The sequence below is a fragment of the Anser brachyrhynchus genome (assembly GCF_964034855.1).
Source record: "Anser brachyrhynchus genome assembly, contig: SCAFFOLD_194, whole genome shotgun sequence".
NCBI classification, from domain to species: Eukaryota; Metazoa; Chordata; class Aves; order Anseriformes; family Anatidae; genus Anser; species Anser brachyrhynchus.
Genome location: NW_027663980.1, coordinates 11,350 through 155,528, shown reverse-complemented (window position 1 = coordinate 155,528; position 144,179 = coordinate 11,350). Strand labels below are relative to the sequence as shown.

At 47.4% G+C, this 144,179-nt stretch overlaps 2 protein-coding genes across 2 annotated transcripts; both read left to right on the top strand.

Moving 5' to 3' along the window:
* Positions 1-49,470: 49,470 nt before the first annotated feature.
* On the top strand, positions 49,471-55,399 carry LOC308186548 (uncharacterized protein; the record flags this gene model as incomplete). Its single annotated transcript, XM_080608682.1, has 3 exons — positions 49,471-49,570; positions 49,649-50,159; positions 55,384-55,399. Exons 1-3 carry the CDS (start codon positions 49,537-49,539, stop codon positions 55,397-55,399), a joined length of 561 nt encoding a protein of 186 aa, XP_080464808.1. The 5' UTR covers positions 49,471-49,536.
* A 44-nt stretch (positions 55,400-55,443) lies between these two features.
* LOC308186550 (uncharacterized protein) lies at positions 55,444-127,094 on the top strand (the record flags this gene model as incomplete). The annotated part of the gene is made up of 3 exons (XM_080608684.1): positions 55,444-55,543; positions 55,622-55,988; positions 127,076-127,094. The coding sequence occupies exons 1-3, from the start codon at positions 55,510-55,512 to the stop codon at positions 127,092-127,094; spliced, it is 420 nt and encodes a 139-aa protein (XP_080464810.1). The 5' UTR covers positions 55,444-55,509.
* Between the last annotated feature and the right edge of the window lie 17,085 nt (positions 127,095-144,179).

Sequence of the window (144,179 nt, the reverse complement as noted above, 5' to 3'; positions counted from 1 at the left end):
AGCCTGTCCCTGTTCCTGTTCTTCATGTCCCTGTTTGTTTTCTTCTCGTCCCTGTTTGATTTCTTCATGTCCGTGTTTGGGCGCGATTTGTGGTGTAAAGACCGCACGGACACCGGGGTTCTTTCAGGATCTGTAACTGCTACCTCTTTATTGATGACATAACTTCAACTCTCTCTTACTGAGGGCATAACTTCATCTCTCAGAGTGAGGGCACAACTTCATTCGATCCCTTATTCAGGACAAGCTCCCTTCCTATAACTTCCGCCTCACAGCAGTACCTTTCCACTAACTAGTCATTGGTCAACAACTTTGCCCGGCAACAGCAAACACCCAGCAACTTCCATGCTTTAATGGCTGGAGAACTAGCCAACCCAGACAAGAAGGTGTCACCTGAATCACCCTTCTTTGTTCCCTCTCAACTCTTTAAATTCCTGATGGTCTCATCCTTAAGAGTCCGATGTTATCACCAACCATGGGGCTTATCGACCCCCATGGCCAAACTCCCACATCTTCCCCTTCTTTATTAACAGAAGAAAGCGCGATTAACACATATTAAGAAGTCGGGATCAACACAAACTAAAACACAGAGAAAAACTGCCAGGCATGCTAAGTCTATCTTTAACAATCTTTGTAAAACCATCTATGGGAGAGGCAGGCACTGAGTGCTGCCCAACCGGGGGGCTCTGGCTGCCCCTCCAACTCCTGGAGTCCTTGTTTGTGGGTCCTGCTTATGCCAGCGAGACCCTCCCATACGCTGTTTTTTGTTTGTCCCTGTTCTGATACTCTGTCCCTATTCATTCCTTTTTTGTTTTTGTCCCTGTGCTGTTAGCCTGTCCCTGTTCCTGTTCTTCATGTCCCTGTTTGTTTTCTTCTTGTCCCTGTTCGTTTTCATGTCCCTGTTGGGGGGCGATTTGTGGCGTAAAGACCGCACGGACAACGGGGTTCTTTCAGGATCTGTAACTGCTACCTCTTTATTGATGACATAACTTGAACTCTCTCTTACTGAAGGCATAACTTCATCTCTCAGAGTGAGGGCACAACTTCATTCTATCCCTTATTCAGGAAAGGCTCCCTTCCTATAACTTCCGCCTCACAGCAGTACCTTTCCACTAACTAGTCATTGGTCAACAACTTTGCCCGGCAACAGCAAACACCCAGCAACTTCCATGCTTTAATGGCTGGAGAACAAGCCACCCCAGACAAGAAGGTGTCACCTGAATCACCCTTCTTTGTTCCCTCTCAACTCTTTACTTTCCTGATGGCCTCATCTTTAAGAGTCGGATGTTATCACCAACCATGGGACTTGTCGACCCCCATGGCCATGCTCCCACATCTCCCCCTTATTTATTAACATAGAAGAGCTCGATTAACACAAATTAAGAAAGCAGGTTTAACACAAATTAAGAAGGCATGATTAACAGAAAATAAGAAAGGAAAAGTAACACAAATTAAGAAAGAACTATTAACACAAACTAAAATACAGAGAAAAACTGCCAGGCATACTAATTCCATCTTTAACAAACTTTGTAACCCCATCCCTGGGAGAGGCAGGCACTGAGTGCTGCCCAGCCGGGGGGCTCTGGCTGCCCCTCCAACTCCTGGAGTCCTTGTTTGTGGGTCCAGCATATGCCAGCGAGACCCTCCCATACGCTGTTTTTTGTTTGTCCCTGTTCTGATAGCCTGTCCCTATTCATTCCTTTTTTTGTTTTCGTCCCTGTTCTGTTAGACTATCCCTGTTCCTGTTCTTCATGTCCCTGTTTAAGGTGTCTCCTGAATCACCCTTCTTTGTTCCCTCTCAACTCTTTACTTTCCTGATGGCCTCATCTTTAAGATTTGGATGTTATCACCAACCATGGGACTTGTCGACCCCCATGGCCACGCTCCCACATCTCCCCCTTCTTTATTAACATAAAAGAGCTCGATTAACACAAATTAAGAAAGCAGGTTTAACACAAATTAAGAAGGCGCGATTAACAGAAATTAAGAAAGCAAGAGAAACACAAATTAAGAAACCACTATTAACACAAATTAAAACACAGAGAAAAACTGCCAGGCATACTAATTCCATCTTTAACAAACTTTGTAACCCCATCCCTGGGAGAGGCAGGCACTGAGTGCTGCCCAGCCGGGGGGCTCTGGCTGCCCCTCCAACTCCTGGAGTCCTTGTTTGTGGGTCCAGCATATGCCAGTGGGACCCTCCCATATGCTGTTTTTTGTTTCCTCCTGCTCTGTTAGCCTGCCCCTGTTCCTGTTCTTCATGTCCCTGCTTAAGGTGTCTCCTGAATCACCCTTCTTTGTTCCCTCTCAACTCTTTACTTTCCTGATGGCCTCATCTTTAAGAGTCGGATGTTACCACCAACCATGGGGCTTGTCGACCCCCATGGCCACACTCCCACATCTTCCCCTTCTTTATTAACATAAGAAAGCGCGATTAACACAAATTAAGAAGGCAGGATCAACACAAACTAAAACACAGAGAAAAACTGCCAGGCATACTAAGTCTATCTTTAACAATCTTTGTAAAACCATCCCTGGGAGAGGCAGGCACTGAGTGCTGCCAAGCCGGGGGGCTCTGGCTGACCCTCCAACTCCTGGAGTCCTTGTTTGTGGGTCCTGCCTATGCCAGCGAGACCCTCCCATATTCTGTTTTTTGTTTGTCCCTGTTCCGTTTTCCTGTCCCTATTCATTCCTTTTTTGTTTTCGTCCCTGTTCTGTTAGACTATCCCTGTTCCTGTTCTTCATGTCCCTGTTTAAGGTGTCTCCTGAATCACCCTTCTTTGTTCCCTCTCAACTCTTTACTTTCCTGATGGCCTCATCTTTAAGAGTCGCATGTTATCACCAACCATGGGACTTGTCGACCCCCATGGCCATGCTCCCACATCTCCCCCTTCTTTATTAACATAAAAGAGCTCGATTAACATAAATTAAGAAAGCAGATTTAACACAAATTATGAAGGCGCGATTAACAGAAATTAAGAAAGCAAGAGTAACACAATTTAAGAAAGCACTATTAACACAAACTAAAACACAGAGAAAAACTGCCAGGCATACTAATTCCATCTTTAACAAACTTTGTAAAACCAACCCTGGGAGAGGCAGGCACTGAGTGCTGCCCAGCCGGGGGGCTCTGGCTGCCCCTCCAACTCCTGGAGTCCTTGTTTGGGGGTCCTGCGTAAGCCAGCGTGACCCTCCCATACGCTCTTTTTGTTCGTCCCTGTTCTGTTAGCCTGTACCTATTCATTCCTTTTCTGTTTTTGTCCCTGTTCCGTTTGCCTGTCCCTATTCATTCCTTTTTTGTTTTTGTCCCTGTTCTGTTAGCCTGTCCCTGTTCCTCTTCTTCATGTCCCTGTTCGTTTTCATGTCCCTGTTGGGGGGCGATTTGTGGCGTAAAGACCGCACGGACAACGGGGTTCTTTCAGGATCTGTAACTGCTACCTCTTTATTGACAACATAACTTGAACTCTCTCTTACTGAGGGCATAACTTCATCTCTCAGAGTGAGGGCACAACTTCATTCTATCCCTTATTCAGGAAAGGCTCCCTTCCTATAATTTCCGCCTCACAGCAGTACCTTTCCACTAACTAGTCATTGGTCAACAACTTTGCCCGGCAACAGCAAACACCCAGCAACTTCCATGCTTTAATGGCTGGAGAACAAGCCACCCCAGACAACAAGGTGTCACCTGAATCACCCTTCTTTGTTCCTTCTCAACTCTTTAAATTCCTGATGGTCTCATCCTTAAGAGTCGGATGTTATTACCAACCATGGGGCTTGTCGACCCCCATGGCCACACTCCCACATCTTCCCCTTCTTTATTAACATAAGAAAGCGCGTTTAACACAAATTAAGAAGGCAGGATCAGCACAAACTAAAACACAGAGAAAAACTGCCAGGCATACTAAGTCTATCTTTAACAATCTTTGTAAAACCGTCCCTGGGAGAGGCAGGCACTGAGTGCTGCCCAGCCGGGGGGCTCTGGCTGCCCCTCCAACTCCTGGAGTCCTTGTTTGTGGGTCCGGCCTATGCCAGCGAGACCCTCCCATACGCTGTTTTTTGTTTGTCCCTGTTCTGATAGCCTGTCCCTATTCATTCGCTTTTTGTTTTTGTCCCTGTTCTGTTAGACTATCCCTGTTCCTGTTCCTCATGTCCCTGCTTAAGGTGTCTCCTGAATCACCCTTCTTTGTTCCCTCTCAAGGCTTTACATTCCTGATGGCCTCTACTTTAATAGTCGGATGTGATCACCAACCATGGGGCTTGTCGACCCCCATGGCCACACTCCCACATCTTCCCCTTCTTTATTAACATAAGAAAGCGCGATTAACACAAATTAAGAAGGCAGGATAAACACAAACTAAAACACAGAGAAAAACTGCCAGGCATACAAAGGCTATCTAACAAACTTTGCAACCCCATCCCTGGGAGAGGCAGGCACTGAGTGCTGCCCAGCTGGGGGGCTCTGGCTGCCCCTCCAACTCCTGGAGTCCTTGTTTGTGGGTCCAGCATATGCCAGTGGGACCCTCCCATATGCTGTTTTTTGTTTCCTCCTGCTCTGTTAGCCTGCCCCTGTTCCTGTTCTTCATGTCCCTGTTTAAGGTGTCTCCTGAATCACCCTTCTTTGTTCCCTCTCAAGGCTTTACTTTCCTGATGGTCTCATCATTAAGAGTCTGATGTTATCACCAACCATGGGGCTTGTCGACCCCCATGGCCACAGTCCCACATCTCCCCCTTCTTTATTAACTTAAGAAAGCGCGATTAACACAAATTAAGAAAGCAGGTTTAACACAAATTAAGAAGGCGCGATTAACAGACATTAAGAAAGCAAGAGTAACACAAATTAAGAAAGAACTATTAACACAAACTAAAATACAGAGAAAAACTGCCAGGCATACTAATTCCATCTTTAACAAACTTTGTAACGCCATCCCTGGGAGAGGCAGGCACTGAGTACTGCCTAGCCGGTGGGCTCTGGCTGCCCCTCCAACTCCTGGAGTCCTTGTTTGGGGGTCCTGCCTATGCCAGCGAGACCCTCCCATACGCTGTTTTTTGTTTGTCGCTGTTCTGATAGCCTGTCCCTATTCATTCCTTTTTTGTTTTTGTCCATGTTCTGTTAGACTATCCCTGTTCCTGTTCTTCATGTCCCTGCTTAAGGTGTCTCCTGAATCACCCTTCTTTGTTCCCTCTCAAGGCTTTACTTTCCTGATGGTCTCTACTTTAGTATTCGGATGTTATCACCAACCATGGGGCTTGTAGACCCCCATAGCCACACTCCCACATCTTCCCCTTCTTTATTAACATAAGAAAACGCGATTAACACAAATTAAGAAGGCAGGATCAACACAAACTAAAACACAGAGAAAAACTGCCAGGCATACTAAGTCTATCTTTAACAATCTTTGTAAAACCATCCCTGGGAGAGGCAGGCACTGAGTGCTGCCCAGCAGGGGGGCTCTGGCTGCCACTCCAACTCCTGGAGTCCTTGTTTGTGGGTCCAGCGTATGCCAGTGGGACCCTCCCATATGCTGTTTTTTGTTTCTCCCTTCTCTGTTAGCCTGTCCCTTTTCATTCCTTTTTTGTTTTCCTCCCTGTTCTGTTAGACTATCCCTGTTCCTGTTCTTCATGTCCCTGTTTAAGGTGTCTCCTGAATCACCCTTCTTTGTTCCCTCTCAACTCTTTACTTTCCTGATGGCCTCATCTTTAAGAGTTGGATGTTATCACCAACTCTGGGACTTGTCGACCCCCGTGGCCATGCTCCCACATCTCCCCCTTCTTTATTAACATAAAAGAGCTTGATTAGCACAAATTAAGAAAGCAGGTTTAACACAAATTATGAAGGCGCGATTAACAGAAAATAAGAAAGGAAAAGTAACACAAATTAAGAAAGAACTATTAACACAAACTAAAATACAGAGAAAAACTGCCAGGCATACTAATTCCATCTTTAACAAACTTTGTAACGCCATCCCTGTGAGAGGCAGGCACTGAGTACTGCCTAGCCGGGGGGCTCTGGCTGCCCCTCCAACTCCTGGAGTCCTTGTTTGGGGGTCCTGCCTATGCCAGCGAGACCCTCCCATACGCTGTTTTTTGTTTGTCGCTGTTCTGATAGCCTGTCCCTATTCATTCCTTTTTTGCTTTTGTCCCTGTTCTGTTAGACTATCCCTGTTCCTGTTCTTCATGTCCCTGCTTAAGGTGTCTCCTGAAGCACCCTTCTTTGTTCCCTCTCAAGGCTTTACTTTCCTGATGGTCTCTACTTTAGTATTCGGATGTTATCACCAACCATGGGGCTTGTGGACCCCCATAGCCACACTCCCACATCTTCCCCTTCTTTATTAAAATAAGAAAGCGCAATTAACACAAATTAAGAAGGCAGGATCAACACAAACTAAAACACAGAGAAAAACTGCCAGGCATACTAAGTCTATCTTTAACAAACTTTGCAACCCCATCCCTGGGAGAGGCAGGCACTGAGTACTGCCCAGCCGGGGGGCTCTGGCTGCCCCTCCAACTCCTGGAGTCCTTGTTTGTGGGTCCTGCGTAAGCCAGCGTGACCCTTCCATAAGCTCTTTTTGTTCGTCCCTGTTCTGTTAACCTGTACCTGATCATTCCTTTTCTGTTTTTGTCCCTGTTCCGTTTGCCTGTCCCTATTCATTCCTTTTTTGCTTTTGTCCCTGTGCTGTTAGCCTGTCCCTGTTCCTATTCTTCATGTCCCTGTTTGTTTTCTTCTCGTCCCTGTTCGTTTTCATGTCCCTGTTGGGGGGCGATTTGTGGCGTAAAGACCGCACGGACAACGGGGTTCTTTCAGGATCTGTAACTGCTACCTCTTTATTGATGACATAACTTGAACTCTCTCTTACTGAGGGCATAACTTCATCTCTCAGAGTGAGGGCACAACTTAATTCTATCCCTTATTCAGGAAAGGCTCCCTTCCTATAATTTCCGCCTCACAGCAGTACCTTTCCACTAACTAGTCATTGGTTAAACAACTTTGCCCGGCAACACCAAACACCCAGCCACTTCCATGCATTAATGGCTGGAGAACTAGCCACCCCAGACAAGAAGGTGTCACCTGAATCACCCTTCTTTGTTCCCTCTCAACTCTTTACTTTCCTGATGGTCTCATCCTTAAGAGTCCGATGTTATCACCAACCATGGGGCCTGTCGACCCCCATGGACACACTCCCACATCTCCCCCTTCTTTATTAACTTAAGAAAGCGCGATTAACACAAATTAAGAAGGCAGGATCAACACAAACTAAAACACAGAGAAAAACTGCCAGGCATACTAAGTCTATCTTTAACAACCTTTGTAAAACCATCCCTGGGAGAGGCAGGCACTGAGTGCTGCCCAGCCGGGGGGCTCTGGCTGCCCCTCCAACTCCTGAAGTCCTTGTTTGTGGGTCCAGCATACGCCAGTGGGACCCTCCCATATGCTGTTTTTTGTTTCTCCCTGCTCTGTTAGCCTGTCCCTGTTCCTGTTCTTCATGTCCCTGTTTAAGGTGTCTCCTGAATCACCCTTCTTTGTTCCCTCTCAAGGCTTTACTTTCCTGATGGCCTCATCTTTAAGAGTTGGATGTTATCACCAACCATGGGACTTGTGGACCCCCATGGCCATGCTCCCACATCTCCCCCTTCTTTATTAACATAAAAGAGCTCGAATAACACAAATTAAGAAAGCAGGTGTAACACAAATTATGAAGGCGCGATTAACAGAAATTAAGAAAGCAAGAGTAACACAAATTAAGAAAGCACTATTAACACAAACTAAAATACAGAGAAAAACTGCCAGGCATACTAATTCCATCTTTAACAAACTTTGTAACCCCATCCCTGGGAGAGGCAGGCACTGAGTGCTGCCCAGCTGGGGGGCTCTGGCTGCCCCTCCAACTCCTGGAGTCCTTGTTTGGGGGTCCTGCCTATGCCAGCGAGACCCTCCCATACGCTGTTTTTTGTTTGTCCCTGTTCTGATAGCCTGTCCCTATTCATTCCTTTTTTGTTTTCGTCCCTGTTCTGTTAGCCTGTCCCTGTTCCTGTTCTTCATGTCCCTTTTTAAGGTGTCTCCTGAATCACCCTTCTTTGTTCTCTCTCAACTCTTTACTTTCCTGATGGTCTCATCATTAAGAGTCTGATGTTACCACCAACCATGGGGCTTGTCGACCCCCATGGCCACACTCCCACATCTTCCCCTTCTTTATTAACATAAGAAAGCGCGATTAACACAAATTAAGAAGGCAGGATCAACACAAACTAAAACACAGAGAAAAACTGCCAGGCATACTAATTCCATCTTTAACAATCTTTGTAACCCCGTCCCTGGGAGAGGCAGGCACTGAGTGCTGCCCAGCTGGGGGGCTCTGGCTGCCCCTCCAACTCCTGGAGTCCTTGTTTGGGGGTCCTGCCTATGCCAGCAAGACCCTCCCATACGCTGTTTTTTGTTTGTCCCTGTTCTGATAGCCTGTCCCTATTCATTCCTTTTTTGTTTTCCTCCCTGTTCTGTTAGACTATCCCTGTTCCTGTTCTTCATGTCCCTGTTTAAGGTGTCTCCTGAATCACCCTTCTTTGTTCCCTCTCAACTCTTTACTTTCCTGATGGCCTCATCTTTAAGAGTTGGATGTTATCACCAACTCTGGGACTTGTGGACCCCCGTGGCCATGCTCCCACATCTCCCCCTTCTTTATTAACATAAAAGAGCTTGATTAACACAAATTAAGAAGGCAGGACCAACACAAACTAAAACACAGAGAAAAACTGCCAGGCATACTAAGTCTATCTTTAACAATCTTTGTAAAACCGTCCCTGGGAGAGGCAGGCACTGAGTGCTGCCCAGCCGGGGGGCTCTGGCTGCCCCTCCAACTCCTGGAGTCCTTCTTTGTGGGTCCAGCATATGCCAGTGGGACCCTCCCATATGCTGTTTTTTGTTTCTCCCTGCTCTGTTAGCCTGTCCCTGTTCCTGTTCTTCATGTCCCTGTTTAAGGTGTCTCCTGAATCACCCTTCTTTGTTCCCTCTCAACTCTTTACTTTCCTGATGGCCTCATCTTTAAGAGTCGGATGTTATCACCAACCATGGGACTTGTCGACCCCCATGGCCATGCTCCCACAACTCCCCCTTCTTTATTAACATAAAAGAGCTCGATTAACACAAATTAAGAAAGCAGGTTTAACACAAATTATGAAGGCGCGATTAACAGAAATTAAGAAAGCAAGAGTAACACAAATTAAGAAAGCACTATTAACACAAAATAAAATACAGAGAAAAACTGCCAGGCATACTAATTCCATCTTTAACAAACTTTGTAACCCCATCCCTGGGAGAGGCAGGCACTGAGTCCTTCCCAGCTGGGGGGCTCTGGCTGCCCCTCCAACTCCTGGAGTCCTTGTTTGTGGGTCCTGCCTATGCCAGCGAGACCCTCCCATACGCTGTTCTTTGTTTGCCCCTGTTCTGATAGCATGTCCCTATTCATTCCTTTTTTGTTTTGTCCCTGTTCTGTTAGCCTGTCCCTGTTCCTGTTCTTCAGGTCCCTGCTTAAGGTGTCTCCTGAATCACCCTTCTTTGTTCCCTCTCAAAGCTTTACTTTCCTGGTGGTCTCTACTTTAAGAGTCCGATGTTATCACAAACCAAGGGGCTTGTCGACCCCCATGGCCACACTCCCACATCTTACCCTTCTTTATTAACATATGAAAGCGCAATTAACACAAATTAAGAAGGCAGGATCAACACAAACTAAAACACAGAGAAAAACTGCCAGGCATACTAAGTCTATCTTTAACAATCTTTGTAAAACCAGCCGTGGGAGAGGCAGGCACTGAGTGCTGCCCAGCAGGGGGGCTCTGGCTGCCCCTCCAACTCCTGGAGTCCTTGTTTGTGGGTCCTGCCTATGCCAGCGAGACCCTCCCATACACTGTTTTTTGTTTGTCCCTGTTCTGATAGCCTGTCCCTATTCATTCCTTTTTTGTTTTTGTCCCTGTTCTGTTAGACTATCCCTGTTCCTGTTCTTCATGTCCCTGCTTAAGGTGTCTCCTGAATCACCCTTCTTTGTTCCCTCTCAAGGCTTTCCTTTCCTGATGGTCTCATCCTTAAGAGTCCGATGTTATCACCAACCATGGGGCTTGTCGACCCCCATGGCCACACTCCCACATCTTCCCCTTCTTTATTAACATAAGAAAGCACAATTAACACAAATTTAGAAGGCAGGATCAACACAAACTAAAACACAGAGAAAAACTGCCAGGCATACTAAGTCTATCTTTAACAACCTTTGTAAAACCATCCCTGGGAGAGGCAGGCACTGAGTACTGCCCAGCCGGGGGGCTCTGGCTGCCCCTCCAACTCCTGGAGTCCTTGTTTGTGGATCCAGCATATGCCAGTGGGACCCTCCCATATGCTGTTTTTTGTTTCTCCCTGCTCTGTTAGCCTGTCCCTGTTCCTGTTCTTCATGTCCCTGTTTAAGGTGTCTCCTGAATCACCCTTCTTTGTTCCCTCTCAATGCTTAACTTTCCTGATGGCCTCATCTTTAAGAGTTGGATGTTATCACCAACCATGGGACTTGTCGACCCCCATGGCCACGCTCCCACATCTTCCCCTTCTTTATTAACATAAAAGAGCTCGATTAACACAAATTAAGAAGGCAGGATCAACACAAACTAAAACACAGAGTAAAGCTGCCAGGCATACTAAGACTATCTTTAACAAACTTTGCAACCCCATCCCTGGGAGAGGCAGGCACTGAGTGCTGCCCAGCCGGGGGGCTCTGGCTGCCCCTCCACCTCCTGGAGTCCTTGTTTGTGGGTCCTGCGTAAGCCAGCGTGACCCTCCCATAAGCTCTTTTTGTTCGTCCCTGTTCTGTTAGCCTGTACCTATTCATTCCTTTTTTTTTTTTTTTCCTGTTCCGTTTGCCTGTCCCTATTCATTCCTTTTTTGTTTTTGTCCCTGTTCTGTTTGCCTGTCCCTGTTCCTGTTCTTCATGTCCCTGTTTGTTTTCTTCTCGTCCCTGTTCGTTTTCTTGTCCCTGTTGGGGGGCGATTTGTGGCGTAAAGACCGCACGGACAACGGGGTTCTTTCAGGATCTGTAACTGCTACCTCTTTATTGATGACATAACTTGAACTCTCTCTTACTGAGGGCATAACTTCATCTCTCAGAGTGAGGGCACAACTTCATTCTATCCCTTATTCAGGAAAGGCTCCCTTCCTATAATTTCCGCCTCACAGCAGTACCTTTCCACTAACTAGTCATTGGTCAACAACTTTGCCCGGCAACAGCAAACACCCAGCCACTTCCATGCATTAATGGCTGGAGAACTAGCCACCCCAGACAAGAAGGTGTCACCTGAATCACCCTTCTTTGTTCCCTCTCAGCTCTTTAAATTCCTGATGGTCTCATCCTTAAGAGTCGGATGTTATCACCAACCATGGGGCTTGCCGACCCCCATGGCCACACTCCCACATCTTCCCCTTCTTCATTAACTTAAGAAAGCGCGATTAACACAAATTAAGAAGGCAGGATCAACACAAACTAAAACACAGAGAAAAACTGCCAGGCATACTAAGTCTATCTTTAACAATCTTTGTAGAACCGTCCCTGGGAGAGGCAGGCACTGAGTGCTGCCCAGCCGGGGGGCTCTGGCTGCCCCTCCAACTCCTGGAGTCCTTCTTTGTGGGTCCAGCATATGCCAGTGGGACCCTCCCATATGCTGTTTTTTGTTTCTCCCTGCTCTGTTAGCCTGTCCCTGTTCCTGTTCTTCATGTCCCTGTTTAAGGTGTCTCCTGAATCACCCTTCTTTGTTCCCTCTCAAGGCTTTACTTTCCTGATGGCCTCATCTTTAAGAGTCGGATGTTATCACCAACCATGGGACTTGTCGACCCCCATGGCCACACTCCTACAACTCCCCCTTCTTTATTAACATAAAAGAGCTCGATTAACACAAATTAAGAAAGCAGGTTTAACACAAATTATGAAGGCGCGATTAACAGAAATTAAGAAAGCAAGAGTAACACAAATTAAGAAAGCACTATTAACACAAACTAAAACGCAGAGAAAAACTGCCAGGCATACTAATTCCATCTTTAACAAACTTTGTAACGCCATCCCTGGGAGAGGCAGGCACTGAGTACTGCCTAGCCGGTGGGCTCTGGCTGCCCCTCCAACTCCTGGAGTCCTTGTTTGTGGGTCCTGCCTATGCCAGCGAGACCCTCCCATACGCTGTTTTTTGTTTGTCCCTGTTCTGATAGCCTGTCCCTATTCATTCCTTTTTTGTTTTTGTCCCTGTTCTGTTAGACTATCCCTGTTCCTGTTCTTCATGTCCCTGTTTATGGTGTCTCCTGAATCACCCTTCTTTGTTCCCTCTCAACTCTTTACTTTCCTGATGGTCTCATCATTAAGAGTCTGATGTTATCACCAACCCTGGGGCTTGTCGACCCCCATGGCCACACTCCCACATCTTCCCCTTCTTCATTAACTTAAGAAAGCGCGATTAACACGTATTAAGAAGGCAGGATCAACACAAACTAAAACACAGAGAAAAACTGCCAGGCATACTAAGTCTATCTTTAACAATCTTTGTAAAACCGTCCCTGGGAGAGGCAGGCACTGAGTGCTGCCCAGCCGGGGGGCTCTGGCTGCCCCTCCAACTCCTGGAGTCCTTCTTTGTGGGTCCAGCATATGCCAGTGGGACCCTCCCATATGCTCTTTTTTGTTTCTCCCTGCTCTGTTAGCCTGTCCCTGTTCCTGTTCTTCATGTCCCTGTTTAAGGTGTCTCCTGAATCACCCTTCTTTGTTCCCTCTCAAGGCTTTACTTTCCTCATGGCCTCATCTTTAAGAGTTGGATGTTATCACCAACCATGGGACTTGTCGACCCCCATGGCCACGCTCCCACATCTCCCCCTTCTTTATTAACATAAAAGAGCTCGATTAACACAAATTAAGAAGGCAGGATCAACACAAACTAAAACACAGAGTAAAGCTGCCAGGCATACTAAGACTATCTTTAACAAACTTTGCAACCCCATCCCTGGGAGAGGCAGGCACTGAGTGCTGCCCAGCCGGGGGGCTCTGGCTGCCCCTCCAACTCCTGGAGTCCTTGTTTGTGGGTCCTGCGTAAGCCAGCGTGACCCTCCCATAAGCTCTTTTTGTTCGTCCCTGTTCTGTTAGCCTGTACCTATTCATTCCTTTTTTTTTTTTTTTTCCTGTTCCGTTTGCCTGTCCCTATTCATTCCTTTTTTGTTTTTGTCCCTGTTCTGTTAGCCTGTCCCTGTTCCTGTTCTTCATGTCCCTGTTTGTTTTCTTCTTGTCCCTGTTCGTTTTCTTGTCCCTGTTGGGGGGCGATTTGTGGCGTAAAGACTGCACGGACAACGGGGTTCTTTCAGGATCTGTAACTGCTACCTCTTTATTGATGACATAACTTGAACTCTCTCTTACTGAGGGCATAACTTCATCTCTCAGAGTGAGGGCACAACTTCATTCTATCCCTTATTCAGGAAAGGCTCCCTTCCTATAATTTCCGCCTCACAGCAGTACCTTTCCACTAACTAGTCATTGGTCAACAACTTTGCCCGGCAACACCAAACACCCAGCCACTTCCATGCATTAATGGCTGGAGAACTAGCCACCCCAGACAAGAAGGTGTCACCTGAATCACCCTTCTTTGTTCCCTCTCAAATCTTTAAGTTCCTGATGGTCTCATCCTTAAGAGTCGGAAGTTATCACCAACCATGGGGCTTGCCGACCCCCATGGCCACACTCCCACATCTTCCCCTTCTTCATTAACTTAAGAAAGCGCGATTAACACAAATTAAGAAGGCATGATCAACACAAACTAAAACACAGAGAAAAACTGCCAGGCATACTAATTCCATCTTTTACAAACTTTGTAACCCCATCCCTGGGAGAGGCAGGCACTGAGTGCTGCCCAGCAGGGGGGCTCTGGCTGCCCCTCCAACTCCTGGAGTCCTTCTTTGTGGGTCCTGCCTATGCCAGCGAGACCCTCCCATAGGCTGTTTTTTGTTTGTCCCTGTTCTGATAGCCTTTCCCTATTCATTCCTTTTTTGTTTTTGTCCCTGTTCTGTTAGACTATCCCTGTTCCTGTTCTTCATGTCCCTGGTTAAGGTGTCTTTTGAATAACCCTTCTTTGTTCCCTCTCGAGGGTTTACTTTCCTGATGGTCTCATCATTAAGAGTCTGATGTTATCACCAACCATGGGGCTTGTCGACCCCCATGGCCACACTCCCACATCTTCCCCTTCTTCATTAACTTAAGAAAGCGCGATTAACACGTATTAAGAAGGCAGGATCAACGCAAACTAAAACACAGAGAAAAACTGCCAGGCATACTAAGTCTATCTTTAACAATCTTTGTAAAACCGTCCCTGGGAGAGGCAGGCACTGAGTGCAGCCCAGCCGGGGGGCTCTAGCTGCCCCTCCAACTCCTGGAGTCCTTCTTTGTGGGTCCAGCATATGCCAGTGGGACCCTCCCATATGCTCTTTTTTGTTTCTCCCTGCTCTGTTAGCCTGTCCCTGTTCCTGTTCTTCATGTCCCTGTTTAAGGTGTCTCCTGAATCACCCTTCTTTGTTCCCTCTCAACTCTTTACTTTCCTGATGGCCTCATCTTTAAGAGACAGATGTTATCACCAACCATGGGGCTTGCCGACCCCCATGGCCACACTCCCACAACTCCCCCTTCTTTATTAACATAAAAGAGCTCGATTAACACAAATTAAGAAAGCAGGTTTAACACAAATTATGAAGGCGCGATTAACAGAAATTAAGAAAGCAAGAGTAACACAAATTAAGAAAGCACTATTAACACAAACTAAAACACAGAGAAAAACTGCCAGGCATACTAATTCCATCTTTAACAAACTTTGTAACCCCATCCCTGGGAGAGGCAGGCACTGAGTGCTGCCCAGCCGGGGGGCTCTGGCTGCCCCTCCAACTCCTGGAGTCCTTCTTTGTGGGTCCTGCCTATGCCAGCGAGACCCTCCCATACGCTGTTTTTTGTTTGTCCCTGTTCTGATAGCCTTTCCCTATTCATTCCTTTATTGTTTTTGTCCCTGTTCTGTTAGACTATCCCTGTTCCTGTTCTTCATGTCCCTGGTTAAGGTGTCTTTTGAATAACCCTTCTTTGTTCCCTCTCAAGGGTTTACTTTCCTGATGGTCTCTACTTTAATAGTCGGATGTTATCACCAACCATGGGGCTTGTCGACCCCCATGGCCACACTCCCACATCTTACCCTTCTTCATTAACTTAAGAAAGCGCGATTAACACAAATTAAGAAGGCAGGATCAACACAAACTAAAACACAGAGAAAAACTGCCAGGCATACTAGGTCTATCTTTAACAATCTTTGTAAAACCGTCCCTGGGAGAGGCAGGCACTGAGTGCTGCCCAGCCGGGGGGCTCTGGCTGCCCCTCCAACTCCTGGAGTCCTTCTTTGTGGGTCCAGCATATGCCAGTGGGACCCTCCCATATGCTGTTTTTTGTTTCTCCCTGCTCTGTTAGCCTGTCCCTGTTCCTGTTCTTCATGTCCCTGTTTAAGGTGTCTCCTGAATCACCCTTCTTTGTTCCCTCTCAAGGCTTTACTTTCCTCATGGCCTCATCTTTAAGAGTTGGATGTTATCACCAACCATGGGACTTGTCGACCCCCATGGCCATGCTCCCACAACTCCCCCTTCTTTATTAACATAAAAGAGCTCGATTAACACAAATTAAGAAAGCAGGTTTAACACAAATTATGAAGGCGCGATTAACAGAAATTAAGAAAGCAAGAGTAACACAAATTAAGAAAGCACTATTAACACAAAATAAAATACAGAGAAAAACTGCCAGGCATACTAATTCCATCTTTAACAAGCTTTGTAACCCCATCCCTGGGAGAGGCAGGCACTGAGTCCTTCCCAGCTGGGGGGCTCTGGCTGCCCCTCCAACTCCTGGAGTCCTTGTTTGTGGGTCCTGCCTATGCCAGCGAGACCCTCCCATACGCTGTTCTTTGTTTGCCCCTGTTCTGATAGCATGTCCCTATTCATTCCTTTTTTGTTTTGTCCCTGTTCTGTTAGCCTGTCCCTGTTCCTGTTCTTCAGGTCCCTGCTTAAGGTGTCTCCTGAATCACCCTTCTTTGTTCCCTCTCAAGGCTTTACTTTCCTGGTGGTCTCTACTTTAAGAGTCCGATGTTATCACAAACCAAGGGGCTTGTCGACCCCCATGGCCACACTCCCACATCTTACCCTTCTTTATTAACATATGAAAGCGCAATTAACACAAATTAAGAAGGCAGGATCAACACAAACTAAAACACAGAGAAAAACTGCCAGGCATACTAAGTCTATCTTTAACAATCTTTGTAAAACCAGCCGTGGGAGAGGCAGGCACTGAGTGCTGCCCAGCCGGGGTGCTCTGGCTGCCCCTCCAACTCCTGGAGTCCTTGTTTGTGGGTCCTGCCTATGCCAGCGAGACCCTCCCATACGCTGTTTTTTGTTTGTCCCTGTTCTGATAGCCTGTCCCTATTCATTCCTTTTTTGTTTTTGTCCCTGTTCTGTTAGACTATCCCTGTTCCTGTTCTTCATGTCCCTGCTTAAGGTGTCTCCTGAATCACCCTTCTTTGTTCCCTCTCAAGGCTTTCCTTTCCTGATGGTCTCATCCTTAAAGGTCCGATGTTATCACCAACCATGGGGCTTGTCGACCCCCATGGCCACACTCCCACATCTTCCCCTTCTTTATTAACATAAGAAAGCACAATTAACACAAATTTAGAAGGCAGGATCAACACAAACTAAAACACAGAGAAAAACTGCCAGGCATACTAAGTCTATCTTTAACAACCTTTGTAAAACCATCCCTGGGAGAGGCAGGCACTGAGTCCTGCCCAGCCGGGGGGCTCTGGCTGCCCCTCCAACTCCTGGAGTCCTTGTTTGTGGATCCAGCATATGCCAGTGGGACCCTCCCATATGCTCTTTTTTGTTTCTCCCTGCTCTGTTAGCCTGTCCCTGTTCCTGTTCTTCATGTCCCTGTTTAAGGTGTCTCCTGAATCACCCTTCTTTGTTCCCTCTCAAGGCTTTACTTTCCTCATGGCCTCATCTTTAAGAGTTGGATGTTATCACCAACCATGGGACTTGTCGACCCCCATGGCCACGCTCCCACATCTCCCCCTTCTTTATTAACATAAAAGAGCTCGATTAACACAAATTAAGAAGGCAGGATCAACACAAACTAAAACACAGAGTAATGCTGCCAGGCATACTAAGACTATCTTTAACAAACTTTGCAACCCCATCCCTGGGAGAGGCAGGCACTGAGTGCTGCCCAGCCGGGGGGCTCTGGCTGCCCCTCCAACTCCTGGAGTCCTTGTTTGTGGGTCCTGCGTAAGCCAGCGTGACCCTCCCATAAGCTCTTTTTGTTCGTCCCTGTTCTGTTAGCCTGTACCTATTCATTCCTTTTTTTTTTTTTTCCTGTTCCGTTTGCCTGTCCCTATTCATTCCTTTTTTGTTTTTGTCCCTGTTCTGTTAGCCTGTCCCTGTTCCTGTTCTTCATGTCCCTGTTTGTTTTCTTCTTGTCCCTGTTCGTTTTCTTGTCCCTGTTGGGGGGCGATTTGTGGCGTAAAGACCGCACGGACAATGGGGTTCTTTCAGGATCTGTAACTGCTACCTCTTTATTGATGACATAACTTGAACTCTCTCTTACTGAGGGCATAACTTCATCTCTCAGAGTGAGGGCACAACTTCATTCTATCCCTTATTCAGGAAAGGCTCCCTTCCTATAATTTCCGCCTCACAGCAGTACCTTTCCACTAACTAGTCATTGGTCAACAACTTTGCCCGGCAACAGCAAACACCCAGCCACTTCCATGCATTAATGGCTGGAGAACTAGCCACCCCAGACAAGAAGGTGTCACCTGAATCACCCTTCTTTGTTCCCTCTCAAATCTTTAAGTTCCTGATGGTCTCATCCTTAAGAGTCGGATGTTATCACCAACCATGGGGCTTGCCGACCCCCATGGCCACACTCCCACATCTTCCCCTTCTTCATTAACTTAAGAAAGCGCGATTAACACAAATTAAGAAGGCATGATCAACACAAACTAAAACACAGAGAAAAACTGCCAGGCATACTAATTCCATCTTTTACAAACTTTGTAACCCCATCCCTGGGAGAGGCAGGCACTGAGTGCTGCCCAGCAGGGGGGCTCTGGCTGCCCCTCCAACTCCTGGAGTCCTTCTTTGTGGGTCCTGCCTATGCCAGCGAGACCCTCCCATATGCTGTTTTTTGTTTGTCCCTGTTCTGATAGCCTTTCCCTATTCATTCCTTTTTTGTTTTTGTCCCTGTTCTGTTAGACTATCCCTGTTCCTGTTCTTCATGTCCCTGGTTAAGGTGTCTTTTGAATAACCCTTCTTTGTTCCCTCTCAAGGGTTTACTTTCCTGATGGTCTCTACTTTAATAGTCGGATGTTATCACCAACCATGGGGCTTGTCGACCCCCATGGCCACACTCCCACATCTTCCCCTTCTTCATTAACTTAAGAAAGCGCGATTAACACAAATTAAGAAGGCAGGATCAACACAAACTAAAACACAGAGAAAAACTGCCAGGCATACTAAGTCTATCTTTAACAATCTTTGTAAAACCATCCCTGGGAGAGGCAGGCACTGAGTGCTGCCCAGCCGGGGGGCTCTGGCTGACCCTCCAACTCCTGGAGTCCTTCTTTGTGGGTCCAGCATATGCCAGTGGGACCCTCCCATATGCTGTTTTTTGTTTCTCCCTGCTCTGTTAGCCTGTCCCTGTTCCTGTTCTTCATGTCCCTGTTTAAGGTGTCTCCTGAATCACCCTTCTTTGTTCCCTCTCAAGGCTTTACTTTCCTGATGGCCTCATCTTTAAGAGTCGGATGTTATCACCAACCATGGGACTTGTCGACCCCCATGGCCACACTCCTACAACTCCCCCTTCTTTATTAACATAAAAGAGCTCGATTAACACAAATTAAGAAAGCAGGTTTAACACAAATTATGAAGGCGCGATTAACAGAAATTAAGAAAGCAAGAGTAACACAAATTAAGAAAGCACTATTAACACAAAATAAAATACAGAGAAAAACTGCCAGGCATACTAATTCCATCTTTAACAAACTTTGTAACCCCATCCCTGGGACAGGCAGGCACTGAGTCCTTCCCAGCTGGGGGGCTCTGGCTGCCCCTCCAACTCCTGGAGTCCTAGTTTGTGGGTCCTGCCTATGCCAGCGAGACCCTCCCATACGCTGTTCTTTGTTTGCCCCTGTTCTGATAGCCTTTCCCTATTCATTCCTTTTTTGTTTTGTCCCTGTTCTGTTAGCCTGTCCCTGTTCCTGTTCTTCAGGTCCCTGCTTAAGGTGTCTCCTGAATCACCCTTCTTTGTTCCCTCTCAAGGCTTTACTTTCCTGGTGGTCTCTACTTTAAGAGTCCGATTGTATCACAAACCAAGGGGCTTGTCGACCCCCATGGCCACACTCCCACATCTTACCCTTCTTTATTAACATATGAAAGCGCAATTAACACAAATTAAGAAGGCAGGATCAACACAAACTAAAACACAGAGAAAAACTGCCAGGCATACTAAGTCTATCTTTAACAATCTTTGTAAAACCAGCCGTGGGAGAGGCAGGCACTGAGTGCTGCCCAGCCGGGGTGCTCTGGCTGCCCCTCCAACTCCTGGAGTCCTTGTTTGGGGGTCCTGCCTATGCCAGCGAGACCCTCCCATACGCTGTTTTTTGTTTGTCCCTGTTCTGATAGCCTGTCCCTATTCATTCCTTTTTTGTTTTTGTCCCTGTTCTGTTAGACTATCCCTGTTCCTGTTCTTCATGTCCCTGTTTAAGGTGTCTCCTGAATCACCCTTCTTTGTTCCCTCTCAAGGCTTTCCTTTCCTGATGGTCTCATCCTTAAAGGTCCGATGTTATCACCAACCATGGGGCTTGTCGACCCCCATGGCCACACTCCCACATCTTCCCCTTCTTTATTAACATAAGAAAGCACAATTAACACAAATTTAGAAGGCAGGATCAACACAAACTAAAACACAGAGAAAAACTGCCAGGCATACTAAGTCTATCTTTAACAACCTTTGTAAAACCATCCCTGGGAGAGGCAGGCACTGAGTACTGCCCAGCCGGGGGGCTCTGGCTGCCCCTCCAAATCCTGGAGTCCTTGTTTGTGGATCCAGCATATGCCAGTGGGACCCTCCCATTTGCTGTTTTTTGTTTGTCCCTGTTCTGATAGCCTGTCCCTGTTCCTGTTCTTCATGTCCCTGTTTAAGGTGTCTCCTGAATCACCCTTCTTTGTTCCCTCTCAAGGCTTTACTTTCCTCATGGCCTCATCTTTAAGAGTTGGATGTTATCACCAACCATGGGACTTGTCGACCCCCATGGCCACGCTCCCACATCTCCCCCTTCTTTATTAACATAAAAGAGCTCGATTAACACAAATTAAGAAGGCAGGATCAACACAAACTAAAACACAGAGTAAAGCTGCCAGGCATACTAAGACTATCTTTAACAAACTTTGCAACCCCATCCCTGGGAGAGGCAGGCACTGAGTGCTGCCCAGCCGGGGGGCTCTGGCTGCCCCTCCAACTCCTGGAGTCCTTGTTTGTGGGTCCTGCGTAAGCCAGCGTGACCCTCCCATAAGCTCTTTTTGTTCGTCCCTGTTCTGTTAGCCTGTACCTATTCATTCCTTTTTTTTTTTTTCCTGTTCCGTTTGCCTGTCCCTATTCATTCCTTTTTTGTTTTTGTCCCTGTTCTGTTAGCCTGTCCCTGTTCCTGTTCTTCATGTCCCTGTTTGTTTTCTTCTTGTCCCTGTTCGTTTTCCTGTCCCTGTTGGGGGGCGATTTGTGGCGTAAAGACCGCACGGACAACGGGGTTCTTTCAGGATCTGTAACTGCTACCTCTTTATTGATGACATAACTTGAACTCTCTCTTACTGAGGGCATAACTTCATCTCTCAGAGTGAGGGCACAACTTCATTCTATCCCTTATTCAGGAAAGGCTCCCTTCCTATAATTTCCGCCTCACAGCAGTACCTTTCCACTAACTAGTCATTGGTCAACAACTTTGCCCGGCAACAGCAAACACCCAGCCACTTCCATGCATTAATGGCTGGAGAACTAGCCACCCCAGACAACAAGTTGTCACCTGAATCACCCTTCTTTGTTCCCTCTCAGCTCTTTAAGTTCCTGATGGTCTCATCCTTAAGAGTCGGATGTTATCACCAACCATGGGGCTTGTGGACTCCCATGGCCACACTCCCACATCTTCCCCTTCTTCATTAACTTAAGAAAGCGCGATTAACACAAATTAAGAAGGCAGGATCAACACAAACTAAAACACAGAGAAAAACTGCCAGGCATACTAATTCCATCTTTTACAAACTTTGTAACCCCATCCCTGGGAGAGGCAGGCACTGAGTGCTGCCCAGCAGGGGGGCTCTGGCTGCCCCTCCAACTCCTGGAGTCCTTGTTTGTGGGTCCTGCCTATGCCAGCGAGACCCTCCCATACGCTGTTTTTTGTTTGTCCCTGTTCTGATAGCCTTTCCCTATTCATTCCTTTTTTGTTTTTGTACCTGTTCTGTTAGACTATCCCTGTTCCTGTTCTTCATGTCCCTGGTTAAGGTGTCTTTTGAATAACCCTTCTTTGTTCCCTCTCAAGGGTTTACTTTCCTGATGGTCTCTACTTTAATAGTCGGATGTTATCACCAACCATGGGGCTTCTCGACCCCCATGGCCACACTCCCACATCTTCCCCTTCTTCATTAACTTAAGAAAGCGCGATTAACACAAATTAAGAAGGCAGGATCAACACAAACTAAAACACAGAGAAAAACTGCCAGGCATACTAAGTCTATCTTTAACAATCTTTGTAAAACCGTCCCTGGGAGAGGCAGGCACTGAGTGCTGCCCAGCCGGGGGGCTCTGGCTGCCCCTCCAACTCCTGGAGTCCTTCTTTGTGGGTCCAGCATATGCCAGTGGGACCCTCCCATATGCTGTTTTTTGTTTCTCCCTGCTCTGTTAGCCTGTCCCTGTTCCTGTTCTTCATGTCCCTGTTTAAGGTGTCTCCTGAATCACCCTTCTTTGTTCCCTCTCAAGGCTTTACTTTCCTGATGGCCTCATCTTTAAGAGTCGGATGTTATCACCAACCATGGGACTTGTCGACCCCCATGGCCACACTCCTACAACTCCCCCTTCTTTATTAACATAAAAGAGCTCGATTAACACAAATTAAGAAAGCAGGTTTAACACAAATTATGAAGGCGCGATTAACAGAAATTAAGAAAGCAAGAGTAACACAAATTAAGAAAGCACTATTAACACAAACTAAAACACAGAGAAAAACTGCCAGGCATACTAATTCCATCTTTAACAAACTTTGTAACCCCATCCCTGGGAGAGGCAGGCACTGAGTGCTGCCCAGCCGGGGAGCTCTGGCTGCCCCTCCAACTCCTGGAGTCCTTCTTTGTGGGTCCTGCCTATGCCAGCGAGACCCTCCCATACGCTGTTTTTTGTTTGTCCCTGTTCTGATAGCCTGTCCCTATTCATTCCTTTTTTGTTTTTGTCCCTGTTCTGTTAGACTATCCCTGTTCCTGTTCTTCATGTCCCTGTTTATGGTGTCTCCTGAATCACCCTTCTTTGTTCCCTCTCAACTCTTTACTTTCCTGATGGTCTCATCATTAAGAGTCTGATGTTATCACCAACCATGGGGCTTGTCGACCCCCATGGCCACACTCCCACATCTTCCCCTTCTTCATTAACTTAAGAAAGCGCGATTAACACGTATTAAGAAGGCAGGATCAACACAAACTAAAACACAGAGAAAAACTGCCAGGCATACTAAGTCTATCTTTAACAATCTTTGTAAAAGCGTCCCTGGGAGAGGCAGGCACTGAGTGCAGCCCAGCCGGGGGGCTCTAGCTGCCCCTCCAACTCCTGGAGTCCTTCTTTGTGGGTCCAGCATATGCCAGTGGGACCCTCCCATATGCTCTTTTTTGTTTCTCCCTGCTCTGTTAGCCTGTCCCTGTTCCTGTTCTTCATGTCCCTGTTTAAGGTGTCTCCTGAATCACCCTTCTTTGTTCCCTCTCAACTCTTTACTTTCCTGATGGCCTCCTCTTTAAGAGACGGATGTTATCACCAACCATGGGGCTTGCCGACCCCCATGGCCACACTCCCACAACTCCCCCTTCTTTATTAACATAAAAGAGCTCGATTAACACAAATTAAGAAAGCAGGTTTAACACAAATTATGAAGGCGCGATTAACAGAAATTAAGAAAGCAAGAGTAACACAAATTAAGAAAGCACTATTAACACAAACTAAAACACAGAGAAAAACTGCCAGGCATACTAATTCCATCTTTAACAAACTTTGTAACCCCATCCCTGGGAGAGGCAGGCACTGAGTGCTGCCCAGCCGGGGGGCTCTGGCTGCCCCTCCAACTCCTGGAGTCCTTCTTTGTGGGTCCTGCCTATGCCAGCGAGACCCTCCCATACGCTGTTTTTTGTTTGTCCCTGTTCTGATAGCCTTTCCCTATTCATTCCTTTATTGTTTTTGTCCCTGTTCTGTTAGACTATCCCTGTTCCTGTTCTTCATGTCCCTGGTTAAGGTGTCTTTTGAATAACCCTTCTTTGTTCCCTCTCAAGGGTTTACTTTCCTGATGGTCTCTACTTTAATAGTCGGATGTTATCACCAACCATGGGGCTTGTCGACCCCCATGGCCACACTCCCACATCTTCCCCTTCTTCATTAACTTAAGAAAGCGCGATTAACACAAATTAAGAAGGCAGGATCAACACAAACTAAAACACAGAGAAAAACTGCCAGGCATACTAGGTCTATCTTTAACAATCTTTGTAAAACCGTCCCTGGGAGAGGCAGGCACTGAGTGCTGCCCAGCCGGGGGGCTCTGGCTGCCCCTCCAACTCCTGGAGTCCTTCTTTGTGGGTCCAGCATATGCCAGTGGGACCCTCCCATATGCTGTTTTTTGTTTCTCCCTGCTCTGTTAGCCTGTCCCTGTTCCTGTTCTTCATGTCCCTGTTTAAGGTGTCTCCTGAATCACCCTTCTTTGTTCCCTCTCAAGGCTTTACTTTCCTCATGGCCTCATCTTTAAGAGTTGGATGTTATCACCAACCATGGGACTTGTCGACCCCCATGGCCATGCTCCCACAACTCCCCCTTCTTTATTAACATAAAAGAGCTCGATTAACACAAATTAAGAAAGCAGGTTTAACACAAATTATGAAGGCGCGATTAACAGAAATTAAGAAAGCAAGAGTAACACAAATTAAGAAAGCACTATTAACACAAAATAAAATACAGAGAAAAACTGCCAGGCATACTAATTCCATCTTTAACAAGCTTTGTAACCCCATCCCTGGGAGAGGCAGGCACTGAGTCCTTCCCAGCTGGGGGGCTCTGGCTGCCCCTCCAACTCCTGGAGTCCTTGTTTGTGGGTCCTGCCTATGCCAGCGAGACCCTCCCATACGCTGTTCTTTGTTTGCCCCTGTTCTGATAGCATGTCCCTATTCATTCCTTTTTTGTTTTGTCCCTGTTCTGTTAGCCTGTCCCTGTTCCTGTTCTTCAGGTCCCTGCTTAAGGTGTCTCCTGAATCACCCTTCTTTGTTCCCTCTCAAGGCTTTACTTTCCTGGTGGTCTCTACTTTAAGAGTCCGATGTTATCACAAACCAAGGGGCTTGTCGACCCCCATGGCCACACTCCCACATCTTACCCTTCTTTATTAACATATGAAAGCGCAATTAACACAAATTAAGAAGGCAGGATCAACACAAACTAAAACACAGAGAAAAACTGCCAGGCATACTAAGTCTATCTTTAACAACCTTTGTAAAACCAGCCGTGGGAGAGGCAGGCACTGAGTGCTGCCCAGCCGGGGTGCTCTGGCTGCCCCTCCAACTCCTGGAGTCCTTGTTTGTGGGTCCTGCCTATGCCAGCGAGACCCTCCCATACGCTGTTTTTTGTTTGTCCCTGTTCTGATAGCCTGTCCCTATTCATTCCTTTTTTGTTTTTGTCCCTGTTCTGTTAGACTATCCCTGTTCCTGTTCTTCATGTCCCTGCTTAAGGTGTCTCCTGAATCACCCTTCTTTGTTCCCTCTCAAGGCTTTCCTTTCCTGATGGTCTCATCCTTAAAGGTCCGATGTTATCACCAACCATGGGGCTTGTCGACCCCCATGGCCACACTCCCACATCTTCCCCTTCTTTATTAACATAAGAAAGCACAATTAACACAAATTTAGAAGGCAGGATCAACACAAACTAAAACACAGAGAAAAACTGCCAGGCATACTAAGTCTATCTTTAACAACCTTTGTAAAACCATCCCTGGGAGAGGCAGGCACTGAGTACTGCCCAGCCGGGGGGCTCTGGCTGCCCCTCCAAATCCTGGAGTCCTTGTTTGTGGATCCAGCATATGCCAGTGGGACCCTCCCATATGCTCTTTTTTGTTTCTCCCTGCTCTGTTAGCCTGTCCCTGTTCCTGTTCTTCATGTCCCTGTTTAAGGTGTCTCCTGAATCACCCTTCTTTGTTCCCTCTCAAGGCTTTACTTTCCTCATGGCCTCATCTTTAAGAGTTGGATGTTATCACCAACCATGGGACTTGTCGACCCCCATGGCCACGCTCCCACATCTCCCCCTTCTTTATTAACATAAAAGAGCTCGATTAACACAAATTAAGAAGGCAGGATCAACACAAACTAAAACACAGAGTAATGCTGCCAGGCATACTAAGACTATCTTTAACAAACTTTGCAACCCCATCCCTGGGAGAGGCAGGCACTGAGTGCTGCCCAGCCGGGGGGCTCTGGCTGCCCCTCCAACTCCTGGAGTCCTTGTTTGTGGGTCCTGCGTAAGCCAGCGTGACCCTCCCATAAGCTCTTTTTGTTCGTCCCTGTTCTGTTAGCCTGTACCTATTCATTCCTTTTTTTTTTTTTTCCTGTTCCGTTTGCCTGTCCCTATTCATTCCTTTTTTGTTTTTGTCCCTGTTCTGTTAGCCTGTCCCTGTTCCTGTTCTTCATGTCCCTGTTTGTTTTCTTCTTGTCCCTGTTCGTTTTCTTGTCCCTGTTGGGGGGCGATTTGTGGCGTAAAGACCGCACGGACAATGGGGTTCTTTCAGGATCTGTAACTGCTACCTCTTTATTGATGACATAACTTGAACTCTCTCTTACTGAGGGCATAACTTCATCTCTCAGAGTGAGGGCACAACTTCATTCTATCCCTTATTCAGGAAAGGCTCCCTTCCTATAATTTCCGCCTCACAGCAGTACCTTTCCACTAACTAGTCATTGGTCAACAACTTTGCCCGGCAACAGCAAACACCCAGCCACTTCCATGCATTAATGGCTGGAGAACTAGCCACCCCAGACAAGAAGGTGTCACCTGAATCACCCTTCTTTGTTCCCTCTCAAATCTTTAAGTTCCTGATGGTCTCATCCTTAAGAGTCGGATGTTATCACCAACCATGGGGCTTGCCGACCCCCATGGCCACACTCCCACATCTTCCCCTTCTTCATTAACTTAAGAAAGCGTGATTAACACAAATTAAGAAGGCATGATCAACACAAACTAAAACACAGAGAAAAACTGCCAGGCATACTAATTCCATCTTTTACAAACTTTGTAACCCCATCCCTGGGAGAGGCAGGCACTGAGTGCTGCCCAGCAGGGGGGCTCTGGCTGCCCCTCCAACTCCTGGAGTCCTTCTTTGTGGGTCCTGCCTATGCCAGCGAGACCCTCCCATATGCTGTTTTTTGTTTGTCCCTGTTCTGATAGCCTTTCCCTATTCATTCCTTTTTTGTTTTTGTCCCTGTTCTGTTAGACTATCCCTGTTCCTGTTCTTCATGTCCCTGGTTAAGGTGTCTTTTGAATAACCCTTCTTTGTTCCCTCTCAAGGGTTTACTTTCCTGATGGTCTCATCATTAAGAGTCTGATGTTATCACCAACCATGGGGCTTGTCGACCCCCATGGCCACACTCCCACATCTTCCCCTTCTTCATTAACTTAAGAAAGCGCGATTAACACGTATTAAGAAGGCAGGATCAACGCAAACTAAAACACAGAGAAAAACTGCCAGGCATACTAAGTCTATCTTTAACAATCTTTGTAAAACCATCCCTGGGAGAGGCAGGCACTGAGTGCTGCCCAGCCGGGGGGCTCTGGCTGCCCCTCCAACTCCTGGAGTCCTTCTTTGTGGGTCCAGCATATGCCAGTGGGACCCTCCCATATGCTGTTTTTTGTTTCTCCCTGCTCTGTTAGCCTGTCCCTGTTCCTGTTCTTCATGTCCCTGTTTAAGGTGTCTCCTGAATCACCCTTCTTTGTTCCCTCTCAAGGCTTTACTTTCCTGATGGCCTCATCTTTAAGAGTCGGATGTTATCACCAACCATGGGACTTGTCGACCCCCATGGCCACACTCCTACAACTCCCCCTTCTTTATTAACATAAAAGAGCTCGATTAACACAAATTAAGAAAGCAGGTTTAACACAAATTATGAAGGCGCGATTAACAGAAATTAAGAAAGCAAGAGTAACACAAATTAAGAAAGCACTATTAACACAAAATAAAATACAGAGAAAAACTGCCAGGCATACTAATTCCATCTTTAACAAACTTTGTAACCCCATCCCTGGGACAGGCAGGCACTGAGTCCTTCCCAGCTGGGGGGCTCTGGCTGCCCCTCCAACTCCTGGAGTCCTTGTTTGTGGGTCCTGCCTATGCCAGCGAGACCCTCCCATACGCTGTTCTTTGTTTGCCCCTGTTCTGATAGCATGTCCCTATTCATTCCTTTTTTGTTTTGTCCCTGTTCTGTTAGCCTGTCCCTGTTCCTGTTCTTCAGGTCCCTGCTTAAGGTGTCTCCTGAATCACCCTTCTTTGTTCCCTCTCAAGGCTTTACTTTCCTGGTGGTCTCTACTTTAAGAGTCCGATTGTATCACAAACCAAGGGGCTTGTCGACCCCCATGGCCACACTCCCACATCTTACCCTTCTTTATTAACATATGAAAGCGCAATTAACACAAATTAAGAAGGCAGGATCAACACAAACTAAAACACAGAGAAAAACTGCCAGGCATACTAAGTCTATCTTTAACAATCTTTGTAAAACCAGCCGTGGGAGAGGCAGGCACTGAGTGCTGCCCAGCCGGGGTGCTCTGGCTGCCCCTCCAACTCCTGGAGTCCTTGTTTGGGGGTCCTGCCTATGCCAGCGAGACCCTCCCATACGCTGTTTTTTGTTTGTCCCTGTTCTGATAGCCTGTCCCTATTCATTCCTTTTTTGTTTTTGTCCCTGTTCTGTTAGACTATCCCTGTTCCTGTTCTTCATGTCCCTGTTTAAGGTGTCTCCTGAATCACCCTTCTTTGTTCCCTCTCAAGGCTTTCCTTTCCTGATGGTCTCATCCTTAAAGGTCCGATGTTATCACCAACCATGGGGCTTGTCGACCCCCATGGCCACACTCCCACATCTTCCCCTTCTTTATTAACATAAGAAAGCACAATTAACACAAATTTAGAAGGCAGGATCAACACAAACTAAAACACAGAGAAAAACTGCCAGGCATACTAAGTCTATCTTTAACAACCTTTGTAAAACCATCCCTGGGAGAGGCAGGCACTGAGTACTGCCCAGCCGGGGGGCTCTGGCTGCCCCTCCAAATCCTGGAGTCCTTGTTTGTGGATCCAGCATATGCCAGTGGGACCCTCCCATTTGCTGTTTTTTGTTTGTCCCTGTTCTGATAGCCTGTCCCTGTTCCTGTTCTTCATGTCCCTGTTTAAGGTGTCTCCTGAATCACCCTTCTTTGTTCCCTCTCAAGGCTTTACTTTCCTCATGGCCTCATCTTTAAGAGTTGGATGTTATCACCAACCATGGGACTTGTCGACCCCCATGGCCACGCTCCCACATCTCCCCCTTCTTTATTAACATAAAAGAGCTCGATTAACACAAATTAAGAAGGCAGGATCAACACAAACTAAAACACAGAGTAAAGCTGCCAGGCATACTAAGACTATCTTTAACAAACTTTGCAACCCCATCCCTGGGAGAGGCAGGCACTGAGTGCTGCCCAGCCGGGGGGCTCTGGCTGCCCCTCCAACTCCTGGAGTCCTTGTTTGTGGGTCCTGCGTAAGCCAGCGTGACCCTCCCATAAGCTCTTTTTGTTCGTCCCTGTTCTGTTAGCCTGTACCTATTCATTCCTTTTTTTTTTTTTCCTGTTCCGTTTGCCTGTCCCTATTCATTCCTTTTTTGTTTTTGTCCCTGTTCTGTTAGCCTGTCCCTGTTCCTGTTCTTCATGTCCCTGTTTGTTTTCTTCTTGTCCCTGTTCGTTTTCCTGTCCCTGTTGGGGGGCGATTTGTGGCGTAAAGACCGCACGGACAACGGGGTTCTTTCAGGATCTGTAACTGCTACCTCTTTATTGATGACATAACTTGAACTCTCTCTTACTGAGGGCATAACTTCATCTCTCAGAGTGAGGGCACAACTTCATTCTATCCCTTATTCAGGAAAGGCTCCCTTCCTATAATTTCCGCCTCACAGCAGTACCTTTCCACTAACTAGTCATTGGTCAACAACTTTGCCCGGCAACACCAAACACCCAGCCACTTCCATGCATTAATGGCTGGAGAACTAGCCACCCCAGACAACAAGTTGTCACCTGAATCACCCTTCTTTGTTCCCTCTCAGCTCTTTAAGTTCCTGATGGTCTCATCCTTAAGAGTCGGATGTTATCACCAACCATGGGGCTTGTGGACTCCCATGGCCACACTCCCACATCTTCCCCTTCTTCATTAACTTAAGAAAGCGCGATTAACACAAATTAAGAAGGCAGGATCAACACAAACTAAAACACAGAGAAAAACTGCCAGGCATACTAATTCCATCTTTTACAAACTTTGTAACCCCATCCCTGGGAGAGGCAGGCACTGAGTGCTGCCCAGCAGGGGGGCTCTGGCTGCCCCTCCAACTCCTGGAGTCCTTGTTTGTGGGTCCTGCCTATGCCAGCGAGACCCTCCCATACGCTGTTTTTTGTTTGTCCCTGTTCTGATAGCCTTTCCCTATTCATTCCTTTTTTGTTTTTGTACCTGTTCTGTTAGACTATCCCTGTTCCTGTTCTTCATGTCCCTGGTTAAGGTGTCTTTTGAATAACCCTTCTTTGTTCCCTCTCAAGGGTTTACTTTCCTGATGGTCTCTACTTTAATAGTCGGATGTTATCACCAACCATGGGGCTTGTCGACCCCCATGGCCACACTCCCACATCTTCCCCTTCTTCATTAACTTAAGAAAGCGCGATTAACACAAATTAAGAAGGCAGGATCAACACAAACTAAAACACAGAGAAAAACTGCCAGGCATACTAAGTCTATCTTTAACAATCTTTGTAAAACCGTCCCTGGGAGAGGCAGGCACTGAGTGCTGCCCAGCCGGGGGGCTCTGGCTGCCCCTCCAACTCCTGGAGTCCTTGTTTCTGGGTCCTGCCCATGCCAGCGAGACCCTCCCATATGCTGTTTTTATTTGTCCCTGTTCTGATAGCCTGCCCCTATTCATTCCTTTTTTTGTTTTTGTCCCTGTTCTGTTAGCCTGTCCCTGTTCCTGTTCTTCATGTCCCTGTTTAAGGTGTCTCCTGAATCACCCTTCTTTGTTCCCTCTCAACTCTTTACTTTCCTGATGGCCTCATCTTTAAGATTTGGATGTTATCACATACCATGGGACTTGTCGACCCCCATGGCCACACTCCCACATCTTCCCCTTCTTTATTAACTTAAGAAAGCGCGATTAACACAAATTAAGAAGGCAGGATCAGCACAAACTAAAACACAGATAAAAACTGCCAGGCATACTAAGTCTATCTTTAACAATCTTTGTAAAACCATCCCTGGGAGAGGCAGGCACTGAGTGCTGCCCAGCCGGGGGGCTCTGGCTGACCCTCCAACTCCTGGAGTCCTTGTTTGTGGGTCCTGCCTATGCCAGCGAGACCCTCCCATATGCTGTTTTTTGTTTGTCCCTGTTCCGTTTTCCTGTCCCTATTCATTCCTTTTTTGTTTTCGTCCCTGTTCTGTTAGACTATCCCTGTTCCTGTTCTTCATGTCCCTGTTTAAGGTGTCTCCTGAATCACCCTTCTTTGTTCCCTCTCAACTCTTTACTTTCCTGATGGCCTCATCTTTAAGAGTCGCATGTTATCACCAACCATGGGACTTGTCGACCCCCATGGCCACACTCCCACATCTCCCCCTTCTTTATTAACATAAAAGAGGTCGATTAACACAAATTAAGAAAGCAGGTTTAACACAAATTAAGAAGGCGCGATTAACAGAAATTAAGAAAGCAAGAGTAACACAAATTAAGAAAGCACTATTAACACAAAATAAAACACAGAGAAAAACTGCCAGGCATACTAATTCCATCTTTTACAAACTTTGTAACCCCATCCCTGGGAGAGGCAGGCACTGAGTGCTGCCCAGCCGGGGTGCTCTGGCTGCCCCTCCAACTCCTGGAGTCCTTGTTTGGGGGTCCTGCCTATGCCAGCGAGACCCTCCCATACGCTGTTTTTTGTTTGTCCCTGTTCTGATAGCCTGTCCCTATTCATTCCTTTTTTGTTTTTGTCCCTGTTCTGTTAGACTATCCCTGTTCCTGTTCTTCATGTCCCTGTTTAAGGTGTCTCCTGAATCACCCTTCTTTGTTCCCTCTCAAGGCTTTCCTTTCCTGATGGTCTCATCCTTAAAGGTCCGATGTTATCACCAACCATGGGGCTTGTCGACCCCCATGGCCACACTCCCACATCTTCCCCTTCTTTATTAACATAAGAAAGCACAATTAACACAAATTTAGAAGGCAGGATCAACACAAACTAAAACACAGAGAAAAACTGCCAGGCATACTAAGTCTATCTTTAACAACCTTTGTAAAACCATCCCTGGGAGAGGCAGGCACTGAGTACTGCCCAGCCGGGGGGCTCTGGCTGCCCCTCCAAATCCTGGAGTCCTTGTTTGTGGATCCAGCATATGCCAGTGGGACCCTCCCATTTGCTGTTTTTTGTTTGTCCCTGTTCTGATAGCCTGTCCCTGTTCCTGTTCTTCATGTCCCTGTTTAAGGTGTCTCCTGAATCACCCTTCTTTGTTCCCTCTCAAGGCTTTACTTTCCTCATGGCCTCATCTTTAAGAGTTGGATGTTATCACCAACCATGGGACTTGTCGACCCCCATGGCCACGCTCCCACATCTCCCCCTTCTTTATTAACATAAAAGAGCTCGATTAACACAAATTAAGAAGGCAGGATCAACACAAACTAAAACACAGAGTAAAGCTGCCAGGCATACTAAGACTATCTTTAACAAACTTTGCAACCCCATCCCTGGGAGAGGCAGGCACTGAGTGCTGCCCAGCCGGGGGGCTCTGGCTGCCCCTCCAACTCCTGGAGTCCTTGTTTGTGGGTCCTGCGTAAGCCAGCGTGACCCTCCCATAAGCTCTTTTTGTTCGTCCCTGTTCTGTTAGCCTGTACCTATTCATTCCTTTTTTTTTTTTTCCTGTTCCGTTTGCCTGTCCCTATTCATTCCTTTTTTGTTTTTGTCCCTGTTCTGTTAGCCTGTCCCTGTTCCTGTTCTTCATGTCCCTGTTTGTTTTCTTCTTGTCCCTGTTCGTTTTCCTGTCCCTGTTGGGGGGCGATTTGTGGCGTAAAGACCGCACGGACAACGGGGTTCTTTCAGGATCTGTAACTGCTACCTCTTTATTGATGACATAACTTGAACTCTCTCTTACTGAGGGCATAACTTCATCTCTCAGAGTGAGGGCACAACTTCATTCTATCCCTTATTCAGGAAAGGCTCCCTTCCTATAATTTCCGCCTCACAGCAGTACCTTTCCACTAACTAGTCATTGGTCAACAACTTTGCCCGGCAACACCAAACACCCAGCCACTTCCATGCATTAATGGCTGGAGAACTAGCCACCCCAGACAACAAGTTGTCACCTGAATCACCCTTCTTTGTTCCCTCTCAGCTCTTTAAGTTCCTGATGGTCTCATCCTTAAGAGTCGGATGTTATCACCAACCATGGGGCTTGTGGACTCCCATGGCCACACTCCCACATCTTCCCCTTCTTCATTAACTTAAGAAAGCGCGATTAACACAAATTAAGAAGGCAGGATCAACACAAACTAAAACACAGAGAAAAACTGCCAGGCATACTAATTCCATCTTTTACAAACTTTGTAACCCCATCCCTGGGAGAGGCAGGCACTGAGTGCTGCCCAGCAGGGGGGCTCTGGCTGCCCCTCCAACTCCTGGAGTCCTTGTTTGTGGGTCCTGCCTATGCCAGCGAGACCCTCCCATACGCTGTTTTTTGTTTGTCCCTGTTCTGATAGCCTTTCCCTATTCATTCCTTTTTTGTTTTTGTACCTGTTCTGTTAGACTATCCCTGTTCCTGTTCTTCATGTCCCTGGTTAAGGTGTCTTTTGAATAACCCTTCTTTGTTCCCTCTCAAGGGTTTACTTTCCTGATGGTCTCTACTTTAATAGTCGGATGTTATCACCAACCATGGGGCTTGTCGACCCCCATGGCCACACTCCCACATCTTCCCCTTCTTCATTAACTTAAGAAAGCGCGATTAACACAAATTAAGAAGGCAGGATCAACACAAACTAAAACACAGAGAAAAACTGCCAGGCATACTAAGTCTATCTTTAACAATCTTTGTAAAACCGTCCCTGGGAGAGGCAGGCACTGAGTGCTGCCCAGCCGGGGGGCTCTGGCTGCCCCTCCAACTCCTGGAGTCCTTGTTTCTGGGTCCTGCCCATGCCAGCGAGACCCTCCCATATGCTGTTTTTATTTGTCCCTGTTCTGATAGCCTGCCCCTATTCATTCCTTTTTTTGTTTTTGTCCCTGTTCTGTTAGCCTGTCCCTGTTCCTGTTCTTCATGTCCCTGTTTAAGGTGTCTCCTGAATCACCCTTCTTTGTTCCCTCTCAACTCTTTACTTTCCTGATGGCCTCATCTTTAAGAGTCGGATGTTACCACCAACCATGGGGCTTGTCGACCCCCATGGCCACACTCCCACATCTTCCCCTTCTTTATTAACTTAAGAAAGCGCGATTAACACAAATTAAGAAGGCAGGATCAGCACAAACTAAAACACAGATAAAAACTGCCAGGCATACTAAGTCTATCTTTAACAATCTTTGTAAAACCATCCCTGGGAGAGGCAGGCACTGAGTGCTGCCCAGCCGGGGGGCTCTGGCTGACCCTCCAACTCCTGGAGTCCTTGTTTGTGGGTCCTGCCTATGCCAGCGAGACCCTCCCATATGCTGTTTTTTGTTTGTCCCTGTTCCGTTTTCCTGTCCCTATTCATTCCTTTTTTGTTTTCGTCCCTGTTCTGTTAGACTATCCCTGTTCCTGTTCTTCATGTCCCTGTTTAAGGTGTCTCCTGAATCACCCTTCTTTGTTCCCTCTCAACTCTTTACTTTCCTGATGGCCTCATCTTTAAGAGTCGCATGTTATCACCAACCATGGGACTTGTCGACCCCCATGGCCACACTCCCACATCTCCCCCTTCTTTATTAACATAAAAGAGGTCGATTAACACAAATTAAGAAAGCAGGTTTAACACAAATTAAGAAGGCGCGATTAACAGAAATTAAGAAAGCAAGAGTAACACAAATTAAGAAAGCACTATTAACACAAAATAAAACACAGAGAAAAACTGCCAGGCATACTAATTCCATCTTTTACAAACTTTGTAACCCCATCCCTGGGAGAGGCAGGCACTGAGTGCTGCCCAGCCGGGGGGCTCTGGCTGCCCCTCCAACTCCTGGAGTCCTTGTTTGGGGGTCCTGCCTATGCCAGCGAGACCCTCCCATACGCTGCTTTTTGTTTGTCCCTGTTCTGATAGCATGTCCCTATTCATTCCTTTTTTGTTTTTGTCCCTGTTCTGTTAGCCTGTCCCTGTTCCTGTTCTTCATGTCCCTGTTTAAGGTGTCTCCTGAATCACCCTTCTTTGTTCCCTCTCAAGGCTTTACTTTCCTGATGGTCTCTACTTTAATAGTCGGATGTGATCACCAACCATGGGGCTTGTCGACCCCCATGGCCACACTCCCACATCTTCCCCTTCTTTATTAACATAAGAAAGCGCGATTAACACAAATTAAGAAGGCAGGATCAACACAAATTAAGAAGGCGCGATTAACAGAAATTAAGAAAGCAAGAGTAACACAAATTAAGAAAGCACTATTAACACAAACTAAAATACAGAGAAAAACTGCCAGGCATACTAATTCCATCTTTAACAAACTTTGTAACCCCATCCCTGGGAGAGGCAGGCACTGAGTGCTGCCCAGCTGGGGGGCTCTGTCTGCCCCTCCAACTCCTGGAGTCCTTGTTTGTGGGTCCTGCCTATGCCAGCGAGACCCTCCCATACGCTGTTTTTTGTTTGTCCCTGTTCTGTTAGCCTGTCCCTGTTCCTGTTCTCCATGTCCCTGTTTAAGGTGTCTCCTGAATCACCCTTCTTTGTTCCCTCTCAAGGGTTTACTTTCCTGATGGCCTCATCTTTAAGAGTCGGATGTTATCACCAACCATGGGACTTGTCGACCCCCATTGCCACGCTCCCACATCTCCCCCTTCTTTATTAACATAAAAGAGCTCGATTAACACAAATTAAGAAAGCAGGTTTAACACAAATGAAGAAGGCGCGATTAACAGAAATTAAGAAAGCTAGAGAAACACAAATTAAGAAAGCACTATTAACACAAATTAAAATACAGAGAAAAACTGCCAGGCATTCTAATTCCATCTTTAACAAACTTTGTAACCCCATCCCTGGGAGAGGCAGGCACTGAGTGCTGCCCAGCAGGGGGGCTCTGGCTGACCCTCCAACTCCTGGAGTCCTTGTTTGTGGGTCCTGCCTATGCCAGCGAGACCCTCCCATACGCTGTTCTTTGTTTGCCCCTGTTCTGATAGCATGTCCCTATTCATTCCTTTTTTGTTTTCCTCCCTGTTCTGTTAGACTATCCCTGTTCCTGTCCTTCATGTCCCTGTTTAAGGTGTCTCCTGAATCACCCTTCTTTGTTCCCTCTCAAGGGTTTACATTCCTGATGGTCTCTACTTTAATAGTCTGATGTTATCACCAACCATGGGGCTTGTCGACCCCCATGGCCACACTCCCACATCTTCCCCTTCTTTATTAACATAAGAAAGCGCGATTAACACAAATTAAGAAGGCAGGATCAACACAAACTAAAACACAGAGAAAAACTGCCAGGCATACTAATTCCATCTTTAACAAACTTTGCAACCCCATCCCTGGGAGTGGCAGGCACTGAGTGCTGCCCAGCCGGGGGGCTCTGGCTGCCCCTCCACCTCCTGGAGTCCTTGTTTGTGGGTCCTGTGTAAGCCAGCGTGACCCTCCCATAAGCTCTTTTTGTTCGTCCCTGTTCTGTTAGCCTGTCCCTATTCATTCCTTTTCTGTTTTTGTCCCTGTTCCGTTTGCCTGTCCCTATTCATTCCTTTTTTGTTTTTGTCCCTGTTCTGTTAGCCTGTCCCTGTTCCTGTTCTTCATTCCCCTGTTTGTTTTCTTCTCGTCCCTGTTCGTTTTCATGTCCCTGTTGGGGGGCGATTTATGGCGTAAAGACCGCACGGACAACGGGGTTCTTTCAGGATCTGTAACTGCTACCTCTTTATTGATGGCATAACTTGAACTCTCTCTTACTGAAGGCATAACTTCGTCTCTCAGAGTGAGGGCACAACTTCATTCTATCCCTTATTCAGGAAAGGCTCCCTTCCTATAATTTCCGCCTCACAGCAGTACCTTTCCACTAACTAGTCATTGGTCAACAACTTTGCCCGGAAACAGCAAACACCCAGCAACTTCCATGCTTTAATGGCTGGAGAACAAGCCACCCCAGACAACAAGGTGTCACCTGTATCACCCTTCTTTGTTCCCTCTCAACTCTTTAAATTCCTGATGGTCTCATCCTTAAGAGTCGGATGTTATTACCAACCATGGGGCCTGTCGACACCCATGGCCACACTCCCACATCTCCCCCTTCTTTATTAACTTAAGAAAGCGCGATTAACACAAATTAAGAAGGCAGGATCAGCGCAAACTAAAACACAGATAAAAACTGCCAGGCATACTAAGTCTATCTTTAACAATCTTTGTAAAACCAGCCGTGGGAGAGGCAGGCACTGAGTGCTGCCCAGCCGGGGGGCTCTGGCTGCCCCTCCAACTCCTGGAGTCCTTCTTTGTGGGTCCTGCCTATGCCAGCAAGACCCTCCCATATGCTGTTTTTTGTTTGTCCCTGTTCCGTTTTCCTGTCCCTATTCATTCCTTTTTTGTTTTCGTCCCTGTTCTGTTAGACTATCCCTGTTCCTGTTCTTCATGTCCCTGTTTAAGGTGTCTCCTGAATCACCCTTCTTTGTTCCCTCTCAACTCTTTACTTTCCTGATGGCCTCATCTTTAAGAGTCGCATGTTATCACCAACCATGGGACTTGTCGACCCCCATGGCCACACTCCCACATCTCCCCCTTCTTTATTAACATAAAAGAGGTCGATTAACACAAATTAAGAAAGCAGGTTTAACACAAATTAAGAAGGCGCGATTAACAGAAATTAAGAAAGCAAGAGTAACACAAATTAAGAAAGCACTATTAACACAAAATAAAACACAGAGAAAAACTGCCAGGCATACTAATTCCATCTTTTACAAACTTTGTAACCCCATCCCTGGGAGAGGCAGGCACTGAGTGCTGCCCAGCCGGGGGGCTCTGGCTGCCCCTCCAACTCCTGGAGTCCTTGTTTCGGGGTCCGGCCTATGCCAGCGAGACCCTCCCATACGCTGTTTTTTGTTTGTCCCTGTTCTGATAGCATGTCCCTATTCATTCCTTTTTTGTTTTTGTCCCTGTTCTGTTAGCCTGTCCCTGTTCCTGTTCTTCATGTCCCTGTTTAAGGTGTTGTTGTGGTTTAACCCGGCTGGCAGCTAAACACCACACAGTCGTTCGCTCACCCTCCCCCCTCCCTCTCTGGGATGGGGGGAGAGAAACGGGAAAGTGAAGCCTGTGAGTTGAGATAAAGACAGTTTATTAAGACAGGAAAATAATAATAACAATAATAATAATAATAGTGATAATGGTAATAGTATTAACAATAATAATGTGTAAGAAAACAAGTGATGCACAATGCAATTGCTCACCACCCGCTGACCGATGCCCAGCCTATTCCCGAGCAGCCGGCCCCCCCACCCCGGCCAGCCACCCCTATATATTGTTTAGCATGACGTCAGATGGTATGGAATACCCCTTTGGCCAGTGTGGGTCAGCTGTCCTGGGTCTGTCCCCTCCCAGCTCCTGCTGCACCCCCAGCCTGCTCGCTGGCAGGACAGAGCAAGAAGCCGAAAAGTCCTTGGCCTGGTGTAAACACTGCTCTGCAACAATTAAAACATCAGCATGTTATCAGCGCTCTTCTCATCCTAATCCAAAACATAGCACCCTACCAGCTACTATGAGCTACTTAACTCTGTCCTAACTGGAACCAGGACAGATATCCACCCCTTATTCCATACCATTTATGTCATGCTCAGGTTACACTCTGTCCAATACATTCTAATTAATCACCATTTTCATCTATGATATATAGCAATCATGGTAGTGATGACATACATTATTATATAATAATTAACATACTACAATTCAACTCATGGGCTATTCTCACCCAGTATCAAATCCCCTTGAGGTACACACCGGACCTCCCCATTCTTTTGCATTACCCACCAAGTGCATCCAGGTCCCTGAGCAAAAGCAATTCCACGAATGGGTTTTCCTTTTCCTGAGGCAGGAGTAGCCCAGACTGTTTTACCCAGCATGTTTCTTACGTGCACTACAGGAACTTTATCCCCTTCTACAGTGCGTAACAGGTTTGATTGGGCAGGTCCATCTCGGTTGGCAGATCCCCTGGTATTGACTAACCAGGTGGCCTTTGCCAAATGTGTATCCCAATTTTTGAATGTCCCAGCACCCATTGCTTTCAGTGTAGTCTTCAACAGTCCATTGTATCGTTCAACTTTTCCAGAGGCTGGTGCATGATAGGGGATGTGATACACCCACTCAATACCATGTTCTTTGGCCCAAGTGTCTATAAGGTTGTTTCGGAAATGAGTCCCGTTGTCTGACTCAATTCTCTCTGGGGTGCCATGTCGCCATAAGACTTGCTTTTCAAGGCCCAGGATAGTGTTCCGGGCGGTGGCATGGGGCACAGGATATGTTTCCAGCCATCCGGTGGTTGCTTCCACCATTGTAAGTACGTGGCGCTTGCCGTTGCGGGTTTGAGGGAGTGTGATGTAATCAATCTGCCAGGCCTCTCCATATTTATATTTCAGCCATCGTCCTCCATACCAAAGAGGTTTTGACCGTTTGGCTTGCTTGATTGCAGCACATGTTTCACAGTCATGAATAACCTGTGCTATAGTGTCCATGGTCAGGTCCACCCCTCGATCACGAGCCCATCTGTAGGTTGCATCTCTACCTTGATGGCCTGAGGTGTCATGGGCCCATCGGGCTATAAATAATTCACCTTTATGTTGCCAGTCCAGGTCCACCTGAGCCACTTCAATCTTAGCAGCCTGATCCACCTGCTGGTTGTTTTGGTGTTCTTCAGTAGCCCGATTCTTGGGCACATGAGCATCTACATGGCGTACCTTTACAACCAGGTTCTCTACCCGGGCAGCAATATCTTGCCACAATGCCGCAGCCCAGATGGGCTTGCCCCTGCGCTGCCAGTTGTTCTGCTTCCATTGCTGTAACCACCCCCACAGGGCATTTGCTACCATCCATGAATCAGTATAGAGATAGAGAACTGGCCACTTTTCTCGTTCAGCAATATCTAAAGCCAGCTGAATGGCTTTTACTTCTGCAAACTGACTCGATTCACCTTCTCCCTCAGCAGCTTCTGCAACTCGTCGTGTAGGACTCCATACAGCAGCTTTCCATCTCCGATGCTTTCCCACAATACGACAGGACCCGTCAGTGAACAAGGCATATTTCTTCTCATTTTCCGGTAGCTTGTTGTACAGGGGGGCTTCTTCAGCACGAACCACCTCCTCCTCTGGTGATATCCCAAAGTATTTGCCTTCTGGCCAGTCCATAATCACCTCCAAGATTCCTGGGCGACTGGGGTTTCCTATTCGAGCCCGCTGAGTAATCAGTGCAACCCACTTGCTCCATGTAGCATCAGTTGCATGATGCGTAGAGGGGACCCTTCCTTTGAACATCCAGCCTAGTACCGGCAGTCGGGGTGCCAGGAGGAGCTGCGCTTCAGTACCGACCACTTCCGAAGCAGATCGAACTCCTTCATATGCTGCCAATATCTCCTTTTCAGTTGGAGTATAGCGGGCTTCAGATCCTCTGTATCCCCGACTCCAAAACCCCAGGGGTCGACCTCGAGTTTCCCCAGGTTCTTTCTGCCAGAGGCTCCAGGTGGGACCATTCTCTCCGGCTGCGGTGTAGAGCACATTCTTTACATCTGGTCCTGTTCGGACTGGCCCGAGGGCTACTGCATGAACTATTTCCTGCTTAATTTGTTCAAAGGCTTGTCGTTGCTCAGGGCCCCATTCAAAAGCATTCTTCTTACGGGTTACTTGGTAGAGCGGGTTTACAATCAGACTGTAATTTGGAATATGCATTCTCCAAAACCCCACGACACCTAGGAAAGTTTGTGTTTCTTTTTTGCTAGTTGGTGGAGACATAGCTGTTATTTTGTTGATCACATCCATTGGGATTTGACGGCGTCCATCTTGCCATTTTATTCCTAAAAACTGGATCTCTCGTGCAGGTCCTTTAACTTTATTCTGTTTTATGGCAAAACCGGCCTTCAGAAGGATTTGGACTATTTTCTTCCCTTTCTCGAAAACTTCTTCTGCAGTGTCACCCCACACAATGATGTCATCGATGTACTGCAGGTGTTCAGGAGCTTCCCCCTGCTCCAGCGCAGACTGGATCAGTCCATGGCAAATGGTAGGGCTGTGTTTCCACCCCTGGGGCAGCCGATTCCAAGTATATTGGACTCCCCTCCAAGTGAAAGCAAACTGTGGCCTGCACTGTGCTGCTAGAGGGATGGAGAAAAATGCATTAGCGATATCAATTGTGGCATACCACTTGGCTGCCTTTGATTCCAGTTCATACTGGAGTTCTAGCATGTCCGGCACTGCAGCACTCAGTGGTGGCGTGACTTCGTTCAGGCCACGATAGTCCACTGTTAGTCTCCACTCACCATTAGACTTTCGCACTGGCCATATGGGACTATTAAAAGGTGAATGAGTCTTGCTGATCACTCCTTGGCTCTCCAGTTGACGAATTAGCTTATGGATGGGACTCAGGGAGTCTCGGTTGGTGCGATATTGCCGCCGGTGCACAGTTGTGGTAGCGATCGGCACTTGCTGTTCTTCAACCCTCAGCAACCCCACAACAGAAGGGTCCTCTGAGAGACCAGGCAAGGTAGACAACTGTTTAATGTCCTCTGTCTCCAAAGCAGCTATGCCAAAAGCCCAGCGGAACCCTTTTGGGTCCTTGAAATATCCTCTTCTAAGATAGTCTATGCCAAGGATGCACGGAGCATCTGGGCCAGTCACAATATGGTGCTTTTGCCACTCATTACCGGTTAGACTCACTTCAGCCTCCAATACAGTTAACTGCTGGGATCCCCCCGTCACACCATAAATACAGATGGGCTCTGGCCCTTTATAGCTTGATGGCATTAGAGTACATTGTGCACCGGTGTCTACCAAAGCCTTATACTTCTGTGCGTCTGACGTGCCAGGCCATCGAATCCACACAGTCCAATAAACTCGATTGTCCCTTTCCTCCCCCTGGCTGGAGGCAGGGCCCCTCTAGTCCTGGTCAGAATCTTCATTTCTGTGTTTAAAGGACTGCCTGCTGGAAGTTGGAGCAGCAAACCTTTCAGAGAACTCCTTTTTCCCAATTGTTTTCCTTTGCAATTCACGTACCCGTGCCTCTAGGGTCGCAGTAGATTTTCCATCCCATTTTCTCATGTCCTCTCCATGGTCACGTAGGTAAAACCACAGGGTGGCGCGGTGTGTGTGCCCACCATATTGTCTTCCTTGCATAGATGAACGTTTACCCCTAATAGCTGAGACACTGGTTTGTACAGGTGGGGAGGAAAATAAACTCTCTTTAAGTTGGTGGATCTCTTCAGAAAGTTTCTCCAAGGTATTCTCTTTTAGCTGGTGGACACTAGTTCGTTCAGGTGAAGGGGAAGATAATCTTTCTTCAAGTTGGTGGATCTTTTCAGAAAGTTTCTCCAAAGCATTCTCTTTTAGCTGGTGGACACTGGTTCGTTCAGGTGAAGGGGAAGATAATCTTTCTTCAAGTTGGTGGATCTTTTCAGAAAGTTTCTCCAAAGCATTCTCTTTTAGCTGGTGGACACTGGTTCGTTCAGGTGAAGGGGAAGATAATCTTTCTTCAAGTTGGTGGATCTTTTCAGAAAGTTTCTCTAAAGCATTCTCTTTTAGCTGGTGGACACTGGTTCGTTCAGGTGGAGGGGAAGATAAATTCTCTTTAAGTTGGTGGACCTCTTCAGAGAGTTTCTCCACAGCTGAGACACAGGCCTTTAGGGAAGAGGAGAGATTTCCTTCGTACTGCCGGAGTATTTTAGTCACTTCATTCACTGTGGGATTCTCCTCCGTTTTCCAGGCTAGTATTGCCAATGAGTTGGCATATGATGATGGGGCACTCCGTACAAACTTCCGCCACATGGGTGGTGTACACTGGACTGCATCTGGATCTGCGGATGTTTGTGCGTCATCTAGGTCCTTATAAATTACTTCCCGTACGGCCAATTCCCTCAGGTACTGAATTCCCTTCTCCATGGTGGTCCATTTGCTTGGTAAACATACAAGTTCTTCCTTGAAGAGATACCTTTCCTTCACAGCTGACAGGAGACGCCTCCAGAGGCTGCGAGATTGTGCTCCATCTCCAATTGCTTTGTCAATGCATGCGTCCCTAGCAAGGGATCCCAGCCGCCTGGCTTCCTTGCCCTCCAATTCCACATAATTGGCTCCCGTGTCCCAGCACCGGAGCAGCCAGGTGACAAGCTGCTCGCCTATACAGCGACCAAAATCTTTTCGCACATCTCGTAGCTCACGCTGGTATAGAGTCCGGGTAATTACTGTTGATTTTTCGACATCCTCATCCTCATCTTCAGTCTTCTGCACCTTTGATGGCCGGTGTAGAGTCCGGGTAGTTACTGTTGATTTTCCGACATCCTCATCCTCATCTTCAGTCTCCTGCACCTTTGATGGCTGGTATGGAGTCCGGGTAGTTACTGTTGATTTTTCGCCATCCTCATCCTCATCTTCAGTCTCCTGCACCTTTGATGGCCCAGCCTCGTCTTCACTTCGCCCAGACTTAGCAGAAGACTGTCTGCGTTTTAAACGACCTGAGCCTCTATACCATTTTTTCACCTTGTCTACAGGGGCAACTTGCACTGCTACAGCTCGTTTCTCTGACCCAGCCACAGGAGTGGGAGCAGCTGCACGAGCTGGGGCAGCTGCAGGATCTGGGGCAGCTGCAGGAGCTGGAGCGGCTGCAGGGGCTGGAGCTGGAGCGGCTGCAGGAGCTGGAGCGGCTGCAGGAGCCGGAACAGCTGCAGGAGCTGGAGCTGGAGCGGCTGCAGGAGCTGGAGCGGCTGCAGGAGCTGGAGCTGGAGTAGCTGCAGGAGCTGGAGCTGGAGCGGCTGCAGGAGCTGGAGCGGCTGCAGGAGCTGGAACTGGAACGGCTGCAGGAGCTGGAGCTGGAGTAGCTGCAGGAGCTGGAACTGGAGCGGCTGCAGGAGCTGGAGCGGCTGCAGGAGCTGGAGCTGGAGTAGCTGCAGGAGCTGGAACTGGAGCGGCTGCAGGAGCTGGAGCTGGAGCTGGAGCGGCTGCAGGAGCTGGAGCTGGAGTAGCTGCAGGAGCTGGAACTGGAGCGGCTGCAGGAGCTGCAGCTGGAGCGGCTGCAGGAGCTGGAGCTAGGTTGCTAATAACATCAATTGCAGCTCGATAGGCACAAGCCAGACCCCAGCACGCTACAGTGATTTGTGTCACTTTGGAACTGCCAGAGTCATGACACCTTTTTTTCAAGCATTCTGCCAGCTTTTTAGGATTTTGCAGTTGTTCAGGGGTGAATGTCCAAAACACTGGAGGTGACCACTGCTCTAGAAACCTGCCCATATCCTCCCACACTCCCTGCCACTCGCAACTATCCCGCCTCAAGACAGATCTCCGGATGAGATTCCTAAGTAGTTGTTTAACCCTCCACAAAATCTGAAGCGCATTCAGGAGACATAACAACAAGAGCAGGCTGGTCTGAGTATCCCAAGGATATTCAACATCTCGGAGAACCACCGTAACTAACTCGGGGGATAAGAGAGTGGTGGTGAAGGAGAAAGGGAGAGTGAACAGGTAGGGAAACATGTCTTCCCCTGTCCCCTTCACAGATTGGCTCCCTAACGAAAACAGGCAATAGGTGTAATTGCTAATAGTTTCCGAGATATGGGTTCCAAAGTATAGAGTCGACGTCAGTGCTGAGTACAAATACCAGGTTAAAGTCGTGACCAGATATTTCATCATTTCATAAGCCATTGTTACACCGCACAGTACCATAACAATCTTAAACCAGGGCCCGGAAAGGATAAACAGTGCAACAGGGAGCACATACAGAAAGTAACGCACCATAAAACTCAATTTGGAATACAGGTACAGCAGACTGGAGATTAAGGCAATCAACATCGTGACTAGCAACTATTAAGCAGGTCCAATACTTATACCAATTTTAGTTTAACACACTCTGGTCAGATTTGTCGATATCTCAACCCTTCGGGCCCCACGTTGGGCGCCAAAACGACTGTTGTGGTTTAACCCGGCTGGCAGCTAAACACCACACAGCCGTTCGCTCACCCTCCCCCCTCCCTCTCTGGGATGGGGGGAGAGAAACGGGAAAGTGAAGCCTGTGAGTTGAGATAAAGACAGTTTATTAAGACAGGAAAATAATAATAACAATAATAATAATAATAGTGATAATGATAATAGTATTAACAATAATAATGTGTAAGAAAACAAGTGATGCACAATGCAATTGCTCACCACCCGCTGACCGATGCCCAGCCTATTCCCGAGCAGCCGGCCCCCCCACCCCGGCCAGCCACCCCTATATATTGTTTAGCATGACGTCAGATGGTATGGAATACCCCTTTGGCCAGTTTGGGTCAGCTGTCCTGGGTCTGTCCCCTCCCAGCTCCTGCTGCACCCCCAGCCTGCTCGCTGGCAGGACAGAGCAAGAAGCCGAAAAGTCCTTGGCCTGGTGTAAAAACTGCTCTGCAACAATTAAAACATCAGCATGTTATCAGCGCTCTTCCCATCCTAATCCAAAACATAGCACCCTACCAGCTACTATGAGCTACTTAACTCTGTCCTAACTGGAACCAGGACAGGTGTCTCCTGAATCACCCTTCTTTGTTCCCTCTCAAGGCTTTACTTTCCTGATGGTCTCTACTTTAATAGTCGGATGTGATCACCAACCATGGGGCTTGTCGACCCCCATGGCCACACTCCCACATCTTCCCCTTCTTTATTAACATAAGAAAGCGCGATTAACACAAATTAAGAAGGCAGGATCAACACAAATTAAGAAGGCGCGATTAACAGAAATTAAGAAAGCAAGAGTAACACAAATTAAGAAAGCACTATTAAGACAAACTAAAATACAGAGAAAAACTGCCAGGCATACTAATTCCATCTTTTACAAACTTTGTAACCCCATCCCTGGGAGAGGCAGGCACTGAGTGCTGCCCAGCTGGGGGGCTCTGGCTGCCCCTCCAACTCCTGGAGTCCTTGTTTGTGGGTCCTGCCTATGCCAGCGAGACCCTCCCATACGCTGTTTTTTGTTTGTCCCTGTTCTGTTAGCCTGTCCCTGTTCCTGTTCTCCATGTCCCTGTTTAAGGTGTCTCCTGAATCACCCTTCTTTGTTCCCTCTCAAGGGTTTACTTTCCTGATGGCCTCATCTTTAAGAGTCGGATGTTATCACCAACCATGGGACTTGTCGACCCCCATGGCCACGCTCCCACATCTCCCCCTTCTTTATTAACATAAAAGAGCTCGATTAACACAAATTAAGAAAGCAGGTTTAACACAAATTAAGAAGGCGCGATTAACAGAAATTAAGAAAGCAAGAGAAACACAAATTAAGAAAGCACTATTAACACAAATTAAAATACAGAGAAAAACTGCCAGGCATACTAATTCCATCTTTAACAAACTTTGTAACCCCATCCCTGGGAGAGGCAGGCACTGAGTGCTGCCCAGCCGGGGGGCTCTGGCTGCCCCTCCAACTCCTGGAGTCCTTGTCTGTGGGTCGTGCATATGCTAGCGGGACCATCCCATACAATTTTTTTTTGTTTGTCCCTGTTCTGTTAGCCTGTCCCTGTTCCTGTTCTTCATGTCCCTGCTTAAGGTGTCTCCTGAATCACCCTTTGTTCCCTCTCAGGGCGTTACTTTCCTGATGGTCTCATCCTTAAGAGTCGGATGTGATCACCAACCATGGGGCTTGTCGACCCCCATGGCCACACTCCCACATCTTCCCCTTCTTCATTAACTTAAGAAAGCGCGATTAACACAAATTAAGAAGGCAGGATCAGCACAAACTAAAACACAGAGAAAAACTACCAGGCATACTAATTCCATCTTTAACAAACTTTGTAACCCCATCCCTGGGAGAGGCAGGCACTGAGTGCTGCCCAGCCGGGGGGCTCTGGCTGCCCCTCTGTTGTGGTTTAACCCGGCTGGCAGCTAAACACCACACAGCCATTCGCTCCCCCTCCCCCCTCCCTCTCTGGGATGGGGGAGAGAAACGGGAAAGTGAAGCCGGTGAGTTGAGATAAAGACAGTTTATTAAGACCGGAATATAATAATAACAATAATAATAATAATAGTGATAATGATAATAGTATTAATAATAATAATGTGTAAGAAAACAAGTGATGCACAATGCAATTGCTCACCACCCGCTGACCGATGCCCAGCCTATCCCCGAGCAGCCAGCCCCCCCACCCCGGCCAGCCACCCCTATATATTGTTTAGCATTCAAAAGCATTCTTCTTACGGGTTACTTGGTAGAGCGGGTTTACAATCAGACTGTAATTTGGAATATGCATTCTCCAAAACCCCACGACACCTAGGAAAGTTTGTGTTTCTTTTTTGCTAGTTGGTGGAGACATAGCTGTTATTTTGTTGATCACATCCATTGGGATTTGACGACGTCCATCTTGCCATTTTTTTCCTAAAAACTGGATCTCTCGTGCAGGTCCTTTAACTTTATTCTGTTTTATGGCAAAACCGGCCTTCAGAAGGATTTGGACTATTTTCTTCCCTTTCTCGAAAACTTCTTCTGCAGTGTCACCCCACACAATGATGTCATCGATGTACTGCAGGTGTTCAGGAGCTTCCCCCTGCTCCAGCGCAGACTGGATCAGTCCATGGCAAATGGTAGGGCTGTGTTTCCACCCCTGGGGCAGCCGATTCCAAGTATATTGACTCCCCTCCAAGTGAAAGCAAACTGTGGCCTGCACTCTGCTGCTAGAGGGATGGAGAAGAATGCATTAGCGATATCAATTGTGGCATACCACTTGGCTGCCTTTGATTCCAGTTCATACTGGAGTTCTAGCATGTCCGGCACTGCAGCACTCAGTGGTGGCGTGACTTCGTTCAGGCCACGATAGTCCACTGTTAGTCTCCACTCACCATTAGACTTTCGCACTGGCCATATGGGACTATTAAAAGGTGAATGAGTCTTGCTGATCACTCCTTGGCTCTCCAGTTGACGAATTAGCTTATGGATGGGACTCAGGGAGTCTCGGTTGGTGCGATATTGCCGCCGGTGCACAGTTGTGGTAGCGATCGGCACTTGCTGTTCTTCAACCCTCAGCAACCCCACAACAGAAGGGTCCTCTGAGAGACCAGGCAAGGTAGACAACTGTTTAATGTCCTCTGTCTCCAAGGCAGCTATGCCAAAAGCCCAGCGGAACCCTTTTGGGTCCTTGAAATATCCTCTTCTAAGATAGTCTATGCCAAGGATGCACGGAGCATCTGGGCCAGTCACAATACGGTGCTTTTGCCACTCATTACCGGTTAGACTCACTTCAGCCTCCAATACAGTTAACTGCTGGGATCCCCCCGTCACACCATAAATACAGATGGGCTCTGGCCCTTTATAGCTTGATGGCATTAGAGTACATTGTGCACCGGTGTCTACCAAAGCCTTATACTTCTGTGCGTCTGACGTGCCAGGCCATCGAATCCACACAGTCCAATAAACTCGATTGTCCCTTTCCTCCCCCTGGCTGGAGGCAGGGCCCCTCTAGTCCTGGTCAGAATCTTCGTTTCTGTGTTTAAAGGACTGCCTGCTGGAAGTTGGAGCAGCAAACTTTTCAGAGAACTCCTTTTTCCCAATTGTTTTCCTTTGCAATTCACGTACCCGTGCCTCTAGGGTCGCAGTAGATTTTCCATCCCATTTTCTCATGTCCTCTCCATGGTCACGTAGGTAAAACCACAGGGTGGCGCGGTGTGTGTGCCCACCATATTGTCTTCCTTGCATAGATGAACGTTTACCCCTAATAGCTGAGACACTGGTTTGTACAGGTGGGGAGGAAAATAATCTCTCTTCAAGTTGGTGGATCTTTTCAGAAAGTTTCTCCAAAGTATTCTCTTTTAGCTGGTGGACACTGGTTCGTTCAGGTGGAGGGGAAGATAAATTCTCTTTAAGTTGGTGGACCTCTTCAGAGAGTTTCTCCACAGCTGAGACACAGGCCTGTAGGGAAGAGGAGAGATTTCCTTCGTACTGCCGGAGTATTTTAGTCACTTCATTCACTGTGGGATTCTCCTCCGCTTTCCAGGCTAGTATTGCCAATGAGCTGGCATATGATGATGGTGCACTCTGTACAAACTTCCGCCACATGGGTAGTGTACACCGGACTGCATCTGGATCTGCGGATGTTTGTGCGTCGTCTAGGTCCTTATAAATTACTTCCCGTACGGCCAATTCCCTCAGGTACTGAATTCCCTTCTCCATGGTGGTCCATTTGCCTGGTAGACATACAAGTTCTTCCTTGAAGGGATACCTTTCCTGCACAGCTGACAGGAGACGCCTCCAGAGGCTGCGAGATCGTGCTCCATCTCCAATTGCTTTGTCAATGCACGCGTCCCTAGCAAGGGATCCCAGCCGCCTGGCTTCCTTGCCCTCTAATTCCACATAATTGGCTCCCGTGTCCCAGCACCGGAGCAGCCAGGTGACAAGCTGCTCACCTATACAGCGACCAAAATCTTTTCGCACATCTCGTAGCTCACGCTGGTATAGAGTCCGGGTAGTTACTGTTGATTTTTCGACATCCTCATCCTCATCTTCAGTCTCCTGCACCTTTGATGGCCCAGCCTCGTCTTCACTATGCCCAGACTTAGCAGAAGACTGTCTGCGTTCTAAACGACCTGAGCCTCTATACCATTTTTTCACCTTGTCTACAGGGGCAACTTGCAATGCTACAGCTCGTTTCTCTAACCCAGCCACAGGGTCTGCCACAGGGGTTGGAATACCCTCTGCGGGGTCAACTTGCACTGCTACAGCTCGTTTCTCTGACCCAGACACAAGAGTGGGAGCAGCTGCAGGAGCTGGAGCTGCTGCAGGGGCTGGAGTGGCTGCAGGAGCTGGAGCTGGAGCAGCTGCAGGGGCTGGAGCGGCTGCAGGAGCTGGAGCTGGAGCGGCTGCAGGGGCTGGAGCGGCTGCAGGAGCTGGAGCTGGAGCTGGAGCGGCTGCAGGGGCTGGAGTGGCTGCAGGAGCTGGAACTGGAGCGGCTGCAGGAGCTGGAGCGGCTGCAGGGGCTGGAGCTGGAGTGGCTGCAGGAGCCGGAGCGGCTGCAGGAGCTGGAGCGGCTGCAGGAGCTGGAGCTGGAGCGGCTGCAGGAGCTGGAGCTGGAGCGCCTGCAGGAGCTGGAGCGGCTGCAGGAGCTGGAGCGGCTGCAGGAGCTGGAACTGGAGCGGCTGCAGGAGCTGGAACTGGAGTGGCTGCAGGAGCTGGAGCGGCTGCAGGAGCTGGAACTGGAGTGGCTGCAGGAGCTGGAACTGGAGTGGCTGCAGGAGCTGGAGCGGCTGCAGGAGCTGGAGCTGGAGCGGCTGCAGGAGCTGGAGCTGGAGCAGCTGCAGGAGCAGGAGCGGCTGCAGGAGCTGGAACTGGAGCTAGGTTGCTAGTAGCATCAATTGCAGCTCGATAGGCACAAGCCAGACCCCAGCACGCCACAGTGATTTGTGTCACTTTGGAACTGCCAGAGTCATGACACCTTTTTTTCAAGCATTCTGCCAGCTTTTTAGGATTTTGCAGTTGTTCAGGGGTGAATGTCCAAAACACTGGAGGTGACCACTGCTCTAGAAACCTGCCCATATCCTCCCACACTCCCTGCCACTCGCAACTACCCCGCCTCAAGACAGATCTCCGGATGAGATTCCTAAGTAGCTGTTTAACCCTCAACAAAACCTGAAGCGCATTCAGGAGACATAACATACCAGCTACTATGAGGGAAAATTAACTCTGTCCTAACTGGAACCAGGACAGATATCCACCCCTTATTCCATACCATTTATGTCATGCTCAGGTTACACTCTTTCCAATACATTCTAATTAATCACCATTTTCATCTATGATATATAGCAATCATGGTAGTGATGACATACAGTATTATATAATAATTAACATACTACAATTCAACTCATGGGCTATTCTCACCCAGTATCAAATCCCCTTGAGGTACACACCTCATTAACTCTGTCCTAACTGGAACCAGGACAGCATACTAAGTCTATCTTTAACAACCTTTGTAAAACCATCCCTGGGAGAGGCAGGCACTGAGTGCTGCCCAGCTGGGGGGCTCTGGCTGCCCCTCCAACTCCTGGAGTCCTTGTTTGTGGGTCCTGCCTATGCCAGCGAGACCCTCCCATACGCTGTTTTTTGTTTGTCCCTGTTCTGATAGCCTGTCCCTATTCCTTTTTTGTTTTTGTCCCTGTTCTGTTAGACTATCCCTGTTCCTGTTCTTCATGTCCCTGCTTAAGGTGTCTCCTGAATCACCCTTCCTTGTTCCCTCTCAAGGCTTTACTTTCCTGATGGTCTCTACTTTAATAGTCGGATGTGATCACAAACCATGGGGCTTGTCGACCCCCATGGCCACACTCCCACATCTTCCCCTTCTTTATTAACATAAGAAAGCGCGATTAACTCAAATTAAGAAGGCAGGATCAACACAAACTAAAACACAGAGAAAAACTGCCAGGCATACTAATTCCATCTTTAACAAACTTTGTAACCCCATCCCTGGGAGAGGCAGGCACTGAGTGCTGCCCAGCTGGGGGGCTCTGGCTGCCCCTCCAACTCCTGGAGTCCTTGTTTGTGGGTCCTGCCTATGCCAGCGAGACCCTCCCATATGCTGTTTTTTGTTCGTCCCTGTTCCGTTTGCCTGTCCCTATTCATTCCTTTTTTGTTTTTGTCCCTGTTCTGTTAGCCTGTCCCTGTTCCTGTTCTTCATGTCCCTGTTTGTTTTCTTCTTGTCCCTGTTTGTTTTCTTGTCCCTGTTGGGGGGCGATTTGTGGCGTAAAGACCGCACGGAAAACGGGGTTCTTTCAGGATCTGTAACTGCTACCTCTTTATTGATGACATAACTTGAACTCTCTCTTACTGAAGGCATAACTTCATCTCTCAGAGTGAGGGCACAACTTCATTCTATCCCTTATTCAGGAAAGGCTCCCTTCCTATAACTTCCGCCTCACAGCAGTACCTTTCCACTAACTAGTCATTGGTCAACAACTTTGCCCGGCAACAGAAAACACCCAGCAACTTCCATGCTTTAATGGCTGGAGAACAAGCCACCCCAGACAAGAAGGTGTCACCTGAATCACCCTTCTTTGTTCCCTCTCAACTCTTTAAATTCCTGATGGTCTCATCCTTAAGAGTCGGATGTTATTACCAACCATGGGGCTTGTCGACCCCCATGGCCACACTCCCACATCTTCCCCTTCTTTATTAACTTAAGAAAGCGCTATTAACACATATTAAGAAGGCAGGATCAACACAAACTAAAACACAGAGAAAAACTGCCAGGCATACTAAGTCTATCTTTAACAATCTTTGTAAAACCATCCCTGGGCATGGCAGGCACTGAGTGCTGCCCAGCCGGGGGGCTCTGGCTGCCCCTCCAACTCCTGGAGTCCTTGTTTGTGGGTCCGACCTATGCCAGCGAGACCCTCCCATACGCTGTTTTTTGTTTGTCCCTGTTCTGATAGCCTGTCCCTGTTCCTGTTCTTCATGTCCCTGTTTAAGGTGTCTCCTGAATCACCCTTCTTTGTTCCCTCTCAACTCTTTACTTTCCTGATGGCCTCATCTTTAAGAGTCGGATGTTATCACCAACCATGGGACTTGTCGACCCCCATGGCCACACTCCTACAACTCCCCCTTCTTTATTAACATAAAAGAGCTCGATTAACACAAATTAAGAAAGCAGGTTTAACACAAATTAAGAAGGCGCGATTAACAGAAATTAAGAAAGCAGAGTAACACAAATTAAGAAAGCACTATTAACACAAACTAAAATACAGAGAAAAACGGCCAGGCATACTAATTCCATCTTTAACAAACTTTGTAACCCCATCCCTGGGAGAGGCAGGCACTGAGTGCTGCCTAGCTGGGGGGCTCTGGCTGCCCCTCTGTTGTGGTTTAACCCGGCTGGCAGCTAAACACCACACAGCCATTCGCTCCCCCTCCCCCCTCCCTCTCTGGGATGGGGGAGAGAAACGGGAAAGTGAAGCCGGTGAGTTGAGATAAAGACAGTTTATTAAGACCGGAATATAATAATAACAATAATAATAATAATAGTGATAATGATAATAGTATTAATAATAATAATGTGTAAGAAAACAAGTGATGCACAATGCAATTGCTCACCACCTGCTGACCGATGCCCAGCCTATCCCCGAGCAGCCAGCCCCCCCACCCCGGCCAGCCACCCCTATATATTGTTTAGCATTCAAAAGCATTCTTCTTACGGGTTACTTGGTAGAGCGGGTTTACAATCAGACTGTAATTTGGAATATGCATTCTCCAAAACCCCACGACACCTAGGAAAGTTTGTGTTTCTTTTTTGCTAGTTGGTGGAGACATAGCTGTTATTTTGTTGATCACATCCATTGGGATTTGACGACGTCCATCTTGCCATTTTTTTCCTAAAAACTGGATCTCTCGTGCAGGTCCTTTAACTTTATTCTGTTTTATGGCAAAACCGGCCTTCAGAAGGATTTGGACTATTTTCTTCCCTTTCTCGAAAACTTCTTCTGCAGTGTCACCCCACACAATGATGTCATCGATGTACTGCAGGTGTTCAGGAGCTTCCCCCTGCTCCAGCGCAGACTGGATCAGTCCATGGCAAATGGTAGGGCTGTGTTTCCACCCCTGGGGCAGCCGATTCCAAGTATATTGGACTCCCCTCCAAGTGAAAGCAAACTGTGGCCTGCACTCTGCTGCTAGAGGGATGGAGAAGAATGCATTAGCGATATCAATTGTGGCATACCACTTGGCTGCCTTTGATTCCAGTTCATACTGGAGTTCTAGCATGTCCGGCACTGCAGCACTCAGTGGTGGCGTGACTTCGTTCAGGCCACGATAGTCCACTGTTAGTCTCCACTCACCATTAGACTTTCGCACTGGCCATATAGGACTATTAAAAGGTGAATGAGTCTTGCTGATCACTCCTTGGCTCTCCAGTTGACGAATTAGCTTATGGATGGGACTCAGGGAGTCTCGGTTGGTGCGATATTGCCGCCGGTGCACAGTTGTGGTAGCGATCGGCACTTGCTGTTCTTCAACCCTCAGCAACCCCACAACAGAAGGGTCCTCTGAGAGACCAGGCAAGGTAGACAACTGTTTAATGTCCTCTGTCTCCAAGGCAGCTATGCCAAAAGCCCAGCGGAACCCTTTTGGGTCCTTGAAATATCCTCTTCTAAGATAGTCTATGCCAAGGATGCACGGAGCATCTGGGCCAGTCACAATACGGTGCTTTTGCCACTCATTACCGGTTAGACTCACTTCAGCCTCCAATACAGTTAACTGCTGGGATCCCCCCGTCACACCATAAATACAGATGGGCTCTGGCCCTTTATAGCTTGATGGCATTAGAGTACATTGTGCACCGGTGTCTACCAAAGCCTTATACTTCTGTGCGTCTGACGTGCCAGGCCATCGAATCCACACAGTCCAATAAACTCGATTGTCCCTTTCCTCCCCCTGGCTGGAGGCAGGGCCCCTCTAGTCCTGGTCAGAATCTTCGTTTCTGTGTTTAAAGGACTGCCTGCTGGAAGTTGGAGCAGCAAACTTTTCAGAGAACTCCTTTTTCCCAATTGTTTTCCTTTGCAATTCACGTACCCGTGCCTCTAGGGTCGCAGTAGATTTTCCATCCCATTTTCTCATGTCCTCTCCATGGTCACGTAGGTAAAACCACAGGGTGGCGCGGTGTGTGTGCCCACCATATTGTCTTCCTTGCATAGATGAACGTTTACCCCTAATAGCTGAGACACTGGTTTGTACAGGTGGGGAGGAAAATAATCTCTCTTCAAGTTGGTGGATCTTTTCAGAAAGTTTCTCCAAAGTATTCTCTTTTAGCTGGTGGACACTGGTTCGTTCAGGTGGAGGGGAAGATAAATTCTCTTTAAGTTGGTGGACCTCTTCAGAGAGTTTCTCCACAGCTGAGACACAGGCCTGTAGGGAAGAGGAGAGATTTCCTTCGTACTGCCGGAGTATTTTAGTCACTTCATTCACTGTGGGATTCTCCTCCGCTTTCCAGGCTAGTATTGCCAATGAGCTGGCATATGATGATGGTGCACTCTGTACAAACTTCCGCCACATGGGTAGTGTACACCGGACTGCATCTGGATCTGCGGATGTTTGTGCGTCGTCTAGGTCCTTATAAATTACTTCCCGTACGGCCAATTCCCTCAGGTACTGAATTCCCTTCTCCATGGTGGTCCATTTGCCTGGTAGACATACAAGTTCTTCCTTGAAGGGATACCTTTCCTGCACAGCTGACAGGAGACGCCTCCAGAGGCTGCGAGATCGTGCTCCATCTCCAATTGCTTTGTCAATGCACGCGTCCCTAGCAAGGGATCCCAGCCGCCTGGCTTCCTTGCCCTCTAATTCCACATAATTGGCTCCCGTGTCCCAGCACCGGAGCAGCCAGGTGACAAGCTGCTCACCTATACAGCGACCAAAATCTTTTCGCACATCTCGTAGCTCACGCTGGTATAGAGTCCGGGTAGTTACTGTTGATTTTTCGACATCCTCATCCTCATCTTCAGTCTCCTGCACCTTTGATGGCCCAGCCTCGTCTTCACTATGCCCAGACTTAGCAGAAGACTGTCTGCGTTCTAAACGACCTGAGCCTCTATACCATTTTTTCACCTTGTCTACAGGGGCAACTTGCAATGCTACAGCTCGTTTCTCTAACCCAGCCACAGGGTCTGCCACAGGGGTTGGAATACCCTCTGCGGGGTCAACTTGCACTGCTACAGCTCGTTTCTCTGACCCAGACACAAGAGTGGGAGCAGCTGCAGGAGCTGGAGCTGCTGCAGGGGCTGGAGTGGCTGCAGGAGCTGGAGCTGGAGCAGCTGCAGGGGCTGGAGCGGCTGCAGGAGCTGGAGCTGGAGCGGCTGCAGGGGCTGGAGCGGCTGCAGGAGCTGGAGCTGGAGCTGGAGCGGCTGCAGGGGCTGGAGTGGCTGCAGGAGCTGGAACTGGAGCGGCTGCAGGAGCTGGAGCGGCTGCAGGGGCTGGAGCTGGAGTGGCTGCAGGAGCCGGAGCGGCTGCAGGAGCTGGAGCGGCTGCAGGAGCTGGAGCTGGAGCGGCTGCAGGAGCTGGAGCTGGAGCGCCTGCAGGAGCTGGAGCGGCTGCAGGAGCTGGAGCGGCTGCAGGAGCTGGAACTGGAGCGGCTGCAGGAGCTGGAGCTGGAGCGGCTGCAGGAGCTGGAACTGGAGTGGCTGCAGGAGCTGGAGCGGCTGCAGGAGCTGGAACTGGAGTGGCTGCAGGAGCTGGAACTGGAGTGGCTGCAGGAGCTGGAGCGGCTGCAGGAGCTGGAGCTGGAGCGGCTGCAGGAGCTGGAGCTGGAGCAGCTGCAGGAGCAGGAGCGGCTGCAGGAGCTGGAACTGGAGCTAGGTTGCTAGTAGCATCAATTGCAGCTCGATAGGCACAAGCCAGACCCCAGCACGCCACAGTGATTTGTGTCACTTTGGAACTGCCAGAGTCATGACACCTTTTTTTCAAGCATTCTGCCAGCTTTTTAGGATTTTGCAGTTGTTCAGGGGTGAATGTCCAAAACACTGGAGGTGACCACTGCTCTAGAAACCTGCCCATATCCTCCCACACTCCCTGCCACTCGCAACTACCCCGCCTCAAGACAGATCTCCGGATGAGATTCCTAAGTAGCTGTTTAACCCTCAACAAAACCTGAAGCGCATTCAGGAGACATAACATACCAGCTACTATGAGGGAAAATTAACTCTGTCCTAACTGGAACCAGGACAGATATCCACCCCTTATTCCATACCATTTATGTCATGCTCAGGTTACACTCTTTCCAATACATTCTAATTAATCACCATTTTCATCTATGATATATAGCAATCATGGTAGTGATGACATACAGTATTATATAATAATTAACATACTACAATTCAACTCATGGGCTATTCTCACCCAGTATCAAATCCCCTTGAGGTACACACCTCATTAACTCTGTCCTAACTGGAACCAGGACAGCATACTAAGTCTATCTTTAACAACCTTTGTAAAACCATCCCTGGGAGAGGCAGGCACTGAGTGCTGCCCAGCCGGGGGGCTCTGGCTGCCCCTCCAACTCCTGGAGTCCTAGTTTTGGGTCCAGCATATGCCAGTGGGACCCTCACATATGCTGTTTTTTGTTTCTCCCTGCTCTGTTAGCCTGTCCCTGTTCCTGTTCTTCATGTCCCTGTTTAAGGTGTCTCCTGAATCAGCCTTCTTTGTTCCCTCTCAACTCTTTACTTTCCTGATGGCCTCATCTTTAAGAGTCGGATGTTATCACCAACCATGGGACTTGTCGACCCCCATGGCCAGGCTCCCACATCTCCCCCTTCTTTATTAACATAAAAGAGCTCGATTAACACAAATTAAGAAAGCAGGTTTAACACAAATTAAGAAGGCGCGATTAACAGAAATTAAGAAAGCAAGAGTAACACAAATTAAGAAAGCACTATTAACACAAACTAAAATACAGAGAAAAACTGCCAAGCATACTAATTCCATCTTTAACAAACTTTGTAACCCCATCCCTGGGAGAGGCAGGCACTGAGTGCTGCCTAGCCGGGGGGCTCTGGCTGCCCCTCCACCTCCTGGAGTCCTTGTTTGTGGGTCCTGCGTAAGCCAGCGTGACCCTCCCATAAGCTCTGTTAGTTCGTCCCTGTTCTGTTAGCCTGTACCTATTCATTCCTATTCTGTTTTTGTCCCTGTTCCGTTTGCCTGTCCCTATTCATTCCTTTTTTGTTTTTGTCCCTGTTCTGTTAGCCTGTCCCTGTTCCTGTTCTTCATGTCCCTGTTTGTTTTCTTCTCGTCCCTGTTTGATTTCTTCATGTCCGTGTTTGGGCGCGATTTGTGGTGTAAAGACCGCACGGACACCGGGGTTCTTTCAGGATCTGTAACTGCTACCTCTTTATTGATGACATAACTTGAACTCTCTCTTACTGAGGGCATAACTTCATCTCTCAGAGTGAGGGCACAACTTCATTCTATCCCTTATTCAGGACAAGCTCCCTTCCTATAACTTCCGCCTCACAGCAGTACCTTTCCACTAACTAGTCATTGGTCAACAACTTTGCCCGGCAACAGCAAACACCCAGCAACTTCCATGCTTTAATGGCTGGAGAACTAGCCAACCCAGACAAGAAGGTGTCACCTGAATCACCCTTCTTTGTTCCCTCTCAACTCTTTAAATTCCTGATGGTCTCATCCTTAAGAGTCCGATGTTATCACCAACCATGGGGCTTATCGACCCCCATGGCCAAACTCCCACATCTTCCCCTTCTTTATTAACAGAAGAAAGCGCGATTAACACATATTAAGAAGTCGGGATCAACACAAACTAAAACACAGAGAAAAACTGCCAGGCATGCTAAGTCTATCTTTAACAATCTTTGTAAAACCATCCCTGGGAGAGGCAGGCACTGAGTGCTGCCCAACCGGGGGGCTCTGGCTGCCCCTCCAACTCCTGGAGTCCTTGTTTGTGGGTCCTGCTTATGCCAGCGAGACCCTCCCATACGCTGTTTTTTGTTTGTCCCTGTTCTGATACTCTGTCCCTATTCATTCCTTTTTTGTTTTTGTCCCTGTGCTGTTAGCCTGTCCCTGTTCCTGTTCTTCATGTCCCTGTTTGTTTTCTTCTCGTCCCTGTTTGATTTCTTCATGTCCGTGTTTGGGCGCGATTTGTGGTGTAAAGACCGCACGGACACCGGGGTTCTTTCAGGATCTGTAACTGCTACCTCTTTATTGATGACATAACTTGAACTCTCTCTTACTGAGGGCATAACTTCATCTCTCAGAGTGAGGGCACAACTTCATTCTATCCCTTATTCAGGACAAGCTCCCTTCCTATAACTTCCGCCTCACAGCAGTACCTTTCCACTAACTAGTCATTGGTCAACAACTTTGCCCGGCAACAGCAAACACCCAGCAACTTCCATGCTTTAATGGCTGGAGAACTAGCCAACCCAGACAAGAAGGTGTCACCTGAATCACCCTTCTTTGTTCCCTCTCAACTCTTTACTTTCCTGATGGTCTCATCCTTAAGAGTCCGATGTTATCACCAACCATGGGGCTTATCGACCCCCATGGCCAAACTCCCACATCTTCCCCTTCTTTATTAACAGAAGAAAGCGCGATTAACACATATTAAGAAGTCGGGATCAACACAAACTAAAACACAGAGAAAAACTGCCAGGCATGCTAAGTCTATCTTTAACAATCTTTGTAAAACCATCCCTGGGAGAGGCAGGCACTGAGTGCTGCCCAACCGGGGGGCTCTGGCTGCCCCTCCAACTCCTGGAGTCCTTGTTTGTGGGTCCTGCTTATGCCAGCGAGACCCTCCCATACGCTGTTTTTTGTTTGTCCCTGTTCTGATACTCTGTCCCTATTCATTCCTTTTTTGTTTTTGTCCCTGTGCTGTTAGCCTGTCCCTGTTCCTGTTCTTCATGTCCCTGTTTGTTTTCTTCTTGTCCCTGTTCGTTTTCATGTCCCTGTTGGGGGGCGATTTGTGGCGTAAAGACCGCACGGACAACGGGGTTCTTTCAGGATCTGTAACTGCTACCTCTTTATTGATGACATAACTTGAACTCTCTCTTACTGAAGGCATAACTTCATCTCTCAGAGTGAGGGCACAACTTCATTCTATCCCTTATTCAGGAAAGGCTCCCTTCCTATAACTTCCGCCTCACAGCAGTACCTTTCCACTAACTAGTCATTGGTCAACAACTTTGCCCGGCAACAGCAAACACCCAGCAACTTCCATGCTTTAATGGCTGGAGAACAAGCCACCCCAGACAAGAAGGTGTCACCTGAATCACCCTTCTTTGTTCCCTCTCAACTCTTTACTTTCCTGATGGCCTCATCTTTAAGAGTCGGATGTTATCACCAACCATGGGACTTGTCGACCCCCATGGCCATGCTCCCACATCTCCCCCTTATTTATTAACATAGAAGAGCTCGATTAACACAAATTAAGAAAGCAGGTTTAACACAAATTAAGAAGGCGTGATTAACAGAAAATAAGAAAGGAAAAGTAACACAAATTAAGAAAGAACTATTAACACAAACTAAAATACAGAGAAAAACTGCCAGGCATACTAATTCCATCTTTAACAAACTTTGTAACCCCATCCCTGGGAGAGGCAGGCACTGAGTGCTGCCCAGCCGGGGGGCTCTGGCTGCCCCTCCAACTCCTGGAGTCCTTGTTTGTGGGTCCAGCATATGCCAGCGAGACCCTCCCATACGCTGTTTTTTGTTTGTCCCTGTTCTGATAGCCTGTCCCTATTCATTCCTTTTTTTGTTTTCGTCCCTGTTCTGTTAGACTATCCCTGTTCCTGTTCTTCATGTCCCTGTTTAAGGTGTCTCCTGAATCACCCTTCTTTGTTCCCTCTCAACTCTTTACTTTCCTGATGGCCTCATCTTTAAGATTTGGATGTTATCACCAACCATGGGACTTGTCGACCCCCATGGCCACGCTCCCACATCTCCCCCTTCTTTATTAACATAAAAGAGGTCGATTAACACAAATTAAGAAAGCAGGTTTAACACAAATTAAGAAGGCGCGATTAACAGAAATTAAGAAAGCAAGAGTAACACAAATTAAGAAAGCACTATTAACACAAAATAAAACACAGAGAAAAACTGCCAGGCATACTAATTCCATCTTTTACAAACTTTGTAACCCCATCCCTGGGAGAGGCAGGCACTGAGTGCTGCCCAGCCGGGGGGCTCTGGCTGCCCCTCCAACTCCTGGAGTCCTTGTTTGTGGGTCCAGCATATGCCAGTGGGACCCTCCCATATGCTGTTTTTTGTTTCCTCCTGCTCTGCTAGCCTGCCCCTGTTCCTGTTCTTCATGTCCCTGCTTAAGGTGTCTCCTGAATCACCCTTCTTTGTTCCCTCTCAACTCTTTACTTTCCTGATGGCCTCATCTTTAAGAGTCGGATGTTACCACCAACCATGGGGCTTGTCGACCCCCATGGCCACACTCCCACATCTTCCCCTTCTTCATTAACATAAGAAAGCGCGATTAACACAAATTAAGAAGGCAGGATCAACACAAACTAAAACACAGAGAAAAACTGCCAGGCATACTAAGTCTATCTTTAACAATCTTTGTAAAACCATCCCTGGGAGAGGCAGGCACTGAGTGCTGCCAAGCCGGGGGGCTCTGGCTGACCCTCCAACTCCTGGAGTCCTTGTTTGTGGGTCCAGCATATGCCAGCGAGACCCTCCCATACGCTGTTTTTTGTTTGTCCCTGTTCTGATAGCCTGTCCCTATTCATTCCTTTTTTTGTTTTCGTCCCTGTTCTGTTAGACTATTCCTGTTCCTGTTCTTCATGTCCCTGTTTAAGGTGTCTCCTGAATCACCCTTCTTTGTTCCCTCTCAACTCTTTACTTTCCTGATGGCCTCATCTTTAAGATTTGGATGTTATCACCAACCATGGGACTTGTCGACCCCCATGGCCACGCTCCCACATCTCCCCCTTCTTTATTAACATAAAAGAGGTCGATTAACACAAATTAAGAAAGCAGGTTTAACACAAATTAAGAAGGCGCGATTAACAGAAATTAAGAAAGCAAGAGTAACACAAATTAAGAAAGCACTATTAACACAAAATAAAACACAGAGAAAAACTGCCAGGCATACTAATTCCATCTTTTACAAACTTTGTAACCCCATCCCTGGGAGAGGCAGGCACTGAGTGCTGCCCAGCCGGGGGGCTCTGGCTGCCCCTCCAACTCCTGGAGTCCTTGTTTGTGGGTCCAGCATATGCCAGTGGGACCCTCCCATATGCTGTTTTTTGTTTCCTCCTGCTCTGCTAGCCTGCCCCTGTTCCTGTTCTTCATGTCCCTGCTTAAGGTGTCTCCTGAATCACCCTTCTTTGTTCCCTCTCAACTCTTTACTTTCCTGATGGCCTCATCTTTAAGAGTCGGATGTTACCACCAACCATGGGGCTTGTCGACCCCCATGGCCACACTCCCACATCTTCCCCTTCTTCATTAACATAAGAAAGCGCGATTAACACAAATTAAGAAGGCAGGATCAACACAAACTAAAACACAGAGAAAAACTGCCAGGCATACTAAGTCTATCTTTAACAATCTTTGTAAAACCATCCCTGGGAGAGGCAGGCACTGAGTGCTGCCAAGCCGGGGGGCTCTGGCTGACCCTCCAACTCCTGGAGTCCTTGTTTGTGGGTCCTGCCTATGCCAGCGAGACCCTCCCATATTCTGTTTTTTGTTTGTCCCTGTTCCGTTTTCCTGTCCCTATTCATTCCTTTTTTGTTTTCGTCCCTGTTCTGTTAGACTATCCCTGTTCCTGTTCTTCATGTCCCTGTTTAAGGTGTCTCCTGAATCACCCTTCTTTGTTCCCTCTCAACTCTTTACTTTCCTGATGGCCTCATCTTTAAGAGTCGCATGTTATCACCAACCATGGGACTTGTCGACCCCCATGGCCATGCTCCTACATCTCCCCCTTCTTTATTAACATAAAAGAGCTCGATTAACATAAATTAAGAAAGCAGATTTAACACAAATTATGAAGGCGCGATTAACAGAAATTAAGAAAGCAAGAGTAACACAATTTAAGAAAGCACTATTAACACAAACTAAAACACAGAGAAAAACTGCCAGGCATACTAATTCCATCTTTAACAAACTTTGTAAAACCAACCCTGGGAGAGGCAGGCACTGAGTGCTGCCCAGCCGGGGGGCTCTGGCTGCCCCTCCAACTCCTGGAGTCCTTGTTTGGGGGTCCTGCGTAAGCCAGCGTGACCCTCCCATACGCTCTTTTTGTTCGTCCCTGTTCTGTTAGCCTGTACCTATTCATTCCTTTTCTGTTTTTGTCCCTGTTCCGTTTGCCTGTCCCTATTCATTCCTTTTTTGTTTTTGTCCCTGTTCTGTTAGCCTGTCCCTGTTCCTCTTCTTCATGTCCCTGTTCGTTTTCATGTCCCTGTTGGGGGGCGATTTGTGGCGTAAAGACCGCACGGACAACGGGGTTCTTTCAGGATCTGTAACTGCTACCTCTTTATTGACAACATAACTTGAACTCTCTCTTACTGAGGGCATAACTTCATCTCTCAGAGTGAGGGCACAACTTCATTCTATCCCTTATTCAGGAAAGGCTCCCTTCCTATAATTTCCGCCTCACAGCAGTACCTTTCCACTAACTAGTCATTGGTCAACAACTTTGCCCGGCAACAGCAAACACCCAGCAACTTCCATGCTTTAATGGCTGGAGAACAAGCCACCCCAGACAACAAGGTGTCACCTGAATCACCCTTCTTTGTTCCCTCTCAACTCTTTAAATTCCTGATGGTCTCATCCTTAAGAGTCGGATGTTATTACCAACCATGGGGCTTGTCGACCCCCATGGCCACACTCCCACATCTTCCCCTTCTTTATTAACATAAGAAAGCGCGTTTAACACAAATTAAGAAGGCAGGATCAACACAAACTAAAACACAGAGAAAAACTGCCAGGCATACTAAGTCTATCTTTAACAATCTTTGTAAAACCGTCCCTGGGAGAGGCAGGCACTGAGTGCTGCCCAGCCGGGGGGCTCTGGCTGCCCCTCCAACTCCTGGAGTCCTTGTTTGTGGGTCCGGCCTATGCCAGCGAGACCCTCCCATACGCTGTTTTTTGTTTGTCCCTGTTCTGATAGCCTGTCCCTATTCATTCGCTTTTTGTTTTTGTCCCTGTTCTGTTAGACTATCCCTGTTCCTGTTCCTCATGTCCCTGCTTAAGGTGTCTCCTGAATCACCCTTCTTTGTTCCCTCTCAAGGCTTTACATTCCTGATGGCCTCTACTTTAAGAGTCGGATGTGATCACCAACCATGGGGCTTGTCGACCCCCATGGCCACACTCCCACATCTTCCCCTTCTTTATTAACATAAGAAAGCGCGATTAACACAAATTAAGAAGGCAGGATAAACACAAACTAAAACACAGAGAAAAACTGCCAGGCATACAAAGGCTATCTAACAAACTTTGCAACCCCATCCCTGGGAGAGGCAGGCACTGAGTGCTGCCCAGCTGGGGGGCTCTGGCTGCCCCTCCAACTCCTGGAGTCCTTGTTTGGGGGTCCTGCGTAAACCATCGTGACCCTCCCATATGCTCTTTTTGGTCATCCCTGTTCTGTTAGCCTGTACCTGATCATTCCTTTTCTGTTTTTGTCCATGTTCCGTTTGCCTGTCCCTATTCATTCCTTTTTTTTTTTTGTCCCTGTTCTGTTAGCCTGTCCCTGTTCCTGTTCTTCATTTCCCTGTTTGTTTTCTTCTCGTCCCTGTTCGTTTTCATGTCCCTTTTGGGGGGCGATTTGTGGCGTAAAGACCGCACGGACAACGGGGTTCTTTCAGGATCTGTAACTGCTACCTCTTTATTGATGACATAACTTGAACTCTCTCTTACTGAAGGCATAACTTCATCTCTCAGAGTGAGGGCACAACTTCATTCTATCCCTTATTCAGGAAAGGCTCCCTTCCTATAACTTCCGCCTCACAGCAGTACCTTTCCACTAACTAGCCATTGGTCAACAACTTTGCCCGGCAACAGCAAACACCCAGCCACTTCCATGCATTAATGGCTGGAGAACTAGCCACCCCAGACAAGAAGGTGTCACCTGAATCACCCTTCTTTGTTCCCTCTCAACTCTTTAAATTCCTGATGGTCTCATCCTTAAGAGTCCTATGTTATCACCAACCATGGGGCTTGTCGACCCCCATGGCCACACTCCCACATCTCCTCCTTCTTTATTAACATAAGAAAGCGCGATTAACACAAATTAAGAAGGCAGGATCAACACAAACAAAAACACAGAGAAAAACTGCCAGGCATACTAAGTCTATCTTTAACAATCTTTGTAAAACCATCCCTGGGAGAGGCAGGCACTGAGTGCTGCCAAGCCGGGGGGCTCTGGCTGACCCTCCAACTCCTGGAGTCCTTGTTTGTGGGTCCTGCCTATGCCAGCGAGACCCTCCCATATTCTGTTTTTTGTTTGTCCCTGTTCCGTTTTCCTGTCCCTATTCATTCCTTTTTTGTTTTCGTCCCTGTTCTGTTAGACTATCCCTGTTCCTGTTCTTCATGTCCCTGTTTAAGGTGTCTCCTGAATCACCCTTCTTTGTTCCCTCTCAACTCTTTACTTTCCTGATGGCCTCATCTTTAAGAGTCGCATGTTATCACCAACCATGGGACTTGTCGACCCCCATGGCCATGCTCCTACATCTCCCCCTTCTTTATTAACATAAAAGAGCTCGATTAACATAAATTAAGAAAGCAGATTTAACACAAATTATGAAGGCGCGATTAACAGAAATTAAGAAAGCAAGAGTAACACAATTTAAGAAAGCACTATTAACACAAACTAAAACACAGAGAAAAACTGCCAGGCATACTAATTCCATCTTTAACAAACTTTGTAAAACCAACCCTGGGAGAGGCAGGCACTGAGTGCTGCCCAGCCGGGGGGCTCTGGCTGCCCCTCCAACTCCTGGAGTCCTTGTTTGGGGGTCCTGCGTAAGCCAGCGTGACCCTCCCATACGCTCTTTTTGTTCGTCCCTGTTCTGTTAGCCTGTACCTATTCATTCCTTTTCTGTTTTTGTCCCTGTTCCGTTTGCCTGTCCCTATTCATTCCTTTTTTGTTTTTGTCCCTGTTCTGTTAGCCTGTCCCTGTTCCTCTTCTTCATGTCCCTGTTCGTTTTCATGTCCCTGTTGGGGGGCGATTTGTGGCGTAAAGACCGCACGGACAACGGGGTTCTTTCAGGATCTGTAACTGCTACCTCTTTATTGACAACATAACTTGAACTCTCTCTTACTGAGGGCATAACTTCATCTCTCAGAGTGAGGGCACAACTTCATTCTATCCCTTATTCAGGAAAGGCTCCCTTCCTATAATTTCCGCCTCACAGCAGTACCTTTCCACTAACTAGTCATTGGTCAACAACTTTGCCCGGCAACAGCAAACACCCAGCAACTTCCATGCTTTAATGGCTGGAGAACAAGCCACCCCAGACAACAAGGTGTCACCTGAATCACCCTTCTTTGTTCCCTCTCAACTCTTTAAATTCCTGATGGTCTCATCCTTAAGAGTCGGATGTTATTACCAACCATGGGGCTTGTCGACCCCCATGGCCACACTCCCACATCTTCCCCTTCTTTATTAACATAAGAAAGCGCGTTTAACACAAATTAAGAAGGCAGGATCAACACAAACTAAAACACAGAGAAAAACTGCCAGGCATACTAAGTCTATCTTTAACAATCTTTGTAAAACCGTCCCTGGGAGAGGCAGGCACTGAGTGCTGCCCAGCCGGGGGGCTCTGGCTGCCCCTCCAACTCCTGGAGTCCTTGTTTGTGGGTCCGGCCTATGCCAGCGAGACCCTCCCATACGCTGTTTTTTGTTTGTCCCTGTTCTGATAGCCTGTCCCTATTCATTCGCTTTTTGTTTTTGTCCCTGTTCTGTTAGACTATCCCTGTTCCTGTTCCTCATGTCCCTGCTTAAGGTGTCTCCTGAATCACCCTTCTTTGTTCCCTCTCAAGGCTTTACATTCCTGATGGCCTCTACTTTAAGAGTCGGATGTGATCACCAACCATGGGGCTTGTCGACCCCCATGGCCACACTCCCACATCTTCCCCTTCTTTATTAACATAAGAAAGCGCGATTAACACAAATTAAGAAGGCAGGATAAACACAAACTAAAACACAGAGAAAAACTGCCAGGCATACAAAGGCTATCTAACAAACTTTGCAACCCCATCCCTGGGAGAGGCAGGCACTGAGTGCTGCCCAGCTGGGGGGCTCTGGCTGCCCCTCCAACTCCTGGAGTCCTTGTTTGGGGGTCCTGCGTAAACCATCGTGACCCTCCCATATGCTCTTTTTGGTCATCCCTGTTCTGTTAGCCTGTACCTGATCATTCCTTTTCTGTTTTTGTCCATGTTCCGTTTGCCTGTCCCTATTCATTCCTTTTTTCTTTTTGTCCCTGTTCTGTTAGCCTGTCCCTGTTCCTGTTCTTCATTTCCCTGTTTGTTTTCTTCTCGTCCCTGTTCGTTTTCATGTCCCTTTTGGGGGGCGATTTGTGGCGTAAAGACCGCACGGACAACGGGGTTCTTTCAGGATCTGTAACTGCTACCTCTTTATTGATGACATAACTTGAACTCTCTCTTACTGAAGGCATAACTTCATCTCTCATAGTGAGGGCACAACTTCATTCTATCCCTTATTCAGGAAAGGCTCCCTTCCTATAACTTCCGCCTCACAGCAGTACCTTTCCACTAACTAGCCATTGGTCAACAACTTTGCCCGGCAACAGCAAACACCCAGCCACTTCCATGCATTAATGGCTGGAGAACTAGCCACCCCAGACAAGAAGGTGTCACCTGAATCACCCTTCTTTGTTCCCTCTCAACTCTTTAAATTCCTGATGGTCTCATCCTTAAGAGTCCTATGTTATCACCAACCATGGGGCCTGTCGACCCCCATGGCCACACTCCCACATCTCCCCCTTCTTTATTAACATAAGAAAGCGCGATTAACACAAATTAAGAAGGCAGGACCAACACAAACTAAAACACAGAGAAAAACTGCCAGGCATACTAAGTCTATCTTTAACAATCTTTGTAAAACCAGCCGTGGGAGAGGCAGGCACTGAGTGCTGCCCAGCCGGGGGTCTCTGGCTGCCCCTCCAACTCCTGGAGTCCTTGTTTGTGGGTACAGCATACGCCAGTGGGACCCTCCCATATGCTGTTTTTTGTTTCTCCCTGCTCTGTTAGCCTGTCCCTGTTCCTGTTCTTCATGTCCCTGTTTAAGGTGTCTCCTGAATCACCCTTCTTTGTTCCCTCTCAAGGCTTTACTTTCCTGATGGCCTCATCTTTAAGAGTCAGATGTTATCACCAACCATGGGACTTGTCGACCCCCATGGCCATGCTCCCACAACTCCCCCTTCTTTATTAACATAAAAGAGCTCGATTAACACAAATTAAGAAAGCAGGTTTAACACAAATTATGAAGGCGCGATTAACAGAAATTAAGAAAGCAAGAGTAACACAAATTAAGAAAGCACTATTAACACAAACTAAAATACAGAGAAAAACTGCCAGGCATACTAATTCCATCTTTAACAAACTTTGTAACCCCATCCCTGGGAGAGGCAGGCACTGAGTGCTTCCCAGCTGGGGGGCTCTGGCTGCCCCTCCAACTCCTGGAGTCCTTGTTTGTGGGTCCTGCCTATGCCAGCGAGACCCTCCCATACGCTGTTTTTTGTTTGTCCCTGTTCTGATAGCATGTCCCTATTCATTCCTTTTTTGTTTTTGTCCCTGTTCTGTTAGACTATCCCTGTTCCTGTTCTTCATGTCCCTGCTTAAGGTGTCTCCTGAATCACCCTTCTTTGTTCCCTCTCAAGGCTTTACTTTCCTGATGGTTTCATCTTTAAGAGTCCGATGTTATCACCAACCATGGGGCTTGTCGACCCCCATGGCCACACTCCCACATCTTCCCCTTCTTTATTAACTTAAGAAAGCGCGATTAACACAAATTAAGAAAGCAGGTTTAACACAAATTAAGAAGGCACGATTAACAGAAATTAAGAAAGCTAGAGAAACACAAATTAAGAAAGCACTATTAACACAAATTAAAATACAGAGAAAAAATGCCAGGCATACTAATTCCATCTTTAACAAACTTTGTAACCACAACCCTGGGAGAGGCAGGCACTGAGTGCTGCCCAGCCGGGGGGCTCTGGCTGCCCCTCCAACTCCTGGAGTCCTTGTTTGGGGGTCCTGCCTATGCCAGCGAGACCCTCCCATACGCTGTTTTTTGATTGTCCCTGTTCTGATAGCCTCTCCCTATTCATTACTTTTTTATTTTCGTCCCTGTTCTGTTAGACTATCCCTGTTCCTGTTCTTCATGTCCCTGTTTAAGGTGTCTCCTGAATCACCCTTCTTTGTTCCCTCTCAAGGCTTTACTTTCCTGATGGTCTCTACTTTATTAGTCAGATCTTATCACCAACCATGGGGCTTGTCTAACCCCATGGCCAGGCTCCCACATCTCCCCCTCCTTTATTAACATAAAAGAGCTCGATTAACACAAATTAAGAAAGCAGGTTTAACACAAATTAAGAAGGCGCGATTAACAGAAATTAAGAAAGCAAGAGAAACACAAATTAAGAAAGCACTATTAACACAAACTAAAATACAGAGAAAAACTGCCAGGCATACTAAGTCTATCTTTAACAAACTTTATAACCCCAATCCCTGGGAGAGGCAGGCACTGAGTGCTGCCCAGCCGGGGGGCTCTGGCTGCCCCTCCAACTCCTGGAGTCCTTGTTTGGGGGTCCTGCGTAAACCATCGTGGCCCTCCCATATGCTCTTTTTGGTCATCCCTGTTCTGTTAGCCTGTACCTGATCATTCCTTTTCTGTTTTTGTCCCTGTTCCGTTTTCCTGTCCCTATTCATTCCTTTTTTGTTTTTGTCCCTGTTCTGTTTGCCTGTCCCTGTTCCTCTTCTTCATGTCCCTGTTTGTATTCTTCTCGTCCCTGTTCGTTTTCATGTCCCTGTTGGGGGGCGATTTGTGGCGTAAAGACCGCTCGGACACCGGGGTTCTTTCAGGATCTGTAACTGCTACCTCATTATTGATGACATAACTTGAACTCTCTCTTACTGAGGGCATAACTTCATCTCTCAGAGTGAGGGCACAACTTCATTCTATCCCTTATTCAGGAAAGGCTCCCTTCCTATAACTTCCACCTCACAGCAGTACCTTTCCACTAACTAGTCATTGGTCAACAACTTTGCCCGGCAACAGCAAACACCCAGCCACTTCCATGCATTAATGGCTGGAGAACTAGCCACCCCAGACAAGAAGGTGTCACCTGAATCACCCTTCTTTGTTCCCTCTCAACTCTTTAAATTCCTGATGGCCTCATCTTTAAGAGTCGGATGTTATCACCAACCATGGGGCCTGTCGACCCCCATGGCCACACTCCCACATCTCCCCCTTCTATATTAACATAAGAAAGCGCGATTAACACAAATTAAGAAGGCAGGATCAACACAAACTAAAACACAGAGAAAAACTGCCAGGCATACTAAGTCTATGTTTAACAACCTTTGTAAAACCATCCCTGGGAGAGGCAGGCACTGAGTGCTGCCCAGCCGGGGGGCTCTGGCTGCCCCTCCAACTCCTGGAGTCCTTGTTTGTGGGTCCTGCCTATGCCAGTGGGACCCTCCCATATGCTGTTTTTTGTTTCTCCCTGCTCTGTTAGCCTGTCCCTGTTCCTGTTCTTCATGTCCCTGTTTAAGGTGTCTCCTGAATCACCCTTCTTTGTTCCCTCTCAACTCTTTACTTTCCTGATGGCCTCATCTTTAAGAGTCGGATGTTATCACCAACCATGGGACTTGTCGACCCCCATGGCCATGCTCCCACATCTCCCCCTTCTTTATTAACATAAAAGAGCTCGATTAACACAAATTAAGAAAGCAGGTTTAACCCAAATTAAGAAGGCGCGATTAAGAGAAATTAAGAAAGCTAGAGAAACACAAATTAAGAAAGCACTATTAACACAAATTAAAATACAGAGAAAAACTGCCAGGCATACTAATTCCATCTTTAACAAACTTTGTAACCACAACCCTGGGAGAGGCAGGCACTGAGTGCTGCCCAGCCGGGGCCTCTGGCTGCCCCTCCAACTCCTGGAGTCCTTCTTTGGGGGTCCTGCCTATGCCAGCGAGACCCTCCCATACGCTGTTTTTTGTTTGTCCCTGTTCTGATAGCCTGTCCCTATTCATTCCTTTTTTGTTTTTGTCCCTGTTCTGTTAGACTATCCCTGTTCCTGTTCTTCATGTCCCTGCTTAAGGTGTCTCCTGAATCACCCTTCTTTGTTCCCTCTCAAGGCTTTACTTTCCTGATGGACTCATCTTTAAGAGTCGGATGTGATCACCAACCATGGGGCTTGTCGACCCCCATGGCCACACTCCCACATCTTCCCCTTCTTTATTAACTTAAGAAAGCGCGATTAACACAAATTAAGAAGGCAGGATCAGCACAAACTAAAACACAGAGAAAAACTGCCAGGCATACTAAGTCTATCTTCAACAAACTTTGCAACCCCATCCCTGGGAGAGGCAGGCACTGAGTGCTGCCCAGCTGGGGGGCTCTGGCTGCCCCTCCAACTCCTGGAGTCCTTCTTTGTGGGTCCTGCCTATGCCAGTGGGACCCTCCCATATGCTGTTTTTTGTTTCTCCCTGCTCTGTTAGCCTGTCCCTGTTCCTGTTCTTCATGTCCCTGTTTAAGGTGTCTCCTGAATCACCCTACTTTGTTCCCTCTCAACTCTTTACTTTCCTGATGGCCTCATCTTTAAGAGTTGGATGTTATCACCAACCATGGGGCTTGTGGACCCCCATGGCCATGCTCCCACATCTCCCCCTTCTTTATTAACATAAAAGAGCTCGATTAACACAAATTAAGAAAGCAGGTTTAACACAAATTAAGAAGGCGCGATTAACAGAAATTAAGAAAGCAAGAGAAACACAAATTAAGAAAGCACTCAACACAAATTAAAATACAGAGAAAAACTGCCAGGCATACTAATTCCATCTTTAACAAACTTTGCAACCCCATCCCTGGGAGAGGCAGGCACTGAGTGCTGCCCAACCGGGGGGCTCTGGCTGCCCCTCCACCTCCTGGAGTCCTTGTTTGTGGGTCCTGCGTAAGCCAGCGTGACCCTCCCATAAGCTCTTTTTGTTCGTCCCTGTTCTGTTAGCCTGTACCTATTCATTCCTTTTTTTTTCTTTTTCCTGTTCCGTTTGCCTGTCCCTATTCATTCCTTTTTTGTTTTTGTCCCTGTTCTGTTAGCCTGTCCCTGTTCCTGTTCTTCATGTCCCTGTTTGTTTTCTTCTCGTCCCTGTTCGTTTTCTTGTCCCTGTTGGGGGGCGATTTGTGGCGTAAAGACCGCACGGACAACGGGGTCCTTTCAGGATCTGTAACTGCTACCTCTTTATTGATGACATAACTTGAACTCTCTCTTACTGAGGGCATAACTTCATCTCTCAGAGTGAGGGCACAACTTCATTCTAGCCCTTATTCAGGAAAGGCTCCCTTCCTATAACTTCCGCCTCACAGCAGTACCTTTCCACTAACTAGTCATTGGTCAACAACTTTGCCCGGCAACAGCAAACACCCAGCCACTTCCATGCATTAATGGCTGGAGAACTAGCCACCCCAGAGAAGAAGGTGTCACCTGAATCACCCTTCTTTGTTCCCTCTCAACTCTTTAAATTCCTGATGGTCTCATCCTTAAGAGTTGGATGTTATCACCAACCATGGGACTTGTCGACCCCCATGGCCACGCTCCCACATCTCCTCCTTCTTTATTAACCTAAAAGAGCTCGATTAACACAAATTAAGAAAGCAGGTTTAACACAAATTATGAAGGCGCGATTAACAGAAATTAAGAAAGCAAGAGTAACACAAATTAAGAAAGCACTATTAACACAAACTAAAATACAGAGAAAAACTGCCAGGCATACTAATTCCATCTTTAACAAACTTTGCAACCCCATCCCTGGGAGAGGCAGGCACTGAGTGCTGCCCAGCCGGGGGGCTCTGGCTGCCCCTCCAACTCCTGGAGTCCTTGTTTGTGGGTCCTGCCTATGCCAGCGAGACCCTCCCATACGCTGTTTTTTGTTTGTCCCTGTTCTGATAGCCTGTCCCTATTAATTCCTTTTTTGTTTTTGTCCCTGTTCTGTTAGACTGTCCCTGTTCCTGTTCTTCATGTCCCTGTTTAAGGTGTCTCCTGAATCACCCTTCTTTGTTCCCTCTCAAGGCTTTACTTTCCTCATGGTCTCATCTTTAAGAGTCGGATGTGATCACCAACCATGGGGCTTGTCGACCCCCATGGCCACACTCCCACATCTTCCCCTTCTTTATTAACATAAGAAAGCGCAATTAACACAAATTAAGAAGGCAGGATCAACACAAACTAAAACACAGAGAAAAACTGCCAGGCATACTAAGTCTATCTTTAACAATCTTTGTAAAACCATCCCTGGGAGAGGCAGGCACTGAGTGCTGCCCAGCCGGGGGGCTCTGGCTGCCCCTCCAACTCCTGGAGTCCTTGTTTGTGGGTCCTGCCTATGCCAGCGAGACCCTCCCATAGGCTGTTTTTTGTTTGTCCCTGTTCTGATAGCCTGTCCCTATTCATTCCCTTTTTGTTTTTGTCCCTGTTCTGTTAGACTATCCCTGTTCCTGTTCTTCATGTCCCTGCTTAAGGTGTCTCCTGAATCACCCTTCTTTATTCCCTCTCAAGGCTTTACTTTCCTGATGGTCTCATCTTTAAGAGTTGGATGTTATCACCAACCATGGGACTTGTCGACCCCCATGGCCATGCTCCCACATCTCCCCCTTCTTTATTAACATAAAAGAGCTCGATTAACACAAATTAAGAAAGCAGGTTTAACACAAATTAAGAAGGCGCGATTAACAGAAATTAAGAAAGCAAGAGTAACACAAATTAAGAAAGCACTATTAACACAAACTAAAATACAGAGAAAAACTGCCAGGCATACTAATTCCATCTTTAACAAACTTTGCAACCCCATCGCGGGGAGTGGCAGGCACTGAGTGCTTCCCAGCTGGGGGGCTCTGGCTGCCCCTCCAACTCCTGGACTCCTTGTTTGTGGGTCCTGCCTATGCCAGCGAGACCCTCCCATACGCTGTTTTTTGTTTGTCCCTGTTCTGATAGCATGTCCCTATTCTTTCCTTTTTTGTGTTTGTCCCTGTTCTGTTAGACTATCCCTGTTCCTGTTCTTCATGTCCCTGTTTAAGCTGTCTCCTGAATCACCCTTCTTTGTTCCCTCTCAAGGCTTTCCTTTCCTGATGGTCTCATCCTTAAGAGTCCGATGTTATCACCAACCATGGGGCTTGTCGACCCCCATGGCCACACTCCCACATCTCCTCCTTCTTTATTAACATAAGAAAGCGCAATTAACACAAATTAAGAAGGCAGGATCAACACAAACTAAAACACAGAGAAAAACTGCCAGGCATACTAAGACTATCTTTAACAAACTTTGCAACCCCATCCCTGGGAGTGGCAGGCACTGAGTGCTTCCCAGCCGGGGGGCTCTGGCTGCCCCTCCAACTCCTGGAGTCCTTCTTTGTGGGTCCTGCCTATGCCAGTGGGACCCTCCCATATGCTGTTTTTTGTTTCTCCCTGCTCTGTTAGCCTGTCCCTGTTCCTGTTCTTCATGTCCCTGCTTAAGGTGTCTCCTGAATCACCCTTCTTTGTTCCCTCTCAAGGCTTTACTTTCCTCATGGCCTCATCTTTAAGAGTCGGATGTGATCATCAACCATGGGGCTTGTCGGCCCCCATGGCCACACTCCCACATCTCCTCCATCTTTATTAACATAAGAAAGCGCAATTAACACAAATTAAGAAGGCAGGATCAACACAAACTAAAACACAGAGAAAAACTGCCAGGCATACTAAGACTATCTTTAACAAACTTTGCAACCCCATCCCTGGGAGAGGCAGGCACTGAGTGCTGCCCAGCCGGGGGGCTCTGGCTGCCCCTCCAACTCCTGGAGTCCTTGTTTGGGGGTCCTGCCTATGCCAGCGAGACCCTCCCATACGCTGTTTTTTGTTTGTCCCTGTTCTGAAAGCCTGTCCCTATTCATTCCTTTTTTGTTTTTGTCCCTGTTCTGTTAGACTATCCCTGTTCCTGTTCTTCATGTCCCTGTTTAAGGTGTCTCCTGAATCACCCTTCTTTGTTCCCTCTCAAGGCTTTACTTTCCTGATGGTTTCATCTTTAAGAGTCCGATGTTATCACCAACCATGGGGCTTGTCGACCCCCATGGCCACACTCCCACATCTTCCCCTTCTTTATTAACTTAAGAAAGCGCGATTAACACAAATTAAGAAGGCAGGATCAACACAAACTAAAACAGAGAAAAACTGCCAGGCATACTAAGTCTATCTTTAACAATCTTTGTAAAACCATCCCTGGGAGAGGCAGGCACTGAGTGCTGCCCAGCCGGGGGGCTCTGGCTGCCCCTCCAACTCCTGGAGTCCTTGTTTGTGGGTCCAGCATACGCCAGTGGGACCCTCCCATATGCTGTTTTTTGTTTGTCCCTGTTCTGATAGCCTGTCCCTATTCATTCCTTTTTTGTTTTTGTCCCTGTTCTGTTAGACTATCCCTGTTCCTGTTCTTCATGTCCCTGTTTAAGGTGTCTCCTGAATCACCCTTCTTTGTTCCCTCTAAAGGCTTTAGTTTCCTGATGGCCTCATCTTTAAGAGTCGGATGTTATCACCAACCATGGGGCTTGTCGACCCCCATGGCCACACTCCCACATCTTCCCCTTCTTTATTAACATAAGAAAGCACAATTAACACAAATTAAGAAGGCAGGATAAACACAAACTAGAACACAGAGAAAAACTGCCAGGCATACTAAGACTATCTTTAACAAACTTTGCAACCCCATCCCTGGGAGTGGCAGGCACTGAGTGCTTCCCAGCTGGGGGGCTCTGGCTGCCCCTCCAACTCCTGGAGTCCTTGTTTGTGGGTCCTGCCTATGCCAGTGGGACCCTCACATATGCTGTTTTTTGTTTCTCCCTGCTCTGTTAGCCTGTCCCTGTTCCTGTTCTTCATGTCCCTCCTTAAGGTGTCTCCTGAATCACCCTTCTTTGTTCCCTCTCAAGGCTTTACTTTCCTCATGGCCTCATCTTTAAGAGTCGGATGTGATCACCAACCATGGGGCTTGTCGACACCCATGGCCACACTCCCACATCTTCCCCTTCTTTATTAACACAAGAAAGCGCAATTAACACAAATTAAGAAGGCAGGATCAACACAAACTAAAACACAGAGAAAAACTGCCAGGCATACTAAGTCTATCTTTAACAATCTTTGTAAAACCATCCCTGGGAGAGGCAGGCACTGAGTGCTGCCCAGCCGGGGGGCTCTGGCTGCCCCTCCAACTCCTGGAGTCCTTGTTTGTGGGTCCTGCCTATGCCAGCGAGACCCTCCCATAGGCTGTTTTTTGTTTGTCCCTGTACTGGTAGCCTGTCCCTATTCATTACCTTTTTGTTTTCGTCCCTGTTCTGTTAGACTATCCCTGTTCCTGTTCTTCATGTCCCTGCTTAAGGTGTCTCCTGAATCACCCTTCTTTATTCCCTCTCAAGGCTTTACTTTCCTGATGGTCTCATATTTAAGAGTTGGATGTTATCACCAACCATGGGACTTGTCGACCCCCATGGCCATGCTCCCACATCTCCCCCTTCTTTATTAACATAAAAGAGCTCGATTAACACAAATTAAGAAAGCAGGTTTAACACAAATTAAGAAGGCGCGATTAACAGAAATTAAGAAAGCAAGAGTAACACAAATTAAGAAAGCACTATTAACACAAACTAAAATACAGAGAAAAACTGCCAGGCATACTAATTCCATCTTTAACAAACTTTGCAACCCCATCGCGGGGAGTGGCAGGCACTGAGTGCTGCCCAGCCGGGGGGCTCTGGCTGCCCCTCCAACTCCTGGAGTCCTTGTTTGTGGGTCCTGCCTATGCCAGCGAGACCCTCCCATACGCTGTTTTTTGTTTGTCCCTGTTCTGATAGCATGTCCCTATTCTTTCCTTTTTTGTGTTTGTCCCTGTTCTGTTAGACTATCCCTGTTCCTGTTCTTCATGTCCCTGTTTAAGGTGTCTCCTGAATCACCCTTCTTTGTTCCCTCTCAAGGCTTTCCTTTCCTGATGGTCTCATCCTTAAGAGTCCGATGTTATCACCAACCATGGGGCTTGTCGACCCCCATGGCCACACTCCCACATCTTCCCCTTCTTTATTAACATAAGAAAGCACAATTAACACAAATTAAGAAGGCAGGATAAAAACAAACTAAAACACAGAGAAAAACTGCCAGGCATACTAAGACTATCTTTAACAAACTTTGCAACCCCATCCCTGGGAGTGGCAGGCACTGAGTGCTTCCCAGCTGGGGGGCTCTGGCTGCCCCTCCAACTCCTGGAGTCCTTGTTTGTGGGTCCTGCCTATGCCAGTGGGACCCTCCCATATGCTGTTTTTTGTTTCTCCCTGCTCTGTTAGCCTGTCCCTGTTCCTGTTCTTCATGTCCCTGCTTAAGGTGTCTCCTGAATCACCCTTCTTTGTTCCCTCTCAAGGCTTTACTTTCCTCATGGCCTCATCTTTAAGAGTCGGATGTGATCACCAACCATGGGGCTTGTCGACCCCCATGGCCACACTCCCACATCTCCTCCTTCTTTATTAACATAAGAAAGCGCAATTAACACAAATTAAGAAGGCAGGATCAACACAAACTAAAACACAGAGAAAAACTGCCAGGCATACTAAGACTATCTTTAACAAACTTTGCAACCCCATCCCTGGGAGAGGCAGGCACTGAGTGCTGCCCAGCCGGGGGGCTCTGGCTGCCCCTCCAACTCCTGGAGTCCTTGTTTGGGGGTCCTGCCTATGCCAGCGAGACCCTCCCATACGCTGTTTTTTGTTTGTCCCTGTTCTGATAGCCTGTCCCTATTCATTCCTTTTTTGTTTTTGTCCCTGTTCTGTTAGACTATCCCTGTTCCTGTTCTTCATGTCCCTGTTTAAGGTGTCTCCTGAATCACCCTTCTTTGTTCCCTCTCAAGGCTTTACTTTCCTGATGGTTTCATCTTTAAGAGTCCGATGTTATCACCAACCATGGGGCTTGTCGACCCCCATGGCCACACTCCCACATCTCCTCCTTCTTTATTAACATAAGAAAGCGCGATTAACACAAATTAAGAAGGCAGGATCAACACAAAATAAAACACAGAGTAAAGCTGCCAGGCATACTAAGTCTATCTTTAACAATCTTTGTAAAACCGTCCATGGGAGAGGCAGGCACTGAGTGCTGCCCAGCCGGGGGGCTCTGGCTGCCCCTCCAACTCCTGGAGTCCTTGTTTGTGGGTCCAGCATATGCCAGTGGGACCCTCCCATATGCTGTTTTTTGTTTCTCCCTGCTCTGTTAGCCTGTCCCTGTTCCTGTTCTTCATGTCCCTGTTTAAGGTGTCTCCTGAATCACCCTTCTTTGTTCCCTCTCAACTCTTTACTTTCCTGATGGTCTCATCCTTAAGAGTCCTATGTTATCACCAACCATGGGGCTTGTCGACCCCCATGGCCATGCTCCCACATCTCCCCCTTCTTTATTAACATAAAAGAGCTCGATTAACACAAATTAAGAAAGCAGGTTTAACACAAATTAAGAAGGCGCAATTAACAGAAATTAAGAAAGCAAGAGTAACACAAATTAAGAAAGCACTATTAACACAAACTAAAACACAGAGAAAAACTGCCAGGCATACTAAGTCTATATTTAACAATCTTTGTAAAACCATCCCTGGGAGAGGCAGGCACTGAGTGCTGCCCAGCCGGGGGGCTCTGGCTGCCCCTCCAACTCCTGGAGTCCTTGTTTGTGGGTCCTGCCTATGCCAGCGAGACCCTCCCATACGCTGTTTTTTGTTTGTCCCTGTTCTGATAGCCTGTCCCTATTCATTCCTTTTTTTGTTTTCGTCCCTGTTCTGTTAGACTATCCCTGTTCCTGTTCTTCATGTCCCTGTTTAAGGTGTCTCCTGAATCACCCTTCTTTGTTCCCTTTCAACTCTTTACTTTCCTGAATGTCTCTACTTTAATAGTCGGATGTTATCACCAACCATGGGACTTGTCCACCCCCATGGTCATGCTCACCACATCTCCCCCTTCTTTATTAACATAAAAGAGCTCGATTAACACAAATTAAGAAAGCAGGTTTAACACAAATTAAGAAGGCGCAATTAACAGAAATTAAGAAAGCAAGAGTAACACAAATTAAGAAAGCACTATTAACACAAACTAAAACACAGAGAAAAACTGCCAGGCATACTAATTCCATCTTTTACAAACTTTGTAACCCCATCCCTGGGAGTGGCAGGCACTGAGTGCTGCCCAGCCAGGGGGCTCTGGCTGCCCCTCCAACTCCTGGAGTCCTTGTTTGTGGGTCCTGCGTAAGCCAGCGTGACCCTCCCATAAGCTCTTTTTGTTCGTCCCTGTTCTGTTAGCCTGTCCCTATTCATTCCTTTTTTGTTTTTGTCCCTCTGCTGTTAGCCTGTCCCTGTTCCTGTTCTTCATGTCCCTGTTTGTTTTCTTCTTGTCCCTGTTCGTTTTCATGTCCCTTTTGGGGGGCGATTTGTGGCGTAAAGACCGCACGGACAACGGGGTTCTTTCAGGATCTGTAACTGCTACCTCTTTATTGATGACATAACTTGAACTCTCTCTTACTGAAGGCATAACTTCATCTCTCAGAGTGAGGGCACAACTTCATTCTATCCCTTATTCAGGAAAGGCTCCCTTCCTATAACTTCCGCCTCACAGCAGTACCTTTCCACTAACTAGTCATTGGTCAACAACTTTGCCCGGCAACAGCAAACACCCAGCCACTTCCATGCTTTAATGGCTGGAGAACAAGCCACCCCAGACAACAAGGTGTCACCTGAATCACCCTTCTTTGTTCCCTCTCAACTCTTTAAATTCCTGATGGTCTCATCCTTAAGAGTCTGATGTTATCACCAACCATGGGGCTTGTCGACCCCCATGGCCACACTCCCACATCTCCCCCTTCTTTATTAACATAAGAAAGCGCGATTAACACATATTAAGAAGGCAGGATCAACACAAACTAAAACACAGAGAAAAACTGCCAGGCATACTAATTCCATCTTTAACAAACTTTGTAACCCCATCCCTGGGAGAAGCAGGCACTGAGTGCTGCCCAGCTGGGGGGCTCTGGCTGCCCCTACAACTCCTGGAGTCCTTGTTTGTGGGTCCTGCCTATGCCAGCGGGACCCTCCCATACGCTGTTTTTTGTTTGTCCCTGTTCTGATAGCCTGTCCCTATTCATTACTTTTTTGTTTTTGTCCCTGTTCTGTTAGACTATCCCTGTTCCTGTTCTTCATGTCCCTGTTTAAGGTGTCTCCTGAATCACCCTTCTTTGTTCCCTCTCAAGGCTTTACTTTCCTGATGGTCTCATCATTAAGAGTCTGATGTTATCACCAACCATGGGGCTTGTCGACCCCCATGGCCACAGTCCCACATCTCCCCCTTCTTTATTAACTTAAGAAAGCGCGATTAACACAAATTAAGAAAGCAGGTTTAACACAAATTAAGAAGGCGCGATTAACAGACATTAAGAAAGCAAGAGTAACACAAATTAAGAAAGAACTATTAACACAAACTAAAATACAGAGAAAAACTGCCAGGCATACTAATTCCATCTTTAACAAACTTTGTAACGCCATCCCTGGGAGAGGCAGGCACTGAGTACTGCCTAGCCGGGGGGCTCTGGCTGCCCCTCCAACTCCTGGAGTCCTTGTTTGGGGGTCCTGCCTATGCCAGCGAGACCCTCCCATACGCTGTTTTTTGTTTGTCCCTGTTCTGATAGCCTGTCCCTATTCATTCCTTTTTTGTTTTCGTCCCTGTTCTGTTAGCCTGTCCCTGTTCCTGTTCTTCATGTCCCTTTTTAAGGTGTCTCCTGAATCACCCTTCTTTGTTCTCTCTCAACTCTTTACTTTCCTGATGGTCTCATCATTAAGAGTCTGATGTTACCACCAACCATGGGGCTTGTCGACCCCCATGGCCACACTCCCACATCTTCCCCTTCTTTATTAACATAAGAAAGCGCGATTAACACAAATTAAGAAGGCAGGATCAACACAAACTAAAACACAGAGAAAAACTGCCAGGCATACTAATTCCATCTTTAACAAACTTTGTAACCCCGTCCCTGGGAGAGGCAGGCACTGAGTGCTGCCCAGCTGGGGGGCTCTAGCTGCCCCTCCAACTCCTGGAGTCCTTGTTTGGGGGTCCTGCCTATGCCAGCGAGACCCTCCCATACGCTGTTTTTTGTTTGTCCCTGTTCTGATAGCCTGTCCCTATTCATTCCTTTTTTGTTTTCCTCCCTGTTCTGTTAGACTATCCCTGTTCCTGTTCTTCATGTCCCTGTTTAAGGTGTCTCCTGAATCACCCTTCTTTGTTCCCTCTCAACTCTTTACTTTCCTGATGGCCTCATCTTTAAGAGTTGGATGTTATCACCAACTCTGGGACTTGTCGACCCCCATGGACATGCTCCCACATCTCCCCCTTCTTTATTAACATAAAAGAGCTTGATTAGCACAAATTAAGAAAGCAGGTTTAACACAAATTATGAAGGCGCGATTAACAGAAAATAAGAAAGGAAAAGTAACACAAATTAAGAAAGAACTATTAACACAAACTAAAATACAGAGAAAAACTGCCAGGCATACTAATTCCATCTTTAACAAACTTTGTAACGCCATCCCTGGGAGAGGCAGGCACTGAGTACTGCCTAGCCGGGGGGCTCTGGCTGCCCCTCCAACTCCTGGAGTCCTTGTTTGGGGGTCCTGCCTATGCCAGCGAGACCCTCCCATACGCTGTTTTTTGTTTGTCGCTGTTCTGATAGCCTGTCCCTATTCATTCCTTTTTTGTTTTTGTCCCTGTTCTGTTAGACTATCCCTGTTCCTGTTCTTCATGTCCCTGCTTAAGGTGTCTCCTGAATCACCCTTCTTTGTTCCCTCTCAAGGCTTTACTTTCCTGATGGTCTCTACTTTAGTATTCGGATGTTATCACCAACCATGGGGCTTGTGGACCCCCATAGCCACACTCCCACATCTTCCCCTTCTTTATTAAAATAAGAAAGCGCAATTAACACAAATTAAGAAGGCAGGATCAACACAAACTAAAACACAGAGAAAAACTGCCAGGCATACTAAGTCTATCTTTAACAAACTTTGCAACCCCATCCCTGGGAGAGGCAGGCACTGAGTGCTGCCCAGCCGGGGGGCTCTGGCTGCCCCTCCAACTCCTGGAGTCCTTGTTTGTGGGTCCTGCGTAAGCCAGCGTGACCCTTCCATAAGCTCTTTTTGTTCGTCCCTGTTCTGTTAGCCTGTACCTGATCATTCCTTTTCTGTTTTTGTCCCTGTTCCTTTTGCCTGTCCCTATTCATTCCTTTTTTGCTTTTGTCCCTGTGCTGTTAGCCTGTCCCTGTTCCTATTCTTCATGTCCCTGTTTGTTTTCTTCTCGTCCCTGTTCGTTTTCATGTCCCTTTTGGGGGGCGATTTGTGGCGTAAAGACCGCACGGACAACGGGGTTCTTTCAGGATCTGTAACTGCTACCTCTTTATTGATGACATAACTTGAACTCTCTCTTACTGAGGGCATAACTTCATCTCTCAGAGTGAGGGCACAACTTAATTCTATCCCTTATTCAGGAAAGGCTCCCTTCCTATAATTTCCGCCTCACAGCAGTACCTTTCCACTAACTAGTCATTGGTCAACAACTTTGCCCGGCAACACCAAACACCCAGCCACTTCCATGCATTAATGGCTGGAGAACTAGCCACCCCAGACAAGAAGGTGTCACCTGAATCACCCTTCTTTGTTCCCTCTCAACTCTTTACTTTCCTGATGGTCTCATCCTTAAGAGTCCGATGTTATCACCAACCATGGGGCCTGTCGACCCCCATGGCCACACTCCCACATCTCCCCCTTCTTTATTAACTTAAGAAAGCGCGATTAACACAAATTAAGAAGGCAGGATCAACACAAACTAAAACACAGAGAAAAACTGCCAGGCATACTAATTCCATCTTTTACAAACTTTGTAACCCTATCCCTGGGAGAGGCAGGCACTGAGTGCTGCCCAGCAGGGGGGCTCTGGCTGCCTCTCCAACTCCTGGAGTCCTTCTTTGTGGGTCCTGCCTATGCCAGCGAGACCCTCCCATATGCTGTTTTTTGTTTGTCCCTGTTCTGATAGCCTTTCCCTATTCATTCCTTTTTTGTTTTTGTCCCTGTTCTGTTAGACTATCCCTGTTCCTGTTCTTCATGTCCCTGGTTAAGGTGTCTTTTGAATAACCCTTCTTTGTTCCCTCTCAAGGGTTTACTTTCCTGATGGTCTCTACTTTAATAGTCGGATGTTATCACCAACCATGGGGCTTGTCGACCCCCATGGCCACACTCCCACATCTTCCCCTTCTTCATTAACTTAAGAAAGCGCGATTAACACAAATTAAGAAGGCAGGATCAACACAAACTAAAACACAGAGAAAAACTGCCAGGCATACTAGGTCTATCTTTAACAATCTTTGTAAAACCGTCCCTGGGAGAGGCAGGCACTGAGTGCTGCCCAGCCGGGGGGCTCTGGCTGCCCCTCCAACTCCTGGAGTCCTTCTTTGTGGGTCCAGCATATGCCAGTGGGACCCTCCCATATGCTGTTTTTTGTTTCTCCCTGCTCTGTTAGCCTGTCCCTGTTCCTGTTCTTCATGTCCCTGTTTAAGGTGTCTCCTGAATCACCCTTCTTTGTTCCCTCTCAAGGCTTTACTTTCCTGATGGCCTCATCTTTAAGAGTTGGATGTTATCACCAACCATGGGACTTGTGGACCCCCATGGCCATGCTCCCACATCTCCCCCTTCTTTATTAACATAAAAGAGCTCGAATAACACAAATTAAGAAAGCAGGTGTAACACAAATTATGAAGGCGCGATTAACAGAAATTCAGAAAGCAAGAGTAACACAAATTAAGAAAGCACTATTAACACAAACTAAAATACAGAGAAAAACTGCCAGGCATACTAATTCCATCTTTAACAAACTTTGTAACCCCATCCCTGGGAGAGGCAGGCACTGAGTGCTTCCCAGCTGGGGGGCTCTGGCTGCCCCTCCAACTCCTGGAGTCCTTGTTTGTGGGTCCTGCCTATGCCAGCGAGACCCTCCCATACGCTGTTCTTTGTTTGCCCCTGTTCTGATAGCATGTCCCTATTCATTCCTTTTTTGTTTTGTCCCTGTTCTGTTAGCCTGTCCCTGTTCCTGTTCTTCAGGTCCCTGCTTAAGGTGTCTCCTGAATCACCCTTCTTTGTTCCCTCTCAAGGCTTTACATTCCTGATGGTCTCTACTTTAATAGTCGGATGTTATCACCAACCATGGGGCTTGTCGACCCCCATGGCCACACTCCCACATCTTCCCCTTCTTTATTAACATAAGAAAGCGCGATTAACACAAATTAAGAAGGCAGGATCAACACAAACTAAAACACAGAGAAAAACTGCCAGGCATACTAAGTCTATCTTTAACAATCTTTGTAAAACCAGCCGTGGGAGAGGCAGGCACTGAGTGCTGCCCAGCTGGGGGGCTCTGGCTGCCCCTCCAACTCCTGGAGTCCTTGTTTGTGGGTCCTGCCTATGCCAGCGAGACCCTCCCATACGCTGTTTTTTGTTTGTCCCTGTTCTGATAGCCTGTCCCTATTCATTCCTTTTTTGTTTTCCTCCCTGTTCTGTTAGACTATCCCTGTTCCTGTTCTTCATGTCCCTGTTTAAGGTGTCTCCTGAATCACCCTTCTTTGTTCCCTCTCAACTCTTTACTTTCCTGATGGCCTCATCTTTAAGAGTTGGATGTTATCACCAACTCTGGGACTTGTGGACCCCCGTGGCCATGCTCCCACATCTCCCCCTTCTTTATTAACATAAAAGAGCTTGATTAACACAAATTAAGAAGGCAGGACCAACACAAACTAAAACACAGAGAAAAACTGCCAGGCATACTAAGTCTATCTTTAACAATCTTTGTAAAACCGTCCCTGGGAGAGGCAGGCACTGAGTGCTGCCCAGCCGGGGGGCTCTGGCTGCCCCTCCAACTCCTGGAGTCCTTCTTTGTGGGTCCAGCATATGCCAGTGGGACCCTCCCATATGCTCTTTTTTGTTTCTCCCTGCTCTGTTAGCCTGTCCCTGTTCCTGTTCTTCATGTCCCTGTTTAAGGTGTCTCCTGAATCACCCTTCTTTGTTCCCTCTCAACTCTTTACTTTCCTGATGGCCTCATCTTTAAGAGTCGGATGTTATCACCAACCATGGGACTTGTCGACCCCCATGGCCATGCTCCCACAACTCCCCCTTCTTTATTAACATAAAAGAGCTCGATTAACACAAATTAAGAAAGCAGGTTTAACACAAATTATGAAGGCGCGATTAACAGAAATTAAGAAAGCAAGAGTAACACAAATTAAGAAAGCACTATTAACACAAAATAAAATACAGAGAAAAACTGCCAGGCACACTAATTCCATCTTTAACAAACTTTGTAACCCCATCCCTGGGAGAGGCAGGCACTGAGTCCTTCCCAGCTGGGGGGCTCTGGCTGCCCCTCCAACTCCTGGAGTCCTTGTTTGTGGGTCCTGCCTATGCCAGCGAGACCCTCCCATACGCTGTTCTTTGTTTGCCCCTGTTCTGATAGCATGTCCCTATTCATTCCTTTTTTGTTTTGTCCCTGTTCTGTTAGCCTGTCCCTGTTCCTGTTCTTCAGGTCCCTGCTTAAGGTGTCTCCTGAATCACCCTTCTTTGTTCCCTCTCAAGGCTTTACTTTCCTGGTGGTCTCTACTTTAAGAGTCCGATGTTATCACAAACCAAGGGGCTTGTCGACCCCCATGGCCACACTCCCACATCTTACCCTTCTTTATTAACATATGAAAGCGCAATTAACACAAATTAAGAAGGCAGGATCAACACAAACTAAAACACAGAGAAAAACTGCCAGGCATACTAAGTCTATCTTTAACAATCTTTGTAAAACCAGCCGTGGGAGAGGCAGGCACTGAGTGCTGCCCAGCAGGGGGGCTCTGGCTGCCCCTCCAACTCCTGGAGTCCTTGTTTGTGGGTCCTGCCTATGCCAGCGAGACCCTCCCATACGCTGTTTTTTGTTTGTCCCTGTTCTGATAGCCTGTCCCTATTCATTCCTTTTTTGTTTTTGTCCCTGTTCTGTTAGACTATCCCTGTTCCTGTTCTTCATGTCCCTGCTTAAGGTGTCTCCTGAATCACCCTTCTTTGTTCCCTCTCAAGGCTTTCCTTTCCTGATGGTCTCATCCTTAAGAGTCCGATGTTATCACCAACCATGGGGCTTGTCGACCCCCATGGCCACACTCCCACATCTTCCCCTTCTTTATTAACATAAGAAAGCACAATTAACACAAATTTAGAAGGCAGGATCAACACAAACTAAAACACAGAGAAAAACTGCCAGGCATACTAAGTCTATCTTTAACAACCTTTGTAAAACCATCCCTGGGAGAGGCAGGCACTGAGTACTGCCCAGCCGGGGGGCTCTGGCTGCCCCTCCAAATCCTGGAGTCCTTGTTTGTGGATCCAGCATATGCCAGTGGGACCCTCCCATATGCTGTTTTTTGTTTCTCCCTGCTCTGTTAGCCTGTCCCTGTTCCTGTTCTTCATGTCCCTGTTTAAGGTGTCTCCTGAATCACCCTTCTTTGTTCCCTCTCAATGCTTAACTTTCCTGATGGCCTCATCTTTAAGAGTCGGATGTTATCACCAACCATGGGGCTTGTCGACCCCCATGGCCACGCTCCCACATCTTCCCCTTCTTTATTAACATAAAAGAGCTCGATTAACACAAATTAAGAAGGCAGGATCAACACAAACTAAAACACAGAGTAAAGCTGCCAGGCATACTAAGACTATCTTTAACAAACTTTGCAACCCCATCCCTGGGAGAGGCAGGCACTGAGTGCTGCCCAGCCGGGGGGCTCTGGCTGCCCCTCCAACTCCTGGAGTCCTTGTTTGTGGGTCCTGCGTAAGCCAGCGTGACCCTCCCATAAGCTCTTTTTGTTCGTCCCTGTTCTGTTAGCCTGTACCTATTCATTCCTTTTTTTTTTTTTTTCCTGTTCCGTTTGCCTGTCCCTATTCATTCCTTTTTTGTTTTTGTCCCTGTTCTGTTAGCCTGTCCCTGTTCCTGTTCTTCATGTCCCTGTTTGTTTTCTTCTCGTCCCTGTTCGTTTTCTTGTCCCTGTTGGGGGGCGATTTGTGGCGTAAAGACCGCACGGACAACGGGGTTCTTTCAGGATCTGTAACTGCTACCTCTTTATTGATGACATAACTTGAACTCTCTCTTACTGAGGGCATAACTTCATCTCTCAGAGTGAGGGCACAACTTCATTCTATCCCTTATTCAGGAAAGGCTCCCTTCCTATAATTTCCGCCTCACAGCAGTACCTTTCCACTAACTAGTCATTGGTCAACAACTTTGCCCGGCAACAGCAAACACCCAGCCACTTCCATGCATTAATGGCTGGAGAACTAGCCACCCCAGACAAGAAGGTGTCACCTGAATCACCCTTCTTTGTTCCCTCTCAGCTCTTTAAATTCCTGATGGTCTCATCCTTAAGAGTCGGATGTTATCACCAACCATGGGGCTTGCCGACCCCCATGGCCACACTCCCACATCTTCCCCTTCTTCATTAACTTAAGAATGCGCGATTAACACAAATTAAGAAGGCATGATCAACACAAACTAAAACACAGAGAAAAACTGCCAGGCATACTAATTCCATCTTTTACAAACTTTGTAACCCCATCCCTGGGAGAGGCAGGCACTGAGTGCTGCCCAGCAGGGGGGCTCTGGCTGCCCCTCCAACTCCTGGAGTCCTTCTTTGTGGGTCCTGCCTATGCCAGCGAGACCCTCCCATACGCTGTTTTTTGTTTGTCCCTGTTCTGATAGCCTTTCCCTATTCATTCCTTTTTTGTTTTTGTCCCTGTTCTGTTAGACTATCCCTGTTCCTGTTCTTCATGTCCCTGGTTAAGGTGTCTTTTGAATAACCCTTCTTTGTTCCCTCTCAAGGGTTTACTTTCCTGATGGTCTCTACTTTAATAGTCGGATGTTATCACCAACCATGGGGCTTGTCGACCCCCATGGCCACACTCCCACATCTTCCCCTTCTTCATTAACTTAAGAAAGCGCGATTAACACAAATTAAGAAGGCAGGATCAACACAAACTAAAACACAGAGAAAAACTGCCAGGCATACTAAGTCTATCTTTAACAATCTTTGTAGAACCGTCCCTGGGAGAGGCAGGCACTGAGTGCTGCCCAGCCGGGGGGCTCTGGCTGCCCCTCCAACTCCTGGAGTCCTTCTTTGTGGGTCCAGCATATGCCAGTGGGACCCTCCCATATGCTCTTTTTTGTTTCTCCCTGCTCTGTTAGTCTGTCCCTGTTCCTGTTCTTCATGTCCCTGTTTAAGGTGTCTCCTGAATCACCCTTCTTTGTTCCCTCTCAAGGCTTTACTTTCCTCATGGCCTCATCTTTAAGAGTTGGATGTTATCACCAACCATGGGACTTGTGGACCCCCATGGCCATGCTCCCACATCTCCCCCTTCTTTATTAACATAAAAGAGCTCGAATAACACAAATTAAGAAAGCAGGTGTAACACAAATTATGAAGGCGCGATTAACAGAAATTCAGAAAGCAAGAGTAACACAAATTAAGAAAGCACTATTAACACAAACTAAAATACAGAGAAAAACTGCCAGGCATACTAATTCCATCTTTAACAAACTTTGTAACCCCATCCCTGGGAGAGGCAGGCACTGAGTGCTGCCCAGCTGGGGGGCTCTGGCTGCCCCTCCAACTCCTGGAGTCCTTGTTTGTGGGTCCTGCCTATGCCAGCGAGACCCTCCCATACGCTGTTCTTTGTTTGCCCCTGTTCTGATAGCATGTCCCTATTCATTCCTTTTTTGTTTTGTCCCTGTTCTGTTAGCCTGTCCCTGTTCCTGTTCTTCAGGTCCCTGCTTAAGGTGTCTCCTGAATCACCCTTCTTTGTTCCCTCTCAAGGCTTTACTTTCCTGGTGGTCTCTACTTTAAGAGTCCGATGTTATCACAAACCAAGGGGCTTGTCGACCCCCATGGCCACACTCCCACATCTTCCCCTTCTTTATTAACATAAGAAAGCGCGATTAACACAAATTAAGAAGGCAGGATCAACACAAACTAAAACACAGAGAAAAACTGCCAGGCATACTAAGTCTATCTTTAACAATCTTTGTAAAACCAGCCGTGGGAGAGGCAGGCACTGAGTGCTGCCCAGCGGGGGGGCTCTGGCTGCCCCTCCAACTCCTGGAGTCCTTGTTTGTGGGTCCTGCCTATGCCAGCGAGACCCTCCCATACGCTGTTTTTTGTTTGTCCCTGTTCTGATAGCCTGTCCCTATTCATTCCTTTTTTGTTTTCCTCCCTGTTCTGTTAGACTATCCCTGTTCCTGTTCTTCATGTCCCTGTTTAAGGTGTCTCCTGAATCACCCTTCTTTGTTCCCTCTCAACTCTTTACTTTCCTGATGGCCTCATCTTTAAGAGTTGGATGTTATCACCAACTCTGGGACTTGTGGACCCCCGTGGCCATGCTCCCACATCTCCCCCTTCTTTATTAACATAAAAGAGCTTGATTAACACAAATTAAGAAGGCAGGACCAACACAAACTAAAACACAGAGAAAAACTGCCAGGCATACTAAGTCTATCTTTAACAATCTTTGTAAAACCGTCCCTGGGAGAGGCAGGCACTGAGTGCTGCCCAGCCGGGGGGCTCTGGCTGCCCCTCCAACTCCTGGAGTCCTTCTTTGTGGGTCCAGCATATGCCAGTGGGACCCTCCCATATGCTCTTTTTTGTTTCTCCCTGCTCTGTTAGCCTGTCCCTGTTCCTGTTCTTCATGTCCCTGTTTAAGGTGTCTCCTGAATCACCCTTCTTTGTTCCCTCTCAACTCTTTACTTTCCTGATGGCCTCATCTTTAAGAGTCGGATGTTATCACCAACCATGGGACTTGTCGACCCCCATGGCCATGCTCCCACAACTCCCCCTTCTTTATTAACATAAAAGAGCTCGATTAACACAAATTAAGAAAGCAGGTTTAACACAAATTATGAAGGCGCGATTAACAGAAATTAAGAAAGCAAGAGTAACACAAATTAAGAAAGCACTATTAACACAAAATAAAATACAGAGAAAAACTGCCAGGCACACTAATTCCATCTTTAACAAACTTTGTAACCCCATCCCTGGGAGAGGCAGGCACTGAGTCCTTCCCAGCTGGGGGGCTCTGGCTGCCCCTCCAACTCCTGGAGTCCTTGTTTGTGGGTCCTGCCTATGCCAGCGAGACCCTCCCATACGCTGTTCTTTGTTTGCCCCTGTTCTGATAGCATGTCCCTATTCATTCCTTTTTTGTTTTGTCCCTGTTCTGTTAGCCTGTCCCTGTTCCTGTTCTTCAGGTCCCTGCTTAAGGTGTCTCCTGAATCACCCTTCTTTGTTCCCTCTCAAGGCTTTACTTTCCTGGTGGTCTCTACTTTAAGAGTCCGATGTTATCACAAACCAAGGGGCTTGTCGACCCCCATGGCCACACTCCCACATCTTACCCTTCTTTATTAACATATGAAAGCGCAATTAACACAAATTAAGAAGGCAGGATCAACACAAACTAAAACACAGAGAAAAACTGCCAGGCATACTAAGTCTATCTTTAACAATCTTTGTAAAACCAGCCGTGGGAGAGGCAGGCACTGAGTGCTGCCCAGCAGGGGGGCTCTGGCTGCCCCTCCAACTCCTGGAGTCCTTGTTTGTGGGTCCTGCCTATGCCAGCGAGACCCTCCCATACGCTGTTTTTTGTTTGTCCCTGTTCTGATAGCCTGTCCCTATTCATTCCTTTTTTGTTTTTGTCCCTGTTCTGTTAGACTATCCCTGTTCCTGTTCTTCATGTCCCTGCTTAAGGTGTCTCCTGAATCACCCTTCTTTGTTCCCTCTCAAGGCTTTCCTTTCCTGATGGTCTCATCCTTAAGAGTCCGATGTTATCACCAACCATGGGGCTTGTCGACCCCCATGGCCACACTCCCACATCTTCCCCTTCTTTATTAACATAAGAAAGCACAATTAACACAAATTTAGAAGGCAGGATCAACACAAACTAAAACACAGAGAAAAACTGCCAGGCATACTAAGTCTATCTTTAACAACCTTTGTAAAACCATCCCTGGGAGAGGCAGGCACTGAGTACTGCCCAGCCGGGGGGCTCTGGCTGCCCCTCCAAATCCTGGAGTCCTTGTTTGTGGATCCAGCATATGCCAGTGGGACCCTCCCATATGCTGTTTTTTGTTTCTCCCTGCTCTGTTAGCCTGTCCCTGTTCCTGTTCTTCATGTCCCTGTTTAAGGTGTCTCCTGAATCACCCTTCTTTGTTCCCTCTCAATGCTTAACTTTCCTGATGGCCTCATGTTTAAGAGTCGGATGTTATCACCAACCATGGGGCTTGTCGACCCCCATGGCCACGCTCCCACATCTCCCCCTTCTTTATTAACATAAAAGAGCTCGATTAACACAAATTAAGAAGGCAGGATCAACACAAACTAAAACACAGAGTAAAGCTGCCAGGCATACTAAGACTATCTTTAACAAACTTTGCAACCCCATCCCTGGGAGAGGCAGGCACTGAGTGCTGCCCAGCCGGGGGGCTCTGGCTGCCCCTCCAACTCCTGGAGTCCTTGTTTGTGGGTCCTGCGTAAGCCAGCGTGACCCTCCCATAAGCTCTTTTTGTTCGTCCCTGTTCTGTTAGCCTGTACCTATTCATTCCTTTTTTTTTTTTTTTCCTGTTCCGTTTGCCTGTCCCTATTCATTCCTTTTTTGTTTTTGTCCCTGTTCTGTTAGCCTGTCCCTGTTCCTGTTCTTCATGTCCCTGTTTGTTTTCTTCTCGTCCCTGTTCGTTTTCTTGTCCCTGTTGGGGGGCGATTTGTGGCGTAAAGACCGCACGGACAACGGGGTTCTTTCAGGATCTGTAACTGCTACCTCTTTATTGATGACATAACTTGAACTCTCTCTTACTGAGGGCATAACTTCATCTCTCAGAGTGAGGGCACAACTTCATTCTATCCCTTATTCAGGAAAGGCTCCCTTCCTATAATTTCCGCCTCACAGCAGTACCTTTCCACTAACTAGTCATTGGTCAACAACTTTGCCCGGCAACAGCAAACACCCAGCCACTTCCATGCATTAATGGCTGGAGAACTAGCCACCCCAGACAAGAAGGTGTCACCTGAATCACCCTTCTTTGTTCCCTCTCAGCTCTTTAAATTCCTGATGGTCTCATCCTTAAGAGTCGGATGTTATCACCAACCATGGGGCTTGCCGACCCCCATGGCCACACTCCCACATCTTCCCCTTCTTCATTAACTTAAGAATGCGCGATTAACACAAATTAAGAAGGCATGATCAACACAAACTAAAACACAGAGAAAAACTGCCAGGCATACTAATTCCATCTTTTACAAACTTTGTAACCCCATCCCTGGGAGAGGCAGGCACTGAGTGCTGCCCAGCAGGGGGGCTCTGGCTGCCCCTCCAACTCCTGGAGTCCTTCTTTGTGGGTCCTGCCTATGCCAGCGAGACCCTCCCATACGCTGTTTTTTGTTTGTCCCTGTTCTGATAGCCTTTCCCTATTCATTCCTTTTTTGTTTTTGTCCCTGTTCTGTTAGACTATCCCTGTTCCTGTTCTTCATGTCCCTGGTTAAGGTGTCTTTTGAATAACCCTTCTTTGTTCCCTCTCAAGGCTTTACTTTCCTGATGGTCTCTACTTTAATAGTCGGATGTTATCACCAACCATGGGGCTTGTCGACCCCCATGGCCACACTCCCACATCTTCCCCTTCTTCATTAACTTAAGAAAGCGCGATTAACACAAATTAAGAAGGCAGGATCAACACAAACTAAAACACAGAGAAAAACTGCCAGGCATACTAAGTCTATCTTTAACAATCTTTGTAAAACCGTCCCTGGGAGAGGCAGGCACTGAGTGCTGCCCAGCCGGGGGGCTCTGGCTGCCCCTCCAACTCCTGGAGTCCTTCTTTGTGGGTCCAGCATATGCCAGTGGGACCCTCCCATATGCTCTTTTTTGTTTCTCCCTGCTCTGTTAGCCTGTCCCTGTTCCTGTTCTTCATGTCCCTGTTTAAGGTGTCTCCTGAATCACCCTTCTTTGTTCCCTCTCAAGGCTTTACTTTCCTCATGGCCTCATCTTTAAGAGTTGGATGTTATCACCAACCATGGGACTTGTCGACCCCCATGGCCATGCTCCCACAACTCCCCCTTCTTTATTAACATAAAAGAGCTCGATTAACACAAATTAAGAAAGCAGGTTTAACACAAATTATGAAGGCACGATTAACAGAAATTAAGAAAGCAAGAGTAACACAAATTAAGAAAGCACTATTAACACAAAATAAAATACAGAGAAAAACTGCCAGGCATACTAATTCCATCTTTAACAAACTTTGTAACCCCATCCCTGGGAGATGCAGGCACTGAGTCCTTCCCAGCTGGGGGGCTCTGGCTGCCCCTCCAACTCCTGGAGTCCTTGTTTGTGGGTCCTGCCTATGCCAGCGAGACCCTCCCATACGCTGTTCTTTGTTTGCCCCTGTTCTGATAGCATGTCCCTATTCATTCCTTTTTTGTTTTGTCCCTGTTCTGTTAGCCTGTCCCTGTTCCTGTTCTTCAGGTCCCTGCTTAAGGTGTCTCCTGAATCACCCTTCTTTGTTCCCTCTCAAGGCTTTACTTTCCTGGTGGTCTCTACTTTAAGAGTCCGATGTTATCACAAACCAAGGGGCTTGTCGACCCCCATGGCCACACTCCCACATCTTACCCTTCTTTATTAACATATGAAAGCGCAATTAACACAAATTAAGAAGGCAGGATCAACACAAACTAAAACACAGAGAAAAACTGCCAGGCATACTAAGTCTATCTTTAACAATCTTTGTAAAACCAGCCGTGGGAGAGGCAGGCACTGAGTGCTGCCCAGCCGGGGTGCTCTGGCTGCCCCTCCAACTCCTGGAGTCCTTGTTTGTGGGTCCTGCCTATGCCAGCGAGACCCTCCCATACGCTGTTTTTTGTTTGTCCCTGTTCTGATAGCCTGTCCCTATTCATTCCTTTTTTGTTTTTGTCCCTGTTCTGTTAGACTATCCCTGTTCCTGTTCTTCATGTCCCTGCTTAAGGTGTCTCCTGAATCACCCTTCTTTGTTCCCTCTCAAGGCTTTCCTTTCCTGATGGTCTCATCCTTAAAGGTCCGATGTTATCACCAACCATGGGGCTTGTCGACCCCCATGGCCACACTCCCACATCTTCCCCTTCTTTATTAACATAAGAAAGCACAATTAACACAAATTTAGAAGGCAGGATCAACACAAACTAAAACACAGAGAAAAACTGCCAGGCATACTAAGTCTATCTTTAACAACCTTTGTAAAACCATCCCTGGGAGAGGCAGGCACTGAGTGCTGCCCAGCCGGGGGGCTCTGGCTGCCCCTCCAAATCCTGGAGTCCTTGTTTGTGGATCCAGCATATGCCAGTGGGACCCTCCCATATGCTCTTTTTTTTTTCTCCCTGCTCTGTTAGCCTGTCCCTGTTCCTGTTCTTCATGTCCCTGTTTAAGGTGTCTCCTGAATCACCCTTCTTTGTTCCCTCTCAAGGCTTTACTTTCCTCATGGCCTCATCTTTAAGAGTTGGATGTTATCACCAACCACGGGGCTTGCCGACCCCCATGGCCACACTCCCACATCTTCCCCTTCTTCATTAACTTAAGAAAGCGCGATTAACACAAATTAAGAAGGCAGGATCAACACAAACTAAAACACAGAGAAAAACTGCCAGGCATACTAATTCCATCTTTTACAAACTTTGTAACCCCATCCCTGGGAGAGGCAGGCACTGAGTGCTGCCCAGCAGGGGGGCTCTGGCTGCCTCTCCAACTCCTGGAGTCCTTCTTTGTGGGTCCTGCCTATGCCAGCGAGACCCTCCCATATGCTGTTTTTTGTTTGTCCCTGTTCTGATAGCCTTTCCCTATTCATTCCTTTTTTGTTTTTGTCCCTGTTCTGTTAGACTATCCCTGTTCCTGTTCTTCATGTCCCTGGTTAAGGTGTCTTTTGAATAACCCTTCTTTGTTCCCTCTCAAGGGTTTACTTTCCTGATGGTCTCTACTTTAATAGTCGGATGTTATCACCAACCATGGGGCTTGTCGACCCCCATGGCCACACTCCCACATCTTCCCCTTCTTCATTAACTTAAGAAAGCGCGATTAACACAAATTAAGAAGGCAGGATCAACACAAACTAAAACACAGAGAAAAACTGCCAGGCATACTAGGTCTATCTTTAACAATCTTTGTAAAACCGTCCCTGGGAGAGGCAGGCACTGAGTGCTGCCCAGCCGGGGGGCTCTGGCTGCCCCTCCAACTCCTGGAGTCCTTCTTTGTGGGTCCAGCATATGCCAGTGGGACCCTCCCATATGCTGTTTTTTGTTTCTCCCTGCTCTGTTAGCCTGTCCCTGTTCCTGTTCTTCATGTCCCTGTTTAAGGTGTCTCCTGAATCACCCTTCTTTGTTCCCTCTCAAGGCTTTACTTTCCTCATGGCCTCATCTTTAAGAGTTGGATGTTATCACCAACCACGGGGCTTGCCGACCCCCATGGCCACACTCCCACATCTTCCCCTTCTTCATTAACTTAAGAAAGCGCGATTAACACAAATTAAGAAGGCAGGATCAACACAAACTAAAACACAGAGAAAAACTGCCAGGCATACTAATTCCATCTTTTACAAACTTTGTAACCCCATCCCTGGGAGAGGCAGGCACTGAGTGCTGCCCAGCAGGGGGGCTCTGGCTGCCTCTCCAACTCCTGGAGTCCTTCTTTGTGGGTCCTGCCTATGCCAGCGAGACCCTCCCATATGCTGTTTTTTGTTTGTCCCTGTTCTGATAGCCTTTCCCTATTCATTCCTTTTTTGTTTTTGTCCCTGTTCTGTTAGACTATCCCTGTTCCTGTTCTTCATGTCCCTGGTTAAGGTGTCTTTTGAATAACCCTTCTTTGTTCCCTCTCAAGGGTTTACTTTCCTGATGGTCTCTACTTTAATAGTCGGATGTTATCACCAACCATGGGGCTTGTCGACCCCCATGGCCACACTCCCACATCTTCCCCTTCTTCATTAACTTAAGAAAGCGCGATTAACACAAATTAAGAAGGCAGGATCAACACAAACTAAAACACAGAGAAAAACTGCCAGGCATACTAGGTCTATCTTTAACAATCTTTGTAAAACCGTCCCTGGGAGAGGCAGGCACTGAGTGCTGCCCAGCCGGGGGGCTCTGGCTGCCCCTCCAACTCCTGGAGTCCTTCTTTGTGGGTCCAGCATATGCCAGTGGGACCCTCCCATATGCTGTTTTTTGTTTCTCCCTGCTCTGTTAGCCTGTCCCTGTTCCTGTTCTTCATGTCCCTGTTTAAGGTGTCTCCTGAATCACCCTTCTTTGTTCCCTCTCAAGGCTTTACTTTCCTCATGGCCTCATCTTTAAGAGTTGGATGTTATCACCAACCATGGGACTTGTCGACCCCCATGGCCATGCTCCCACAACTCCCCCTTCTTTATTAACATAAAAGAGCTCGATTAACACAAATTAAGAAAGCATGTTTAACACCAATTATGAAGGCGCGATTAACAGAAATTAAGAAAGCAAGAGTAACACAAATTAAGAAAGCACTATTAACACAAAATAAAATACAGAGAAAAACTGCCAGGCATACTAATTCCATCTTTAACAAACTTTGTAACCCCATCCCTGGGAGAGGCAGGCACTGAGTCCTTCCCAGCTGGGGGGCTCTGGCTGCCCCTCCAACTCCTGGAGTCCTTGTTTGTGGGTCCTGCCTATGCCAGCGAGACCCTCCCATACGCTGTTCTTTGTTTGCCCCTGTTCTGATAGCATGTCCCTATTCATTCCTTTTTTGTTTTGTCCCTGTTCTGTTAGCCTGTCCCTGTTCCTGTTCTTCAGGTCCCTGCTTAAGGTGTCTCCTGAATCACCCTTCTTTGTTCCCTCTCAAGGCTTTACTTTCCTCATGGTCTCTACTTTAAGAGTCCGATGTTATCACAAACCAAGGGGCTTGTCGACCCCCATGGCCACACTCCCACATCTTACCCTTCTTTATTAACATATGAAAGCGCAATTAACACAAATTAAGAAGGCAGGATCAACACAAACTAAAACACAGAGAAAAACTGCCAGGCATACTAAGTCTATCTTTAACAATCTTTGTAAAACCAGCCGTGGGAGAGGCAGGCACTGAGTGCTGCCCAGCCGGGGTGCTCTGGCTGCCCCTCCAACTCCTGGAGTCCTTGTTTGTGGGTCCTGCCTATGCCAGCGAGACCCTCCCATACGCTGTTTTTTGTTTGTCCCTGTTCTGATAGCCTGTCCCTATTCATTCCTTTTTTGTTTTTGTCCCTGTTCTGTTAGACTATCCCTGTTCCTGTTCTTCATGTCCCTGCTTAAGGTGTCTCCTGAATCACCCTTCTTTGTTCCCTCTCAAGGCTTTACTTTCCTGATGGTCTCATCCTTAAAGGTCCGATGTTATCACCAACCATGGGGCTTGTCGACCCCCATGGCCACACTCCCACATCTTCCCCTTCTTTATTAACATAAGAAAGCACAATTAACACAAATTTAGAAGGCAGGATCAACACAAACTAAAACACAGAGTAATGCTGCCAGGCATACTAAGTCTATCTTTAACAACCTTTGTAAAACCATCCCTGGGAGAGGCAGGCACTGAGTCCTGCCCAGCCGGGGGGCTCTGGCTGCCCCTCCAAATCCTGGGGTCCTTGTTTGTGGATCCAGCATATGCCAGTGGGACCCTCCCATATGCTCTTTTTTGTTTCTCCCTGCTCTGTTAGCCTGTCCCTGTTCCTGTTCTTCATGTCCCTGTTTAAGGTGTCTCCTGAATCACCCTTCTTTGTTCCCTCTCAAGGCTTTACTTTCCTCATGGCCTCATCTTTAAGAGTTGGATGTTATCACCAAGCATGGGACTTGTCGACCCCCATGGCCACGCTCCCACATCTCCCCCTTCTTTATTAACATAAAAGAGCTCGATTAACACAAATTAAGAAGGCAGGATCAACACAAACTAAAACACAGAGTAATGCTGCCAGGCATACTAAGACTATCTTTAACAAACTTTGCAACCCCATCCCTGGGAGAGGCAGGCACTGAGTGCTGCCCAGCCGGGGGGCTCTGGCTGCCCCTCCAACTCCTGGAGTCCTTGTTTGGGGGTCCTGCCTATGCCAGCGAGACCCTCCCATACGCTGTTTTTTGTTTGTCCCTGTTCTGATAGCCTGTCCCTATTCATTCCTTTTTTGTTTTCGTCCCTGCTCTGTTAGCCTGTCCCTGTTCCTGTTCTTCATGTCCCTTTTTAAGGTGTCTCCTGAATCACCCTTCTTTGTTCTCTCTCAACTCTTTACTTTCCTGATGGTCTCATCATTAAGAGTCTGATGTTACCACCAACCATGGGGCTTGTCGACCCCCATGGCCACACTCCCACATCTTCCCCTTCTTTATTAACATAAGAAAGCGCGATTAACACAAATTAAGAAGGCAGGATCAACACAAACTAAAACACAGAGAAAAACTGCCAGGCATACTAATTCCATCTTTAACAAACTTTGTAACCCCGTCCCTGGGAGAGGCAGGCACTGAGTGCTGCCCAGCTGGGGGGCTCTGGCTGCCCCTCCAACTCCTGGAGTCCTTGTTTGGGGGTCCTGCCTATGCCAGCGAGACCCTCCCATACGCTGTTTTTTGTTTGTCCCTGTTCTGATAGCCTGTCCCTATTCATTCCTTTTTTGTTTTCCTCCCTGTTCTGTTAGACTATCCCTGTTCCTGTTCTTCATGTCCCTGTTTAAGGTGTCTCCTGAATCACCCTTCTTTGTTCCCTCTCAACTCTTTACTTTCCTGATGGCCTCATCTTTAAGAGTCGGATGTTATCACCAACCATGGGACTTGTCGACCCCCATGGCCACGCTCCCACAACTCCCCCTTCTTTATTAACATAAAAGAGCTCGATTAACACAAATTAAGAAAGCAGGTTTAACACAAATTATGAAGGCGCGATTAACAGAAATTAAGAAAGCAAGAGTAACACAAATTAAGAAAGCACTATTAACACAAACTAAAACACAGAGAAAAACTGCCAGGCATACTAATTCCATCTTTAACAAACTTTGTAACCCCATCCCTGGGAGAGGCAGGCACTGAGTGCTGCCCAGCCGGGGAGCTCTGGCTGCCCCTCCAACTCCTGGAGTCCTTGTTTGTGGGTCCTGCCTATGCCAGCGAGACCCTCCCATACGCTGTTTTTTGTTTGTCCCTGTTCTGATAGCCTGTCCCTATTCATTCCTTTTTTGTTTTTGTCCCTGTTCTGTTAGACTATCCCTGTTCCTGTTCTTCATGTCCCTGTTTATGGTGTCTCCTGAATCACCCTTCTTTGTTCCCTCTCAAGGCTTTACTTTCCTCATGGCCTCATCTTTAAGAGTTGGATGTTATCACCAACCATGGGACTTGTCGACCCCCATGGCCACGCTCCCACATCTCCCCCTTCTTTATTAACATAAAAGAGCTCGATTAACACAAATTAAGAAGGCAGGATCAACACAAACTAAAACACAGAGTAAAGCTGCCAGGCATACTAAGACTATCTTTAACAAACTTTGCAACCCCATCCCTGGGAGAGGCAGGCACTGAGTGCTGCCCAGCCGGGGGGCTCTGGCTGCCCCTCCAACTCCTGGAGTCCTTGTTTGTGGGTCCTGCGTAAGCCAGCGTGACCCTCCCATAAGCTCTTTTTGTTCGTCCCTGTTCTGTTAGCCTGTACCTATTCATTCCTTTTTTTTTTTTTTTCCTGTTCCGTTTGCCTGTCCCTATTCATTCCTTTTTTGTTTTTGTCCCTGTTCTGTTAGCCTGTCCCTGTTCCTGTTCTTCATGTCCCTGTTTGTTTTCTTCTTGTCCCTGTTCGTTTTCTTGTCCCTGTTGGGGGGCGATTTGTGGCGTAAAGACCGCACGGACAACGGGGTTCTTTCAGGATCTGTAACTGCTACCTCTTTATTGATGACATAACTTGAACTCTCTCTTACTGAGGGCATAACTTCATCTCTCAGAGTGAGGGCACAACTTCATTCTATCCCTTATTCAGGAAAGGCTCCCTTCCTATAATTTCCGCCTCACAGCAGTACCTTTCCACTAACTAGTCATTGGTCAACAACTTTGCCCGGCAACAGCAAACACCCAGCCACTTCCATGCATTAATGGCTGGAGAACTAGCCACCCCAGACAAGAAGGTGTCACCTGAATCACCCTTCTTTGTTCCCTCTCAGCTCTTTAAATTCCTGATGGTCTCATCCTTAAGAGTCGGATGTTATCACCAACCATGGGGCTTGCCGACCCCCATGGCCACACTCCCACATCTTCCCCTTCTTCATTAACTTAAGAAAGCGCGATTAACACAAATTAAGAAGGCATGATCAACACAAACTAAAACACAGAGAAAAACTGCCAGGCATACTAATTCCATCTTTTACAGACTTTGTAACCCCATCCCTGGGAGAGGCAGGCACTGAGTGCTGCCCAGCCGGGGGGCTCTGGCTGCCCCTCCAACTCCTGGAGTCCTTCTTTGTGGGTCCTGCCTATGCCAGCGAGACCCTCCCATACGCTGTTTTTTGTTTGTCCCTGTTCTGATAGCCTTTCCCTATTCGTTCCTTTTTTGTTTTTGTCCCTGTTCTGTTAGACTATCCCTGTTCCTGTTCTTCATGTCCCTGGTTAAGGTGTCTTTTGAATAACCCTTCTTTGTTCCCTCTCAAGGGTTTACTTTCCTGATGGTCTCTACTTTAATAGTCGGATGTTATCACCAACCATGGGGCTTGTCGACCCCCATGGCCACACTCCCACATCTTCCCCTTCTTCATTAACTTAAGAAAGCGCGATTAACACAAATTAAGAAGGCAGGATCAACACAAACTAAAACACAGAGAAAAACTGCCAGGCATACTAGGTCTATCTTTAACAATCTTTGTAAAACCGTCCCTGGGAGAGGCAGGCACTGAGTGCTGCCCAGCCGGGGGGCTCTGGCTGACCCTCCAACTCCTGGAGTCCTTCTTTGTGGGTCCAGCATATGCCAGTGGGACCCTCCCATATGCTGTTTTTTGTTTCTCCCTGCTCTGTTAGCCTGTCCCTGTTCCTGTTCTTCATGTCCCTGTTTAAGGTGTCTCCTGAATCACCCTTCTTTGTTCCCTCTCAAGGCTTTACTTTCCTCATGGCCTCATCTTTAAGAGTTGGATGTTATCACCAACCATGGGACTTGTCGACCCCCATGGCCATGCTCCCACAACTCCCCCTTCTTTATTAACATAAAAGAGCTCGATTAACACAAATTAAGAAAGCATGTTTAACACCAATTATGAAGGCGCGATTAACAGAAATTAAGAAAGCAAGAGTAACACAAATTAAGAAAGCACTATTAACACAAAATAAAATACAGAGAAAAACTGCCAGGCATACTAATTCCATCTTTAACAAACTTTGTAACCCCATCCCTGGGAGAGGCAGGCACTGAGTCCTTCCCAGCTGGGGGGCTCTGGCTGCCCCTCCAACTCCTGGAGTCCTTGTTTGTGGGTCCTGCCTATGCCAGCGAGACCCTCCCATACGCTGTTCTTTGTTTGCCCCTGTTCTGATAGCATGTCCCTATTCATTCCTTTTTTGTTTTGTCCCTGTTCTGTTAGCCTGTCCCTGTTCCTGTTCTTCAGGTCCCTGCTTAAGGTGTCTCCTGAATCACCCTTCTTTGTTCCCTCTCAAGGCTTTACTTTCCTGGTGGTCTCTACTTTAAGAGTCCGATGTTATCACAAACCAAGGGGCTTGTCGAACCCCATGGCCACACTCCCACATCTTACCCTTCTTTATTAACATAAGAAAGCACAATTAACACAAATTTAGAAGGCAGGATCAACACAAACTAAAACACAGAGAAAAACTGCCAGGCATACTAAGTCTATCTTTAACAACCTTTGTAAAACCATCCCTGGGAGAGGCAGGCACTGAGTCCTGCCCAGCCGGGGGGCTCTGGCTGCCCCTCCAAATCCTGGGGTCCTTGTTTGTGGATCCAGCATATGCCAGTGGGACCCTCCCATATGCTCTTTTTTGTTTCTCCCTGCTCTGTTAGCCTGTCCCTGTTCCTGTTCTTCATGTCCCTGTTTAAGGTGTCTCCTGAATCACCCTTCTTTGTTCCCTCTCAAGGCTTTACTTTCCTCATGGCCTCATCTTTAAGAGTTGGATGTTATCACCAAGCATGGGACTTGTCGACCCCCATGGCCACGCTCCCACATCTCCCCCTTCTTTATTAACATAAAAGAGCTCGATTAACACAAATTAAGAAGGCAGGATCAACACAAACTAAAACACAGAGTAATGCTGCCAGGCATACTAAGACTATCTTTAACAAACTTTGCAACCCCATCCCTGGGAGAGGCAGGCACTGAGTGCTGCCCAGCCGGGGGGCTCTGGCTGCCCCTCCAACTCCTGGAGTCCTTGTTTGGGGGTCCTGCCTATGCCAGCGAGACCCTCCCATACGCTGTTTTTTGTTTGTCCCTGTTCTGATAGCCTGTCCCTATTCATTCCTTTTTTGTTTTCGTCCCTGCTCTGTTAGCCTGTCCCTGTTCCTGTTCTTCATGTCCCTTTTTAAGGTGTCTCCTGAATCACCCTTCTTTGTTCTCTCTCAACTCTTTACTTTCCTGATGGTCTCATCATTAAGAGTCTGATGTTACCACCAACCATGGGGCTTGTCGACCCCCATGGCCACACTCCCACATCTTCCCCTTCTTTATTAACATAAGAAAGCGCGATTAACACAAATTAAGAAGGCAGGATCAACACAAACTAAAACACAGAGAAAAACTGCCAGGCATACTAATTCCATCTTTAACAAACTTTGTAACCCCGTCCCTGGGAGAGGCAGGCACTGAGTGCTGCCCAGCTGGGGGGCTCTGGCTGCCCCTCCAACTCCTGGAGTCCTTGTTTGGGGGTCCTGCCTATGCCAGCGAGACCCTCCCATACGCTGTTTTTTGTTTGTCCCTGTTCTGATAGCCTGTCCCTATTCATTCCTTTTTTGTTTTCCTCCCTGTTCTGTTAGACTATCCCTGTTCCTGTTCTTCATGTCCCTGTTTAAGGTGTCTCCTGAATCACCCTTCTTTGTTCCCTCTCAACTCTTTACTTTCCTGATGGCCTCATCTTTAAGAGTCGGATGTTATCACCAACCATGGGACTTGTCGACCCCCATGGCCACGCTCCCACAACTCCCCCTTCTTTATTAACATAAAAGAGCTCGATTAACACAAATTAAGAAAGCAGGTTTAACACAAATTATGAAGGCGCGATTAACAGAAATTAAGAAAGCAAGAGTAACACAAATTAAGAAAGCACTATTAACACAAACTAAAACACAGAGAAAAACTGCCAGGCATACTAATTCCATCTTTAACAAACTTTGTAACCCCATCCCTGGGAGAGGCAGACAGTGAGTGCTGCCCAGCCGGGGAGCTCTGGCTGCCCCTCCAACTCCTGGAGTCCTTGTTTGTGGGTCCTGCCTATGCCAGCGAGACCCTCCCATACGCTGTTTTTTGTTTGTCCCTGTTCTGATAGCCTGTCCCTATTCATTCCTTTTTTGTTTTTGTCCCTGTTCTGTTAGACTATCCCTGTTCCTGTTCTTCATGTCCCTGTTTATGGTGTCTCCTGAATCACCCTTCTTTGTTCCCTCTCAAGGCTTTACTTTCCTCATGGCCTCATCTTTAAGAGTTGGATGTTATCACCAACCATGGGACTTGTCGACCCCCATGGCCACGCTCCCACATCTCCCCCTTCTTTATTAACATAAAAGAGCTCGATTAACACAAATTAAGAAGGCAGGATCAACACAAACTAAAACACAGAGTAAAGCTGCCAGGCATACTAAGACTATCTTTAACAAACTTTGCAACCCCATCCCTGGGAGAGGCAGGCACTGAGTGCTGCCCAGCCGGGGGGCTCTGGCTGCCCCTCCAACTCCTGGAGTCCTTGTTTGTGGGTCCTGCGTAAGCCAGCGTGACCCTCCCATAAGCTCTTTTTGTTCGTCCCTGTTCTGTTAGCCTGTACCTATTCATTCCTTTTTTTTTTTTTTTCCTGTTCCGTTTGCCTGTCCCTATTCATTCCTTTTTTGTTTTTGTCCCTGTTCTGTTAGCCTGTCCCTGTTCCTGTTCTTCATGTCCCTGTTTGTTTTCTTCTTGTCCCTGTTCGTTTTCTTGTCCCTGTTGGGGGGCGATTTGTGGCGTAAAGACCGCACGGACAACGGGGTTCTTTCAGGATCTGTAACTGCTACCTCTTTATTGATGACATAACTTGAACTCTCTCTTACTGAGGGCATAACTTCATCTCTCAGAGTGAGGGCACAACTTCATTCTATCCCTTATTCAGGAAAGGCTCCCTTCCTATAATTTCCGCCTCACAGCAGTACCTTTCCACTAACTAGTCATTGGTCAACAACTTTGCCCGGCAACAGCAAACACCCAGCCACTTCCATGCATTAATGGCTGGAGAACTAGCCACCCCAGACAAGAAGGTGTCACCTGAATCACCCTTCTTTGTTCCCTCTCAGCTCTTTAAATTCCTGATGGTCTCATCCTTAAGAGTCGGATGTTATCACCAACCATGGGGCTTGCCGACCCCCATGGCCACACTCCCACATCTTCCCCTTCTTCATTAACTTAAGAAAGCGCGATTAACACAAATTAAGAAGGCATGATCAACACAAACTAAAACACAGAGAAAAACTGCCAGGCATACTAATTCCATCTTTTACAGACTTTGTAACCCCATCCCTGGGAGAGGCAGGCACTGAGTGCTGCCCAGCCGGGGGGCTCTGGCTGCCCCTCCAACTCCTGGAGTCCTTCTTTGTGGGTCCTGCCTATGCCAGCGAGACCCTCCCATACGCTGTTTTTTGTTTGTCCCTGTTCTGATAGCCTTTCCCTATTCGTTCCTTTTTTGTTTTTGTCCCTGTTCTGTTAGACTATCCCTGTTCCTGTTCTTCATGTCCCTGGTTAAGGTGTCTTTTGAATAACCCTTCTTTGTTCCCTCTCAAGGGTTTACTTTCCTGATGGTCTCTACTTTAATAGTCGGATGTTATCACCAACCATGGGGCTTGTCGACCCCCATGGCCACACTCCCACATCTTCCCCTTCTTCATTAACTTAAGAAAGCGCGATTAACACAAATTAAGAAGGCAGGATCAACACAAACTAAAACACAGAGAAAAACTGCCAGGCATACTAATTCCATCTTTAACAAACTTTGTAACCCCGTCCCTGGGAGAGGCAGGCACTGAGTGCTGCCCAGCTGGGGGGCTCTGGCTGCCCCTCCAACTCCTGGAGTCCTTGTTTGGGGGTCCTGCCTATGCCAGCGAGACCCTCCCATACGCTGTTTTTTGTTTGTCCCTGTTCTGATAGCCTGTCCCTATTCATTCCTTTTTTGTTTTCCTCCCTGTTCTGTTAGACTATCCCTGTTCCTGTTCTTCATGTCCCTGTTTAAGGTGTCTGCTGAATCACCCTTCTTTGTTCCCTCTCAACTCTTTACTTTCCTGATGGCCTCATCTTTAAGAGTCGGATGTTATCACCAACCATGGGACTTGTCGACCCCCATGGCCATGCTCCCACAACTCCCCCTTCTTTATTAACATAAAAGAGCTCGATTAACACAAATTAAGAAAGCAGGTTTAACACAAATTATGAAGGCGCGATTAACAGAAATTAAGAAAGCAAGAGTAACACAAATTAAGAAAGCACTATTAACACAAACTAAAACACAGAGAAAAACTGCCAGGCATACTAATTCCATCTTTAACAAACTTTGTAACCCCATCCCTGGGAGAGGCAGGCACTGAGTGCTGCCCAGCCGGGGAGCTCTGGCTGCCCCTCCAACTCCTGGAGTCCTTGTTTGTGGGTCCTGCCTATGCCAGCGAGACCCTCCCATACGCTGTTTTTTGTTTGTCCCTGTTCTGATAGCCTGTCCCTATTCATTCCTTTTTTGTTTTTGTCCCTGTTCTGTTAGACTATCCCTGTTCCTGTTCTTCATGTCCCTGTTTATGGTGTCTCCTGAATCACCCTTCTTTGTTCCCTCTCAAGGCTTTACTTTCCTCATGGCCTCATCTTTAAGAGTTGGATGTTATCACCAACCATGGGACTTGTCGACCCCCATGGCCACGCTCCCACATCTCCCCCTTCTTTATTAACATAAAAGAGCTCGATTAACACAAATTAAGAAGGCAGGATCAACACAAACTAAAACACAGAGTAAAGCTGCCAGGCATACTAAGACTATCTTTAACAAACTTTGCAACCCCATCCCTGGGAGAGGCAGGCACTGAGTGCTGCCCAGCCGGGGGGCTCTGGCTGCCCCTCCAACTCCTGGAGTCCTTGTTTGTGGGTCCTGCGTAAGCCAGCGTGACCCTCCCATAAGCTCTTTTTGTTCGTCCCTGTTCTGTTAGCCTGTACCTATTCATTCCTTTTTTTTTTTTTTCCTGTTCCGTTTGCCTGTCCCTATTCATTCCTTTTTTGTTTTTGTCCCTGTTCTGTTAGCCTGTCCCTGTTCCTGTTCTTCATGTCCCTGTTTGTTTTCTTCTTGTCCCTGTTCGTTTTCTTGTCCCTGTTGGAGGGCGATTTGTGGCGTAAAGACCGCACGGACAACGGGGTTCTTTCAGGATCTGTAACTGCTACCTCTTTATTGATGACATAACTTGAACTCTCTCTTACTGAGGGCATAACTTCATCTCTCAGAGTGAGGGCACAACTTCATTCTATCCCTTATTCAGGAAAGGCTCCCTTCCTATAATTTCCGCCTCACAGCAGTACCTTTCCACTAACTAGTCATTGGTCAACAACTTTGCCCGGCAACAGCAAACACCCAGCCACTTCCATGCATTAATGGCTGGAGAACTAGCCACCCCAGACAAGAAGGTGTCACCTGAATCACCCTTCTTTGTTCCCTCTCAGCTCTTTAAATTCCTGATGGTCTCATCCTTAAGAGTCGGATGTTATCACCAACCATGGGGCTTGCCGACCCCCATGGCCACACTCCCACATCTTCCCCTTCTTCATTAACTTAAGAAAGCGCGATTAACACAAATAAAGAAGGCAGGATCAACACAAACTAAAACACAGAGAAAAACTGCCAGGCATACTAATTCCATCTTTTACAGACTTTGTAACCCCATCCCTGGGAGAGGCAGGCACTGAGTGCTGCCCAGCCGGGGGGCTCTGGCTGCCCCTCCAACTCCTGGAGTCCTTCTTTGTGGGTCCTGCCTATGCCAGCGAGACCCTCCCATATGCTGTTTTTTGTTTGTCCCTGTTCTGATAGCCTTTCCCTATTCATTCCTTTTTTGTTTTTGTCCCTGTTCTGTTAGACTATCCCTGTTCCTGTTCTTCATGTCCCTGGTTAAGGTGTCTTTTGAATAACCCTTCTTTGTTCCCTCTCAAGGGTTTACTTTCCTGATGGTCTCTACTTTAATAGTCGGATGTTATCACCAACCATGGGGCTTGTCGACCCCCATGGCCACACTCCCACATCTTCCCCTTCTTCATTAACTTAAGAAAGCGCGATTAACACAAATTAAGAAGGCAGGATCAACACAAACTAAAACACAGAGAAAAACTGCCAGGCATACTAGGTCTATCTTTAACAATCTTTGTAAAACCGTCCCTGGGAGAGGCAGGCACTGAGTGCTGCCCAGCCGGGGGGCTCTGGCTGCCCCTCCAACTCCTGGAGTCCTTCTTTGTGGGTCCAGCATATGCCAGTGGGACCCTCCCATATGCTGTTTTTTGTTTCTCCCTGCTCTGTTAGCCTGTCCCTGTTCCTGTTCTTCATGTCCCTGTTTAAGGTGTCTCCTGAATCACCCTTCTTTGTTCCCTCTCAAGGCTTTACTTTCCTCATGGCCTCATCTTTAAGAGTTGGATGTTATCACCAACCATGGGACTTGTCGACCCCCATGGCCATGCTCCCACAACTCCCCCTTCTTTATTAACATAAAAGAGCTCGATTAACACAAATTAAGAAAGCATGTTTAACACCAATTATGAAGGCGCGATTAACAGAAATTAAGAAAGCAAGAGTAACACAAATTAAGAAAGCACTATTAACACAAAATAAAATACAGAGAAAAACTGCCAGGCATACTAATTCCATCTTTAACAAACTTTGTAACCCCATCCCTGGGAGAGGCAGGCACTGAGTCCTTCCCAGCTGGGGGGCTCTGGCTGCCCCTCCAACTCCTGGAGTCCTTGTTTGTGGGTCCTGCCTATGCCAGCGAGACCCTCCCATACGCTGTTCTTTGTTTGCCCCTGTTCTGATAGCATGTCCCTATTCATTCCTTTTTTGTTTTGTCCCTGTTCTGTTAGCCTGTCCCTGTTCCTGTTCTTCAGGTCCCTGCTTAAGGTGTCTCCTGAATCACCCTTCTTTGTTCCCTCTCAAGGCTTTACTTTCCTGGTGGTCTCTACTTTAAGAGTCCGATGTTATCACAAACCAAGGGGCTTGTCGACCCCCATGGCCACACTCCCACATCTTACCCTTCTTTATTAACATATGAAAGCGCAATTAACACAAATTAAGAAGGCAGGATCAACACAAACTAAAACACAGAGAAAAACTGCCAGGCATACTAAGTCTATCTTTAACAATCTTTGTAAAACCAGCCGTGGGAGAGGCAGGCACTGAGTGCTGCCCAGCTGGGGTGCTCTGGCTGCCCCTCCAACTCCTGGAGTCCTTGTTTGTGGGTCCTGCCTATGCCAGCGAGACCCTCCCATACGCTGTTTTTTGTTTGTCCCTGTTCTGATAGCCTGTCCCTATTCATTCCTTTTTTGTTTTTGTCCCTGTTCTGTTAGACTATCCCTGTTCCTGTTCTTCATGTCCCTGCTTAAGGTGTCTCCTGAATCACCCTTCTTTGTTCCCTCTCAAGGCTTTCCTTTCCTGATGGTCTCATCCTTAAAGGTCCGATGTTATCACCAACCATGGGGCTTGTCGACCCCCATGGCCACACTCCCACATCTTCCCCTTCTTTATTAACATAAGAAAGCACAATTAACACAAATTTAGAAGGCAGGATCAACACAAACTAAAACACAGAGAAAAACTGCCAGGCATACTAAGTCTATCTTTAACAACCTTTGTAAAACCATCCCTGGGAGAGGCAGGCACTGAGTCCTGCCCAGCCGGGGGGCTCTGGCTGCCCCTCCAACTCCTGGAGTCCTTGTTTGTGGATCCAGCATATGCCAGTGGGACCCTCCCATATGCTCTTTTTTGTTTCTCCCTGCTCTGTTAGCCTGTCCCTGTTCCTGTTCTTCATGTCCCTGTTTAAGGTGTCTCCTGAATCACCCTTCTTTGTTCCCTCTCAAGGCTTTACTTTCCTCATGGCCTCACCTTTAAGAGTTGGATGTTATCACCAACCATGGGACTTGTCGACCCCCATGGCCACGCTCCCACATCTCCCCCTTCTTTATTAACATAAAAGAGCTCGATTAACACAAATTAAGAAGGCAGGATCAACACAAACTAAAACACAGAGTAAAGCTGCCAGGCATACTAAGACTATCTTTAACAAACTTTGCAACCCCATCCCTGGGAGAGGCAGGCACTGAGTGCTGCCCAGCCGGGGGGCTCTGGCTGCCCCTCCAACTCCTGGAGTCCTTGTTTGTGGGTCCTGCGTAAGCCAGCGTGACCCTCCCATAAGCTCTTTTTGTTCGTCCCTGTTCTGTTAGCCTGTACCTATTCATTCCTTTTTTTTTTTTTCCTGTTCCGTTTGCCTGTCCCTATTCATTCCTTTTTTGTTTTTGTCCCTGTTCTGTTAGCCTGTCCCTGTTCCTGTTCTTCATGTCCCTGTTTGTTTTCTTCTTGTCCCTGTTCGTTTTCTTGTCCCTGTTGGGGGGCGATTTGTGGCGTAAAGACCGCACGGACAACGGGGTTCTTTCAGGATCTGTAACTGCTACCTCTTTATTGATGACATAACTTGAACTCTCTCTTACTGAGGGCATAACTTCATCTCTCAGAGTGAGGGCACAACTTCATTCTATCCCTTATTCAGGAAAGGCTCCCTTCCTATAATTTCCGCCTCACAGCAGTACCTTTCCACTAACTAGTCATTGGTCAACAACTTTGCCCAGCAACAGCAAACACCCAGCCACTTCCATGCATTAATGGCTGGAGAACTAGCCACCCCAGACAAGAAGGTGTCACCTGAATCACCCTTCTTTGTTCCCTCTCAGCTCTTTAAATTCCTGATGGTCTCATCCTTAAGAGTCGGATGTTATCACCAACCATGGGGCTTGTGGACTCCCATGGCCACACTCCCACATCTTCCCCTTCTTCATTAACTTAAGAAAGCGCGATTAACACAAATTAAGAAGGCATGATCAACACAAACTAAAACACAGAGAAAAACTGCCAGGCATACTAATTCCATCTTTTACAAACTTTGTAACCCCATCCCTGGGAGAGGCAGGCACTGAGTGCTGCCCAGCAGGGGGGCTCTGGCTGCCCCTCCAACTCCTGGAGTCCTTCTTTGTGGGTCCTGCCTATGCCAGCGAGACCCTCCCATATGCTGTTTTTTGTTTGTCCCTGTTCTGATAGCCTTTCCCTATTCATTCCTTTTTTGTTTTTGTCCCTGTTCTGTTAGACTATCCCTGTTCCTGTTCTTCATGTCCCTGGTTAAGGTGTCTTTTGAATAACCCTTCTTTGTTCCCTCTCAAGGGTTTACTTTCCTGATGGTCTCTACTTTAATAGTCGGATGTTATCACCAACCATGGGGCTTGTCGACCCCCATGGCCACACTCCCACATCTTCCCCTTCTTCATTAACTTAAGAAAGCGCGATTAACACAAATTAAGAAGGCAGGATCAACACAAACTAAAACACAGAGAAAAACTGCCAGGCATACTAAGTCTATCTTTAACAATCTTTGTAAAACCGTCCCTGGGAGAGGCAGGCACTGAGTGCTGCCCAGCCGGGGGGCTCTGGCTGCCCCTCCAACTCCTGGAGTCCTTCTTTGTGGGTCCAGCATATGCCAGTGGGACCCTCCCATATGCTGTTTTTTGTTTCTCCCTGCTCTGTTAGCCTGTCCCTGTTCCTGTTCTTCATGTCCCTGTTTAAGGTGTCTCCTGAATCACCCTTCTTTGTTCCCTCTCAAGGCTTTACTTTCCTGATGGCCTCATCTTTAAGAGTCGGATGTTATCACCAACCATGGGACTTGTCGACCCCCATGGCCACACTCCTACAACTCCCCCTTCTTTATTAACATAAAAGAGCTCGATTAACACAAATTAAGAAAGCAGGTTTAACACAAATTATGAAGGCGCGATTAACAGAAATTAAGAAAGCAAGAGTAACACAAATTAAGAAAGCACTATTAACACAAAATAAAACACAGAGAAAAACTGCCAGGCATACTAATTCCATCTTTAACAAACTTTGTAACCCCATCCCTGGGAGAGGCAGGCACTGAGTGCTGCCCAGCCGGGGAGCTCTGGCTGCCCCTCCAACTCCTGGAGTCCTTCTTTGTGGGTCCTGCCTATGCCAGCGAGACCCTCCCATACGCTGTTTTTTGTTTGTCCCTGTTCTGATAGCCTGTCCCTATTCATTCCTTTTTTGTTTTTGTCCCTGTTCTGTTAGACTATCCCTGTTCCTGTTCTTCATGTCCCTGTTTATGGTGTCTCCTGAATCACCCTTCTTTGTTCCCTCTCAACTCTTTACTTTCCTGATGGTCTCATCATTAAGAGTCTGATGTTATCACCAACCATGGGGCTTGTCGACCCCCATGGCCACACTCCCACATCTTCCCCTTCTTCATTAACATAAGAAAGCGCGATTAACACAAATTAAGAAGGCAGGATCAACACAAACTAAAACACAGAGAAAAACTGCCAGGCATACTAAGTCTATCTTTAACAATCTTTGTAAAACCGTCCCTGGGAGAGGCAGGCACTGAGTGCTGCCCAGCCGGGGGGCTCTGGCTGCCCCTCCAACTCCTGGAGTCCTTCTTTGTGGGTCCAGCATATGCCAGTGGGACCCTCCCATATGCTCTTTTTTGTTTCTCCCTGCTCTGTTAGCCTGTCCCTGTTCCTGTTCTTCATGTCCCTGTTTAAGGTGTCTCCTGAATCACCCTTCTTTGTTCCCTCTCAACTCTTTACTTTCCTGATGGCCTCATCTTTAAGAGTCGGATGTTATCACCAACCATGGGGCTTGCCGACCCCCATGGCCACACTCCCACAACTCCCCCTTCTTTATTAACATAAAAGAGCTCGATTAACACAAATTAAGAAAGCAGGTTTAACACAAATTATGAAGGCGCGATTAACAGAAATTAAGAAAGCAAGAGTAACACAAATTAAGAAAGCACTATTAACACAAACTAAAACACAGAGAAAAACTGCCAGGCATACTAATTCCATCTTTAACAAACTTTGTAACCCCATCCCTGGGAGAGGCAGGCACTGAGTGCTGCCCAGCCGGGGGGCTCTGGCTGCCCCTCCAACTCCTGGAGTCCTTCTTTGTGGGTCCTGCCTATGCCAGCGAGACCCTCCCATACGCTGTTTTTTGTTTGTCCCTGTTCTGATAGCCTTTCCCTATTCATTCCTTTTTTGTTTTTGTCCCTGTTCTGTTAGACTATCCCTGTTCCTGTTCTTCATGTCCCTGGTTAAGGTGTCTTTTGAATAACCCTTCTTTGTTCCCTCTCAAGGGTTTACTTTCCTGATGGTCTCTACTTTAATAGTCGGATGTTATCACCAACCATGGGGCTTGTCGACCCCCATGGCCACACTCCCACATCTTCCCCTTCTTCATTAACTTAAGAAAGCGCGATTAACACAAATTAAGAAGGCAGGATCAACACAAACTAAAACACAGAGAAAAACTGCCAGGCATACTAGGTCTATCTTTAACAATCTTTGTAAAACCGTCCCTGGGAGAGGCAGGCACTGAGTGCTGCCCAGCCGGGGGGCTCTGGCTGCCCCTCCAACTCCTGGAGTCCTTCTTTGTGGGTCCAGCATATGCCAGTGGGACCCTCCCATATGCTGTTTTTTGTTTCTCCCTGCTCTGTTAGCCTGTCCCTGTTCCTGTTCTTCATGTCCCTGTTTAAGGTGTCTCCTGAATCACCCTTCTTTGTTCCCTCTCAAGGCTTTACTTTCCTCATGGCCTCATCTTTAAGAGTTGGATGTTATCACCAACCATGGGACTTGTCGACCCCCATGGCCATGCTCCCACAACTCCCCCTTCTTTATTAACATAAAAGAGCTCGATTAACACAAATTAAGAAAGCAGGTTTAACACAAATTATGAAGGCGCGATTAACAGAAATTAAGAAAGCAAGAGTAACACAAATTAAGAAAGCACTATTAACACAAAATAAAATACAGAGAAAAACTGCCAGGCATACTAATTCCATCTTTAACAAACTTTGTAACCCCATCCCTGGGAGAGGCAGGCACTGAGTCCTTCCCAGCTGGGGGGCTCTGGCTGCCCCTCCAACTCCTGGAGTCCTTGTTTGTGGGTCCTGCCTATGCCAGCGAGACCCTCCCATACGCTGTTCTTTGTTTGCCCCTGTTCTGATAGCATGTCCCTATTCATTCCTTTTTTGTTTTGTCCCTGTTCTGTTAGCCTGTCCCTGTTCCTGTTCTTCAGGTCCCTGCTTAAGGTGTCTCCTGAATCACCCTTCTTTGTTCCCTCTCAAGGCTTTACTTTCCTGGTGGTCTCTACTTTAAGAGTCCGATGTTATCACAAACCAAGGGGCTTGTCGACCCCCATGGCCACACTCCCACATCTTACCCTTCTTTATTAACATATGAAAGCGCAATTAACACAAATTAAGAAGGCAGGATCAACACAAACTAAAACACAGAGAAAAACTGCCAGGCATACTAAGTCTATCTTTAACAATCTTTGTAAAACCAGCCGTGGGAGAGGCAGGCACTGAGTGCTGCCCAGCCGGGGTGCTCTGGCTGCCCCTCCAACTCCTGGAGTCCTTGTTTGTGGGTCCTGCCTATGCCAGCGAGACCCTCCCATACGCTGTTTTTTGTTTGTCCCTGTTCTGATAGCCTGTCCCTATTCATTCCTTTTTTGTTTTTGTCCCTGTTCTGTTAGACTATCCCTGTTCCTGTTCTTCATGTCCCTGCTTAAGGTGTCTCCTGAATCACCCTTCTTTGTTCCCTCTCAAGGCTTTCCTTTCCTGATGGTCTCATCCTTAAAGGTCCGATGTTATCACCAACCATGGGGCTTGTCGACCCCCATGGCCACACTCCCACATCTTCCCCTTCTTTATTAACATAAGAAAGCACAATTAACACAAATTTAGAAGGCAGGATCAACACAAACTAAAACACAGAGAAAAACTGCCAGGCATACTAAGTCTATCTTTAACAACCTTTGTAAAACCATCCCTGGGAGAGGCAGGCACTGAGTCCTGCCCAGCCGGGGGGCTCTGGCTGCCCCTCCAAATCCTGGAGTCCTTGTTTGTGGATCCAGCATATGCCAGTGGGACCCTCCCATATGCTCTTTTTTGTTTCTCCCTGCTCTGTTAGCCTGTCCCTGTTCCTGTTCTTCATGTCCCTGTTTAAGGTGTCTCCTGAATCACCCTTCTTTGTTCCCTCTCAAGGCTTTACTTTCCTGATGGCCTCATCTTTAAGAGTTGGATGTTATCACCAACCATGGGACTTGTCGACCCCCATGGCCACGCTCCCACATCTCCCCCTTCTTTATTAACATAAAAGAGCTCGATTAACACAAATTAAGAAGGCAGGATCAACACAAACTAAAACACAGAGTAATGCTGCCAGGCATACAAAGACTATCTTTAACAAACTTTGCAACCCCATCCCTGGGAGAGGCAGGCACTGAGTGCTGCCCAGCCGGGGGGCTCTGGCTGACCCTCCAACTCCTGGAGTCCTTGTTTGTGGGTCCTGCCTATGCCAGCGAGACCCTCCCATATGCTGTTTTTTGTTTGTCCCTGTTCCGTTTTCCTGTCCCTATTCATTCCTTTTTTGTTTTCGTCCCTGTTCTGTTAGACTATCCCTGTTCCTGTCCTTCATGTCCCTGTTTAAGGTGTCTCCTGAATCACCCTTCTTTGTTCCCTCTCAAGGGTTTACATTCCTGATGGTCTCTACTTTAATAGTCGGATGTTATCACCAACCATGGGACTTGTCAACCCCCATGGCCAGGCTCCCACATCTCCCCCTTCTTTATTAACATAAAAGAGCTCGATTAACACAAATTAAGAAAGCAGGTTTAACACAAATTAAGAAGGCGCGATTAACAGAAATTAAGAAAGCAAGAGAAACACAAATTAAGAAAGCACTATTAACACAAATTAAAATACAGAGAAAAACTGCCAGGCATACTAATTCCATCTTTAACAAACTTTGTAACCCCATCCCTGGGAGAGGCAGGCACTGAGTGCTGCCCAGCCGGGGGGCTCTGGCTGCCCCTCCAACTCCTGGAGTCCTTGTCTGTGGGTCGTGCATATGCTAGCGGGACCATCCCATACAATTTTTTTTTGTTTGTCCCTGTTCTGTTAGCCTGTCCCTGTTCCTGTTCTTCATGTCCCTGCTTAAGGTGTCTCCTGAATCACCCTTTGTTCCCTCTCAGGGCTTTACTTTCCTGATGGTCTCATCCTTAAGAGTCGGATGTGATCACCAACCATGGGGCTTGTCGACCCCCATGGCCACACTCCCACATCTTCCCCTTCTTTATTAACTTAAGAAAGCGCGATTAACACAAATTAAGAAGGCAGGATCAGCACAAACTAAAACACAGAGAAAAACTACCAGGCATACTAAGTCTATCTTTAACAATCTTTGTAAAACCAGCCGTGGGAGAGGCAGGCACTGAGTGCTGCCCAGCCGGGGGGCTCTGGCTGACCCTCCAACTCCTGGAGTCCTTGTTTGTGGGTCCTGCCTATGCCAGCGAGACCCTCCCATATGCTGTTTTTTGTTTGTCCCTGTTCCGTTTTCCTGTCCCTATTCATTCCTTTTTTGTTTTCGTCCCTGTTCTGTTAGACTATCCCTGTTCCTGTCCTTCATGTCCCTGTTTAAGGTGTCTCCTGAATCACCCTTCTTTGTTCCCTCTCAAGGGTTTACATTCCTGATGGTCTCTACTTTAATAGTCGGATGTTATCACCAACCATGGGGCTTGTCGACCCCCATGGCCACACTCCCACATCTTCCCCTTCTTTATTAACATAAGAAAGCGCGATTAACACAAATTAAGAAGGCAGGATCAACACAAACTAAAACACAGAGAAAAACTGCCAGGCATACTAAGTCTATCTTTAACAATCTTCGTAAAACACTCCCTGGGAGAGGCAGGCACTGAGTGCTGCCCAGCCGGGGGGCTCTGGCTGCCCCTCCAACTCCTGGAGTCCTTGATTGTGGGTCCAGCATATGCCAGTGGGTCCCTCCCATATGCTGTTTTTTGTTTCCTCCTGCTCTGTTAGACTATCCCTGTTCCTGTTCTTCATGTCCCTGTTTAAGGTGTCTCCTGAATCACCCTTCTTTGTTCCCTCTCAAGGGTTTACTTTCCTGATGGCCTCATCTTTAAGAGTCGGATGTTATCACCAACCATGGGACTTGTCGACCCCCATGGCCAGTCTCCCACATCTCCCCCTTCTTTATTAACATAAAAGAGCTCGATTAACACAAATTAAGAAAGCAGGTTTAACACAAATTAAGAAGGCGCGATTAACAGAAATTAAGAAAGCAAGAGAAACACAAATTAAGAAAGCACTATTAACACAAATTAAAATACAGAGAAAAACTGCCAGGCATACTAATTCCATCTTTAACAAACTTTGTAACCCCATCCCTGGGAGAGGCAGGCACTGAGTGCTGCCCAGCCGGGGGGCTCTGGCTGCCCCTCCAACTCCTGGAGTCCTTGTCTGTGGGTCGTGCATATGCTAGCGGGACCATCCCATAAAATTTTTTTTTGCTTGTCCCTGTTCTGTTAGCCTGTCCCTGTTCCTGTTCTTCATGTCCCTGCTTAAGGTGTCTCCTGAATCACCCTTTGTTCCCTCTCAGGGCTTTACTTTCCTGATGGTCTCATCCTTAAGAGTCGGATGTGATCACCAACCATGGGGCTTGTCGACCCCCATGGCCACACTCCCACATCTTCCCCTTCTTTATTAACTTAAGAAAGCGCGATTAACACAAATTAAGAAGGCAGGATCAGCACAAACTAAAACACAGAGAAAAACTACCAGGCATACTAAGTCTATCTTTAACAATCTTTGTAAAACCAGCCGTGGGAGAGGCAGGCACTGAGTGCTGCCCAGCCGGGGGGCTCTGGCTGACCCTCCAACTCCTGGAGTCCTTGTTTGTGGGTCCTGCCTATGCCAGCGAGACCCTCCCATATGCTGTTTTTTGTTTGTCCCTGTTCCGTTTTCCTGTCCCTATTCATTCCTTTTTTGTTTTCGTCCCTGTTCTGTTAGACTATCCCTGTTCCTGTCCTTCATGTCCCTGTTTAAGGTGTCTCCTGAATCACCCTTCTTTGTTCCCTCTCAAGGGTTTACATTCCTGATGGTCTCTACTTTAATAGTCGGATGTTATCACCAACCATGGGGCTTGTCGACCCCCATGGCCACACTCCCACATCTTCCCCTTCTTTATTAACATAAGAAAGCGCGATTAACACAAATTAAGAAGGCAGGATCAACACAAACTAAAACACAGAGAAAAACTGCCAGGCATACTAAGTCTATCTTTAACAATCTTCGTAAAACACTCCCTGGGAGAGGCAGGCACTGAGTGCTGCCCAGCCGGGGGGCTCTGGCTGCCCCTCCAACTCCTGGAGTCCTTGATTGTGGGTCCAGCATATGCCAGTGGGTCCCTCCCATATGCTGTTTTTTGTTTCCTCCTGCTCTGTTAGACTATCCCTGTTCCTGTTCTTCATGTCCCTGTTTAAGGTGTCTCCTGAATCACCCTTCTTTGTTCCCTCTCAACTCTTTACTTTCCTGATGGCCTCATCTTTAAGAGTCGCATGTTATCACCAACCATGGGACTTCTCGACCCCCATGGCCATGCTCCCACATCTCCCCCTTCTTTATTAACATAAAAGAGCTCGATTAACACAAATTAAGAAAGCAGGTTTAACACAAATTAAGAAGGCGCGATTAACAGAAATTAAGAAAGCAAGAGAAACACAAATTAAGAAAGCACTATTAACACAAATTAAAATACAGAGAAAAACTGCCAGGCATACTAATTCCATCTTTAACAAACTTTGTAACCCCATCCCTGGGAGAGGCAGGCACTGAGTGCTGCCCAGCCGGGGGGCTCTGGCTGCCCCTCCAACTCCTGGAGTCCTTGTTTGTGGGTCCAGCATATGCCAGTGGGACCCTCCCATATGCTCTTTTTTGTTTCCTCCTGCTCTGTTAGCCTGCCCCTGTTCCTGTTCTTCATGTCCCTGCTTAAGGTGTCTCCTGAATCACCCTTCTTTGTTCCCTCTCAAATCTTTACTTTCCTGATGGCCTCATCTTTAAGAGTCGGATGTGATCACCAACCATGGGGCTTGTCGACCCCCATGGCCACACTCCCACATCTCCTCCTTCTTTATTAACATAAGAAAGCGCAATTAACACAAATTAAGAAGGCAGGATCAACACAAACTAAAACACAGAGAAAAGCTGCCAGGCATACTAAGACTATCTTTAACAAACTTTGCAACCCCATCCCTGGGAGTGGCAGGCACTGAGTGCTGCCCAGCCGAGGGGCTCTGGCTGCCCCTCCAACTCCTGGAGTCCTTGTTTGGGGGTCCTGCGTAAGCCAGCGTGACCCTCCCATACCCTCTTTTTGTTCGTCCCTGTTCTGTTAGCCTGTACCTATTCATTCCTTTTCTGTTTTTGTCCCTGTTCTGTTTGCCTGTCCCTATTCATTCCTTTTTTTTGTCCCTGTGCTGTTAGCCTGTCCCTGTTCCTGTTCTTCATGTCCCTGTTTGTTTTCTTCTCGTCCCTGTTCGTTTTCATGTCCCTGTTGGGGGGCGATTTGTGGCGTAAAGACCGCACGGACAACGGGGTTCTTTCAGGATCTGTAACTGCTACCTCTTTATTGATGACATAACTTGAACTCTCTCTTACTGAGGGCATAACTTCATCTCTCAGAGTGAGGGCACAACTTCATTCTATCCCTTATTCAGGAAAGGCTCCCTTCCTATAATTTCCGCCTCACAGCAGTACCTTTCCACTAACTAGTCATTGGTAAACAACTTTGCCCGGAACAGCAAACACCCAGCAACTTCCATGCTTTAATGGCTGGAGAACTAGCCACCCCAGACAAGAAGGTGTCACCTGAATCACCCTTCTTTGTTCCCTCTCAACTCTTTAAATTCCTGATGGTCTCATCCTTGAGTCGGATGTTATTACCAACCATGGGGCTTGTCGACCCCCATGGCCACACTCACACATCTTCCCCTTCTTTATTAACATAAGAAAGCGCGATTAACACAAATTAAGAAGGAAGGATCAACTCAAACTAAAACACAGAGAAAAACTGCCAGGCATACTAAGTCTATGTTTAACAACCTTTGTAAAACCAACCCTGGGAGAGGCAGGCACTGAGTGCTGCCCAGCCGGGGGGCTCTGGCTGCCCCTCCAACTCCTGGAGTCCTTGTTTGTGGGTCCAGCATATGCCAGTGGGACCCTCCCATATGCTGTTTTTTGTTTCCTCCTGCTCTGTTAGCCTGCCCCTGTTCCTGTTCTTCATGTCCCTGCTTAAGGTGTCTCCTGAATCACCCTTCTTTGTTCCCTCTCAACTCTTTACTTTCCTGATGGCCTCATCTTTAAGAGTCGGATGTGATCACCAACCATGGGGCTTGTCGACCCCCATGGCCACACTCCCACATCTCCTCCTTCTTTATTAACATAAGAAAGCGCAATTAACACAAATTAAGAAGGCAGGATCAACACAAACTAAAACACAGAGAAAAGCTGCCAGGCATACTAAGACTATCTTTAACAAACTTTGCAACCCCATCCCTGGGAGAGGCAGGCACTGAGTGCTGCCCAGCCGAGGGGCTCTGGCTGCCCCTCCAACTCCTGGAGTCCTTGTTTGGGGGTCCTGCGTAAGCCAGCGTGACCCTCCCATACACTCTTTTTGTTCGTCCCTGTTCTGTTAGCCTGTACCTATTCATTCCTTTTCTGTTTTGGTCCCTGTTCCGTTTGCCTGTCCCTATTCATTCCTTTTTTGTTTTTGCCCCTGTTCTGTTAGCCTGTCCCTGTTCGTCTTCTTCATGTCCCTGTTTGTTTTCTTCTCGTCCCTGTTCGTTTTCATGTCCCTGTTGGGGGGCGATTTGTGGCGTAAAGACCGCACGGACAACGGGGTTCTTTCAGGATCTGTAACTGCTACCTCTTTATTGACGACATAACTTGAACTCTCTCTTACTGAGGGCATAACTTCATCTCTCAGAGTGAGGGCACAACTTCATTCTATCCCTTATTCAGGAAAGGCTCCCTTCCTATAATTTCCGCCTCACAGCAGTACCTTTCCCTGGAGTCCTTGTTTGTGGGTCCTGCCTATGCCAGCGAGACCCTCCCATACGCTGTTTTTTGTTTGTCGCTGTTCTGATAGCATGTCCCTATTAATTCTTTTTTTGTTTTGTCCCTGTTCTGTTAGCCTGTCCCTGTTCCTGTTCTTCATGTCCCTGCTTAAGGTGTCTCCTGAATCACCCTTCTTTGTTCCCTCTCAAGGCTTTACTTTCCTGATGGTCTCTACTTTAATAGTGGGATGTGATCACCAACCATGGGGCTTGTCAACCCCCATGGCCACACTCCCACATCTTCCCCTTCTTTATTAACTTAAGAAAGCGCGATTAACACAAATTAAGAAGGCAGGATCAACACAAAGTAAAACACAGAGAAAAACTGCCAGGCATACTAATTCCATCTTTAACAAACTTTGTAACCCCATCCCTGGGAGAGGCAGGCACTGAGTGCTGCCCAGCTGGGGGGCTCTGGCTGCCCCTCCAACTCCTGGAGTCCTTGTTTGTGGGTCCTGCCTATGCCAGCGAGACCCTCCCATATGCTGTTTTTTGTTCGTCCCTGTTCCGTTTGCCTGTCCCTATTCATTCCTTTTTTGTTTTTGTCCCTGTTCTGTTAGCCTGTCCCTGTTCCTGTTCTTCATGTCCCTGTTTGTTTTCTTCTTGTCCCTGTTTGTTTTCTTGTCCCTGTTGGGGGGCGATTTGTGGCGTAAAGACCGCACGGAAAACGGGGTTCTTTCAGGATCTGTAACTGCTACCTCTTTATTGATGACATAACTTGAACTCTCTCTTACTGAAGGCATAACTTCATCTCTCAGAGTGAGGGCACAACTTCATTCTATCCCTTATTCAGGAAAGGCTCCCTTCCTATAACTTCCGCCTCACAGCAGTACCTTTCCACTAACTAGTCATTGGTCAACAACTTTGCCCGGCAACAGAAAACACCCAGCAACTTCCATGCTTTAATGGCTGGAGAACAAGCCACCCCAGACAAGAAGGTGTCACCTGAATCACCCTTCTTTGTTCCCTCTCAACTCTTTAAATTCCTGATGGTCTCATCCTTAAGAGTCGGATGTTATTACCAACCATGGGGCTTGTCGACCCCCATGGCCACACTCCCACATCTTCCCCTTCTTTATTAACTTAAGAAAGCGCTATTAACACATATTAAGAAGGCAGGATCAACACAAACTAAAACACAGAGAAAAACTGCCAGGCATACTAAGTCTATCTTTAACAATCTTTGTAAAACCATCCCTGGGCATGGCAGGCACTGAGTGCTGCCCAGCCGGGGGGCTCTGGCTGCCCCTCCAACTCCTGGAGTCCTTGTTTGTGGGTCCGACCTATGCCAGCGAGACCCTCCCATACGCTGTTTTTTGTTTGTCCCTGTTCTGATAGCCTGTCCCTGTTCCTGTTCTTCATGTCCCTGTTTAAGGTGTCTCCTGAATCACCCTTCTTTGTTCCCTCTCAACTCTTTACTTTCCTGATGGCCTCATCTTTAAGAGTCGGATGTTATCACCAACCATGGGACTTGTCGACCCCCATGGCCACACTCCTACAACTCCCCCTTCTTTATTAACATAAAAGAGCTCGATTAACACAAATTAAGAAAGCATGTTTAACACAAATTAAGAAGGCGCGATTAACAGAAATTAAGAAAGCAGAGTAACACAAATTAAGAAAGCACTATTAACACAAACTAAAATACAGAGAAAAACGGCCAGGCATACTAATTCCATCTTTAACAAACTTTGTAACCCCATCCCTGGGAGAGGCAGGCACTGAGTGCTGCCTAGCTGGGGGGCTCTGGCTGCCCCTCTGTTGTGGTTTAACCCGGCTGGCAGCTAAACACCACACAGCCATTCGCTCCCCCTCCCCCCTCCCTCTCTGGGATGGGGGAGAGAAACGGGAAAGTGAAGCCGGTGAGTTGAGATAAAGACAGTTTATTAAGACCGGAATATAATAATAACAATAATAATAATAATAGTGAGAATGATAATAGTATTAATAATAATAATGTGTAAGAAAACAAGTGATGCACAATGCAATTGCTCACCACCCGCTGACCGATGCCCAGCCTATCCCCGAGCAGCCAGCCCCCCCACCCCGGCCAGCCACCCCTATATATTGTTTAGCATTCAAAAGCATTCTTCTTACGGGTTACTTGGTAGAGCGGGTTTACAATCAGACTGTAATTTGGAATATGCATTCTCCAAAACCCCACGACACCTAGGAAAGTTTGTGTTTCTTTTTTGCTAGTTGGTGGAGACATAGCTGTTATTTTGTTGATCACATCCATTGGGATTTGACGACGTCCATCTTGCCATTTTTTTCCTAAAAACTGGATCTCTCGTGCAGGTCCTTTAACTTTATTCTGTTTTATGGCAAAACCGGCCTTCAGAAGGATTTGGACTATTTTCTTCCCTTTCTCGAAAACTTCTTCTGCAGTGTCACCCCACACAATGATGTCATCGATGTACTGCAGGTGTTCAGGAGCTTCCCCCTGCTCCAGCGCAGACTGGATCAGTCCATGGCAAATGGTAGGGCTGTGTTTCCACCCCTGGGGCAGCCGATTCCAAGTATATTGGACTCCCCTCCAAGTGAAAGCAAACTGTGGCCTGCACTCTGCTGCTAGAGGGATGGAGAAGAATGCATTAGCGATATCAATTGTGGCATACCACTTGGCTGCCTTTGATTCCAGTTCATACTGGAGTTCTAGCATGTCCGGCACTGCAGCACTCAGTGGTGGCGTGACTTCGTTCAGGCCACGATAGTCCACTGTTAGTCTCCACTCACCATTAGACTTTCGCACTGGCCATATAGGACTATTAAAAGGTGAATGAGTCTTGCTGATCACTCCTTGGCTCTCCAGTTGACGAATTAGCTTATGGATGGGACTCAGGGAGTCTCGGTTGGTGCGATATTGCCGCCGGTGCACAGTTGTGGTAGCGATCGGCACTTGCTGTTCTTCAACCCTCAGCAACCCCACAACAGAAGGGTCCTCTGAGAGACCAGGCAAGGTAGACAACTGTTTAATGTCCTCTGTCTCCAAGGCAGCTATGCCAAAAGCCCAGCGGAACCCTTTTGGGTCCTTGAAATATCCTCTTCTAAGATAGTCTATGCCAAGGATGCACGGAGCATCTGGGCCAGTCACAATACGGTGCTTTTGCCACTCATTACCGGTTAGACTCACTTCAGCCTCCAATACAGTTAACTGCTGGGATCCCCCCGTCACACCATAAATACAGATGGGCTCTGGCCCTTTATAGCTTGATGGCATTAGAGTACATTGTGCACCGGTGTCTACCAAAGCCTTATACTTCTGTGCGTCTGACGTGCCAGGCCATCGAATCCACACAGTCCAATAAACTCGATTGTCCCTTTCCTCCCCCTGGCTGGAGGCAGGGCCCCTCTAGTCCTGGTCAGAATCTTCGTTTCTGTGTTTAAAGGAGTGCCTGCTGGAAGTTGGAGCAGCAAACTTTTCAGAGAACTCCTTTTTCCCAATTGTTTTCCTTTGCAATTCACGTACCCGTGCCTCTAGGGTCGCAGTAGATTTTCCATCCCATTTTCTCATGTCCTCTCCATGGTCACGTAGGTAAAACCACAGGGTGGCGCGGTGTGTGTGCCCACCATATTGTCTTCCTTGCATAGATGAACGTTTACCCCTAATAGCTGAGACACTGGTTTGTACAGGTGGGGAGGAAAATAATCTCTCTTCAAGTTGGTGGATCTTTTCAGAAAGTTTCTCCAAAGTATTCTCTTTTAGCTGGTGGACACTGGTTCGTTCAGGTGGAGGGGAAGATAAATTCTCTTTAAGTTGGTGGACCTCTTCAGAGAGTTTCTCCACAGCTGAGACACAGGCCTGTAGGGAAGAGGAGAGATTTCCTTTGTACTGCCGGAGTATTTTAGTCACTTCATTCACTGTGGGATTCTCCTCCGCTTTCCAGGCTAGTATTGCCAATGAGCTGGCATATGATGATGGTGCACTCTGTACAAACTTCCGCCACATGGGTAGTGTACACCGGACTGCATCTGGATCTGCGGATGTTTGTGCGTCGTCTAGGTCCTTATAAATTACTTCCCGTACGGCCAATTCCCTCAGGTACTGAATTCCCTTCTCCATGGTGGTCCATTTGCCTGGTAGACATACAAGTTCTTCCTTGAAGGGATACCTTTCCTGCACAGCTGACAGGAGACGCCTCCAGAGGCTGCGAGATCGTGCTCCATCTCCAATTGCTTTGTCAATGCACGCGTCCCTAGCAAGGGATCCCAGCCGCCTGGCTTCCTTGCCCTCTAATTCCACATAATTGGCTCCCGTGTCCCAGCACCGGAGCAGCCAGGTGGCAAGCTGCTCACCTATACAGCGACCAAAATCTTTTCGCACATCTCGTAGCTCACGCTGGTATAGAGTCCGGGTAGTTACTGTTGATTTTTCGACATCCTCATCCTCATCTTCAGTCTCCTGCACCTTTGATGGCCCAGCCTCGTCTTCACTATGCCCAGACTTAGCAGAAGACTGTCTGCGTTCTAAACGACCTGAGCCTCTATACCATTTTTTCACCTTGTCTACAGGGGCAACTTGCAATGCTACAGCTCGTTTCTCTAACCCAGCCACAGGGTCTGCCACAGGGGTTGGAATACCCTCTGCGGGGTCAACTTGCACTGCTACAGCTCGTTTCTCTGACCCAGACACAAGAGTGGGAGCAGCTGCAGGAGCTGGAGCTGCTGCAGGGGCTGGAGTGGCTGCAGGAGCTGGAGCTGGAGCAGCTGCAGGGGCTGGAGCGGCTGCAGGAGCTGGAGCTGGAGCGGCTGCAGGGGCTGGAGCGGCTGCAGGAGCTGGAGCTGGAGCTGGAGCGGCTGCAGGGGCTGGAGTGGCTGCAGGAGCTGGAACTGGAGCGGCTGCAGGAGCTGGAGCGGCTGCAGGGGCTGGAGCTGGAGTGGCTGCAGGAGCCGGAGCGGCTGCAGGAGCTGGAGCGGCTGCAGGAGCTGGAGCTGGAGCGGCTGCAGGAGCTGGAGCTGGAGCGGCTGCAGGAGCTGGAGCGGCTGCAGGAGCTGGAGCGGCTGCAGGAGCTGGAACTGGAGCGGCTGCAGGAGCTGGAGCTGGAGCGGCTGCAGGAGCTGGAACTGGAGTGGCTGCAGGAGCTGGAGCGGCTGCAGGAGCTGGAACTGGAGTGGCTGCAGGAGCTGGAACTGGAGTGGCTGCAGGAGCTGGAGCGGCTGCAGGAGCTGGAGCTGGAGCGGCTGCAGGAGCTGGAGCTGGAGCAGCTGCAGGAGCAGGAGCGGCTGCAGGAGCTGGAACTGGAGCTAGGTTGCTAGTAGCATCAATTGCAGCTCGATAGGCACAAGCCAGACCCCAGCACGCCACAGTGATTTGTGTCACTTTGGAACTGCCAGAGTCATGACACCTTTTTTTCAAGCATTCTGCCAGCTTTTTAGGATTTTGCAGTTGTTCAGGGGTGAATGTCCAAAACACTGGAGGTGACCACTGCTCTAGAAACCTGCCCATATCCTCCCACACTCCCTGCCACTCGCAACTACCCCGCCTCAAGACAGATCTCCGGATGAGATTCCTAAGTAGCTGTTTAACCCTCAACAAAACCTGAAGCGCATTCAGGAGACATAACATACCAGCTACTATGAGGGAAAATTAACTCTGTCCTAACTGGAACCAGGACAGATATCCACCCCTTATTCCATACCATTTATGTCATGCTCAGGTTACACTCTTTCCAATACATTCTAATTAATCACCATTTTCATCTATGATATATAGCAATCATGGTAGTGATGACATACAGTATTATATAATAATTAACATACTACAATTCAACTCATGGGCTATTCTCACCCAGTATCAAATCCCCTTGAGGTACACACCTCATTAACTCTGTCCTAACTGGAACCAGGACAGCATACTAAGTCTATCTTTAACAACCTTTGTAAAACCATCCCTGGGAGAGGCAGGCACTGAGTGCTGCCCAGCCGGGGGGCTCTGGCTGCCCCTCCAACTCCTGGAGTCCTAGTTTTGGGTCCAGCATATGCCAGTGGGACCCTCCCATATGCTGTTTTTTGTTTCCTCCTGCTCTGTTAGCCTGTCCCTGTTCCTGTTCTTCATGTCCCTGTTTAAGGTGTCTCCTGAATCAGCCTTCTTTGTTCCCTCTCAACTCTTTACTTTCCTGATGGCCTCATCTTTAAGAGTCGGATGTTATCACCAACCATGGGACTTGTCGACCCCCATGGCCAGGCTCCCACATCTCCCCCTTCTTTATTAACATAAAAGAGCTCGATTAACACAAATTAAGAAAGCAGGTTTAACACAAATTAAGAAGGCGCGATTAACAGAAATTAAGAAAGCAAGAGTAACACAAATTAAGAAAGCACTATTAACACAAACTAAAATACAGAGAAAAACTGCCAAGCATACTAATTCCATCTTTAACAAACTTTGTAACCCCATCCCTGGGAGAGGCAGGCACTGAGTGCTGCCTAGCCGGGGGGCTCTGGCTGCCCCTCCACCTCCTGGAGTCCTTGTTTGTGGGTCCTGCGTAAGCCAGCGTGACCCTCCCATAAGCTCTGTTAGTTCGTCCCTGTTCTGTTAGCCTGTACCTATTCATTCCTATTCTGTTTTTGTCCCTGTTCCGTTTGCCTGTCCCTATTCATTCCTTTTTTGTTTTTGTCCCTGTTCTGTTAGCCTGTCCCTGTTCCTGTTCTTCATGTCCCTGTTTGTTTTCTTCTCGTCCCTGTTCGTTTTCATGTCCCTGTTGGGGGGCGATTTGTGGCGTAAAGACCGCACGGACAATGGGGTTCTTTCAGGATCTGTAACTGCTACCTCTTTATTGATGACATAACTTGAACTCTCTCTTACTGAAGGCATAACTTCATCTCTCAGAGTGAGGGCACAACTTCATTCTATCCCTTATTCAGGAAAGGCTCCCTTCCTATAACTTCCGCCTCACAGCAGTACCTTTCCACTAACTAGTCATTGGTCAACAACTTGACCAATGCAACAGCAAACACCCAGCAACTTCCATGCTTTAATGGCTGGAGAACAAGCCACCCCAGACAAGAAGGTGTCACCTGAATCACCCTTCTTTGTTCCCTCTCAACTCTTTACTTTCCTGATGGCCTCATCTTTAAGAGTCGGATGTTATCACCAACCATGGGACTTGTCGACCCCCATGGCCATGCTCCCACATCTCCCCCTTATTTATTAACATAGAAGAGCTCGATTAACACAAATTAAGAAAGCAGGTTTAACACAAATTAAGAAGGCGTGATTAACAGAAAATAAGAAAGGAAAAGTAACACAAATTAAGAAAGAACTATTAACACAAACTAAAATACAGAGAAAAACGGCCAGGCATACTAATTCCATCTTTAACAAACTTTGTAACCCCATCCCTGGGAGAGGCAGGCACTGAGTGCTGCCTAGCTGGGGGGCTCTGGCTGCCCCTCTGTTGTGGTTTAACCCGGCTGGCAGCTAAACACCACACAGCCGTTCGCTCCCCCTCCCCCCTCCCTCTCTGGGATGGGGGAGAGAAACGGGAAAGTGAAGCCAGTGAGTTGAGATAAAGACAGTTTATTAAGACCGGAATATAATAATAACAATAATAATAATAATAGTGGTAATGATAATAGTATTAATAATAATAATGTGTAAGAAAACAAGTGATGCACAATGCAATTGCTCACCACCCGCTGACCGATGCCCAGCCTATCCCCGAGCAGCCGGCCCCCCACCCCGGCCAGCCACCCCTATATATTGTTTAGCATGACGTCAGATGGTATGGAATACCCCTTTGGCCAGTTTGGGTCAGCTGTCCTGGGTCTGTCCCCTCCCAGCTCCTGCTGCACCCCCAGCCTGCTCGCTGGCAGGACAGAGCGAGAAGCCGAAAAGTCCTTGGCCTGGTGTAAACACTGCTCTGCAACAATTAAAACATCAGCATGTTATCAGCGCTCTTCTCACCCTAATCCAAAACATAGCACCCTACCAGCTACTATGAGGGAAAATTAACTCTGTCCTAACTGGAACCAGGACAGATATCCACCCCTTATTCCATACCATTTATGTCATGCTCAGGTTACACTCTTTCCAATACATTCTAATTAATCACCATTTTCATCTATGATATATAGCAATCATGGTAGTGATGACATACAGTATTATATAATAATTAACATACTACAATTCAACTCATGGGCTATTCTCACCCAGTATCAAATCCCCTTGAGGAACACACCGGACCTCCCCATTCTTTTGCATTACCCACCAAGTGCATCCAGGTCCCTGAGCAAAAGCAATTCCACGAATGGGTTTGCCTTTTCCTGAGGCAGGAGTAGCCCAGACTGTTCTACCCAGCATGTTTCTTACGTGCACTACAGGAACTTTATCCCCTTCTACAGTGCGTAACAGGTTTGATTGGGCAGGTCCAGCTCGGTTGGCAGATCCCCTTGTATTGACTAACCAGGTGGCCTTTGCCAAATGTGTATCCCAATTTTTGAATGTCCCAGCACCCATTGCTTTCAGTGTAGTCTTCAACAGTCCATTGTATCAGTCAACTTTTCCAGAGGCTGGTGCATGATAGGGGATGTGATACACCCACTCAATACCATGTTCTTTGGCCCAAGTGTCTCTAAGGTTGTTTCGGAAATGAGTCCCGTTGTCTGACTCAATTCTCTCTGGGGTGCCATGTCGCCATAGGACTTGCTTTTCAAGGCCCAGGATAGTGTTCCGGGCGGTGGCATGGGGCACCGGATATGTTTCCAGCCATCCGGTGGTTGCTTCCACCATTGTAAGTACGTGGCGCTTGCCGTTGCGGGTTTGAGGGAGTGTGATGTAATCAATCTGCCAGGCCTCTCCATATTTATATTTCAGCCATCGTCCTCCATACCAAAGAGGTTTTGACCGTTTGGCTTGCTTGATTGCAGCACATGTTTCCCAGTCATGAATAACCTGTGCTATAGTGTCCATGGTCAGGTCCACCCCTCGATCACGAGCCCATCTGTAGGTTGCATCTCTACCTTGATGGCCTGAGGTGTCATGGGCCCATCGGGCTATAGATAATTCACCTTTATGTTGCCAGTCCAGGTCCACCTGAGCCACTTCAATCTTAGCAGCCTGATCCACCTGCTGGTTGTTTTGATGTTCTTCAGTAGCCCGATTCTTGGGCACATGAGCATCTTCGTGGCATACCTTTACAACCAGGTTCTCTACCCGGGCAGCAATATCTTGCCACAATGCCGCAGCCCAGATGGGCTTGCCCCTGCGCTGCCAGTTGTTCTGCTTCCATTGCTGTAACCACCCCCACAGGGCATTTGCTACCATCCATGAATCAGTATAGAGATAGAGAACTGGCCACTTTTCTCGTTCAGCAATATCTAAAGCCAGCTGAATGACTTTCACTTCTGCAAACTGACTCGATTCACCTTCTCCCTCAGCAGCTTCTGCAACTCGTCGTATAGGACTCCATACAGCAGCTTTCCATCTCCGATGCTTTCCCACAATACGACAGGACCCGTCAGTGAACAAGGCATATTTCTTCTAATTTTCCGGTAGCTTGTTGTACAGTGGGGCTTCTTCAGCACGAACCACCTCCTCCTCTGATGATATCCCAAAGTATTTGCCTTCTGGCCAGTCCATAATCACCTCCAAGATTCCTGGGCGACTGGGGTTTCCTATTCGAGCCCGCTGAGTAATCAGTGCAACCCACTTGCTCCATGTAGCATCAGTTGCATGATGTGTAGAGGGGACCCTTCCTTTGAACATCCAGCCTAGTACCGGCAGTCGGGGTGCCAGGAGGAGCTGCGCTTCAGTACCGACCACTTCCGAAGCAGATCGAACTCCTTCATATGCTGCCAATATCTCCTTTTCCGTTGGAGTATAGCGGGCCTCAGATCCTCTGTATCCCCGACTCCAAAACCCCAGGGGTCGACCTCGAGTTTCCCCAGGTTCTTTCTGCCAGAGGCTCCAGGCGGGACCATTCTCCCCGGCTGCGGTGTAGAGCACATTCTTTACATCTGGTCCTGTTCGGACTGGCCCGAGGGCTACTGCATGAACTATTTCCTGCTTAATTTGTTCAAAGGCTTGTCGTTGCTCAGGGCCCCATTCAAAAGCATTCTTCTTACGGGTTACTTGGTAGAGCGGGTTTACAATCAGACTGTAATTTGGAATATGCATTCTCCAAAACCCCACGACACCTAGGAAAGTTTGTGTTTCTTTTTTGCTAGTTGGTGGAGACATAGCTGTTATCTTGTTGATCACATCCATTGGGATTTGACGACGTCCATCTTGCCATTTTATTCCTAAAAACTGGATCTCTCATGCAGGTCCTTTAACTTTATTCTGTTTTATGGCAAAACCGGCCTTCAGAAGGATTTGGACTATTTTCTTCCCTTTCTCGAAAACTTCTTCTGCAGTGTCACCCCACACAATGATGTCATCGATGTACTGCAGGTGTTCAGGAGCTTCCCCCTGCTCCAGCGCAGACTGGATCAGTCCATGGCAAATGGTAGGGCTGTGTTTCCACCCCTGGGGCAGCCGATTCCAAGTATATTGGACTCCCCTCCAAGTGAAAGCAAACTGTGGCCTGCACTCTGCTGCTAGAGGGATGGAGAAAAATGCATTAGCGATATCAATTGTGGCATACCACTTGGCTGCCTTTGATTCCAGTTCATACTGGAGTTCTAGCATGTCCGGCACTGCAGCACTCAGTGGTGGCGTGACTTCGTTCAGGCCACGATAGTCCACTGTTAGTCTCCACTCACCATTAGACTTTCGCACTGGCCATATAGGACTATTAAAAGGTGAATGAGTCTTGCTGATCACTCCTTGGCTCTCCAGTTGACGAATTAGCTTATGGATGGGACTCAGGGAGTCTCGGTTGGTGCGATATTGCCGCCGGTGCACAGTTGTGGTAGCGATCGGCACTTGCTGTTCTTCAACCCTCAGCAACCCCACAACAGAAGGGTCTTCTGAGAGACCAGGCAAGGTAGACAACTGTTTAATGTCCTCTGTCTCCAAGGCAGCTATGCCAAAAGCCCAGCGGAACCCTTTTGGGTCCTTGAAATATCCTCTTCTAAGATAGTCTATGCCAAGGATGCACGGAGCATCTGGGCCAGTCACAATACGGTGCTTTTGCCACTCATTACCGGTTAGACTCACTTCAGCCTCCAATACAGTTAACTGCTGGGATCCCCCCGTCACACCATAAATACAGATGGGCTCTGGCCCTTTATAGCTTGATGGCATTAGAGTACATTGTGCACCGGTGTCTACCAAAGCCTTATACTTCTGTGCGTCTGACGTGCCAGGCCATCGAATCCACACAGTCCAATAAACTCGATTGTCCCTTTCCTCCCCCTGGCTGGAGGCAGGGCCCCTCTAGTCCTGGTCAGAATCTTCGTTTCTGTGTTTAAAGGACTGCCTGCTGGAAGTTGGAGCAGCAAACTTTTCAGAGAACTCCTTTTTCCCAATTGTTTTCCTTTGCAATTCACGTACCCGTGCCTCTAGGGTCGCAGTAGATTTTCCATCCCATTTTCTCATGTCCTCTCCATGGTCACGTAGGTAAAACCACAGGGTGGCGCGGTGTGTGTGCCCACCATATTGTCTTCCTTGCATAGATGAACGTTTACCCCTAATAGCTGAGACACTGGTTTGTACAGGTGGGGAGGAAAATAATCTCTCTTCAAGTTGGTGGATCTTTTCAGAAAGTTTCTCCAAAGTATTCTCTTTTAGCTGGTGGACACTGGTTCGTTCAGGTGGAGGGGAAGATAAATTCTCTTTAAGTTGGTGGACCTCTTCAGAGAGTTTCTCCACAGCTGAGACACAGGCCTGTAGGGAAGAGGAGAGATTTCCTTTGTACTGCCGGAGTATTTTAGTCACTTCATTCACTGTGGGATTCTCCTCCGCTTTCCAGGCTAGTATTGCCAATGAGCTGGCATATGATGATGGTGCACTCTGTACAAACTTCCGCCACATGGGTAGTGTACACCGGACTGCATCTGGATCTGCGGATGTTTGTGCGTCGTCTAGGTCCTTATAAATTACTTCCCGTACGGCCAATTCCCTCAGGTACTGAATTCCCTTCTCCATGGTGGTCCATTTGCCTGGTAGACATACAAGTTCTTCCTTGAAGGGATACCTTTCCTTCACAGCTGACAGGAGACACCTCCAGAGGCTGCGAGATCATGCTCCATCTCCAATTGCTTTGTCAATGCACGCGTCCCTAGCAAGGGATCCCAGCCGCCTGGCTTCCTTGCCCTCTAATTCCACATAATTGGCTCCCGTGTCCCAGCACCGGAGCAGCCAGGTGACAAGCTGCTCACCTATACAGCGACCAAAATCTTTTCGCACATCTCGTAGCTCACGCTGGTATAGAGTCCGGGTAGTTACTGTTGATTTTTCGACATCCTCATCCTCATCTTCAGTCTCCTGCACCTTTGATGGCCCAGCCTCGTCTTCACTATGCCCAGACTTAGCAGAAGACTGTCTGCGTTCTAAACGACCTGCGCCTCTATACCATTTTTTCACCTTGTCTACAGGGGCAACTTGCACTGCTACAGCTCGTTTCTCTAACCCAGCCACAGGGTCTGCCACAGGGGTTGGAATACCCTCTGCGGGGTCAACTTGCACTGCTACAGCTCGTTTCTCTGACCCAGACACAGGAGTGGGAGCAGCTGCAGGAGCTGGAGCTGCTGCAGGGGCTGGAGTGGCTGCGGGAGCTGGAGCTGGAGCGGCTGCAGGAGCTGGAGCGGCTGCAGGAGCTGGAGCTGGAGCAGCTGCAGGGGCTGGAGCGGCTGCAGGAGCTGGAGCTGGAGCGGCTGCAGGAGCTGGAGCGGCTGCAGGAGCTGGAGCTGGAGCAGCTGCAGGGGCTGGAGCGGCTGCAGGAGCTGGAGCTGGAGCTGGAGCGGCTGCAGGGGCTGGAGCGGCTGCAGGAGCTGGAACTGGAGCGGCTGCAGGAGCTGGAGCGGCTGCAGGGGCTGGAGCTGGAGCGGTTGCAGGAGCCGGAGCGGCTGCAGGAGCTGGAGCGGCTGCAGGAGCTGGAGCTGGAGCAGCTGCAGGAGCTGGAGCGGCTGCAGGAGCTGGAACTGGAGCGGCTGCAGGAGCTGGAGCTGGAGCGGCTGCAGGAGCTGGAGCTGGAGTGGCTGCAGGAGATGGAGCGGCTGCAGGAGCTGGAACTGGAGCAGCTGCAGGAGCTGGAACTGGAGTGGCTGCAGGAGCTGGAGCTGGAGCAGCTGCAGGAGCTGGAGCGGCTGCAGGAGCTGGAACTGGAGCGGCTGCAGGAGCTGGAGCTGGAGCTAGGTTGCTAGTAGCATCAATTGCAGCTCGATAGGCACAAGCCAGACCCCAGCACGCTACAGTTATTTGTGTCACTTTGGAACTGCCAGAGTCATGACACCTTTTTTTCAAGCATTCTGCCAGCTTTTTAGGATTTTGCAGTTGTTCAGGGGTGAATGTCCAAAACACTGGAGGTGACCACTGCTCTAGAAACCTGCCCATATCCTCCCACACTCCCTGCCACTCGCAACTACCCCGCCTCAAGACAGATCTCCGGATGAGATTCCTAAGTAGCTGTTTAACCCTCAACAAAACCTGAAGCGCATTCAGGAGACATAACAACAAGAGCAGGCTGGTCTGAGTATCCCAAGGATATTCAACATCTCGGAGAACCACCGTAACTAGCTCGGGGGATAAGAGGGTGGTGGTGAAGGAGAAAGGGAGAGTGAACATGTAGGGAAACATGTCTTCCCCTGTCCCCTTCACAGATTGGCTCCCTAACGAAAACAGGCAATAGGTGTAATTGCTAATAGTTTCCGTGATATGGGTTCCAAAGTGTTATAAGTGAGACCATACAAATTTCTTGGTCTATCAGAAATATTTTATTAATTAAGTAAGCAGGCACAAGCAAAACAGCGCTGGGCGGCTGGGGAGTCTCCGCTCCACCACAGCACGCAACTTTCCCTTTTCAGTGTCGCCGTTTTATAGCATCCAAGTTTCGGCTTGTCAGGACTTGTTGAACCTTCTGAAGCTGCGCAGTTCCTTGTTGGGGGTCCTTGTTTTTCTTTCAATGATCATGCGTTGTGCTCGTGTTCAAGGGGGAGGGTAGTGAAGCGGGAAACAGTATTTCACAGAGTCTTTGTTTTACCAAGGATGTTTATCCAACACCCCCTCCCCACTATCTACTTGCTTAGTCTTCCCCCTTAACAAGGTCGTAAATTGCAAAACCTTATCTTCTCAGCAGATTCTCTGAATTCCTTTTAAAGACAATGAACAAACACCCGCTAATTTATCACAATCCCTCCTTTTTCTTTTTCTAACATATTTTGTTCATTGATGAATTTTTGAAGCACTTGTTTGCTCAATATTAAAGTTTCTGCGTTATCCTCCTCCTGTTCAAGAGATTCATATTTCACACGCACAAGCGTAAGGTGAGCTGCCTCTAATCGTTTTTTTTTACAATCACAATTATTTGATTGAATATACATGGTACAAAAGTTAGTGTTAATATGAGCAGCAACAAAGGTCCTGCTATAGTTGATAGCAGTGTAGTGAGCCAAAGTGAGTAATTAAACCAGGATTCATACCAATTCTGGTGGGCTTCATTTTCTATTTTTCGTTTTTCTAGCCCTTCTCTCAATTTAGTCACTGTATCCCTTACTACTCCAGTAGGATCTGCATATACGCAACACTCCTCTCATAGGGCTGCATACAATCCTCCTTGTTGTAGAAAAATCAGATCTAATCCCCTACGATTTTGTCGTACAGATTTCTCTAAAGCTGATATAGATTGCTCGATAAGGGCCAAATCCTCATCTACAGCAATGCGTAGAGAGGTAAATTCTTGGCTTTGTTTTACCAGAGAGGTAATTTCAGTTCCGGCTCCTGCAGCCCCCAGAATCATCAGAGTGGCTAAAGTGACAGCCGTAATAGGCTCTCTCTTCCTTAAGTGTTTTTTTTTTTGCCATAGCATGTTGGATGTACATATACTCCTCAGAATGGTAAAGAATCCTAGGTATAATTACTACCTGAACACAAAAATCATGAGACGAGTTGAACAATTTCAAAGATAAGCATGGAGTTACCCCCAGAGACGAACATACCCATCTGGTGTTATCTGCTGGTATTAACCATTTTTCTTTGTCTAATTGTGTAACATTTTCTGTAATATTGCATAGATGGAACTTCTCACCAGGGACCGTGCCTACGCACCTGCCATTCCCAGTTACTTCCGTTAACGTTATTCCTACATCCCTTCCCCAATTGCATTGTGGGGGATCGGTTTCGTTTGAACGGGTGGTTTCTCCCAGATCCCCAGTGGCGTCGTAATATGAGGGCCTTATATCAAGACATAACCAGCAAGGTCTAGGCACGTCTGGATTTGGTTGATTCAACAACTGATAACTAGCATTCATGATTCTCCATATGTTATTCCCGGTCACCCCTTCATTTCTAATCCCATACTCCGGGTTTACTGATTTATTAGCAACCTCCAGTGGTTTAGGGCTATTAGGAGTTAGCATTCTAAAAGCTTGTGTAGGCTGAATCCTCAAAACACTCCCCGACAGTTTCTGATTTGGTCCCACCCGTTGGGGACTCTTAGTCTCTTCCTTCTTTATATAGATGATGCCTTCCCTATCAGTCCCCCAGCAGTAGTTATCTGCTGAACAACATGGTGATCTTCCCATCTAATCAGGCTCCATTTAAAAGGTTTGTGAGGGTGCGCAGACCCAGGAACAGTGTAAACAATCGTACCCATTACTATGTATCGCAAAAAAAAATGGCTAGGGCCCATTTTCCAGAGTTCTTTACCTGGCCACGTAATTCCCCACCGTTTCACTCTCTGCCTCGCTTGTCAGTTCGGTTGCAGAGAACTACAAGGTGCAGGTTCTTCTTGGCAGCAGCAGTGTTCTTCAGGGGAGTTTCTCAGGTAACCGCGACCTTTTTCTGATCAAACAGGGTCCCCTTTCCTCCTTTTTTTTTTTACGATACATAGACAGTTAGACCATACTTATCGAGTTTGTTTCAACGTGAGCTTTAAGTCATCAGGGCCTGCGACCGCTTCCCATTTGCTTTTCTGGATCGGTCCTTTCACGCGACTGGCATGCGTTCATCCCTTCTCAGCCGTCCGGATAGCCGTCTCTGTGATAAGTAAAACAACATAGGGGCCTCCCCACCGTGGTGTTAAAGACGTTTCTTTCCATGTCTTAATTAGAACCCTATCTCCAGGTTGTATCCTATGGATTGCTATATCTAGCCACCAAGCCTTTCGCTTGCAACTCCCTCCGTTGGTTCATAAGCTGTATTAAATAAGGTTTTAATTGGATATCCTGTACCTGGGGGTGATCAGATGGCATCTCTAAATCATAAGGCATACCATACAGCCTTTCAAAAGGTGAGATTCCGACATCGGCTCGGGGCTATGTCCGGATATTCAATAGTGCAAGCGGTAAACATTTCACCCAGGAGGTTTTAGTCTCTATCATAAGCTTTGTTAGTTGCTTTTAATTTCACCATTCATTCGTTCTACCTTTCCCGAACTCTGAGGATGCCAGGGAGTGTGATATTCCCATTTAATTCCCAGAGCCTTCATCGTGTCTCGGGATACCTTTGACACAAAGTGTGGGCCTCGATCAGAGCCAGTTGCTTCTATTACCCCGTATCTGGGTATGATGCTTTCTAATAATATCTTTACCACGGTTTGAGCTGTGGCCCTTGCCGTAGGGAATGCTTCAACAAAGTTTGTGAGGTGGTCTACAATAACTAATAAGTATCTATATCGCCCCGTTTTTGGAAGTTCAGTAAAATCTAATTGAATCTTTGCAAAAGGTCGATGTGCCAATTCTCGTCCTCCTCCCGGGACCCTTTTTCTCATGTGTTGAGCATTTACCCTCCGACAAGTTATGCAATCATTTACGATCCTCTTTGCTATATTATAAATCCCTATACACATATAATATGTGGCAAATTGATCCACCAACGCCTGAGTACCCCAGTGCGTCTGTTCATGAAATCTCCGTAGCACCCTCATAGCTACTGATTTTGGTAACACTTCCCGTTTTTTTTTTTTTTTTTTTGAACCCCCATTTGTGTCATCTTGTCTTCTTCTGTATTAGTGAAACAGAGTAAGGGGAGGGGAATGGGTCCATTCGACCACAGGGAGTTAGTTGGCCCGCACTTGTAGCAGTTTTTATAAGGCGGGCTTTCTTCCTCTGAACAATTGCATTCAATCCCATCAACTCCCCATTCACTCCAGCAATCATAACATGGAAATTCCTTTAAGCCTTTCCCACAGTATTAAGTATTATATTAAGCATTATTATATATTATTATATTATTAATTATTATATTAATTATTATATATTAAGTATAAGTATTAAGTATTTCCCACAGTCTGGGCAATCTTCCCTCGTTCTTATAATTCTTATACTCATTAATGCTGCCCTTTTTGCCTCCTGATCTGCTAGATTATTACCCCTAACCTGAGGGGTGAGGCCTTTTTGATGCCCTTTTATATGTACTACGGCAATTTCTTTGGGCTCTCTGATAGCTTGTAAAACCTGGGTAATCAATTCCTGATGTATTAAACCCTTTCCTTGTGAATTGATGAGCCCCCTTTCTTTCCATATTTTACCAAATGTATGTACTACCCCATAAGCATATTTTGAATCTGTATATATTGTACCGCTTTTATTTTTCAACAATTTTAGGGCCTGCAATATGGCATATAGCTCGCAAGCTTGGGCAGACCAGCTAGGGCTCAAAGGTCCAGATTCCACTATCTCAAATGTTTTCTCGTTTACTAACGCGTATCCTGATTTTTGCTTTCCCTCGACTACTCTCGAGGAACCATCCACATATATCTGTTCACCGATGGGTAATTCCACCTCCTCTAGATCAGGTCTCAATTTCGTTTGCTCTTCTATATTTCGGAGGCAATCATGTCCTAAGGACTCATTTGGTTCCCCATAAAGAAATTGAGCAGGGTTCTGTAGGGAGGTTGTTCCTAAGGTTAATTTTGGAGAGGAAATCAAAATTCCTTCATATTTTAATAATCTGGCGTCAGTGATCCATTTCTCTGCCTTCTGTTGCAGTACCCCGCATATATTGTGTAGAGATATTACTTTGATTTCCCCCCCAAAAGTGATCTTCTGTGCTTCTTCCACTAACAAGGCAGCAGCTACCACTACCTGCAAACAGTTTGGCCAACCCCGGCTAACCGGATCCAATAATTTAGACAAATAGGCCACAGGGTTTTTTTTTTGTTTTTTTTTTTTTGTTTTTTTTTTTTTTACTCCCTGCCCATTCTTGGGCCAGCACTCCGTATGCTGTGCCTTCTGCGCTGTTCACAAAAAAAAAAAACAAAACAGCCTCCTTAAATCTGGTAAGCTTAACACTGGGGGGGGCGTACTAGTTCCTCCTTTAACTTGTTCAGTTGTTCCTCATCTTCTTTTGTCCATTTGAGTAATCCATCCTTATTCAGCTTGTTATATAAAAATTTAACCTTTCCACTATAATCTTCTTATCCATTGTCTACAGTATCCGGTCAACCCTAACAGTTGCCGTACCTGCTTTTTAGTTCGCGGGGATGCTAAAGCCAATATTCCACTGATTCTGCCTGGGTCTAACTTCTTAGTCCCCTTACTTAACTGGTGACCCAGGTACTTTATCTCTTGCTCCACAATTTGTAATTTTGCCCCTCCTTTTTCTTTTAAAGGGTACAGAGGGTACAGATTAACTCGATTCTCTGAGCCAATCCAAAGGCTCGCATATTCGCTCTCCTCTAAACAAAAAGGTTCCTTTGCACTTACATAAATGTTTAAGGCTTGGCAAACCCAGTCTTCAAACGACCCGAATATGGGCCAATAATTTGCCTACCTCCCCAAACTTCAACACAATAATGAATCATTTTTACTTTATCCTTTCCCCGCCTAAAAGGGGAATCACTCCAATTCTTAATCATTAACCCCAGTGGACTATCTGGGGGAATAGGGGGCAACCTAGCACTAGGCATTACCCCACCCATGGGACCAGAAGGCTTACTCTTCTTCTGTCCCATCTTCCGGAGTGCCTTCACACACACACAGAGCCGCTTCCCCCTGGTCGTGGCCCAGTCCCTCGTGGGATGTGGGAACCGCACTACTGAGGGGTCTGCACTCACTTCGTCCGCAATTGGATGTCTCACACAGACGCACTCCGGGATCACCAACCCCAACCGAACGGATCACCGGCCTATACTTACCCACCCCGTGGGTCTTCGTTCGGTCTTCGTGCACAAAGATTGCTTGGGGTTACCGGTTTTATTTGCTTGTGCCTAATTTTGGGTTCGTCGGTGAAGGGCTCGAGCGGGATTTCCCGTTCCCGGGGCCGCCAGAATCGGCGGGGCGCCTCCCCTAGAGGGATTCCCAGTCAATCCGCCTTCATCCGAGTCACGGCACCAAATTTGTTATAAGTGAGACCATACAAATTTCTTGGTCTATCAGAAATATTTTATTAATTAAGTAAGCAGGCACAAGCAAAACAGCGCTGGGCGGCTGGGGAGTCTCCGCTCCACCACAGCACGCAACTTTCCCTTTTCAGTGTCGCCGTTTTATAGCATCCAAGTTTCGGTTTGTCAGGACTTGTTGGACCTTCTGAAGCTGCGCAGTTCCTTGTTGGGGGTCGTTGTTTTTCTTTCAATGATCATGCGTTGTGCTCGTGTTCAAGGGGGAGGGTAGTGAAGCGGGAAACAGTATTTCACAGAGTCTTTGTTTTACCAAGGATGTTTATCCAACACCCCCTCCCCACTATCTACTTGCTTAGTCTTCCCCCTTAACAAGGTCGTAAATTGCAAAACCTTATCTTCTCAGCAGATCCTCTGAATTCCTTTTAAAGACAATGAACAAACACCCGCTAATTTATCACATTGTAGACAATGGATAGAAGTGGAAACAGTGGAAACAGTGGAAAGGTTAAATTTTTATATAACAAGCTGAATAAGGATGGATTACTCAAATGGACAAAAGAAGATGAGGAGCAATTAGAAAAATTAAAGGAAGAGCTTGTGCATCCGCCAGTTTTAAGCTTCCCAGAGCTAAAGAAACCATTCTTCTTGTTCGTAAATAGTACAGAGGGAACTGCTTACAGCGTGCTTGCCCAAGAGTGGGCAGGCAGTAAAAAACCTGTGGCCTATTTATCTAAATTATTGGACCCCGTTAGTAGGGGTTGGCCTAGCTGCTTGCAGGTAGTGGTGGCAGCTGCCCTATTAGTGGAGGAAGCTCAAAAGATTACATTCGGGGGAGAAATCAGAGTTATATCCCCCCACAATATACGTGGGGTGTTGCAACAGAAAGCTGAAAAATGGATTACAGATGCAAGGCTGCTAAAATATGAGGGAATTTTAATATCTTCACCCAGACTAACATTAGAAACAACCTCAGTACAGAACCCCGCCCAATTCCTTTATGGTGAACCGAGCGAGCAGCCTGAACATAATTGCCTTAGAAATATAGAAGAGCAGGTAAAATTGAGACCTGATTTGGAAGATGTGGAGTTACCCTTAGGGGAACAGATATATGTAGACGGATCCTCGAGGGTAGTTGAAGGGAAAAGAAAATGGGGATATGCATTGGTTAATGGAAAAACATTCGAGGTAATAGAATCAGGCCCTTTGAACCCGAGCTGGTCAGCACAGGCCTGCGAGCTATATGCAATGCTAAGAGCTCTGAAATTGCTGAAAGATAAAAGTGGAACAATATACACGGATTCTAAATATGCATATGGAATAATCCATACCTTTGGAAAAATATGGGAAGAAAGGGGACTAATTAATTCTCAAGGGAAAGGGCTGGTTCACGAGGAGTTAATTACCCAAGTGCTACAAGCTGTAAGGGAACCAAAAACCATCGCTGTGGTACATGTCAAGGGACATCAGAAGGGAACAAGCCCTCAAATTAGGGGAAACAATTTGGCAGACCAGGAGGCCAAACGGGCAGCACTCCTGTGTGTATATGAGGTGACAAAAAGGGCTGATTGCCCGAGCTGTGGAAAGGGGGAGGATTTGAAGAAATTTCCATGCTATGATTGCTGGAGTGAATGGGGAGTGGATGGGATTGAATGCAATTGCTCTAAGGAAGAGAGCCCGCCTTATAAAAACTGCTACAAGTGCGGGCCGGCTAACTCCCTGTGGTCAAATGAACCCATTCCCCTCCCCCTGCTCTGTTTCACTACCACAGAAAAGGACAAGATGACTCAGATGGGGATTCGAGAAAACGATAAAGGGAAATGGGTACTGCCCGATGGACGGGAAGTGTTACCAAAATCAGTAGCTATGAGGGTGCTACGGAGATTTCATGAACAGACGCACTGGGGTACTCAGGCGTTGGTGGATCAATTTGCCACATATTGTATGTGTATAGGGATTTATAATATAGCAAAGAGAATCGTAAATGATTGCATAACTTGTCGGAGGGTAAATGCTCAACACATGAGAAAAAGGGTCCCGGGAGGAGGACGAGAATTGGCACATCGGCCTTTTGCAAAGATTCAATTGGACTTTACTGAACTTCCAAAAACGGGGCGATATAGATACTTATTAGTTATTGTAGACCACCTCACAAACTTTGTTGAAGCATTCCCTACGGCAAGGGCCACAGCTCAAACCGTGGTAAAGATATTATTAGAAAACATCATACCTAGATACGGGGTAATAGAAACAATTGACTCTGATCGGGGACCACATTTTGTGTCAAAAGTATCCCGTGATACCATGAAAGCTTTAGGAATTAAATGGGAATATCACACTCCCTGGCATCCTCAGAGTTCAGGAAAGGTAGAACGAATGAATGGAGAAATTAAAAAACAACTTACTAAGCTCATGTTAGAAACAAAGACTTCTTGGATAAAATGCTTGCCATTAGCCTTGTTAAACATACGTACTAAACCCAGGGCTGACCTGGGAATCTCACCCTTTGAAATGCTATATGGCATGCCTTATGATTTAGAGGTACCTCTTGATCACCCTCGTTTACAAGATGATAAAATCAGGCCCTATCTAATACAGCTAATGAACCGGAGAAGGGAATTACAGAGGAAGGGTTTAATCGCACAGCGCCCCCCGTTGGACATGGCAGTACATAACATACAGCCAGGTGATAAAGTTTTGGTCAAAACATGGAAGGAAGTTTCACTGACACCACAATGGGAAGGTCCCTATGTTGTTTTGCTCACTACAGAAACTGCCGTTCGAACTGCGGAAAAGGGATGGACACACGCCAGTCGTATTAAAGGACTGATCCATGACGAAAAGTGGGAGATTGCTCCAGGAACTGAGGACCTGAAGCTCACCCTGCGACGGACCCGATAAGTATCGTGGGTTAAGGCAAAGGCCCTCCCCTGAAGAACACTACTGCTGCCGAGAAGAACTAAAACCTCGTAGTTGGTCGCAACCCAACTGACGAGCAAGGCAGAGGAGTGAATTAGTGGGGAAAGATGGGTCTCGGCCATTCCTATTGGTATTTGGGGGTCCTCGCAGTAATCACCTCCTGCATAGCGACTCAACACCACCCACACCAGCCTTTCCAGTGGAGTCTGATAAGAGGGGAAGACACCACTATGGTACAACAAATCATTACGGCTGGTGCCCCCAGTTTTAAGACAGACCTTTGCAAAATAACAACCGTAAAACCGTGCAATAATCGATCAGATTTCTATCTTTGTCCAGCCTCCCATCCAGGAAAAGGTTACTGTAATGTCCCAACTCAGTATTTTTGCGCTTCCTGGGGATGTGAGACTATTGCCTCAGCATGGAATCCAGGTGGGGGGAAAGACAAATATTTAGCTGTCCAATTTGGACCTAAGGGCTGTGTAAACCACAGGGTAACAAGGTGGATACGTGGGGCTCCCCTCGTTAGGGGAAACTGCATGTTTTTATGGATAAATGTAACTAACCCTACGGATCAGGGATGGATTTTTGGAAAAAACTGGGGAATATGATATTATGAGCATGGAAGCGACAGAGGAGGATTTATTCTAATTAAGAAAAATAGGCCACCAGAGGCACCGCGACCCGTGGGGTCCAACCGAAGTTTGGGACCACTTTATACGGTGCCCCGCTTCACACAGTCTAGCAAAAGCATAAGTACGACCAAAACAGCACCCCCTTTGGCCCAATTCCCCAGTGTTACCGAGGGACATATGATTGCCCCTATAAACGGTATGTGGAAAGTCATAAATGCTAGCTTCCAAGTGCTCAATCAAACCAACCCGGATATAACAAGAGGGTGTTGGCTGTGTGTTGATATTAGGCCTCTGTACTACGAAGCAGTAGGGGATATGGGGACCCCTGAATACTCGAACGAAACTAGTCCCTACAAATGTAGCTGGCGACAGGAGATTGGGATAACACTAACTCAGGTCACGGGAAAAGGTAGATGTGTGGGGACAGTCCCAAATGGGAAGAGGGATTTATGTGATATTACTGAAAATGGGCGTCAGTCACATAATTGGTTAATTCCTGCAAAGAACACTAGATGGGTATGTTCGTCTTTGGGGATAACACCATGTCTATCTTTAAAATTGTTCAACTCTTCACATGATTTTTGTGTACAGGTAGTAATTATACCTAGGATTCTTTACCATTCTGAGGAGTATATGTACATTCAACATGCTATGGCAAAAAACCGCTTCAGGAAGAGAGAGCCTATTACGGCTGTTACTTTAGCCACTCTGATGATTCTGGGGGCTGCAGGAGCCGGAACTGGAATTACCTCTCTGGTAAAACAAAGCCAAGAATTTACCTCTCTACGCATTGCTGTAGATGAGGATTTGGCCCATATCAAGCAATCTATATCAGCTTTAGAGAAATCTGTGCGACCCTTATCTGAAGTAGTACTACAAAATCGTAGGGGATTAGATCTGATTTTTCTACAACAAGGAGGACTGTGTGCAGCCCTAAGAGAGGAGTGTTGTGTATATGCTGATCATACTGGAGTAGTAAGGGACACAATGACTAAATTGAGAGAAGGGCTAGAAAAACGAAAAAGGGAAAATGAAGCCCACCAAAACTGGTATGAATCCTGGTTTAATTACTCACCTTGGCTCACTACAC